The following is a 140122-nucleotide window of genomic DNA, read 5'->3' as shown; positions in this document are numbered from 1 at the left end:
GACCAGTATCTCCACGACAGCCCAGGAAGCTGAGGGAGCCGGACTAGGAACACTGTTTCATCAGTAGTCCAGCAACAGAGGCTAGCAGATTCAGGATCAACAGCCAGCACTATGAGCCAGGACCAGCCGGTGGTTCCTGGTGAGTATGTGGCGGGAGCAAAAGATCAGGGGCAGTGGCATAGGCAGGAGATAAACCAGAGGAATAGCGAGAGCAGGGCTGAGGGCATTAGAGACAGGCATGGCCATGGGGGGCCTTTACATTTCTTCACTAATGCTGGCCTATCATACTGTAAAAGGAGCTGCTCAGAAATTATATACAATTTATGGCAGAAAGACATTATGATATTGGAAATGAAAGTCTCTTTGAAAATAAAAACTGCAAACACTTTTTACAGTTTGTAATCCAACCATCATTTACATACACCAAAAACTCTGGCATTAGCAAAAGCAGCAAGAGGACAAGCATATTTGGAAAATAGATTAAACATGGCTGAAGAAGAAAGAGGGGGCTGCTCCTAGAGTCCCATATAGATATGCTATTACAAATGTTTCAGATAAATAATTATTGATAAAAAGAGTATTCATTGATGGATAGAACAGAATATGTCTGAATCTGTCAAACACATATAAATAGTTTTTAGAGATTTCAATTTTTATAAATGCTTAAGGGTGCAATAAGGGTGATGAATAGAAGAAAGTTTCTAGAAGGCCACTAGATCAACATTTGGTTGTGGTGTCCACTGTACTAGACAATAAACATCCATTCACAGACTTTGTTGGGGTCCTTTTTAAAACATCTGCCCTTATGACTACCCCATCAAAAACTATTGTACTTTGCATTTAACTTTAGGACAGCTAAAAGGAAAAAAACTTTACCAAGCTGGACATAAGGGTTAGGGTGATGAACAGAAGAGGAATAAGTAGGAGGTTAATGTGAATAGAAGACTTTAAACAAAGAATGTCCATTATGAATTTTAAGTTTGCCTTTTAATCTATGTAATGCCCTGGCCATCTTCCAAGAGTTCAACAATATAACCATCATGGTTAAGTTAGAAGTCCTTTCATACTTCCAGAAGTACTCTAAATGCCAAACTTGAAAAAGTCTTTGAGGTACTAATACGTCCCTTTATTGGCTACTTCTACTATCTTTAACCATGGCTTTAAAATAAATGCCTCTAGGGTTTCCCCCATTCTGGATAGGCCTTAGTGCTAGTATTATTGTCTTTACAACTACTACCAGCAAGTCATCAAAGGACTATATTTAATCGTATTCAGGCCAGTATTGAAAAAGGAGTAATACCTTATTCCTGGTCTACACAAGGGGTACAGCAGGTAAAAAGAAGGATCGAGGAGACAGGTAAAGAGATTAGAACAAACTTCATTCATGAGATCAAGCTCCCATTCCTGCAAAGGATCTGGAGTGATGTGAAAAGGAGACATCCAGAGTTGAGAAAAGCTTGGAAGAAGAGTTAGAGAAAGCTTTATATGCGCTAGAATTTAGTACCAAATTATAAAAATATGTCCTTCATATGTCCTCAAAAAAGAGGCTGATTTATTAAAATATTACATATAAATATATATATACATATTTATCAACCAAATATATATATATACATATTTATCAACCAAAGTACTATTTATTTTGCTTTTTTTGCAGAAAGATGTTGGGTTTTTTTTTTTAGAAATCTATGGAAAAAATTATCTATGAAGGAAGTAAACATTTTTTTACGATATATGGAGTTATTTTTTTACTAATTACGTGTTGTTAATGGTAAAGAAAGTTTTATTCGATATTAAGTAAGCTAGTATTATTAATAAACTATATATATATATATATATATATATATATATATATATATATATATATATATATAAAAATTGTATATTTCAGTTAAACAGCAAAATAGTTAGTTTGGTAACAGTAGTTACCATTACCAGTCCAGATACTATTTAAAAAATTAAACATTTTTAAAAAATTGACAAAACGGAAACATTTATTTCCCTATTGAAAAAGCAGTAGTAGCATAGAGGAAAGGAGGTCCTCTAACAATGGTAGGAAAATAGCAAAATGGTAGCAAAAAACACACCTTTACATTGACTTCAATGCAAATATTAGCCTTTTCGCAAATTTCTACACTGTTTTGCAAATTTGTACACGGCACATTCGCTCATCACCATTGATGACGTGCTTCCCAGAAAATAAAATACACACACTTGGAATGAGAAGACAAGGGCAAGATCCACATTGGGAATACTAAATAGTGTAATTACAATCAATGTGTTGTTATGCCAAGGGCCTCAAAAAATTTTTAAGGGTGAAGTCAAGGGCATGACCCCGGTTCAGGAAATGATATAGCTATGTGTCAGGCACAGATACCTTGAATTTGCTTTAAGAAATTCTCATCTTGTCAATCACACAGATCCAAATGAACATGAACAGGTAACGTTAATCTGTACTGAATGTGCGCTTCCAAAAATCAGACACAGAAATGCATTGAACATTCTAAAAATATTCCTTTATTTACAGATCAATGGAAAAGAGAGGCAACAAAATGGAGGCCTGCTTGGGATTACGCACTTGTATAGTTATTCCATCCTGCTTTGTTTAAAAAAAACAAGGCAGACCAGGCCAATGGAGGAGACCAGGAGAAGCCTGAAGGGGGGCCGGCCCCCCGCTCAGGGCATAACCCCTCGACATGAAGCACAGAGGCCACAGGAGCAGGAACAGTCAGACTGCGAGGAAAGTGCAGCCTCAGCCACAGAGCAGGATAGTAACCCAGGTGAGGGACCCAGCAACAGTGGTGCAGGACCAGTATCTCCACGACAGCCCAGGAAGCTGAGGGAGCCGGACTAGGAACACTGTTTCATCAGTAGTCCAGCAACAGAGGCTAGCAGATTCAGGATCAACAGCCAGCACTATGAGCCAGGACCAGCCGGTGGTTCCTGGTGAGTATGTGGCGGGAGCAAAAGATCAGGGGCAGTGGCATAGGCAGGAGATAAACCAGAGGAATAGCGAGAGCAGGGCTGAGGGCATTAGAGACAGGCATGGCCATGGGGGGCCTTTACATTTCTTCACTAATGCTGGCCTATCATACTGTAAAAGGAGCTGCTCAGAAATTATATACAATTTATGGCAGAAAGACATTATGATATTGGAAATGAAAGTCTCTTTGAAAATAAAAACTGCAAACACTTTTTACAGTTTGTAATCCAACCATCATTTACATACACCAAAAACTCTGGCATTAGCAAAAGCAGCAAGAGGACAAGCATATTTGGAAAATAGATTAAACATGGCTGAAGAAGAAAGAGGGGGCTGCTCCTAGAGTCCCATATAGATATGCTATTACAAATGTTTCAGATAAATAATTATTGATAAAAAGAGTATTCATTGATGGATAGAACAGAATATGTCTGAATCTGTCATACACATATAAATAGTTTTTAGATATTTCAATTTTTATAAATGCTTAAGGGTGCAATAAGGGTGATGAATAGAAGAAAGCTTCTAGAAGGCCACTAGATCAACATTTGGTTGTGGTGTCCACTGTACTAGACAATAAACATCCATTCACAGACTTTGTTGGGGTCCTTTTTAAAACATCTGCCCTTATGACTACCCCATCAAAAACTATTGTACTTTGCATTTTACTTTAGGACAGCTAAAAGGAAAAACACTTTACCAAGCTGGACATAAGGGTTAGGGTGATGAACAGAAGAGGAATAAGTAGGAGGTTAATGTGAATAGAAGACTTTAAACAAAGAATGTCCATTATGAATTTTAAGTTTGCCTTTTAATCTATGTAATGCCCTGGCCATCTTCCAAGAGTTCAACAATATAACCATCATGGTTAAGTTAGAAGTCCTTTCATACTTCCAGAAGTACTCTAAATGCCAAACTTGAAAAAGTCTTTGAGGTACTAATACGTCCCTTTATTGGCTACTTCTACTATCTTTAACCATGGCTTTAAAATAAATGCCTCTAGGGTTTCCCCCATCCTGGATAGGCCTTAGTGCTAGTATTATTGTCTTTACAACTACTACCAGCAAGTCATCAAAGGACTATATTTAATCGTATTCAGGCCAGTATTGAAAAAGGAGTAATACCTTATTCCTGGTCTACACAAGGGGTACAGCAGGTAAAAAGAAGGATCGAGGAGACAGGTAAAGAGATTAGAACAAACTTCATTCATGAGATCAAGCTCCCATTCCTGCAAAGGATCTGGAGTGATGTGAAAAGGAGACATCCAGAGTTGAGAAAAGCTTGGAAGAAGAGTTAGAGAAAGCTTAATATGCTCTAGAATTTAGTACCAAATTATAAAAATATGTCCTTCATATGTCCTCAAAAAAGAGGCTGATTTATTAAAATATTACATATATATATATATACATATTTATCAACCAAATATATATATATATACATATTTATCAACCAAAGTACTATTTATTTTGCTTTTTTTGCAGAAAGATGTTGGGGTTTTTTTTTTTAGAAATCTATGGAAAAAATTATCTATGAAGGAAGTAAACATTTTTTTACGATATATGGAGTTATTTTTTTACTAATTACGTGTTGTTAATGGTAAAGAATGTTTTATTCGATATTAAGTAAGCTAGTATTATTAATAAACTATATATATATATATATACAAATTGTATATTTCAGTTAAACAGCAAAATAGTTAGTTTGGTAACAGTAGTTACCATTACCAGTCCAGATACTATTTAAAAAATTAAACATTTTTAAAAAATTGACAAAACGGAAACATTTATTTCCCTATTGAAAAAGCAGTAGTAGCATAGAGGAAAGGAGGTCCTCTAACAATAGTAGGAAAATAGCAAAATGGTAGCAAAAAACACACCTTTACATTGACTTCAATGCAAATATTAGCCTTTTCACAAATTTCTACACTGTTTTGCAAATTTGTACACGGCACATTCGCTCATCACCATTGATGACATGCTTCCCAGAAAATAAAATACACACACTTGGAATGAGAAGACAAGGGCAAGATCCACATTGGGAATACTAAATAGTGTAATTACAATCAATGTGTTGTTATGCCAAGGGCCTCAAAAAATTTTTAAGGGTGAAGTCAAGGGCATGACCCCGGTTCAGGAAATGATATAGCTGTGTCAAGCACAGATACCTTGAATTTGCTTTAAGAAATTCTCATCTTGTCAATCACACAGATCCAAATGAACATGAACAGGTAACGTTAATCTGTACTGAATGTGTGCTTCCAAAAATCAGACACAGAAATGCATTGAACATTGTAAAAATATTCCTTTATTTACAGATCAATGGAAAAGGGAGGCAACAAAATGGAGGCCTGCTTGGGATTACGCACTTGTATAGTTATTCCATCCTGCTTTGTTTAAAATAGGGCGCATGTTAGACTTGCTACTTGTTCCAGCAAGGATAGTGGTAGACTGCACATAGGTTCTACACAACAACACAGTTGTTGCAAGAATTGTTGACATACATTAAAGGTTCTTGCATCCAAAGCCTTCCATGACTTTATATTTGCACTCTGCTCCACCATATCTGTCCCACATCCTGTTCCATACTGTGCACAAATGTACCTATTGACCTATAAGGCATTGGTAGCTCCAGGGTCCCCACAGCAGCTTCCACCATTATTCAAAAGATATCCTCTTCTCAGCCTGAAAACTATAGTTGTGTAAGTCTGACACTGGTGATGGAAAAGTTTTTGGAGGAGATAATCAGGAATAAGACACTGGAATACATTTCAAATCACTACACTAAAAAAGTTAGTGCCATGATGGTTTTGTGTGCAATAGATCTTGCCAGAGAAATTGAACTGCCTTCTTGGAACCAATATGTTCTTGCTAGGCATCCAGGAAGAGATAGAGAGGGCACTGGCTGAGTTATGGGGTGGAGCCCATCCCGCATAAGGGGTCAAGAGGCCTGGGCTGTGGTGGTAGAATGCTTGCCCTGGGGGCCTAAGGCCATGGATTGTAACGGCTGAATAACCGACTGGTGCAGATGCAGGCTCTTGTCGAGTGTGGGTCCCACAAGAGGGGTGACAAGTTGGTTACCTGGTTCTCACTTGCCCATCTGCCCCCTTACGAAGTTGGGTGGCCGGCATGCCAGGTAGCCAGGAAGGCGTATAGCAGTGGTTTGGGGCAAAACCTGGATGTCATTATTTGTGTCTTGGAAGCATCATTTGGAGGGAGAAATAGGGGATCCTCGCCCACTAACTGTCTAGCAGTATTTCATGGTGACAGATTCTCTACAGCAATATCTTTATTTGAAATCAGATTACAAATTTAAAAATGAAGCCCTCCCTGTCAGTGCAGATGCCATGGGGTTAAGTATTCCCTTCCGGAGGCAGGACAGAAGAAGAGAAAAAAACTTCTCAGCTCCACCTACTCCATATAAGCCGGTGCTCCTCCTTTCCCCTTCAGTTTTTCTTCTTCTGTCCTGCTAGGAGGTTAGGACAGTATACATCTTATTTAGTTATTTATTTTTCATTTATTTATTTTATTTTTCTACTACTACTGTTCATTCCTGATTGTTCTCTATTGTCCTGGCACACCTCAGGTCTACTGACCACGCTAACCCACAGCACTGTCATTGTAGGGGCAACCCATGGCTCTCACCACACCACAGGTCTGGCTAGCCATGCGGGGAGCAACAGGGGAGCTGCAGCCATCTCTCAGAGATTGGGTACCCCCACGGCATTACTCGGCACTGATGCGCCCCGTCACAACTCATCGAGCAGTAGCACAGGAGGCACAAATAACAGCGCCAAATAACAGCGCCAAATCCACACCTTCCAGGACGCGCATTCACGGGCGCGCGCGTCATACACAAGACGCACGGAGCGCACCTACGCACGCGTAGGAAGACTACTGACAAAAGGTCCACTAACCAATTCAAAAAATGCAGAATCTGCAAACACACATTACGCAAAGGTGAACAAGGGGAGTGCAGGGATTGCGCAGAACCACCCGCACCCTTATTATCCCCTCATCTTGGCAAGGCACATACCACTGTAAGCCAACCTCAAGAGGGCACTAGCCAGGCCCCAACCATACAGCCACCACTCATAACAGAACCTGACAGGAAAGCCATCCCATCCACATCTGCAAAGCCACCACAACTGGAGGACTTGTTCGACTGGATAAAATCCACCATACAGTCCACTATCAGTCAATCCTCTACACTCCCTAGTAAACGCAAATCTCACGTCCTGCTGGACACAAATTCCTCTGACACTGAGATCAGTGAACCAGATAGCGAACCAGAATTGGGCGAAATATCTAACAGTGATACCGATACAGACAACTCAGGCAGGGATCACCAGTACCACTCTAAAGGCCAGAACCTTCCCCGTGTTCAAATCCATCTTCCAGTTAATTGAGAATGAATGGACTGAAACCAGACCATCGCCTTACCCTAACACAACTTTTCCTCAATACATATCCCATCCCGGAAGAACAACAAAAACTATGGGATAAAGCCCCCAGAGTTGATTCTGCAGTCGCCCGCTTATCCAAAAATACCACTTTGCCTACGGAAGAGGTTGCCTTTAGAGAACCCATGGATAAAAAGATGGAGGTGGCCCTTAGAAAGGGTTTCACACACGCCACGACAATCCTCAGGCCAGCGGTGGCATCAGCAGGATTGGCGAGGACAGCAAAATTCTGGTGCCAAGAGTTAATCAAACACCCACCGTCTTCACCACAGGCACTACAGGAGGTCTTAGATCAAATCAGTGCTTCTTTAGCTTTCCTATCAGATGCAGCTATGGACACCCGTGAGATTAGCTGCCAAGACCAGTATGGACACGGTGATAGCCAGATGAGCACTGTGGCTGCGCCACTGGACCGGAGACACGGCCTCCAAATCCAAACTCCTCAACCTCAAGTTTACAGGGGACACACTTTTTGGTCCTGACCTGAAACAGATAATTTCCCGCATTAAACCCTTCTGCCTTGCTGCCCCTTACATTTGGAATGCCCTCCCTGATTTACTCCGGAGAGAATCCTCCCTCAGTCTTTTTAAAACCAAACTAAAAGACTACCTTTTGGAGCACTCGCCCAGCACCTGATCTGGGAAATAGCACTTATATTGTAGTGTCACCCACTGTGACCTACAGCACTTATATTTGCCTATTTGTATCTGTAAATTACCCTCCCATATAGATTGTAAGCTCTACGGGGCAGGGACCTCCATCCTCTTGTGTCTTTGACTCTTAACTTATTGCAACTGTAACTGTATATTGTATTTATTTGTATTTATTGTTATACTTTGTATTTATCATCTTATTAACCCCATTTGTATTAATGTATTCTACTGTACAGCGCTGCGTACATAAGTAGCGCTTTATAAATAAAAATATACATACATATATACATACAATTTCTGACGTCTCCGGGGGCAAAAGCTCTTTCTTACCATCGGGTAAGAAAGCCAGACCTGAGTCCACTAGCAGACCTTATAATAGGCAATGGAACACCCAGGGACGTTCCTATCGCTCCTTTCGTACTTCATCCTTCCGCTCACCACAGACTAGCGGAGATACAGGGAAGACCAGACCAACATGGCCACAACAACACAAGCAAAGCAGAAAACCAGGGCCCTCAAAGCCCGCCTCTGCATGACTGCACACCAAACTCAGAGAGGGTAGGCGGCCGCATTCAGGAATTTGTATCGACCTGGCAAACCCACATACAGGACAACTGGGTACTTTCGATCATCAAAGAAGGCTACAGAATTCTATTCGACAACCTGCCCCCTCGAACATTCACCCATTCATCCACTCCAAAAAAAACCAATCAGACAGCTCGCCCTCACAACCATTGTAAGGGAACTCCTGTCCAACAACGTCATCAACCTGGTACCCTGGCAGGAGCGCTACAAAGGGTTCTACTCAAACTTATTCTTGGTGGAAAAAAAGGACGGTACCTTCCGACCAGTCCTGAACCTGAAACCACTGAACCCGTTCGTTTCCACACAAAAGTTCCGCATGGAATCCCTACGATCAGTGAGCAGGTCCATGACACCACAGTGCTACATGACAACAGTGGACCTACAGGACGCATACCTACATGTTCCCATCAAGGAATGCTCCCAGAGATACCTGAGGTTCAAGTCCAAGGACAACACTACCAATTCAGAGCCCTACCGTTCAGACTCTGCACCGCACCCAAAGTTTTCACAAAGGTGCTCAGCCCAGTCGTAGCACACCTCAGACGCATGGGGATATCACTTACCCCATACTTGGACGACATCCTAATTCACTCACACTCTTACAAAAAGACTTCGACAGACACACGGATCTGCATAGCAACTCTATCTCAACATGGCTGGGTTGTGAACTACAAAAAGAGTCAGTTGACACCAACCCAGTGCATCAAATTCCTAGGAATGTGGTTCGACTCCACATCTCAGACAATATCGCTAACAACGAAAAAAATCCAAACAATAACAGCCACAGTACAGGACCTATGCCATCTGAACTGGACAACGGCAGAGACATGCCTCAAACTCTTGGGCTACATGGCAGCTGCCCTGGAAGTCCTACCATTCGGTTGATATTCAACTGGGCAGAAACACATGTTCCGGCGATATCAGCAGTTTATGTACCCGGCGTCCAGAACTGGGAGGCAGATTATCTCAGTCGTGAACAGATAGACCAGGGAGAGTGGGCACTTCATCCGGACATATTCGATCAGATCGTGGCCAGGTGGGGGCGCCCGGACATAGACATGCTGGCTTCCAGGCGCAACTTCAAAGTTCCTACGTACTGCGCCAGGTCACAGGACCCGGGGGCATCATACATGGACGCCTTAGTCATACCTTGGACTTTCAACAAAGTCTATGCCTTCCCCCCACTAGCCCTCCTGCCAGGGATAATTCGAAAGATTCAACAAGAGCACACAGTAACAATCTAAATTGCCCCAGACTGGCCCAGGCGGGCCTGGTACGCGGACCTCACAACAATGTCAATAGCTCCACCATGGTGACTACCACTCAGACCAGATTTACTAACACAGGGCCCAATCAAACACGATAATCCGGAAATGCTACATTTAACGGCCTGGCTGTTGAAACCGAACTGTGGCGCTCTAAAGGTTTCTCTCCGTCAGCCATCGATATCCTGTTGAAAGCCTGAAAGCCCACCACGATGACGGCTTATTACAGAACATGGAAAACCTTCATGGATTACTGAGCTTCAACACACACACCATGGAAGCAAGCCTCCACACAGACGATCATAGAATTCCTGGCCAAAGGATTTCATTTGGGTCTCTCCCTAGCTACCCTCAAATCCCAAATTTCCGCTCTTTCTCTCCTACTACAACATCAGTGGGCAAGGGAATCAGACGTTCTTCAGTTTCTGCAGGGAGTAGGTAAAGCCAGACCACCATACCAAGACCCTACACCACCGTGGGACCTCAATGTAGTACTCACGGCAGTACAAGGCCCCCCTTTTGAGCCACTAGACACCTGTGCCCTGAAATTCCTTACTTGGAAAATAGCCTTCCTGATAGCAATTACTTCAGCGAAGCGAGTGTCTGACATAGCAGCCCTATCTCACAAAGAGCCCTGGTTGGTCATATACCAAGGCAGTTTTTAGAACAATCCCATCCTTCACACCGAAGGTGGTCTCCCCTTTTCATATCAATGAGGAAATTAACCTTCCCTCTCTATGTCCAAGGCCCACTAATACGAAGGAAAAGGCCCTCCACAAATTAGACGTAGTTAGGGCAATCAAATTCTATTTGGATAGGTTCAAACACTACAGGAGAGCGGATGCTTTCCTGGTCACTTATGGGACGAACAAAGGTTCCCCAGCATCCAAACGTACTATAGCCAGATGGTTGGTCAGTACAATAAATTACGCATATGACATCATGAAACAGCCCAAGCCATTCAGCATCAAAGCGCACTCTACCAGGGCAGTCAGCACCTAATGGGCATTATACAATTCTGCCACACCAGAGCAAATCTGTAAGGCAGCCACGTGGGCATCACTGTCCACCTTTGCAAAATTCTATAGACTCCAGGTTTTCCACTCCTTACCAGCAGCTTTCGGCAGGAAAGTCCTGCAAGCAGCTGTACAGCACTAGAGCAAATCAGTGACCAACCCTAGTTACGGGACAGCTTTAGGACGTCCCCATGTGTCTGCACTGACAGGGAGGGCCATACTAGAGAAAGGAGGATTTTTAACTTACCGGAAAATCCTTTTCTAGACGGCCCGTACTGTCTGTGCAGTAAGCCCCACCCTTAAGTTTCAGTTGAGAGTTAGGTTATACTAGTTACTTAAGCACTTGTTACCACTTCTAGCTCCTTCCTACTTTCACTATGTTCTATCTATCTACTCCTCCTAACTTGACTATTATAAGAAAACTGAAGAGGAAAGGAGGAGCTTATATGGAGTAGGTGGAGCTGAGAAGTTTTTTTCTCTTCTTTTGTCCTGCCTCTGGAAGGTGGAAGCTGCTGTGGGGACCATGGAGCTACCAATGCCTTTTAGGTCAATAGGTGCATGTCTGAATTTGTTAAACGCATATATGAATAATGGTGGAAGCTGCTGTGGGGACCATGGAGCTACCAATGCCTTTTAGGTTAATAGGTACATTTGTCTGAATTTGTTAAACGCATATAAATAGTTTTTAGATTTTTATAAATGCTTCAGCAATAAGGGTGAGAGTGATGAATAGAAGAAAATTTCTAGAAGGCCACTAGATCAAAATTTGCCTGTGGTGTCCACATTTGCCTTTTTAACTATGTAATGCCCTGGCCATCTTCCAAGAGTTCAACAATATAACCATCATGGTTAAGTGAGAAGTCCTTTCATACTTCCTTTGATTTGTGTGAAATAGATCTTGCCAGAGAAATTGAACTGCCTTCTATGAGGAGATGACTTTAAACCTCAACATTGGGTTTGTAGTGGATGTCATATACTGAAGATTTTGCTAAAATGCTTGATACAGTATTACATTAAGGAATATTGGTATTTAACATATTTGAACTTAAGTAGACAACTGGTTGAAGGTGTAGCGGTACAATTTTTCTAAATGGAGCACCTCAGGGTTCTGTGCTAGGTCATTGTTTGCATTAGGGGAAGGCCATCTACTAGAGTCCATTTTAAAGGGATTTTGTTGTGATTTTATGGTGTACTTTTTATTTCTACATTACACTGTTTACATAACAAATAATTTATTCTATAATTTAAAATGTTATTCTTAAACCAAAAACATAGTTTTTTTTACTTGTAATATTGTTGTGTAGTTAGTGCATTGTGCTTGAGCCATCTTTACACATTAAAACTGCTTTTAGAGAACCTAATGTTTCTCTTACTCCCATGTACCTGAAGGTGTCCCTTTTACTATTTTTTTTTACTATTGATTGGTATTCCCATATCTACCACTTTTAGCAATACAGGTGTCAGGCAGCTATCTTGCTATCTGCCCACTGCTCTTCTGATCAGCTGCTGGGGGGAATGGGAGGGGGAGCAATATCACTTTAACTTGAGGTGCAGCAGTCAAGTGTGATTTTTATTGGGTGTATTTAATGTTTAATGTCCTTTAGCAGATTTAAAGAATATATACCCCCCCCCCCCCCCCACCGTGACATGCCATCTGCCTGTACATGTAGTTTTTTGGGGAAATTAGCTATGGTAGGGAGGTAAGCACAAACTCAACTCTAGCTGTCTGCTCCTATTTTTTTTCTCCTAACCTCCTCTCCTGAGCTCAGCTTAACCATAACAGTGCTTAAACAAAGCAGAACTTTTATCAAAGACAGTTCTGCCTGTGGAAGCCTGCTTTCTTGATGAAATTTATGCTGAATATGGGTTTGCAGATTTAAATGTAACTGATGATGTGTCAGAGGAAAAAATGGCCACCGGGTAAAAGCTGCTATTTGTTTTAGGAAAATGTGATGTGCTGGCAAAGAAGATATATGCAGTACAAATGATGCCATTTGGCTGGGGGGTACGTGCCCAACTGATATACATTGCAGGGAAATGTAAGCTTTAGATTATTCAACTTTAAGTTATCCAAGGTGATCAAACTTTTCAGATAACTGGCAGCCAATTGGCAATAAAGGTTCAATAATAATAAACACAAAGTTACGTACTTGGGTAAAAATAACATTAGTGCTAGTCATATACTAAATGATAGTGTGTTGTCTTTATGAATAACTGACTGTTCGAATCCAGGCAGTATCAGTGAGAGTCTACAAAAGTAAATAAAGGGATGAAAATATAATTTTGCCTCTTTATAAATCCTTGGTAAGGCCTCACCATGAGTATGCAGTGCAGTTTGTAGCATGCAATTAAATTGGTAAAAGAAATGGGAGAATTAAACTATAAGAAAAGAATATCAAAGTAAGGGTTGCTATATTTGCTTTCAAAACCAAGTTTAAAGAATTAAATTGTCGTAGTAATAACTGCAAAGAAACAACGCCCTTTCGAGCAAATGAAATAGGAGGGATTCATTTACTTAATCATTTTTAAATTTGTTTTAACGAAATTAATTAATTTAAACATTAATTCATCTGTATTTCATTGCTTTTATTCATAAATTCCCCAATTTATTTCTTAATTTATTATAAGTTGATAGGTACTAATTAGAGTCATTAGAGTAATAAGTGCAAGGATTTGTGTGTGAAATCAGGGGAAACTTGGCTATAAAAATTCATATGAACGAATTGTATTTTGGGGTCTCTTCAAACAACATAATTGGAAAATCTTACGCATCTGGGAATCAAACTATTTAAAGGACATATTGGATAAATGAAAAAACCTGAATCTTGTAGGCAATTATGAATAATATATGGTGCTGGTTTTACTTTGCTACTTTTACTACAAATTCATACTGTCTGTAAAAATGGCCCCTTTATTGGAGCTGCCTTTAGATCCTATCAGGTCTCTGTCCGTGTTTCAGATAAGGGGTGGGTATGTCCTAACGGTCCCTGCCAAAAGTACAATAGGAGGGGAATAGCCAATCACAGCCCTGCAGTCACACAATCAACGACAGGCTGCATTTCCCTATCAGGTCAGTCTAGTTGCTGATTGGTTCCTTTCCTACAGTGCCGCAGGCTCTCCTGCACAGCCAGAGAATTCAGCCAGCAGGAAGTGGAACAGATGGGCAGGACTAGTTGGGTTTTGGAGGAATTTCTCAATAAATCAGTCCAAAATACAACTTTTGTTAGCACAATCCTTCTGCACTGGTACATTCTTCATTTTAACATTATAAGTCTCCTTTAAAACAGCTGTAGCATCCATACTTATATTTTGTCTTTGCACACAATAACAGATATGCTCCTGTACAGAGCTTGGCAAAGATTCAAAAATGATAATAGTATATGCATTATGTACATTTTGGAGTACTAGAAAAAAAAATATTTCTACCTTTAAATATGTGGTATTAATTTATTCTTTATTCAATAAGCCCAAACCCATATTATAGAATTTTATGTTTGCAACAAAGCCTGTTTAGGAGACACAGTCCAGTAAATGTCACACTTGTTATTACCATAGAGAGTAATAGCAGGCAGTATGCACATTCTCGTTAACTATTACCCTAATCCTAGTTAAATTTTACAGAACCCCAGCCATTGAATTTCACTTTACAATAAGTAAATTGCACTTTACATTTTGATTTTCTCTATTATTAGACTGTCATGGTTGGGGTTGTTTTCTCTGCGCTTGCGAGGGGACATGATTACTCTGTACAAGTACATTAGAGGGGATTATAGGCAGATGGGGGATGTTCTTTTTTCCCATAAAAACAATCAACGCACCAGAGGCCCCCCTTTAGATTAGAGGAAAGGAGTTTCCATTTGAAGCAGCGTAGGTGGTTTTTCACGGTGAGGGCAGTGAGGTTATGGAATGCCCTTCCTAGTGATGGGGTAATGGCAGATTCTGTTAATGCCTATAAGAGGGGCCTGGATGAGTTCTTGAGCAAGCATAGTATCCAAGGCTATTGTGATACTAATATCTACAGTTAGTATTAATGTTTATATATATAGTTGGCACACACACATGGCGCAGAGATCCCAGACTAGGGTTTGGCAAAAGAAGTACCTGCCAAACACCCCCTCATAGTTACACCCTAGGCAGGTGCCTCTTCTTACCCCTACATCTAGCCCAACATACAACTGCCACATGGCCGTCAGAGCCCACTTCTCCCCCTGCACCCCCAGTGTTACAGGCTCTGCTTGTGCCGCAGTTACACCACTGCCTGATCTGATCAGCATAAGGAGCAGAGCCTGAAGGACAGCACAAAATGGCGGGCTGCCCCGACACACAAATATAATCTCAGCCACACCCGAACATAAACGTGGCAGCCCCTCAGGAGATCCCTCAAAATAAGCTGCAAACTCCCCCACACGAGAAATTAGCCATAAAAATGTCATGAAGAAAAGCAACAGCACGTAGCGCTGGAGCTTATGGCCCCCACCCGTTTGCCCCCGGTTTCCTCTAGCGCTGTCTCACTAAGCAACTCTGCGCCACAGTGCCGCGCACTAAACGAGGCAGCTCAGACCACTTCTCGTTTTACATTCTGTGTCTCCCTCCCTAACCCCTCCCCTAACCCCTCCCCCATCAGCAGCAGGAACGGGAAGCACAGCCTGGTGCCTCAGGAGGTGGGAAGTGCGGCAGGGAGAGCCCAGGCAGCCAGGGCAGTGAGCAGGTAGTAGTAACTCCACAAGAAATGTGTTTGTTTGTTTTTTAAGAGTATTCTCACACTATACCTCTACTTGTGAAAGTAGTGCTGCTTATGTGCCTGGTGTAGCTCAGACTGCATTGAGGCATATGCTTGCATGTTCCCCACCGTCCCTTTAGGCTTACATTTAGCAGCCACAGTGAAAGAGAAGTGTTTACACTGATTAGCTGTCACTGCAGCCCTTCTAGGGAGTATTTAAATGGTATTCTAGTCTGATTAAACATGTGCATATCACCCTTGAGGCACACACACATACACAGGCATACATATCATCCAGAGACATAAACATCATGTGGAGGCAAAGCATGGTTTGTGTACAAGGAAAGCTTTACTCATCATCATGCGGAGCTGTCAACTTTGAAAATACACTGACCGGCGGCTGGCGCTGGTGAAAATTTGTTAGAAGACCGGAAGCAAAGTCATAATCGAGCGAGCATCCCCGAAAGTGACGTCATTCACAGATGTGTTGCTGAAGCTGAAAAATTGCTACCCGCACATGCGCAATTGCTTAATGCTGGGGTCCTCACATTTTTTAAACAGGGGGCCAGTTCATGGTCTCTCAGACTGTTCGGGGGCAGGACTATAGTCCTCAAACTATGCCCCCCCTGCTGCGTCCTCAAACTACGGCCCCCCCTCCCTGCTGCGTCCTCAAACTACGCCCCCCCCTCCCTGCTGCGTCCTCAAACTATGCCCCCTCCCTGCTGCGTCGTCAAACTACGCCCCCCCCCCGCTGCGTCCTCAAACTACGGCCCCCCCTCCCTGCTGCGTCCTCAAAACTACGCCCCCCCTCCCTGCTGCGTCCTCAAACTATGCCCCCTCCCTGCTGCGTCGTCAAATTACGCCCCCCCCCACTGCGTCCTCAAACTACGCCCCCCCCCTGCTGCGTCCTCAAACTACGGCCCCCCCTCCCTGCTGCATCTTCAAATTTATGTTTGCAACAAAGCCTGTTTAGGAGACACAGTCCAGTAAATGTCACACTTGTTATTACCATAGAGAGTAATAGCAGGCAGTATGCACATTCTCGTTAACTATTACCCTAATCCTAGTTAAATTTTACAGAACCCCAGCCATTGAATTTCACTTTACAATAAGTAAATTGCACTTTACATTTTGATTTTCTCTATTATTAGACTGTCATGGTTGGGGTTGTTTTCTCTGCGCTTGCGAGGGGACATGATTACTCTGTACAAGTACATTAGAGGGGATTATAGGCAGATGGGGGATGTTCATTTTTCCCATAAAAACAATCAACGCACCAGAGGCCCCCCTTTAGATTAGAGGAACGGAGCTTCCATTTGAAGCAGCGTAGGTGGTTTTTCACGGTGAGGGCAGTGAGGTTATGGAATGCCCTTCCTAGTGATGGGGTAATGGCAGATTCTGTTAATGCCTATAAGAGGGGCCTGGATGAGTTCTTGAGCAAGCATAGTATCCAAGGCTATTGTGATACTAATATCTACAGTTAGTATTAATGTTTATATATATAGTTGGCACACACACATGGCGCAGAGATCCCAGACTAGGATTTGGCAAAAGAAGTACCTGCCAAACACCCCCTCATAGTTACACCCTAGGCAGGTGCCTCTTCTTACCCCTACATCTAGCCCAACATACAACTGCCACATGGCCGTCAGAGCCCACTTCTCCCCCTGCACCCCCAGTGTTACAGGCTCTGCTTGTGCCGCAGTTACACCACTGCCTGATCTGATCAGCATAAGGAGCAGAGCCTGAAGGACAGCACAAAATGGCGGGCTGCCCCGACACACAAATATAATCTCAGCCACACCCGAACATAAACGTGGCAGCCCCTCAGGAGATCCCTCAAAATAAGCTGCAAACTCCCCCACACGAGAAATTAGCCATAAAAATGTCATGAAGAAAAGCAACAGCACGTAGCGCTGGAGCTTATGGCCCCCACCCGTTTGCCCCCGGTTTCCTCTAGCGCTGTCTCACTAAGCAACTCTGCGCCACAGTGCCGCGCACTAAACGAGGCAGCTCAGACCACTTCTCGTTTTACATTCTGTGTCTCCCTCCCTAACCCCTCCCCCATCAGCAGCAGGAACCGGAAGCACAGCCTGGTGCCTCAGGAGTTGGGAAGTGCGGCAGGGAGAGCCCAGGCAGCCAGGGCAGTGAGCAGGTAGTAGTAACTCCACAAGAAATGTGTTTGTTTGTTTTTTAAGAGTATTCTCACACTATACCTCTACTTGTGAAAGTAGTGCTGCTTATGTGCCTGGTGTAGCTCAGACTGCATTGAGGCATATGCTTGCATGTTCCCCACTGTCCCTTTAGGCTTACATTTAGCAGCCACAGTGAAAGAGAAGTGTTTACACTGATTAGCTGTCACTGCAGCCCTTCTAGGGAGTATTTAAATGGTATTCTAGTCTGAATAAACATGTGCATATCACCCTTGAGGCACACACACATACACAGGCATACATATCATCCAGAGACATAAACATCATGTGGAGGCAAAGCATGGTTTGTGTACAAGGAAAGCTTTACTCATCATCATGCGGAGCTGTCAACTTTGAAAATACACTGACCGGCGGCTGGCGCCGGTGAAAATTTGTTAGAAGACCGGAAGCAAAGTCATAATCGAGCGAGCATCCCCGAAAGTGACGTCATTCACAGATGTGTTGCTGAAGCTGAAAAATTGCTACCCGCACATGCGCAATTGCTTAATGCTGGGGTCCTCACATTTTTTAAACAGGGGGCCAGTTCATGGTCTCTCAGACTGTTCGGGGGCAGGACTATAGTCCTCAAACTATGCCCCCCCTGCTGCGTCCTCAAACTACGGCCCCCCCTCCCTGCTGCGTCCTCAAACTATGCCCCCTCCCTGCTGCGTCGTCAAACTACGCCCCCCCCGCTGCGTCCTCAAACTACGGCCCCCCCTCCCTGCTGCGTCCTCAAAACTACGCCCCCCCTCCCTGCTGCGTCCTCAAACTATGCCCCCTCCCTGCTGCGTCGTCAAATTACGCCCCCCCCCCACTGCGTCCTCAAACTACGCCCCCCCCTGCTGCGTCCTCAAACTACGGCCCCCCCTCCCTGCTGCATCTTCAAATTAGCCCCCCCCCTCTGTGTCCACAAACTACGGCCTGCTCCAGCTCCCTGCTGCATCCTCAAACTATGGCCCACTCCCGCTTCCTGCTCCCCACTTCCTGCTGTGTCCTCAAACTACGGGTCGCTCCTGCATCCTCACTCCGTACTCCCGTTTCACGCTCCCCGCTGTGTCCTCCCACTCCCTGCTGCATCCTCACGTCATGTCACCGCAATGAAGCAGACAGGTAGTAGCCAGGGGTGAGGACGCAGCGGGGGCCAAGTAAATCACCTTGGGGGGCCTGATCTGGCCCACAGCCCGTAGTTTGAGTATACCTGGCTTAATGTGATGTCACTGAGCATGCACACCCAGAATATGCACAGAATTTTGGGAGTTTTCAGAAAAATCATGAGAATGCTATGGGGTGGCAGGGTGCTAACTCCTGAAAATATAGGGGGTGCATAGCTCTGCATCATGTGTCAGCTTCATATTCAAGTATTTTACACCCTTTCCTATAAATGTACTGGCATGTCCTTTCGTTGTCTCCCAGGGAGCAGTCATAACTATGAGACAGAACTCTGCAGTAGCAGCCCAAGTCCTACCCCCTGTCTCCCTGTATTCCAGCTGTTCTCAACACGAGGGTCTCGACCCTTTCACATGGGTCGCCTATGGCCATCGGAAAACTCATATTTCTTATGGTCTTAGGAATAATTTTATGGTTTGGGGTCACCACAACATGAGGAACTGTATTAAAGGGTCGCGGCATTAGGAAGGTTAAGAACCACTGCTCTATTCCCAGCCCTAACAAACTTTGTCAGATTGTCCCAGCTGTTCTGCTGCCTTCTGCAGTGTTAATGTGTGTATGCTGGCAGGCATTGGATCAGCCTCATGAGTACCCATTGTATTTCATTGCTAAAGTATTCTCCTTCACCTTCCAATAGGAAGGCTGGTATTCTTTCCAGAAAAGGTGGAACCCTACCTGCCAAATCCACTGTATACACTGAAGGCTGATCATACTCCTGTCAACACACTGGAAATGGAGGGCAGCAGATTCACTTTTCTAGAAATGCCCACAGAGAAAAGGACCTGCCTTCAGTCAAGCTGTAACTTCCCCCCCTTTTACTGTGGGGCATGTATTATAGCTTATTCCCAGCAATTTCATTTGCATATCATCTGTTTATAACAGTCTCCGTTAAAGCAGTAGCCCTTGTGGTACTTGGTACCAGTGGCAATTCCCTTGAAGCTTATGCTAAGCACATTTTAATTTAATCATAGCCAAATCCTGATATACTGCTATTTATATATTATGTGATATAGCTGTGACACATTTTGCACTTTACAGAGAATATACATCATTCACATCAGTCCCCACACCAGTGGAGCATACAATTGAATGTGCCTATCACATTCTACCTGTATTCCAGTTTCCCTCCACATTTGAAAAACATACAAGTGGCTTACTCTACCCCTGATAAAATTGACCCTACCATGTATGAACATGGTAGGGTCAATTTTATCAGGGGTAGAGTAAGCCACTTGTATGTTTTTCAAATGTGGAGGGAAACTGGAATACAGGTAGAATACCCACGCAGACACGGAGAACATACCAACTATTTCCAGATAGCGCCCAAACTGAAATCTAAACAGTTTAAGGTTATTTTTTTGTTATGTGATCCATTATCCGGAAACCTGTTATCCAGAAAGTTCTGAATTACGGAAAGGCCATCTCCCATAGACTCCATTATAAGCAATTTTAATTTTTAAAAATGATTTCCTTTTTCTCTGCAATAATAAAACACTATCTTGTACTTGATCCCAACTAAGATATAATTAATCCTTATTGGAGGCAAAACAAGCCTATTGGGTTTATTCAATATTTAAATGATTTATAGTAGACTTAAGTCATGGAGATCCAAATTACGGAAGATCCCTTATCCAGAAAACCTCAGGTCCCGAGCATTCTGGATAACAGGTCCCATACCTGTACTACAAATAATGCCTCTCCTTTAACCAAAACAAGGATTATTTGTCCATATAATGAAATATATTCAAACTGGCCAAATGTGTCATCCCTGGTCTGGTCAATTCTACACTCTCTTTCATCAAACACATTTTAAGAAATCTGGGGTAGAGAATAAATGAAGTGAGAAGAAAAGGGGAAAATTGTTTCATACTTACCGTAATTTTCCTTTCCTGGTCATCCCCACGGCAGCATGTCAAAACACACGGGTATGCACTCCTCTGTCAGCTACAGCAGAAGAAAACAACCACGCCCCCAATCAGCATAAGTACCTCCCCAACACCGGTCTCCTTCGTCTTAGTTTAAAGCTGAAAAATATGAACAGAAAAATTAAGAGGGCGGGCATGCTGCCGTGGGGATGACCAGGAAAGGAAAATTACGGTAAGTATGAAACAATTTTCCCCTTTCCTGGTCATCCCCAGGCAGCATGTCAAAACACACGGGTAAATACCAGAGCAATAAACAGGGAGGGATGATTGCAAGACATTTATTTTTGAGACACAGACAAAACAGACTGCCCAAACTGAGCATCTGCTGCAGACAATACATCTAGCTTATAGTGCTTAATAAAGGTATTAGTGGAAGCCCAAGTAGCTGCTCTGCAAATGGATTCTACCGAAACTCCTGCCTCCACTGCCCAAGAGGCTGCAATACTTCTGGTTGAGTGAGCTCGCACCGCTCTAGGAGATGACCTGCCCTGTTCCTTGTAGGCTTGAAGGATGGTTTTAACAATCCAACTGCTCAAAGTAGACTTTGCTGCCGCTTCTCCTTTTCTTGACCCTGCCGGTACCACGAAGAGTCTCTGAGACTTTCTTAAGGACTTTGTCCTGTCGATGTAGACCTGAAGACATCTCCTAACATCCAAGGAACTCTGCCCATTCTCAACAGGTAAGGTTGGTAAAATAATAGGTTCATTAACATGGAATCTTGAGAGGACTTTAGGCAAGAAGGACGGAACAGTTCTTAACACAACTTTTTCTTCATGAAAAATGGTATAGGGTTGATCTACAGACAGAGCTTGCAGCTCCCCAACTCTTCTTGCTGAAGTCACGGCCACCAAGAACACCGTCTTGAGGGATAACCACCAGAGAGGAATCTGATCAATGGGTTCAAAAGGAGCAGCTGAAAGAGCCTGAAGGACCAACGGCAAATCCCAAGGTGGAGAGGATTTCTTTACAGGAGGTTTCACTCTCAAAACGGCTTTGAAAAATTGCTCTATCAAGGGGTCTTCAGCCCACCTTTCTCCTAACACTGCAGACAAGGCAGAGATCTGTACTTTTAAGGAACTTAAACTTAGCCCGTAATCTAAGCCTGCTTGCAGAAACTCCAGAATCATGGGTGTAGAAGGTTGCAAAGGATCAAGATTCTTCTCTCTGGCCCAGGAAACGAACCGCTGCCATATTCTATGGTAAGTATTAGACGTTCCAGGCCTCCTGGCCTTCAACAGAGTATTAATCACTTGGTCAGAGCATCCCCGTCGCCTAAGTCTGGACTTCTCAACCTCCATGCCGCAAGATTGAGACTGCTGAGATTCGGATGAAGAAACGGGCCCTGCATTAAGAGATCCTCCATCAAAGGCAATCTCAGGGGTTGACAAATGCATAATCGTCTGAGGAGGGGATACCATGGCCTGCGTGGCCAATCTGGAATTATGGCTATCACGTCCATGTGAGAGACAAGAATCTTCCTCAGAACTTTGAAGATGATCGGGAATGGAGGGAAGATGTAAGCCCAGAGGTTCCGCCAGTTCTGGGAAAAGGCATCGATTCCCACTGCTCGAGCTGATGGGACTCTGGAGAAAAAATGTTTGATCTTGTAGTTCTTCTCCGAAGCCATGAGGTCTATATGGGGAAGGCCCCACAGAGAGGTTATCCATTGGAAGATGCTTGTTTTGAGCTCCCATTCTCCTCTCTGGAACAAGGTTCTGCTTAAGGCATCCGCCTGATAATTCTTGTCCCCCGGAATATGAACTGCTGTTATCTCCAACAAATTGCTCTGAGCCCAATTCATGATAGGACTGACTTCCCTCATCAATCTGCTGCTGCCTGTTCCCCCTTGCTTTCTTATGTAGGACACTGCTGACATATTGTCCGATCTTATTTTCACCGAAGTCCCTGATAGGACTGGTCTGAGGACTTCCAAGGCTTCCCGAATCGCTCTCAACTCCAAGACGTTGGATGGGAGATGAGACAAGTCCGACCTCCACTGACCCTGAATCGCCATCTCTTCTACATGCGCTCCCCAACCCTGACCCGAGGCATCTGTGAAGACTTCCACCCATTCGGGCTCGGCCAGGGGATACCCTCTGCGAAGGTTGCTGGGACTCTGCCACCATGAGAGATGTCTCTTCACCTTCCAAGACAGGGGAATCATCTGAGACCAATCCTGAAGATAACGATTCCAGTGATTTCACAAGACCCAAGGTGGATGTTAGGAGACCCAAAAAAGCCATGTATTCTCTGGCCGACAGGACTGAAGTAAACATCAACTGCTCTGCTCTCCTCGATAGCATCAGGATCTTCTGTTGAGGCAAGGACACCATACCTATCCTGGTGTTGAAAAGTGCCCCCAGATAAATAATTGTCTGAGAGGGCTCCAGTTGACTCTTGGCTTCGTTCACTAACCACCCGAAGCGGGTCAGTGTATTCCTGACCAAGGCTACATGATGCAGGAGGGTGGATCTTTCTCTCGCCACAATGAGAAGGTCGTCTAAATAGTGGTAGACTTCCACACCTTCCCTCCTCATCTTTGCTACCAGGACGACTAGAACCTTGGTAAATGTCCTTGGTGACGTGGCTAGCCCAAAAGGAAGGCACTGAAATTGAAGATGCTGCTCTTGCCAGGCAAATCTGAGGTACCGATGATGTTCCTCTGCCACCGGAACATGAAGGTACGCATCCTTTAAATCTAGGGATGCCAGCCAATCCCCTGTATGCACTACCGCTTTTATTGTACTGAGGGACTCCATCTTGAACCTCTGGGGCTTGATAAACTTGTTGAGTCTCCTTAAATCTAAGATTGGACGTAGATCTCCGGATGCTTTCTCTACAAGGAAAAGAGGGGAATAAAAGCCCTGCCCTCTTTGATGTTGCGGAACTAGAGTGACAGCCCCCTTGGCTAAAAGCTGAGAAATGTACTCCTGAAGAACGAAAAAATCTGAATCTCTTGACTTTGTTTGGATAAAATGATTTCCTCTGGGTATTTCCAAAAACTCTAGCCGATAGCCTCTCGACACTACTGACAGCACCCACTCGTCCTCTATCTCTCTGGCCCAGACTTGATGAAATTTTAGTAGCCTTGCACCTACCCGGGCTGTCTGGGCCGGCCTCATCTCATTGGGCCTTGGGCTGATTTTTTGGGGACCTTGGACCCTTAGACTTGTTGCCCCGAAAAAAAGAAGACTGACCAGAACGCCAAGGTGCCTTAAACTCTCTGCCAGGTCTGTAATATCTGGAATCTTCCCTCCGCTTTGAGGAATATCTGTCATTTTGTTTCTTCGGGTCAAAGAATCGTTTGGTCTGCGGTAAAAAGGTGCTCTTTCCTCCTGAGGATTTTGCAATGATATCATCTAGGCTTTTACCAAACAATCGTTTACCCTCATAGGGCAATTTACACAGCGTATTTTTGGAGGCGGTATCCGCATACCATGAGCGAAGCCATAATGCTCTGCGGGCAGCAACCGAATACATAAGATTACGAGCCGATAATCTAGAAAGATCAATAGCAGCTTCAAGGCAAAACTCTGCGGCCTTCTTGAGATCTAAAAGGGCTTGAGCAATCTTCTCTCTAGGAGAATCCTCCAGAACTGCTTGTTCAATGTTGTCTGCCCAAATGGAAATTGCTTTAGAAACTGAAACTATGGACACAGAAGGCTTACAAGCTGCCCCAGCCGTCATGAATAACTTTTTCAGTTCAGTTTCCATACGTCTGTCCATCGGGTGTTTTAAGGCTGAAATATCGTCAATTGGAAGCGCCGTCTTCTTTGATAAGCGTGCCACCGGGGCATCAACAGTGGGAAGATTCTCCCATAATTCTAGATCTTCCAGAGAAAAAGGATACAACTGAGCAATTTTAGCCTCCACAGGGGTCTTTTTAGGACCTTTAGCCCATTCTTGATTCATAATGTCTTTAATTTCAGGATGCACAGGAAAAAATGGCTTTTTCTTCTTAGAAAAAAGGGAGGATATGGAAGATTCAGGCTGAGGGACCTCCAGACTAAGGGTTCTTCTCACCGCTTTAATTAAAGAAGGAACAAGTTTAGTTTCAAAACACTGAGACTCATCTTCATCATCATCCTCCTCATCAGAAAAGGAACATTCACCTTCATCCCCAGAAGATAATACAATTTTAGACTGCGCAGATGGCTCTTTACTACCCGGAAGGTTTTTTAGGCTTTCAGATACTGCTTCTCTAACCCAGTCTCTGATAATGGATTGATCCACTGGAGCGACAGCAGAAGTGGAGGGTCTCTCAGGATAACTAGCATGAGAGAGAGCAGGAGTAGCAGATAAATTCTTGCTAAGGTCTCTGGTAGCATACTCCTCCAAACATATCTGGCATAATCTTCTACCCTTGATAGCAGAATTATCACACGCTTTACACATCCTTAACTCCTTATCCTCTTTGCCATGATGCTTATCCCTTTTAGACACAGGCTCCTCCACAGGGACAGAATCACTAAGAAAAAAATAGTGATATAAATATACAGGCAGCTCTTTTCGGAGATAGGAAAAAGGGAGGTAAATTGAAGTGGGTTTGCACTCACCCTGAAGTCCTAGAAGCGGCGCGTTTAGAGGCAGCTGGCTCCATGTTGAACAGCACACTACTAAGGGCAAAGTTGCCAGCACCATGCACAACTTAACTACAGGTGCACACCTCTATGATGTCATCAGCAGTCGCCTCCAGACAGCAGCAGCACACTGTGCTTAGACCTGCCCACGGCAAGGAAAACCCCCACCGCACAGGGTTCCCAGCACACACAGCCTGAGCTGATAACGGCATGGGCTTCGGGTGGAGAGAAGCTGCAGAGAACTGCACCCGGTAATCGGATCCCTGCTGGGATCAGTGAGTGCAAACCCCTCCCCCAAACAGCTGACAGAAGAAAACAAAGACGAAGGAGACCGGTGTTGGGGAGGTACTTATGCTGATTGGGGCCGTGGTTGTTTTCTTCTGCTGTAGCTGACAGAGGAGTGCATACCCGTGTGTTTTGACATGCTGCCTGGGGATGACCAGGAAAAGGGATTTGGTTGGGAAGGAGAGAGCTGCAACTCACTGTGCTCTTTTATGCTGGAGAGACACTTTTGGTGTGGTCAAAACAGAGCATGTACAAAACTGTCAGCTTTATATACCAATCCCATAGGTACGAGTGCTGGAGCCCTGTGGGACAAATTCTGTATAGGCCTCAATCATTTCTATATAGCACATGGCAGGCATTGAGTACAGTGCTGCCTTGCACCCACAGTGCTCTGCATGTTGCAGGATTTAGTCTACATAACTAACTCTCCTGCTTATGTTTTTCATATAGGTCTATGGACTCAAGGAGCAATGAAGTACTTCAGGCTACTTTCCAGAGCTAGGCTTTGGCAGTGGCATAGGTGTGTTTTTTCTACTACTTCCAGTTCTAAAGAAACGTTAAAGAGAAAAGAGGAATTCACTTCAAAGTTAGCAACTGGGCCGCAATTAAAAGACTTTTTAGTCAACAACAAGCCTGCTGAAACAGTATCCTCAACTGATGATGAGGACCCGCCTCCTTATATTATACCTTCATATTCACCATCACGGAATAACAAAAGTATGTATGCTGCTTTGCCTCTGAATGAAAGTTAACTGATCTGAACTTTCACAAATAAATATAAATATCTTTTTTACAGACATACTTGTTCCATTTCCTGCAAGCACTGGCAGACTATCAGGGTTTCCTTTCAATCTCTGGAATCTAGTTTCTGTTTAAAATATATATCTGTTTAGAAAAAAAAAATATATATATAAAAATATTTATTTTTGGAAGTTCAGCATTATGCATCTTTTCTACATAAGCACAACTGAATGAGCACATTCCCTTTAAATGCTACCTCGTTACTATGGTAAATAAGCCTTTACAATCAGATGGCAGTTAAAATGCCAATCGTTAGAATTTTGATATCTGCATGATACTAAAAGCTCATTTTAAAATGAACAAACCCATAAAAATGTTATATTCTTACTTCATGTTAACAGTTTAATGTGTTTTGATATTTTGCTTGTTTTTTTATAATTTCCCAGTATATTTGGAGACCTATGGCTGCCAGATGAATGTTAATGATACAGAGATAGCCTGGTCCATTTTGCAACAGAATGGTTATGTCCGAACTTACACAGAGGCAGAGGTAACTGGTTTTTAAAGCATGAGGTTATATTGGTGTAACCATCCCTAAAGCTATGCTAAACCATATAATCTAGTTAAATAAAATACCCCCTATTATAAACTTTTGTTTCTGTTTGCAGAGTGGAACTCCTCTGGTGCACTGCCCGTGAAAAGACACTATAATAATTGGCATGGCGATTTATGTCTGCCAGCTGTTCACAGGATGGGCACCAAGGAAAGTCCTACTGTCTGACACCAGAGAACAAGAAGACTGCAGAACAAAGTATTTTATGTAATGTATTGCTGCCTGTCGTTTATATTATTATTATCACTTTAACAAACTGTATCCATGTAGTTACATTCCCAACTGTGTCCCAGCAGACCTGATTTTGTTGTTGTTGTCCTCATGACAATCTTTTTCTCTTGCAATTTTCCCACTTTGCAATCTGATTTCTTTCAATTCTGATAATCTCTAAACTGTCCTTTTCTGTTTTATGTATAATGATAAGAACCCATAAAAATATAATGATTCATTATGTATAATGACAACAGATGTGTCAGATCTACATTAATCTAATGATTTTTTTTTTATTCATTTCTTTTTAGGCTGATGTGATTCTCTTGGTTACTTGCTCAGTCAGGTAAACACAAGCCATTGTTTTGTTTTGTTCCCTTAGCTGCGTATTCTAATTATTACAGTTTTTACTGTTTACCAAGACTTACCCTAGGAATATAAGGGTATGGGATCAGATCTGCCATTTTTTAAGAAATAGGCAATTATGTGCCCTTGCCGTGAATTATCACAATATTAGAAAATGCACAAGATATTTAGGTAATGGAACTCTGAGTATCTCTCACTTAATATAAGGGATAATGTCCACACATTGTAAATAATAAGGCATGTCATAACCACATAATTGCACAAGGGCACAGGGATAAATATACAAGTAATTATACTCATGGCTACTAAAGCAAATAAAGTGCTGTCTTGTATAAAAAAGGGCATTGACTCAAGGGATGAAAACATAATTTTGCTTTTATAGGTCTCTGGTAAACCCTGACCTTGAGTATGGGGTACAGTTTTGGGCTCCAGTCCTTAAGAAGCATATTAATGAGCTGGAGAGAGTGCAGATACGTGCAACTAAACTGGTAAAGGCGATGGAAGATTTAAACTATGAAGTTAGACTGTCAGGGTTGGAGTTTTTTCTCTTGATTACTCTGTACAAGTACATTAGAGGGGATAATAGGCAGATAGGGGATGTTCTTTTTTTCCCATAAAAAGGATCAGTACAGCAGAGGCCCCCCTTAGATTAGAGGAACGGAGCTTCTATTTGAAGCAGCGTAGGGGTTTTTTCACAGTGAGGTTGTGGAATGCCCTTCTGACTGATGTTGTGATGGCAGATTCTGTTAATGCCTTTAAGATGGGCCTGGATGATTTCTTGAACAAGCATAGTATCCAAGGCTATTGTGATACTAATATCTACAGTTAGTATTGATGTTGGTATATATAAATATATGGTTTATGTATGTGAGTGTATAGATTCGTAAGTATAGGTTGTGTGTGCTGGGTTTACTTGGAAGGCTTGAACTTGATGGACTCTGGTTTTTTTCAGCCCTATGTAACTATGTAATAGAGATGTCCACATATTGTAAGCAATGAACTTCTTACAAGTCAATGAGTAGGTTCATGTCCATATAAAGACACAGGTGCGCACACCGTTAGGTTTTTATAAAGATTATGGGACTGCCTATTGGCTGCTAATATCCTTATAGGGGTTACTCAGTTTCTTATGATATTGGTCCTGTAGCACAAAGCAAGCAGTTTCACTAAAAGGCATATTATAATCTAACTCCAAGGTAACTTGCATTTTTTAATTAGTGGTTACATTTTTATTTTAATAATACACATAGATGACACGTCATCACTTAGCCCTAACTATTGAAACCAATAAGCACCATTTATTGAAGCCATGATTGACCTGTAAAATATAGCCTCATAAACATGATGTCATCTGATATAATTGGTGCTTACATGGCTCAACAGTACATGTGCATTGTTAAAAGAAAAATGTACCCCTGTGTTGTAAAATATGAGTTATGGTCTGGAATGGCAATCTGTGGATTCTGGCAAATGCCAGAGGGACTGATGGGGGGGGGGGGGTCTGTTTGGGCTTTTGTTTACTTGATATGCCAGGGCCTATTTTGAATTCAAGTTTGGGCCTGGTAAGTTCCATTACATAAAGAAAATCACTAAGCCTGCATCCCATTCCTTTAGAGCCAGGCCAAATAGTATTGGTGCCAAAGGTACTACTACTTAGCTTGGTGTACCGCCAGCCCCACACCCTCCCTCGCCTTGCTGTTCCCACTTCCTTTCCAATTGTGCTTTAGTCCATGCCTCTGGTGCCTACTCCTTTTTCTAACTCTGTATACATGCACATACATTTTAAAGAGTTATGCATGGCTCATAGAGTATTTGAAAATTTGGAATAATTAGCTCTGTGTGCATGAATAAAGGTTAGACATTACCAATATAAACCTTTTATTCTTTTACTTAGAAAAACTAATTTGTTTCTAAAATCAACTGCCTAGTATAATGTTTATTTTGTAGCTGGCCCACTAAGATGGTCACATTATCTCCTGCTCTCACAGTTCTATGTCTATATGGTTTCCTGTGAATGCTCAGGCCTGTTTCGTAGTCACAGAGCTGCAGTTGTCACTAGAGTTATACCTTTCCCATTTTTCAGACATCCATAAATGTGAGTTCTTTTTATACATTATCCAAAATCGTAGGGACAGCATGTTATTACATGTCAGAATATCTGTATAGTCAATCCATACACATAACAGGCCTTGCTGTGCAACTATCACCACATCTACATTTCTTCTGGAATGTATTCTGCCATTTTTAAATGTCATTTGGTTAAATCATAGAGTTTTCAGCGGATCAGTTGGATGCTGTGCTGTGCACATCGGCACATGGGGCCATCTTTATCATGGCAGAAACCCACCATAGGGCTGTTACAAGAAAGATCATTCTTTTTCAGTTAGTTTTTCTGCTTCTCTATAAACAGCATATGTTTACTCAAAGGTAAAAAGGTGGCATTAAATTAGAGCTGTACGACCAACCAGTGACCTAGGAGATACTTGCTGGACTCCCAAATTCACTTACAGCCTGACTGAAAGTTGTAGGTCTACAGTGGGAGGGCAACAACTAAAACTTGCACAGTTAGGCAATACTTTTCAAACTAAACATGACCCAGGTTTTTAATTGTAGGGAAAAGGCTGAACAGACAATATGGAACAGACTACAGCAGCTTGCCGCACTAAAGCGAAAACGAAGCAAAACCAGCAGGATGAGGATAGGATTATTAGGTAAGTCTCTATGCGATCTTTGACTGCCCCACAGAGGTGTTAGTTTAAAAAATGATATTAAGTTCTCTGTCATTATAGCATATGTTAAAGCACCTACCCCTCCCCAACTGCTATGTTAGAAATTCGTAACACCATTCCACTAGTTGCCTGTTGTCGGTAACCCAAGTTACACACCTCAGATGTTAGAAAGTTAATAGGAAAGAAAGAATAGAGGAACCAGTGTTACAAGACTCATATTACAGTACTAGGAAAACAAATTAGCTGTAGCAAGTTGTTAGTGGCTGAGGCATTCTTAACCTGGTACTCAAATGTTTATACAAACTTAAGAAAACAAGGATGAGGGCCTGGTGAAATACACCCATGAGTACTTACAGGCCTTAGTTCAGTTCAAGCCAGGCCACTATTTCTGGTTTTGTTCTCAGCTGGTAAAGTACAAATGGAAAGGAGGAAAGCTGTTCCCAACCATGCAGTTATAGCAATCTGAAAAAGGATTTCCACTCATATTTGGCATTTCTTTAATTTCTAATCTTTAAAGGGAAAGGAAAAGCTAAGTCACTTGGGGGTGCCAAAATGTTAGGCACCCCCAAGTGACTTGAATCGCTTACCTTCTACCCCGGGCTGGTGCCCCTGTACAGAGAGAACAGCACCAGCCCGGGGTAGCAGCAATCGCTTCCTGCTTCACTGAGCGTGCATGCGCAGTAGAGTGATAAAGCCGAACTTTAACAGAGAAGTCGGCTTTTTCACTCTACTGCGCATGCGCCGGACTTGAAGTCTCAGGGAAACGAAGCCGGAAGGAGGAAGTGCATCGCCCCATGTGCCCCGGGCTGGTGCTGTTTTCTCCTAACAGGGGCACCAGCCCGGGGCACGAGTAAGCGATTCAAGTCACTTGGGGGTGCTTAACATTTTAGCACCCCCAAGTGACTTAGCCTTTCCTTCCCCTTTAAACAAAATGTAATATTAGACCAGAGTAAACACACAAATCCGTTTCAAATTATTTCTGCATTTGATAACCATTGGTAACCAGCGTAATGTATGTATCTCAGAAAGGTACATAATCAGTATGTATTAAGTATGCCTTTATGTTTGTATCCAGTATTTAGTGTCTCAGTGTATTCAGTATCTTTAATGGACTTTTTAATACTTATTGGTTATGTTGGTTTACACTGCCTCTGTCTTTGTAGCTTGTAATTCCTTGCTAGACTGCTGCTGATCCTATGCTGTTGCAGCTCAGGGTCCGTAAAAGCCTGCAGTCCTGGACCAGTATGCACATCAGGTTTCAACACACACATATTAGTAGCAGATTAGTAGTTTATTAGAAATCCTAAAGCACATTAAAGCAGCTGTTTTGGATCATTAACCTGATCAGTGTGTGGGTCAACATTTTAACTTAGTGTTAGTTCCCATTTTTTCTTGGAAAAAAAAAAGATATAATTATGACTTGTTAAAAAGTCATTGAATAAAACAGAAAGCAACTTTGGTAAAGTTGAGGAAAATTGGTAGACTTCATTGTATCTTTATCCCTGCATTTTTCCATAGGCTGCATGGCTGAAAGGCTGAAACAGGAGATTCTGGATAAAGAAAATCTTGTGGATTTAGTTGCTGGTCCAGATGCCTACCGAGATCTCCCGCGACTACTTTCAGTAGCAGAAACTGGACAGCAGGTGGCTAATGTGCTTCTTTCTGTAGATGAGACCTATGCAGACATCTTGCCAGTGCATACATCAGCCAGCAGCAAATCTGCCTTTGTGTAAGTTCAGAGGTTACTGTGACAATTGCATTGCCCAGCTCTGTTATTGCAGGACATCTTGAATTGGCAATGTATAAATGTACAAACTGGTATTACAATGTATGGAAGTTAATATTTTTAGAATGATCGTCTGACACTAAAGGATATGGCTTTGCCGTATCATTAAAGGGGTTGTTCACCTTTAAGCAAAATGTAATATGTTATAGAATTTCATATTCCTATATACTTTGTAATTAGTTTTCATCATTTTTTTTTATTGTTTTTGCATTATTTGCCTTCCTGTTCTGCATCTTTTCAGCTTTCAAATGGGGGTCAGTGACCCCAGTAGGCAAAAAACTATTGCTCTGTGAGCTTGCAATTTTATTATTATTGTTACTTTTTAATCCTTATGTTTTTGTTCAGTTTCTCTGCAAGTCATATTTCAGTATCTTATTCAAACCACTGCCTGGTTGCTAAGGTAAACAAGATCCTAGCAATCAGATAGATGCTTAAATTCCAAACTTGAGAGCTGCTGACAAAAAGCTAAATAACTGAAAAACCATAAGAAATTAAAACCAGTTGCAAATTTTCAGAATAGCAATATCTATGTCAAGATAATTAAAATGTGAACAAGCACGTTAGAGTAATTTAAGATAAAATAAAGCTATTGCCAAATAAGCAATTTTGTAGCTTTACATACCCATACTACTGATGGTAATTGTCCATGTAAAAAGCTTCCTATTGGCAATTATGAAAATTGTCTTCTCTGTTTTTTTTTTCCAATAGCTCTATCATGCGGGGCTGCGACAACATGTGCACTTATTGTATCGTTCCATTCACTCGTGGGCGTGAGAGAAGTCGCCCCTTGCAATCCATCTTAGAAGAAGTCCGAATGCTTTCTAGTCAGGTGAGAGGTTCCATAAAATGAATTTAATCTATTTTTAGTTGTGTTCGGGTTCACTGGTCACTGAATTAACTCTGTTGAGGAAACTCTACATCCCATCCCTCTTTTTTATTAGATAGCATATATTATGCCAGATTTCTTCCCTGTCATTGACTGGTGAATTCTATGTAGGCACAAATAGACCTCAGGTAATGGCTCACATTAAAATAATAATGGAGGGAAATAAAGAAGGTGCCTTCTTTTTCACCAACCTTCTAACCACTGTAGTACAGGCCATATTTATATATAGGCACCTAAGGGCCTGTGCCTAGGGTGGCAGCTTTTGGGGGTCAGCCCTTGGGTGCCACCTTGTAAGAACAAAACATGGAGTAGCTTAAGTTTCCCTGTTTGCCCTGTTCAGCTCAAGAAATAACAAAAAACATTGATTCTTGGTGATTAGAATTATAGGCAAAAAGCAATAAGGGGTTTCTAACTTACTAGTACTATTTTGTTTTTTTAGGGTGTAAAGGAAGTCACTTTACTTGGTCAAAATGTCAACAGTTATCGTGACACTTCCTCAGCCCAGTTCCCTAATGCTGAGAGCCCACCCCTCAGCCGTGGCTTTAGCACAATATACAAGCATAAAAAAGGTGGCCTGAGGTTTGTTGATCTCTTGGATAAAGTCTCTCAGATTGACCCTGAAATGAGGATTCGCTTTACTTCTCCCCATCCTAAAGATTTTCCAGATGAGGTAAAAATCTTTTACATTTTATCTTACTCTTATTTTCTGAGCAGTAATATTGTTTTTTTAGTTTACTTTTCACTTGACACATACACTCCGCTCATATAAGGGCTTTATACAAATGTGAAGCAGGAACTGAGAGTCTTGTGAAAATATATTAAAAATATACATGTAGGGGATCTGTTATCCGGAAAGCCATTATCCATAAATTAAAAATACAAATGAAATAATATACCTTTATACATCACATATTTACAATTGTGTATTTTTAGGCTAAAGTAAGCAGTATACATTTTATTGTAGGTTCTCCAACTAATAGCTGAACGTCACAACATTTGCAAACAAATCCACATCCCAGCACAGAGTGGAAGTAATAAAGTTCTGGAGACCATGAGAAGAGGGTACATTTACTTTTAAGCATCATCTTAAGTCATTTGCAAGCAGATTTCAAAGTGTGAACCCATTGTATGAATGCAGTTTTTATGGACAGCTTAGAAGATTAAAATAAAATACTGTTGACTGTCATTGGTTTGTTTTACATAGATACAGCAGAGAAGTTTATCTGGATCTGATTCAGAACATTCAGGAATCCATTCCAGGTTAATAACCTTGATAACTTATTGAATAATAGCCAAAATAGGTTGCTTTATTCTCTATTAAATTTGTAAATGTATGTAAGATGTTTTATGGGAACCATAAGAAATCTCTCTGTTGAAAGTAGAATATCAGTTGTAACTAAGAAGAGTTTGAAGAACAGAAGAACTAGTGCACACACATTGCAACTTTTAGCTACAGATTCCTCTTTTGGGATCCACCACAATGTTTTGGGTTAGTCATTATTTTGGGGTTAGTCAGCCTGGGATATTACTTCAGGTTCTATGGGACTAGCTACTTGTGCTTTTTAAATTTTCCCTCTGTACCTTCCAAGTGACTGGTAGTCTTTGCTTGAAATCTGCTGGATACAATAAGTTAATGGGTGAGGGTTTCATCTTTTGCCTTCAGAACTATTGCCACAGATCAGTTGAAAAAAAAAACTAAGAACTTTTGAGTGATTTATCATTATTGTAATGGTAATTGGAGGCTCTGTGAATTCACATACAGCCTGCCCCAGTAACTCAACAACAAATTCTGTGCAAGACCAGTAGAAGCAAATGGCTAGTTGGATGCAATTTGCAATTGTCTGCACTATAATAAATAAGTTGTAACCCATGTTTTTTAATTTCAGGAGAACATGTGTGTTTAGTAACTAGAATGTTTGAATTATTGATGAAATCATTTTTTAGGTGTGAGTCTCAGCAGTGATTTCATTACTGGTTTCTGCGAGGAGACAGAGGAGGATCACCTGCAGACATTGTCACTCTTACGGACAGTCTCCTATAATGCTGCATTTCTGTTCGCCTACAGCATGAGAAAGGTAACACAGCAAAGTACCATTTTAAAGGTGATCTATACCGAACACTAAATTAATGCAGGCTTACTCAAATTTGTACTCTGAGCACTTTTGTAGTTTCATTAATTTTATATATTTAGTAATTCCTAAGATATTAGCAATTTTGGACTTCTAATAGCAAGCTTTCAATTCTGTTGAGACTCCATTGGTGGCAGTGATTATAGAACGGTAGTCTTTCCTAGCAACCCTTTTTATGCATCTCATGCACCAAACTTAGGGATGGTGGCTCTTTTACTTTCAGAGAACCAAAAGCCTGGTTTTTGCAAAAATACTTAGAGAAGCATATCAATACTTAGGGGCACAATTACAAAAGCATGAACGCTCCGAGCGTATTTTCGACGATTTTTTCGGGTGTCCGCACAACTTTTTTGTACGGTGCACGACTTTTTCGGACGTTTGCACGAAAAAATCGGAAAAGTTTTACCGTTGTTTACAATTGTTCGGTACGAAAGTTTCGTGACTTTTGGATCGCCAATACGATATTATCGTGACTAATACGATTTTTCCGTAAGCATTTTCGTGATATTTGCGATCTTCCGAAATTTTCGTTTCCAATATGATATTTTTCCATTCGTGATTCGGATTCGTGGATTAGTAAATGTGCCCCTTAGAGTACATTTAAATGATAAAGATTGTTCAGCATTCAGATCAAGAGAAAATTAAATACCACATATTTTTTTACAGTTTACTCAAATGGCTAATTCTCCTTTCTAGAAAACAAGGGCATATCACAGGCTGCAGGATGATGTTCCCCAAGAGGTAAAACAACGAAGGTTAGCGGAGCTCATTGCTGTTTTCAGAGAGGAAGCTGGAAGAGTGAACCAGAGAGCTGTGGGTAGTACCCAGCTGGTGCTAGTAGAGGGGGTAAGTACGTCTTCTTTAAGACATACACACTGACTTTTTTATGAGCTTGATAAGCATTCTAAACATATAAACTGATATATTGTGTTTATATACAATTTTAAAATGCACATACATTTTTGTCAGTTCCAAATGGGACCCTCTATTCTGTTGGCTTCATTACAAGAAAATGCAGCATGTTGAATCTAAATAAACGCAATAAAACATGAATGGAATAAAATGTAACTCTGAACTCTCTTGAGTACCACCAGGCAGAATATAATGGGATCAATTACCTGATGCACTTGGGTGTGCTCAAACCTCTTGAACACACGTTAAATGCATTAAAAAAAACACCCATATGTAAGAGGCCTAACTTGAAGTGAATGGAAAGAACAGTGGGTGGGCATATTGCTGAATAGTCAGTTATTCCAAACCTTATAATGGTAGGTTACAAGAGGGCAGACAAGACATAAAGCATTTCTTCTACTGTTATAGTTTTAAAAGGATTTATTGAAACTTTTTGTTGATTTTATCAAACTTCTTTCCTCATGTATTCCATTACTTTCTTTCACAGCCCAGTAAACGCTCTCCGGAAGAACTGTGTGGCAGAAATGATGGAAATACTAAGGTGATATTCTCTGAAGCACCAAAAGTGGGTGGCTTAGCCCAAGAGAACAGCCTGCAGAATAGAATCCAGTCTGGAGATTATGTCTTGGTGAAGGTACATAACTCTTCCAGATATTGTCAATTTTGTTTTATGCATTGTACTTTTTTTTTATTATGCTAACAAAATAGCCTATAACGCTACACCACAGTTTTCTAAACCTTCTGTAACTGTAACAACAATAAATGCTAATAATGGGGGGACAGTGGAGCAATTTGACCACTTATCTATAAGTTAGTCTGGCAGTATGTGCTTCCTGTTGAGACTTTGGCCATACACTGACCTATTAGCCCTACTTACAGTTCAAAAGTGGGCATGCATAGTGAGATCTGCTTGTTTGGCGAGCTCACCAAACAAGCAGTTCTTCTCCCGATATGCCCCCTTAAGTGGGTAATATCGTACTAATTTGATTATTTGGCCCTAGGGCTAAACAATCAAATTAAAACAGTGGTATATGGGCCGCCGGACCGAGGACCACATCAACAAGCTGATGCGGTCCCGATCCGATGTGGAAATCAAACCTGCCCAATCTAGGTCTGACTAATTTTAGGTCAGGTAGGCCCATCAGGGGTGCCCATACATAGGCAGATAGGCTGCCTATTCGGTCTGAAATACCCAAATCGGCAGCTGAAATCTGCCCATGTATGGCCCGCTTAAGAATCCATGACTAGTTGCATATGGGAGCAAGAGAATACAGCTGTACAGTATGTTCTGTCTTACAAAGACATTGTTTTGTTAGTGAAAACTCTATTTCATTTCTTTTGTCCTGCCGATTAGGATGACTTTTGAACTTTTTTTGCAGATAACATCTTCCAGCTCCCAGAGTTTAAAAGGAACTTTGCTTGGCCTGACCACTCTTCAGAAATCTCCCGCGTACAGCTGATTGCTGAAGAAGTACAATGGAATCTGATTGCTGCGCTCTTAAATAAGCAAAACAAAGACTTTTTTGTATTTATTTATTTTATAGTCTGTCAGAAATGCAGATATATTTAATACCAGAGCAAGGTGCCAGATTCTGTATTTTTTTTCTGTATTCTTAATGCCTAATGTCTAAAATAAATGTATTTTTACGTAGAGGTACGGTCTATGGTATGGACTTTATGAAAGCTTTTTTTATAACTATGCCCCTCACGCTTTAATCTTATTTAAGCTAGCACATAAAGTAAAAGGCCCCAGCCATAACCATGTTATAAAAGAGAAAATAGCATCTTTCTGGCCAGGGAATCTCTGTGACAATCAGTTTTACACTGTGTGTTAAAGGGCCCTGTACCCTATTTTTTTTTTTTTTACTTTATTATGTGTAGAAGATATTCATTACTATGAAGTTTAGGCTGTTGCGTTTCCTCACAAGGCAATTTTAGAAAGCGGACTTATATGTATTTCCACTGCCAATTTACATTATTGCTGAAGGGAAATCTTTTTTTTGACATTTTCTTGCAATTTTTTTTTGCCGTTTATGTTTTTGCAACTTATAATTTGACAAAACCGCAACAATTCTGAAAGTAAGAATATGCTGTCGAAAACCCCAAGATCATGTATAATCAATGGCAAATGTCCCTTTTACATCTGGAAGATCTTTCTTTGCTTTGTGGTTTTAGAGGTGTTTGGGGTCATTTGATGCTTCCATTTGTGCGACAATACAAAAAAGTAGCAGATTTTTTTTCCCGCATCTTTTTTCGTTTGTGCTTTTTCTGTTTGGATCTTTTAATAAATGACATTTGTGGAAGTAAGTGTAATTATGGTTTCAAAAAACTCTGCGAAAATAAGTACGTTTAGTTATGGTTTCAAAAAACAATGAAAATTAATAAATGGGCCCCCCTATGTAAAGAATTGAAAGTTTATTCTATTCAAAAAAATGTCAAAAAATGTAAAAGAAAAACAGAAAAAACATCATAAACTGATAAAAAATAGATATTTCCCCACTCACTATAATGGAAAAGAGACAGGTCTAAGCTGGCTTGAGTTCTTGCAAATTAGTGTAAGGTTGGAAGTTTTTGTCTTGAGCAAGAAGGCATTGAAGAGAGGTTGCATAGGTTAAAGTAACACAGGACAACACTTGGAACAGGTTTACCTACGTACTGTATGTGATTTGAGGCATTTGTCTCATATGGGTAATTTTGTGAAATCCAATAATCCAAAAACATGGGAATGCCAAAACACCAGCCCCTTGGGAATTTTTAGGACTTCTAAAGGGAGTCTGCTGCAATTTTTGCCCCAAATGAATTGTTTTAGTATCGTGTTTTGGGCATTGGAAAAGGTTTTGGGTGCCCAAACAGGAGAAAGTCATAAGGCATATTGAACTTTAGATGTAACAATCATTTTAATCGATTGGATATGACCAAATGGACTCAGCAGCAAAGTTGCCTATAGTTCAGATTTTCCCATGGTCCATTTTAACAAAGGCCCCACATTTAGTTTGTAATACTATTCCGATCATAAGGCTATCTGGCTTTATTGTATCAGGATACTTTCTTATTTTTTGTTAAATACATTTTGCTGTGCTGGAGTGTTTTCTAGAGTGTTTTTTTTTAGTGGAGGTGCCATCAACATCTGCTGCATTCCCTAGTGGCCAGAAACCAGCGGCACATATAATTTCCTCTGTTGTAATTGCTGAGTCTAAAAAAGCCCTTTGTTCAGAAGGAAGGTCTGGTAAATTAAGCAGAGTTGGGAATTGTCTGATTATCTCTTGTTTAACTGTTTAACTGTAAGTTCTTACGAAAACAGAGAGTACCATATATACTCGAGTATAAGCCGATCCGAATATAAGCCGAGGTACCTAATTTTACCTAAAAAAAACTGGAAAAACTTATTGACTCGAGTATAAGCCTAGGGTGGGAAATGTAGCACTACTGCTAAGTTTCAATAATCAAATGAATAATAAAAGGACACTCAGCGTGACCCCCTGTGAACTCATCATAAATATAACATGTTGGCAGCTGCAGATTAGGGAAAGGTGGATGGAGGACCCTTTTACCCTCCTGCCTTGAATGCAACAGCAGCAGACAAAAGCAAGTTTAGGAAAGCTAAGGAAGCAGCCATACTAATATATCTATTAGTGGTCATCTTAGTCAACTGGATTACACGGTGAGGGCAGTGAGGTTATGGAATGCCCTTCCTAGTGATTTGGTAATGGCAGATTCTGTTAATGCCTTTAAGAGGGGCCTGGATGAGTTCTTGATCAATCAGAATATCCAAGGCTATTGTGATACTAATATCTACAGTTAGTACTAGTGGTTGTATTTATAGTTTATGTATGTGAGTGTATAGATTGGTAGGTGTGGGTTGGGTGTGCTGGGTTTACTTGGATGGGTTGAACTTGATGGACACTGGTCTTTTTTCAACCCTATGTAACTATGATTAGATGATTACTTTGTAAAGTCAATTACTTACAATGAGAGAAGGTGTCAGTATGTGCCAGAGTCTAGTGAGAGAAGGTGTCAGTATGTGCCAAAGTCTCGTACATTAGGTGCCTTTGAGCCATTAGGTGCATAGAGACTTATTCAGCGGGCAGGGACTAGTTCCTAGCTTGCCTGCTGATATACCCTGCAAGAATAAAAAAGTTTATCTTCCTGGCATTCATATGCCCCCCCGTGGACGTGCATGCGTCTCCAATCCATAAACATGAAAGTGTTTATTTGCTTTGTCATTCCATTTTTTTTTTTTTGCATGGCATTATTTTGGGCACTGTGCAGTAAGACTGACTTTTGCCTGGTTCGCGACTAGTGTTTTCATGTATCAGCTTATTGGGCTTGTATTATATTTCATTTTACACCAAGGAGCAATTATGGGGGTTATCCAAGTCATTACAAGGTGTATGTTAGAACATCTGCAATATGCCTGATCATTTACCCTCCATGTACAGAGCCACCCTGGGAGGGGTAGCGCCACTGACTGGAATCTGTTTTGGAAACGGGTGCGCACCCACCTCCTTTGTACCTGGATGAGCTCTCCTGCTTGGGGGGCAGCCCTTGCAGCTGGCATTCATATACGTGCACCCCCCCCCTCCACAATGAATGAACGTATGCAAGCCAGTAAGTTAGATCTTCAAATCCATATACTCGAGTATAAGCCGAGGGTTACTTTTTCAGCACATTTTTGGTGCTGAAAAACTCTGCTTATACTCTAGTATATACGGTATATTTTGTACAGCAGCAGGGTCTGTTTTCAATTGCCTATTATCATCTTTAAGCGCTGTAATTGCAGTGGGCAGCACTGGCTTTTGGCCATTTGGGATAAGAGCTTTCCTGCCATTTTCTATGCTCAAAAATGTTAATTTTGGGAAAGAGTAGTTTTTGTGTTGATCTTGGGATTGTTTTAGTAGTTGTAGGTTGGGTTCCAAGGGGCACTGGACAACTCTGCTTTCAAGCCTGATCAGATCTAGTTCTAACTTAGCCCTAGTTTAGTTTGTCATTTAAAATTAATGATTTGAGTATTAAAAAGTACCATTAAGAAAGGCCTTAAAAGATTCCCATAGAGTAAGCATGTACCCTGATTTATCTCAAAGAACTCAGCTATTAATGTATAAGTTTGGCTTGGTTATTTTGTATATTGATGAAATATCTGTATCAGGAGGGTGCCTCAGTAAGTGCCACTGTTGCCAAAAGTGGGACATGATCCAATATTCCCCTAGAGTGATATATAATTTGGGAGACTTTTATACCGAGGCTAGTGTTAAAGAACATTATATCCAGCATTGTGAGATGAGGAGTTTAGCGTTTTGGGTGGTAATGTCTGCAAAGTTTATTTTACCCTAACTACTCAATGTGAGGAGAAAGCTTTTGACACGCCAGATGAGTAAACTAAGTATGAGGCACAGTAAGCCTATCCAGGGCTATTTTATTGTAAGGACCTTACTCCCTACTAAGGGGCCCATTTATGCTCAGGCAATCATAAAGGAAATGGTGTGCCAAAATGGGCTTTTGAAACAAATGTCAATTTTTTTCTTCATTACAAAAGCCCTTTCAGGCAAAGATTGCTGAGATATTTTTCAGCACGAAACCCCACATGATTAGTAAACTCACATGAGGTTTCCTTAGTGTGTCTCCAGGAGTTAGGCTATATGAATATTGTTTTATTTAAGATAATAAAACACCAGCTTATGTTTCATGGAGCTGTTGAGGCCCTTCATGGAAGGCCCAAAACTGTTAGTTTTGTAAATTACAAATAAAGCAGCTTACCTACCACTTCCTAAATATACATGCTAGAACTCTAAATGGTAGATACCCAGTATATACAGGTTTTGTAGTTGCAGTGTTGTGTCTAGAAGGGTTCAGTTACTGTCATAAAGTGTAATAAGGAGGTAAACACCACATTATATGGAATTTAAGTGTACCCTTAATATGATGTTTTGTAATTGTGCAGAGAGTTTCTCCTGTTGCTTTCCATATGGAAAATGTGTTGTCTATGAAACATAACTTTGTAGAAATATAGTTTTAGCATAGGCAAAGCTTTATTGAGAAGAAAAGGAACAAGACAATTGCATCAAAAAACATACTCTCTGTACAATTTAGTTCTAAGTTCTAACAGAGCCTATGAAATTTACAGATATTCTGACAATTCCTTGTAGATACACCTATAAATGGGGACCATCAACAGATGTACATCATGCATTTAACTGGCATGAAATGAAGGTGCCCATTTTGGTGTGTTGGCTGCTAGAGAACCCTCTCAGCCTTGTTATTTTTTTCACTTTATTCATTATCTATCATTTAGCAACAAGTTTTTTCTAATTTGCACCCTTTGCTGACTGCATTGACCCATTCTGTATTCTGTATTTCTCTGCTATCCAGTTCTGTGCCTCACTTTTTCCTTTGTATTTTCTATTCAGTCACTCATACTGCTGGTGCAGAAGAACATCAGTGGCGGCACACTGGACGGCCTCTTAAAAACCAGAGGACATCTGAATACAGACCAACTACTGTAAGTATCATCCTGGGGATGTACCATCATCCTTGGGATATACCAAATACTGTAAGTTACATGCTGCATAAGACAGAATGGTAGATATCGCACAGTCACAATCTCCAGGTATTCTGATATGTATTAAATCATATGATTTGTGTTTTGTTTTGTTTTTTTAAAAGGTTCTATTCCTCAGAAATAGTAGTAGGTTTGCAGTTCTTGCATACCAACGGGATCGTCCATCGGTAAGGAAACTTTTATTCCTTTCTAAAATCCCTCTCTTTATACTTGGTTCTATTTCTGGCCATAATTTCACTCTCCCAATTCATTACTCCTAATGGCAAACATGCTATATACTGTGCCCCATATGTGCCTTACAGAGACCTTAAGCCAGAGAACATTTTGTTAGATGAAGAGGGCCATTTGAAGATCGCAGATTTTGGCCTTGCCTGCACCAGCGTGTTTGGATCCAAGACTTTGTGTGGATACTATGGAACACCAGGGTACATAGCCCCAGAGGTGAGTATCTCAGTTCATTTTATATCTAAATTATATTTATTCTTCCTTAAAGTTACAGTGATATGGTCCTGTGTAACATGGCCTTCTAAAGCTCGAGGCCAAAGGGACACCTTTTCCTTGTGCCAATATGGGTAATTAACTTTATATATCTGCTTTGATGGGCTTTCATTTAAGCATTGGTTCACCCATTTTGCATACCTATATGGTAATAGGGGTTCAGAATGTGACATTGCCATTACAACATATATTATTTGAAGAGTTAAAGATATGAGGAAGAGTAACAGGATGAGGCATAAATAATATAGAGTGGTAGGTGTCTGAGAATGTTATATTTGCTAACTAATCTGTTACTCCTTCTCAAGGTATTATCAGACGAAGAGTACAACGCGGGAGCTGACTGGTGGTCATTTGGCGTCATCTTGTACGAAATGGCCACCGGCACTTTACCATTTTCATTGAAGGGCACTTCAGGACAACAGGTGAAAAGGATTTTGGACACCGAGCCTAAATATCCAAAATCCCTTTCTCCTGAATTGCTTGACCTTCTACAGCAGGTTAGTAAAATGGGAGATTTTACCAGAACATTTAATGAATGGTCTCAAGGCATTATAAGTAAATTTTTTTCTAAAATGAGACAACATACAGTATATGCAGTATTTTAAATAACTATTGCTTTTTTTTGCTTTAGCTCTTGAAGAAGAAGGCCAACCACGCCTGGGGGTATATGCCAATATCCGGGACCACCCATTTTATTCTACAATTGATTGGGTGGAAGTGGAAAGAAGACTTTGCTGCCCCCTGTAAAACCTAGAGTAAGTTTATAACTGTAGTGTGATAGCACTTGGTGAAATACCCCTCATGAACCTTTGTTTTCTCTCTTGTTTTACCAAACACCTGTGGCATTTGAGAATCATAAATACTACTATGGCTGAAGGGGATAATTATTATATAACAATGGCTATTATTTCCTACAGATATCAGATACGGGGATCAGCAAGCAAGGCATCCCATTCCCAGAGGAGGAGCCGAGTGAGAACCACATGCTCAGTAGGTTTGACTACGTGAACCCGAGATGGCAGGGGTAATGCCTCTTAGTCCCAACACCAAGGTAAACCTTAGAGTGAGACACGCGGAAATCAGTCATTGCTGCCTGTATATAAATTGCACAAATGGACTGAGTACCAGCAGTACTTTACAAACATGTGTTTTTCAGATCGATCCATCCAACTGACCATCATAGAAGCTGTGCAACATCCTGTAAGGATGCCACCAGCACCATTATTACTTCATCCTGTGATACTGGGTAATGTATAACTTTCTGGGAGCAACTAACTTGAGGAAATCTTTTTTATTAGCATTTACACTGCGCCCTTATAATTCCAACACCCAGTGTAGTGTTCTCCCCACATACATCATCTCAGTTCACATACAAATGCCATCATCACCACAGAAAGCACTTATAGCTGCATTTATCATCTCTATGTGCTTTCTATGCCATTTCCATCTTATGCAGCTATTTTATTTTCATAGTTTTGCTGTTTTTTGTTCCAAGTTTAAAAACTTGGTCTCAAGCCACCAGCGGTAATGACATCACAAACTATAAGATCAGTACAGTCTCTTTTTTGCCAATATCTTATGGCTAATAAAATACATAAATAATGTCATGGGAGGGGTGAAATCCGACCACCTTTTAACCCCCTTCTGAGCCTCCAAATCTCAGGTAAGTAAAGGCAGGCACTTGGCTACTACTGGACACATTTAGAAAAGAGTAGGAAGCCAAGAAGGAATCTGGAACAAACAAGCTTGAAGATAGAGCACCTGGCTGTGCAACCCAGAGTGTGGGTCATCTGTTTGTGACTAAGAGCAAGAGATCCAAATTGCGGAAGATTCTCCTGGACCTTCCAGGTACCGTATCAACATGTGAGTACTCTGATAAATATTATAGAATGGTATTTGCTGCTAAGTTTCCTTTAATGTGTTGGCACTGTACACTAAAAGTTGAGAAAACCTCGCACTATAGCTTCCTCTTAGGGTGCACTTGAATGTAGTAGGAAACTAATTTAAGTAACGAGAAAGGGCACACACTTGGTCAAGGCACACCATATAGATGATAAAATAAACATTATTAAATTACTTCTAAAAAGTTGTTAAAACAACATACACGGGGAAGGAAAGGTTAAAAAAAACCTTTCCTTCCCCGGGTATGTTGTTTTAACAACTTTTTAGAAGTAATTTAATAAAGTTTATTTTATCATCTATATGGTGTGCCTTGACCAAGTGTGTGCCCTTTCTCATTACTTAAATTGGCACTGTACACTGGCGCTCATGAGACTTATGGGATGAGATTTATGGAGGCTGTGACAGTATCATGCTTGCTAAAGTTATATATAGAGCTGGAACTAGGGCTAGGCAGAAGGGACATGTGCCTGGAGTAGAACTGGGGTGAGGGCAAGGGGGTGCAAGCAAAGTGTGTCAGTGATGTCTGAGCCGCATCTGTTCTGTATCAAGTGTTGGGGGAGTGGATCCTGTGCTGGTTGTGGCCGGTAGGGGTTTGGTTAGGTTACTATGATGCAATGACATACTCATTTTAAATGAATGTATAAAATCAAAATGTGGGTATACTCTCGTTCACCACTATTTTGTGACTTTATTTTCCCTGCCTTACTATAGGAGGTACCCTGACTTTGCCCACATCATTTTTTGGTCAGTGACCAGAAAGCAGACTGATTGTGAGGGGAGTTTATTGTTAGTATTATATATTCAGTTAATTATATTTCCATTGGGGCCCATCCCTATCATTCCCAAGTCTGTTATCCAGACTTAGGTGTTATGGATCAACAGCTGTTTTTGACACTGGCAAATTTGTTCTCTCTTACAGTGCAAATTATTGTGGAAAAGTGGAAACCTACAGAAAGACAACGTTCTGTTAAATAAACTTGCTCCATGTTAAACTACGACAAATCCTGAAGTACCTAAAGTTTCAAGGGCAGATATCCCATTGAGCAGGATGGAGTGGATGAAGCATTTACATTACTTTTGTATAAACGTTTAATAAAACATTGGAATAAGTTATTCTGTGCCGGAAGCCTAATTTTTATGGCTGTGTTTTTTTTTTAATGTGAAATATTAATGTCTGGTGGTCAAGTCCTAATGGAAGGCTTTGCTGACTATATGTTAGCCAAGGGATGTGATCTAATGAGATTTCTGCAGGCGCAGTGGGCAACTTGCACTTTTCCCTGCAGTCAGTTGTACCAAAAACCTACTTAATTATAGTTTATTGTGGCAAAATGCACTTGCCACACTTCCCTATAGTTGCATTCAATGCCCCTCAGTCCTTCTTTCCTTCTGCCGCCTCCTGACCAGGTGGTAGCTCCAGGGTTCCTTCAGCACCCTGCGTCAATAGGCACAGCACACCTGCACACTGTGGCTAGGTAATTGAATCAGCCCTGAAAAGAGAAACAGGGGCCAGCCTGCAGGATGGGTGTTTTTCTAGAGTAATGATGGTGTGAGACTTTCTGTCAGACCCATGGTGATATAACTCTTTAGACCCAGTGAATGTATAAGTGATTTCGTGTTAAAGAGAAAAAAACTAATTTTGTATATAACCTGCATTAGCCCAAGTTTTGTACATAAATACAATTTATTCCGCTCTATATGACCATTTGCTTTCCTTCTTCAGTCCTTTCTGTCAGGCTTATAGCACAAAAGAAGGTTCATTCTGTGTAGCCCTCTCAGCGAAACCACAGCAATTTAATAAGAAGAAATAATTCAGGGAAAAGTTAAATAGATGTAGACTGACATTAGTGAGCAGCACTTCTAACTAGCAATTTGCCCCCTTTTGGTTCACCAAGGGCTGCTGCCTCCGCGACAGTGCTTGCTTTGCACCTGGAGATCTGCTAAGGGGCAAAGGAGAGAGAAAGGGCTGCAAAGGTATATAATAAATACAATAAATCTATGGCAAATGAAAATACACTTGAACACTTCCTGTGTTGTGGCCATGGATGCAAACTACCAAGGGAAGCCTGAAATTACTGCCCAGTCCAGGTTGCTGGAAGTTGTATGGTTCCTATGCATCCACACAGACTTCTATCAAATTCAACATTTTAACCTAAGTAAAACCTGCCTATATTCTAATGAATTTAGAGGAAAGTGAAATAAACCCTATCTAAAGCCTCTCTAATATGGGAGTAAATGGGAGGGCAGTCAGAACAGTAACTTGGTATTTTCTCTCTTGTCATTCTTGCAGTTATCCACATGAGGGCAGTAGTCTCAGCAGCTACTCATTTTTGATTTGAACAACCTATAAACTGTCCATCCTCAGTTTTATTTGTATATTATAATAATAATACAACTTCATCAGTAACAATGTGTGAAATTTATATTAAATGTAATTTTTTTTTTAGTATTCTCTTTTAGAGGAGAACTATACCCCCAGGCGCAAAAAGCACCCTTAACTATCATTGCCTAGACCCCCCTCATCTCTCCCTTATTGCATAGTTATTAAGTTTACACTCTGTCCCTATTGCTGACCGCTAGCTAAAAATGTAGAGAAGCGCAGCCGCGTCCCTCGCCGACAACTTACTGACTGAAGACACTTTGGTTCTCACCGCCGACACCAAACCTGCTTGCACATGCGCAGTTGAAGCGGATTTCCTGCTACCTCCAACTTCGCATGCGCAAGCAGGTTCCTATCGGCAATATGTTGTCGAGGGACGCGACTGCGCTTCTCTGCATTTTTAGCTAGCGATTAGCAATAGGGACAGAGTGTAAACATAAAAACTATGCGATAAGGGAGAGGTGGGGGGGGGGGGTCTAGGCAATGCTAGTTAAGGGTGCATTTTGCGCCTGGGGATATAGCTCTCCTTTAAGGGCAATTCCCTCGGCGCTTACTCAGCAGGGCCGGAACTAGAGGTAGGCAGCTGAGGCACCTGCCTAGGGTGCAACAGTGAAGGGGGCACTAGGCACGTACAGTACCTCTTTTTTGCCTACCCCTAGTTCAGGGCCCTTTTTCCCCCACCATCTACATGCCGGCTTCCGCCCTACCCTTCAGCAACCCAGTGGTGCTCCTTGCCATCCCCCTGTGTGCGTGCCCCCATGCGCTCATCCACACATGCACACATGCCACGGGGATGGGGAGGGGGTTTGGCCTATGAGGCCAGGGCCTAAGGCACCCGGCCAGCTTGGCCCTGCACTGTACTCAGTCAGATGAACCCAGACTTACCCTGGGGGATACGAGGGGAGTTTGTATGCAACACATTTGGAGACAGAGAAACTGTCGAGCTGGAGGCCCTGAGGCCTGATCTGCCATTCTAGGCAATTATGTACCCCTGCTGTGAATGATAAGAATTAGGATTAGAATTATGACAATATAAAACACCATATTTCATGCCAAATATAAGAGATAATGTCCACACTGGCCCATGGAGATGGTCACATAATCCCAGAGTTTTGTGTCTACATGGTTTCCTGTGAATACACAGGTCTGTCCCATGGTCACTCAGTCACAATTGTTACAGGAGTTACACTTTTCCCATTTTTCAGACATCCATAAATGTGGGTTAATTTTAGACAGCAGCAAAATCATTAGAATACTGGAAATACCACTCTTTCTATTCAACTGTTAGTATAACTAGTAAAACCTGTGGTGCTTACAATATTTTAGAATTACATTTTATCCATCTATCATGTCAGGCCTACAGCTGCTACTTCTCAAGGGCTCCACTTGTACAAGAAATGGTTTCAAACAAGTAACTATGAGGCAACATGGGGTTATGCAGACAAGAAAAATACTAGGGTATATGTATCGTACATGGCTGTTTTATACATCAAACAACAATTTCAAGTATGGGCCCGCTTAAGACTTAAGAATCCATTAATATCTTATCACTGTAAAGTATATAACCTGTATAAGTCTCCAAAATACATAAAATGGATTTATATGTGATTAAATCTGCAACCCTAAATCCTCTGCAGTTTAGCAATCTCAAAAGTCCCATAAAAATGACATGAAAAACATGCACACAACAGATTATATGACCTAATGCCGGAATAGTGAAGTAATTTACTAACATTGACCCAAACCTGCAGATTAGGGACAGGGTTGGACTGGGGGGTGCAGGCGCCACCAGGGCTGCTGCCTCAGGGGCCCCTGCACCCCCCAAGGGGCCCCCACCCCAGCCTTCACCCCCCTCTCCCCTGCAGGGCATCCCACCACCCGTTCAGCCCTGTCCCCAAGCGTGCGTACTGTCAGCATGTCTGGGGAGGGAGACTGCTGGCTAGGGGGAGTGGGGGAATCGGGTCTGGGCCCGGTTTTTCCCGGTGCCATGGCGGCCCAGTCCGACCCTGCTTAGGGAGATATCTCCAACTGGTATCATAGCTTGCACATAAACTTTTAAAAAACATTGGTTTGTACAAAATCTGTTTGTACAACATTTACATAATCATAGGAGATATGTATTGATGGAGACAGTTAATCTAAATAAGCATATCTGGGCAAAATCTATTCTGTATGCTTCATTAGATGTTCTGACACCAAACTGTGCCATACAAGGGGCATTTTAGTTAGCGATGCCAGTTGGACACACAGTCACATACAGAAAGTTTCACAAACACACACGGATAGGGTTGGCCTGCTGATGCTCTACACAGGGTGCTGCAGCAAAAAGGAGCACCAGACTGGCCATTATCCGTCTGTATGAGAACCTCAAACATAAATTACAGCTAATATTTTTTGATAGGCACCCACTGCAATATATCATCCAGGGGTCTATATATCCTAAAGTCTGTCCAACACAGTGATCACACACATTAACCACAAATTTATGGGGTGCTGCGGGGTTCTGTATTGGATCCACCTTATTCAATGTGTGCTTTAATGACTTGGAGTGGGCATTTCAAGCAGTGTATTTGTTTTTGCTGACACAAAATCAATTAATTCCATCCAACATGTGGCATCCTTGCAAGGGGTCTGGACAAACTGGCAATTGGGAAGCTAATTGGCAAATGAGATTCAGTATTGACAAATGTAAGCTTATGCCCCTAGGGTGTCAAAAATAGGCACCTGCCTAGGGCGCAACAATGGGGGGCCTGGCGCAGGTATCTCTCCACGACGGGGGCAATGGTTCTTTCCCCCCTTGCACCCCCCCTCCACGACTGCATTGCGAACACGTGCAGGGGCAAGGTGGCCAACCGGGTTGCTTGTCAGCATGGACACCCCAGCACATCACTTGGCTATAGCAAGCAGTTGCAGGAAGGGCCAGAAGTTGCAACGAGTACGAAAGTTTCGGAATTCATTCAAGTTTCGGTATCGTGACTTTCCTTGCGCCAGGTTGGAGCTGCAGAGTGCCATTGAGCCCTATGGGAGACTTTCCTTGGGCCGGGTTGGAGCTGCAGAGTGCCATTGAGCCCTATGGGAGACTTTCCTTGGGCCAGGTTGGAGCTGCAGAGTGCCATTGAGCCCTATGGGAGACTTTCCTTGGGCCAGGTTGGAGCTGGAGAGTGCCATTGAGCCCTATGGGAGACTTTCCTTGGGCCGGGTTGGAGCTGCAGAGTGCCATTGAGTCCTATGGGAGACTTTCCTTGGGCCGGGTTGGAGCTGCAGGGTGCCATTGAGCCTTATGGGAGACTTTCCTTGGGCCGGGTTGGAGCTGCAGAGTGCCATTTAGCCCTATGCGAGACTTTCCTTGGGCCAGGTTGGAGCTGCAGAGTGCCATTGAGCCCTATGGGAGGCTTTCCTTGGGCCGGGTTGGAGCTGCAGAGTGCCATTGAGTCCTATGGGAGACTTTCCTTGGGCCAGGTTGGAGCTGCAGAGTGCCATTGAGCCCTATGGGAGACTTTCCTTGGGCCAGGTTGGAGCTGCAGAGTGCCATTGAGCCCTATGGGAGACTTTCCTTGGGCCGGGTTGGAGCTGCAGAGTGCCATTGAGCCCTATGGGAGACTTTCCTTGGGCCAGGTTGGAGCTGCAGAGTGCCATTGAGCCCTATGGGAGACTTTCCTTGGGCCAGGTTGGAGCTGCAGAGTGCCATTGAGCCCTATGGGAGACTTTCCTTGGGCCGGGTTGGAGCTGCAGAGTGCCATTGAGCCCTATGGGAGACTTTCCTTGGGCCGGGTTGGAGCTGCAGAGTGCCATTGAGTCCTTTGGGAGGTTTCCAAAATCCGGCACTGAAGGATCAAAATCAGAAAGTTTTTTGCTTTGTTTATGATCATTCGGATATGAAAATTTCAGAACTTTTGGATCAAACCACAATATTTTCGTACGACCACAAAATACGAAATTTTCACGCTATTGGCGCACAACAGAAATGATCAGATTTGATATGAATTTTTTTTATCGTACTTTAAAAGTCCGAAATTCGGACTTTGATAAATGGGCCCCAAGCCCCTGCTTATGAAAGAAAGTGTCACAAGGTCAAAGCTTGTGACCCTAAAGGGAATGTTCACTTTACTCCATGAATCACTTGCAATGAGATGCCCCGATTAATTAACGCTTTCCCTACTGCACATAAATTCTGGGGTGGGGGCACAAATAACAGGAGACCAGTAAACTAGAAATGGAGCAAACTCTGCACATTATTATAACATTATTTGCAAAGTATTAAAGAACATGGTTCCATAACTAAAAACAGGGCTTGTTGTGACCAGAGAAAGATGTGTATGCTTTCCCTGCAATCAGTGAATTGCATCTCCTATGTGGTTTTCATAGAAGGAGATTAAGTTATTAAACTGAGCAGCTTTAATCATGCAGCCAGAAATGAGTGGAGAGGATTAGATGTATTTTTACAGCACAGGCTGCCCATGTATTAGAATCTATTCACCACTTCCTTCCATCTCCCCAGTGACACCGCAGGGTCAGGAACGCTTTCCGTACCACTGTCTTGTAACATGGGCCGGGATGGAGTTTTACCTGGAAATTGATCCGGTCACTCTGAACTTGATCATACTAGTGGCTAGTTATGTTATTTTGCTGTTGGTGTTCCTGGTATCTTGTGTACTTTATGACTGCCGGGGAAAAGACCCCAGCAAGCAATATGCTCCAGAGACTGTTCCAGAGAACAGGTCTCCCATCCGCTTGGTGGTGATGCAACAAAGTGCTACTTGGGGGAAGCAGTATGAAAAGAATTCTGATGTTCTGGAGAAAAGAATCACTGTTGTCTGAAGACTAGTCTCTCTTAGCAACGCTCAGGAACAGCCTGGCTGCTGCTGCCACAAGGATGCCTGCTTTCAGTTTGCACAAGACGAAATTTGCTAAGTAAGTGGATTTACGTTTCGTTTTTTAAGGAGAATGTAAATGCCTGATTTTAACAATAGCATTCTTTTTAATGTGATAAGGGGTGGGGAAGGATGGGAAAGAAAAATCAATGAACTTTCAAAATGGAAATATATATAGAGGGAATGGAAACAGGCACGGTCTCGGGGTGACGCCATGGGTCCCAACTTCAGAATGGGGTGCCTTGGAGAGACACTGTTGCTAAGGGGTTGCTAAGAGTTGTAGGTCAACAGCTAATTGCAGGCTGGACATTGGGGATGTCAGCTTGCCTATTTCTTTATTTTATTGTATCCAACTGTTCTTTTGTCATATGCTTCTAAGGAAACAATTATATTCTGAAATACAAATCAACCCTTTTTTTTTTTAATAGTACAGAGTCGATTTTTAGAATTCCATACACTGATATAGGGATGGTGGGCTAACTGTGCTGTGTCCCTTTGATGTTAAAAATATGTGTTTGGCACATAAATGTTATAAGATTATACTATTCTGCTATACTACAGAGAATTGCAAGCCTGTGGCCTGTGCTTTGTACATATTTTCTGCTTTGGTATATAGCCCTATACACATATGTTGTATTTTCTATTGTTGAAGCTCAGCATTGCTGTCAGTACCAAAGCTGCTCTCTCAGAATGTATGCACATAAGCAACAGATTGCTTTAGCTCTCCTTAGAAAACAGAGCAGCAAGAGGATACGGAGTGTTTGCCATTGCTTGACATCGACAGCCTTTTTTTCCCCACACAATTCAAGTCTGGTGATAGAACTGTGAATAGGAAAATCACAATATAGCTTGAACAGTTAGACACTGTGACAGAGTATGTGCTAAATATTATTCTGTATAATCCTCTTGCATGTGAAATGGATTTAAAAACCAGGAAAGACACAAACCAGCACCACATTACATAAGGAGAAAGGGCATAAGGCTTTATCTTGACTAATTTGTTTATGTAACCATGGCAACACCAATTAAAATCTGCTTCAGCTTCATTTTGGAGGCAGTGCGTAGGCTGACGGATTGCCAGGCCTGTGTTTATTTCAGTATATTGCCAAAGAGGGTTTAAATTCTGTTCAGATTATCAAGCCTCTTCTATTATTAAACACTAAAGCAGAGGATTCTTCTGCAGGAATATGAGAGGAAAATAATAATAAAATCACAAAGGACCAGGGAGAGTGCTTTGTATAGTTCAGACGAAAGAGCTGCGTGATACAGAGGGTATAAATGGTCTCCTTTCTGAAACTGAATGCAATAGTAAGATCTGTTGCATAGGGGGGTTTTGGATGGTGACTGCTGCATTTGGTCCTGTTGTACGACGCAGTTGGTCTTGTTATTTTACTTATTGTTGTCATACTGTCTTCAATATCTAGACATGTATGGCAATTCTGGTTTGGCAGTTTTAACAGACCATGACAGATCATGACAACCAGTTTGCCAAACCTAAAATGTGCCTTCCTCGCACGTGGTTGGGCCATCAATAGATGAGGAAGTCAGAGGTCCAGAATGGATGGATGGATGTGGGCACACTATCCATCTGTTTGGCCCTAGTCTCAAGGTACTCAATGAGCAAAACACCCCTTCCAAGATCCCATCCAAAGCAAAATCATTTTAGGACTCCCAAATCTTCAGTGCAAGAACCATTGTGGCAAGCGTACTTTGAAATAACTTCTTAGGTTAAGGGTGATGGCACTGGTGGAGATTAGTCGTCTGCGACAAATAATATAAATAATGTAACCAGTGGGAAAACACCTCAGGAAAACACCAAAGTTTCCTCACTTCAGTCTAATTCGGAAAACAAATGTGACACATATGTTTTCCTAATGGTGATTTACATTATTCCCACCGGCAATAATATAAATCTCTGATGGGGAACCGGTTTTAGAAGATTAGTCATCCATGGTAGAGCAGTTATATTGCAGACAATTAGTCACCATGTTTGCTATAGCCCTAATGCCAAACTGGGCTTTTTCTCTTCCAGGCAGAGAATATTGCATTAGCCTTAATAACAGTTACAGTATCAGGGTCTGCTTCTCCTATTCCAAAGCCCCTCCTCATTAGTCCTCCTTATAATCCCAAAAATATCACACAGAATATAACTAAAAGAGAACTCCAAAGTCCATTTCTTGAGAGAGGGAACCTCAAAATACCAAAGCAAGAGAAAAAGACACCACAGACAGAGAAAATACTAGGGGAAGAATGATCCCCAAAGGAAATTAGCTCACCACTATAAGTATTACTGGTATTTAAAAACACGTTTAAAAAAATATAAAGGCACACTAAGCAAATAATGTACCCACCTACATACATATTACACCATGGGGTGAGAAAAAGAAGCAAAAAAACATGAATAGGTGAAAAAATAGTGTTCATAACACATATGAATAACATTTAGATGAGACACAATTCCTTCTTGTGCCTGATCTTACCCAGTACGAAATCAATCGTATAATCAATTTAGCAAGTGCTGGGATGATCCTGTAGGACTAGTTCTGGCTCCCAGCAGCTCCATCGAAGGGGATTAAGGTTACTTAAAACTGAAAAATCACTGCAACTTATCAATATTGTTCTACTCTCAAAAATGAAAGTGTCTTGTTTTACCCAGCTAAAATAGCCATGAAAAATGTCCTCAAAAATGATCTTTATAATGTCCTTTTCAGGAACTGATGATGAAATTGATTTACCACTGATGATGTAGTACAATGAATTCAGCCAAAATCATTAATCTATGTGCAGCAGCCCTTTTTGGGGAAAAGGTCTGAGACAAAGCAGGGGGAATTCTAAATTTGGCCTTACATGGAATAGGTTTCATGTATAAACATTCCCAGATAGGACTAGAAAATGGGCTTTCCGCTTTAGATTAAATCTTTTCATTGCATTAAGGTTATTTGGTTAATTTAGTTGCTATTAAAACTGTATCTGTCTGCCCTCTTCACAGTTAACTGTATCTGTTACTATTTCCACTGCAAGGGCTGCGGCTTGCCCGGTTTTGACCCAGACATCCCAGTTTTCGGAAGGGTTGTCTGGGTCAAAACTCCCTGCCCAGTGTTCCAAATTAGGGCTCTTAGATTGACAGTGGCGATCGGCTAATTGCTTATTGCCAAGTCAGAACCCTGCCCCAATGCCATCAGCCATGCTTCCAACACCATCTGCATGCCGCCATGAAGTCACCCCTCCACCAGTGTTTCCCCCAGTCAGTAGGTGGCAACCCTATACTGACTACATGTACCACTGAAACAATGTAGGCATAGTCAACTCTCCTCTAGGCAAAACTCCTGTTCCCTTGGTGTCTTACAAGTTCTGTTATGAATGGACCTGTAAACAAAAAGATTCACAGAATCTCCAGCAAGTTATGAATAGATATCGATGTCCAATGTGTTACACTATGGGGATAATTTATCAACATTCAAATTCACATATTTTTTCCACAACAACTCCCAAATTGGAATTATGGTTTCCAAAACTTGTTCGAATGTTCGATATTTATTAAGCACAAAAAAAAAACTTCAGTGTAAAACTTTGGCATCTCAAAAGTTTATGAGTTCATGTAGAAGTCAATGGGGCAAAATATGTGTGCTTTTTTCATTTGAGTTTTTACATTTTTTTTTAATGTGTAGACCCTCTGAAAATTGGAGTTGGAGTAAAACTGCAAAAAAAAAACTAAAAAATTCACAAAGCCTCCCCATGATGCACTGTGAACTGCACTTTCAATACATTTAATTCCCTTTTCTATAAACCTTCATTTTAAATAAGAACTGAACTCTTAAACGCATTGCTTGTAATTAACTCTCATAATGTATTACCATTGTTACTAGCTATATGTACTAATTGCCAATGTTGGTATCCCTGCCCTTTCTGCAGTAGTTAAATTGTTATTCAAGTGGCCTTGGCCATCCCACCAAATGAGTTCCATACACCAAATAAGTTCCATAAAACATAAAAAAAAAAAATAACAATGCAATCACTTACTCAACTGGTTAATCGTTCCAATTGCTATATGTCTTATGTCCAATTGACAATTTTTTTACCCGGTATTTGGTAAATAAATGTACTTTAAGTTTTGTTGTTTCCTTTATTTTGCTGCGTCCAGTATGTATAATTAAATACATGATCCTGTTTCTATGCCTTCAGACAAAAGTGATTTTAACAGGGCGAGAATAAAGGAGGCAAAAACACTGGTTGTGATCACTTTTCTGCAAGGGGAAAGAATAACAATTATAGTCTTCAGAGTACAATTAATGCTGTCATGGATATAATTGCATATGCAATGTCTCCAAACTGGTGAAGTTAAGGTATACACAGACTGCAAATTAACAAAGCCTGAAATTGTCATAAGGATACAGAAGTGCTTATTACTCTGATTTGTGCCAATGGACCACCAATTCCAAGTTTCTGGGCACAACTAATTCTTCTCCATTTTGCAAGTACAGTCCATGTTCTTCTATTCTCTGGAGTTCTATAGGATCAGCTCCTATTTACATGTAAAGTAGTTACTCCTCTTGTTTCTCCACTGTCTTTGGACGTGGGAGAAGAAAGCATGGGACTAGAAACTCAGTTCCTTTCCGATTCCTAATGCATGTGCAAATCACAAAGAAATGAATTTTTCTTACTCACAATGCAGTGTTTTTTATTCTATTTTCAAAATGCTCGTGTGATTGCAGGCAACGCCTAAGTAGCTGGCACGGGATATTGCTTACAGTCTACCAAGGCAGATACAAATTAGCGTTCCTTATAGATAAATCATGCACAAATTGTCTTTTTTTGGAGTGAGTTTCTACAGTGCCGGAAATGCTATTAGCATGTAATTTCCTATGTGCAAGCCAGTTGTGTGTTTAAGTGCAACATGCATGGGGAACAGATATCACCTTCTAAAAGCAGGTGTTAATTCCAGAGCTTCCTTCTGCCTGTGTTCCCTGCAGGTCTGAAGTGGGATTCAAAATAGGCCCTGGCATTTTGTATAGACAGAGGCCCAAACAACCGCCCCCACGAACCCAATAAATAGTGAGTGTAACATAGTAAGTCATGTTAAGGAAGGACACATGTCCATCAAGTTCAACCTTTTATGTCTATATACTGTATAACCTGCCTAACTGCTAGTTGATCCAGAGGAAGGCAAAAGAGAAAACATCTGAAGCCTCTTTAGTTTGCCGCAGAGGAGGAGAAAATCTTTTCTGACTCCAAGATGGCTATCGGACCAGTCCCTGGATCAACTTAGATCAACTAAGATCTATTTTAAATAACTCTGTATTTCCTCACTTGCTAAAAAGCCGTCCAACCCCTTTTTGAAGATATCTAATGAATCAGCCAGTACGACTGGTTCAGGGAGAGAATTTCGCAACTTCACAGCTCTCACTGTAAAAAAATATCTTCTATATAGAAGGAAAGGCTAAGTCACTTGGAGGTGACAAAATGTTAGGCACCCCCAAGTGACTTTTATCACTTACCTATTACCCCGGACTGGTGCCCCTGTTAGGAGAAAACCGCACTAGCCCGGGGTAGCTGCAGTGGGTGTCTCCTCTTCCTTCTGCTATCTTTGTGAGCTTGCGCGTGTGCAGTAGAGTGAAAGCCGAACTTTAACAAAAAAAAATCGGCCACGTTTTCACAGCCCAGGGATTCCGAAGACAGAAGAAGAAGGGAGAGGAAATGCTCGCTCGCAGGTACCCAGGGGTACAAGGTAAGTGATTAAAGCCATTGGGGGATGCCTAACATTTTGGCACCCCCAAGTTTCCTTCTCCTTTAAGATGGAATCTCTGAGTAGATGCTGGAGTCTGCTGGAAGGACCTACTAGTAAAAAAAACATTAGAGAGATTAATTTATGATCCCCTTATAAATGTATACATAGTTATCATATACCCCTTTAGGTACATAAACAGACCCAGCTTGGCCAGTATTTCTTCATAACTAAGACTTTTCATACCCTTAGTGGCCCTTCTTTAATTTAATAATATGCCGTTCGAGCTCTGGAGACCAAAACTGCAGTGTCTCTGGCATCTGCCAGAATCCAAAGATTGCCAGTCCTTGCCTGATGCCCTGCACCTAATTCAGAAAAGTACAAGCAAGCAAAGGTTTTAGTCAAAAGAGCAGATTAGGGATGCACCAAATCCAGGATTCAGTTCGGGATTCGGCCAAAATTCAGCCTTTATCGGCAGGTTTCGGGTGAATCCACACTCCTGGTCGAACCAAATCCAAATTCTAAAAATCATGTAACCTTTTGTCCCGTAAACACAGAAGTTGTAATTGTAATTGTATGCATCACAGCAATACAGCAATCTTGGTGTAGGGAAAAGCACCATTCCACATTTATTTCTATCCTGCCAGGGAGCTTCCTGCAACAACTATAGACTCGAAGGTTTGCTTCTCATTGTCTTGAAACATCTGATCCTTGCCCTTCATTAATTACCAGTTTATCGACACTTGTAACAAGTCCACTCTGTGCTTTTGTTGGATTTGTAACATCCTGAACTCTCTCCAAGCCTTAACATGTGTTAAAGATGGAAATTCCCTGTGGGCTAGTGGATATCTGCCATTTATGTGCAAGGGCTTATGATTCATAAGAAGAGCAGCTGGGTTTCTAAAGATACAAATTCAATATGATTCTTAAGCTACCGCCAAGGATGTTTTTGCTGGATGGTGTAACTGTTTATTATGTTAAAGGTGAAACCACCAGAAATCCAAATATTAACAAAGAGATGTTGACTGTTAAGGAATTTTGGAAGTAAGCTACTGTTCATATTAAAGAAAAAGACCTATAATTATGTGGAGTATCTATGCCTCTACTAATGATGCTCATAAAAGTCCTAATAATTTATTAAGGAGTAGAATGTCCATGAAAAAAGGGGCTTTGATTGTGATTCAGGTTTCTATGATTTGTTTCAAACCACTGCGTCCCTTTGGGTTCAACATATGGCCTATGCGGGCCAATCTTCTGCCCTTAAGTTGTGATGATTAAAAAGAATACATTTGTGCAAACATCAGCAATTTACCAGAAAGGGTAGAAATCTGTTTTACTAAGGTAGCAATGTCATCATGCCAGAGCCCTACACCATAACAATTACAGGTATGGGATCCATTATCCGGAACCCCATTATCCAGAAAGTTCCGAATTAAGGCCGTCTCCCATAGACTCCATTATAAGCAAATAATTCTAATTTTTGAAAATGATTTCCTTTTTCTCTGTAATTATAAAACAGTAACTTGTACTTGATCCCAACAAAGATATAATCCTTATTGGAGGCAAAACAATCCTATTGGGTTTATTAAATATTTAAATGATTTTTTAGCAGACTTAAGGAATGGAGATCCAAATTACAGAAAGATCTCTTATCCAGAAAACCTCAGGTCCCGAGCATTCTGGATAACAGGTCCCATACCTGTATATACATCAGCTTTGGTTCATGGTGGCCCTTCCTTTCCTTTGAGGCATGAAGCAATGTGCAAAAACAGCTTTGTGTGAGGATGGGTTGGGGGAGGCATGCAAGCTTCCCCCTACATGTCCTCTATCTGGTCAGTCATTCAGGAACACTGGCGGGTACTTGGCACAAAGGAGGCCTGTCCTGGCCTCCATAGGGACATTGCTGCTTTGCCCCTAGAGCTGTGCTCTGCACCTTGCACTGGATTTTTAATCTGATGCGAGTTCAGCAAGTGTTTATTACATTTTTAAATCTAGCACTTGCTTCTGGGATCTTTGTAAATTACCTCTACAGTGTACAGTAGTTGCTGAGTATGTGATTTTTCTATTTTCAGTTTTGTTTTATGTCATTTTCCAGTTATCATTTATTACAGAGTTTATGATATGCCATAAATGTAGGTGATATCCATATATACATATTTAGTAATTATTATTATATCTTAAATTTACTGTAATGGAATGTACCTTCACTATGGATTTGAGTTATAAGAATAATAAAAGGGGAGTTTATATCATTTCTCTGTTTGGTTAATTGCTCCTAAGCTTCTGTAAGGTTATTACTGTCTCAGTTTGCAGGTTTAGCCACACAAAAGAAGCCATTCCTCCATATGCTACAAAAGGGACAGAGCTTGTCCAGCTGTATTATTCTGTAACAACCAATTGTTATTAAACAGGTGACCAGTAAATGCTACCTGCTAACTGGTTGCTGTACAGTAGACTGCTGTGGCATTTGGGGGTCATTTATCAACACTGAGCCCATGGGCAGGAACCTATGGCAACAAATGAAATTGTTGCATTTATTGTTCTACCAGGATGAAAAAATCCAATCACTGATTGGTTTCTATAAATTACTGCCCACAGGCAAATTTACCCACTGTTGATAAATGATGTCCAAATTAATATCCCCTTTTGTCTCTTTCAAGTCAGCCATATACTTCCTTACCACTTATTATGGATCATAAAGAAACACCTATGTCTGCATAAATATTCCTGGAACATTTAATTGTATAATGGTCCATGGAGGCAAAGTTGGAAACCTAATAAGATATAATCTTGTCTTAAAATGTCTTGTGTAAAATGACGTGCTTGTAAAAAGACCAAGAAGCTCTCTGATTCATTTAGACATAGAAACCTCCCATAACTGGCAAAGGGTAAAGTGTTCCCATTAGAAAGTTAGTACATTTCTCGACAGTTCAGTTGTACCATAATGCTTCTTTTGGCATTCTCGCCCAAGGCAGCAGCTCCTGCATGGCAATGTGCTGATTTTGGCACAAGATCTCCCCATTACATGAAACTGTTGATCAAGACAAACTACTTTTTCTCTTTCTTAATGGAATCATTGTTTGTAGAACTTCCCAGAAGCATAGATTATTCAAATGAAACAAGCACAGACTGGAAACATCCATGCCATGTGTTTTATTTAGAGCATCAGGATAAAAACAAAACACCAGATTGTTTAGACTTGGGACTACACTTACATAGACTATAATTATAAGCAGGGAAGGTGTTCCTGATAATCCTATACACTTTAATGAAGTAGCTTATATGTGAAAGCCAAATGTATGTGAAATACATACACGAGCAAAAATACAACAATAAATCACCATCTGCACAATCATTTTTCACAATTATCGATGAAAGGATGGAGCTAACATATGGTTAGTGAGCAGAATTTTTTTTTAAACCCACATTGGAGTGATGTTGCCCTTAGCAATTATAGCAATAACCCCATCAGTAATTAGATTTGAACGGCCACCTACAAAAGCAAAGATCTGATTGATTTCTATAGCAACATCACCATTGATGTTAGCCTCCAATTAATAAATGCACCTCCTCACCCATTAGTATGTTATGGGTAGGGATGCACCAAAATCCAGGATTCTGCCATTTTCAGCGGGAAAATCTATGCTTCTGGCCGAACCAAATCAGAATCCTTAAAATTATGTGTCTTTTTGTCACATAGACACGGAAGTTAAAAAAATGTTACCACGTTCAAATTGCACGGTTCTCTTCAGCTCTTCCTTATCGATCCAGTATTTGGCCGAATCTTTCACAAAGGATTCGGGGTTTGGCTGGATCCTAAAATAGTGAATTTAGTGCATCCCTAAATATGGGAACATCAGTGTACCCCATCTATGTAAGATTTTGTTTTGCAGTGTGGTTGTTCCCACACTGCAAATGCTGCACTTTGATGGACAAAGTGACCATATTGTTGCCTGACCATTGCTCCTCAGTTGTTTTCATTGGCCATCCCTCAAATCCTTCAGGTCGACAGAGATTTTGGTCTGTTGCTGACTTTTTCAGTGATATGTGCAAGACCCAGCTCTCATTTTACTTCTGGAGGTGACGATTGCTTTAAAGTGAAATAGCAATAACCTTTGCAATTTCTTGTAAAGGGATGTTTAGAAAAGAAGAAAACCTCTGCTTTCATAGTTTTATGATAAAACCCAGGGAGTTTGCCCTGCTATGAAGAGTTCCGTTAGTTGTTTCTTCTAGCTGGCTATACCCATAGTAACATAAACCATGCCCCCTGGGGAACAAGACCACATGCCCCTCTGGCTTCTTGTAAGGGAATTACACAATAGAGAGGCTATGGGAAGTATTCATTAAGTTTGTGTTTAGCCAGTGGGTCAGCTTAGGCAAGGCAGAAGTAGAATAAAACATACACACTCACCTCTTAATATTTTCATTAGAAAATACAAGGGAACAAATACAAAGGTATAGAGGTATCTTAGAGACATATTTAGCTTATGCACAAACAAAGAACAATTATTAAAGGATTCACAAGAAAGAATTATACATTTTCCAGGACAAATATTTGTTTTTATATCTACACAGTGCATTGTATGGTTAACTATATCAGTGTTTTTTCTCAAGTGCTAAAATATAGGATTCTCACAAGTGCCAGTACCTGAAGTTTCCATGGAAACAACAAGAAATTCTCTGGACCGAACATTTTAAGCATCTGTTTCAGATGCTCTCAAATAATGGTGTTATACAAGGAAAAATATCACTTGAATTAAGGTGCCAACTAGAATATATGTAAAACAGTGATAGATGAGATAGATAGATAGATGATAGATAGATAGATGATAGATAGATAGATAGATAGATGATAGATAGATAGATAAATAGATAGATAGATAGATAGATTGATAGGCATGTGAGCATATAGAAAGAGTAATAGAAAGGATGGCTTCAATTTAAGCTTTCAGATACACTCAGGCAGATCTTTCCTTAAGGTTAGCAATATTGGGCTGATCCGATCATTTGGCCCTCAGGCAACATATTGGATCATAACCTAGGTCAATGTAGGCCATTGGGAATGCACTGCATTAACAAGCCAATACTGTCCTCACCACAAAGGGAAAAATCAAACCTTCCCCCTTGATAACAGGCAGATTTTCATCCAGATACTGGCCAGGCATGCCAGTTGGTGGGACCCATTTGCAACCAGTCTGGAAGGACTGTATCTGGCTACCTTTACATCTGTCTTGTGGATAAGGAAAAGATTTAACAGCAATGCATTATTGTGAAAGGTTGAGCAAAGTGTTTCGAGTTACGGAATGGTTCATAGCAAAGCTCAGTAGTTATTACAATAATTCAACCCTTTACTGGTTTTCTAAAATACACTTGGTATGTACAGTATAATGTTAAAACATTAGCTTACTATAACAGAACATTAATTCACATAGCAAACAAAAAGTTATTGTCCTGTGAAATGGCTCAGCAAGGGATAAGTGCACACCAACAGCAGGAGGATGGGGATGTTAGAGTTGGTCAAGGTTTCTTCATTTTCTTACTAATAATTTTTAAATGCCATTCTTTCTAACATACTGTAATATCACCATCACAACACAATAACACAAACTCATTAAATCCAGGAGAAATACAAAGGGTAGTTCTGTGAAGAGAAGTTGGTTGTTGGAGAAAAGCTGGAAAGAAACATTAGTAAAACTGCAATACAAAACTTGGTAGCCTATGGAGATTTCTTATTCCCCTCAGGTTAAACATATTTGGCTTCAAAAACTCTTTATTAAAGGAGAATGCAAGTCAAAATTTAAAAAGCATACTGCCCAATAGTCCTCCTTTTGTTTAGTAAAAACCCCACACTTTTGGCTCACCTAATCAAATATTTACTCAGTCACACTTACTTCACATTTTCTAGAACAGTCAGCCATCTCTAAAAAGGTATTCTCCCTTCCTTTCCCTCCTTTTTTCATACTGCACATGTGTTTCATTCCCTCCCCCCCCCTCCCCTCTGCCAGATCCGCTTCTGATTGGCTGGTGGGCATGTGTAGCTCAGAACAGCAGACAGGATCAAGTTACACACATGCTCAGAGAATAGGAAGGCTGCCGCTGGCACCTACAGGAAGGGGAGAGAGATTTCAGTGATGTCACTGTAGGCTTCACACTGCTGTAGGCTGCCAGCACCATATCTCAGAGAAGCAAGCAGGGATCTGGGAATTTAGATATGCAGTAAGTACTTAAAAAGAATGCCTTTAGACTTACTTTTAATTTATATTAACCTTTCATTGTCCTTTAAGTAGAACATCATGTGCTGTGACCCAAAGGTTTAAAACTCAACAACATCCACTTATATTGCAGCGGCGCTTCCATTCTTGAAAAAAGTGTATGTTTGCAATCTCTTTTCAAAAGGTAAGTGAAAGGTTCAGCTTTGTTGTATAACTGATATAGCAGTAAACCATAGCAGTGGTAATGACTTGGGGCCCCTAATGGTTGGATCTGCCTGTCCGACATTGCATTTAGAAACCAAGATTGTTAATATAAAGTTGATACTCCTTTATCCAGGACAGGATAAAAAGTGCAAAAACATGGTGGCTAGCACCCATATTTTGTACTTTGCACTGTGCCTTTCACATTATAAATGACCTCCATACTGGCACAATAATGTCAAACAGATTGCTTGTACACAAACTCAGGTGTAAATATTGAAGTTAAAACCCCAGGCTTATAGCACGCTAATAACTCATATAACCTTAACCATTCTCGCAGAACATTTTTTGATGGCATCTTTAATAAAATAACATGAGTCACAGATGAAACATATCAAGTGAAAATGCTGCATTTGCATTGTTACTGGTACTGTAACCTCAGCCTCTGTACAGGGTTTCTTTAATCATAGTTACATATAGTTACATAGGGTTGAAAAAAGACCAGAGTCCATCAAGTTCAACCCTTTCAAGTAAACCCAGCACACACAACCTATACTTACCTATCTATACACTCACATACATAAACCATATATACCAACATCTATACTAACTGTAGATATTAGTATCACAATAGCCTTGGAAACTATGCTTGCTCAAGAACTCATCCAGGCCCCCTTATAGGCATTAACAGAATCTGCCATTACAACATCACTAGGAAGGGCATTCCCCAACCTCACTGCCCTCACTGTAAAAAACACACCTACGCTGCTTCAAATGGAAGTTTTGTTTCGCTAATCTAAAGGGGGGGCCTCTGGCGTCTTTATGGGAAAAAAAGAACCCCCCCATCTGCCTATATTCCCCTCTATTGTACTTGTACAGAGTAATCATGTCCCCTTGTTAGCACCTTTTATCCAGAGAAAACAACCCCAACCTCGACAGTCTAACCTCATAGCTTAAATCTTCCAACAAAGTGATCCCCCCCGTAATAATAAGGGTCTAACCCTTTTTGCTTATTTTTTTCAATATTTACATATTTTTTTTTAAAAAATGGATTCCTTTTACTCTAGCTGCAATACCCCTTTCCATCTCTATTTTAGCTTGCCTGATAGCTTTTTTGCATGCTTTATTTGCTTCCTTGTACCTGATGAAAGTCCCTGCTGTCCCAGCTAACTTGAATGCTTTAAAAGCACGTTTTTTCTTACCAACCTCAACACTAACATTTTTATCCAACCATAAAGGTTTTGCTTTGCGATGCCTCTCCTTGCTTACAAGGGGAATATACTGACCTTAATACTTGCTAAGCAATGTTTTAAAAATATTCCATTTTCCTTTAGTGTTTAACCCCATGAAAAGCCTTTCCCAGTTGACACATTGCAGAGATGCCCTTATACTGGCAAAGTCTGCACGTCTAAAATTGAGCGTTTTAGTTACTCCCTTATAGAGCTGTCTCTGCAGCATGATCTCAGACCATGTTATGATCACTGGACTTTAACCCAAAGTTAAAGCTTTGAGTATCAACAAATGATATCTTGCAATAATACAACATACAGTACTAAACAGATAACTATAATGATAGTAATGGCAAAGGTGTGACTTTGCTGTGTAAGCAATTAATCACATGCACTAGTTCTTTGTAAGCCCATGGTGTGATCCATTAATGTTTCACGTTATCAGTCCTTGTAATAACCTTGTGAGATAGTGGATGTTACTAACTCTACAGAGTTAGTAGCTGTTTTAAAATAGATGGGGTGTATCCACCATCAGTCATGCACTCTTAACAATCATAACCATGAGATTCAGCTGCTGGGGTTCTTTTCACCTTATATTGCCCAAGCAATTTCATGCACCATACTGGATTTAAGTTGCATGTTCAAATCTAGTTGAAATCTCATTCATCTCCATATTCTAAAAAAAAATTACAGTTAGAGCCTTGTTATCCCTTGGTTATACAAGCAATTGTATCCCAGTTTTTATTAGCTAATTACCTGCATTCATATATTACAAGAACATACTCTCCAGATGGGGTACAACCACTTCACTGAAGAGCCTTATATAAAATCCAGGGGAAAAAAACAGGTAGGGAGGCTCAATATTTATAAACAACTATTTCTTAAAATGCTAGGGTTTCTCAAAGCATGAATTGATAATGCATAAGTGACTTCCTAAGTTCCATAGCCTCACCCAATCCAACTGGTATAGCACCCCAAACAACAAATGTAACCCATAGCCATAATACACATTTTGACTTAATCACCAGTCTATAAAACACAAAACAAGATAAAAGGAGCTCTTCAATGGAGAATATGTAAAGAAGTAACCTAAACAAGAACCCTTATTATTCAACATTATCACAGCCCTGACTCAGTACTCAGCAAGCCAAGAGATTTTGCTTTTTACACACAGCAGTGCAACCATCAAACCACAGGATGTCTATGTTTATAATGCATCCCACAGTTTACAGACAAGGAAGTTATGCAATTTTTTCCAATACACACGCACATATATATATATTTATATATATATATATATGCACTGATTATAACCATGGACATCACTAATTTCCATTTATAGGTATAGATTTTTTAGGCCATGCATAGGTCTTGTGTACAAAGTAGTATTATACAGTGCTGAGAGCTACCAGCCCTCCTGCACAGCCTGTCATAAACTGAAGGCAAAAATAGAAAATCCACTAAAATGGAAATGTTAATTAGAAGAAGTGTATAAATAAGTTAGGCTGGCACTTCTGTGAACCAAACACACATGGATCACATTCAAGTGGTTTAGGATGTTTTAGTTTCACTTGCAAAGCAACACCACATTATGGGATGGAAGAGATTGTGTGTTTTAACAGAATATTTCTATACTGAGACCAGTCAAGGCGTCAGTGTTTATGGAAATATGGTGAATGTATATAAATATTACAACTTGACTTCTAACATTTATATAGTTTGGAGAATGGGTGCTTTATCTAATACTGGTTAGGGGAGTCCCAGTTTCTAATATCTATGCCTTTTGGGAGGGAATAAGCCTTTACTGGCACAAGGATATGATGCCAAATTCCTGTCCACAGTTAATATAATGGGAGGAAGAACATGGCTGTCCCTCTTTGAGCTCCATATGTTCTGAGGGGTGGATACTGCTGGAGAGCCTGGAGCATCCAGTAAAGACACGGAGCCCTAAACAAACCAACCTCTTAGTAGGGTCCCTCTAAAAAAGAGTATTAGGTTTGTGACAGAAAAGCTCCTATTATATTACCCCTCACACATTTAAGAAGTTACAAATTACAACAAAAAAAAATTTGTTGATTCAAGAATAACAGTTTGAAAAGGTAAATAAATTATTTGCTATGTAAACAATGCAATTTAGAAATAAAAAGTACACCATAAAAATCATGACAAAATTCCTTTCATTGTGGGACTGAAAAGGTCATACCATTCCAGTAAATAGGGTTTGTTAATTGGCTAGGCCTTGGCAGACCAGGGACATGGCTTTAATGACACGCAAAGGCTCTAAGATGTTTGCAGAATGAAATACATTACATATAAGGCATCAGTGGCGGATTAATGAGATGTGAGGCCCCTAGGCTACACTTTTCACAGACCCCCCCCTTCTAGGCTATTCCCACTCCCAACAATGATATAAATATATAACAACTTCCACACTGTAAACTATTAGTAATAATTATTAGTAAAATAATGCACTTAGCCTGGGGAAAGAAGGCAGTAGTCAGGAAAGGAAGGAGTGTGTGCAATCGAGGCCCATTGTGCTCTCTTTGAATCTTTATTTCAAAAACAATAAGGGAAGGCGGCAGGCAGGCGACTTAGGACTAATAAAGTGAATGTTAAATTCATAATGTGCCAATAAATCAGTGCCCAGTTCATTTTACATTTTCTGTGTTTAAATAAATTGTCTAGGATGACACAGAAATACATGACACAGACTGCTAAGGCCCAAACTGTCTCTTAATGTTAGCACAACAATTAATCATTCGGAATATGGATTTTTATTGGCAGACACCTGCAAACAAGCCTAAAATCACCTTAAACCAGTGATCCCCAACCAGTGGCTCGGGGGCAACATGTTGCTCACCAACCCCTTAGATGTTGCTCTCAGTGCCCCCAAACCAGGGAGTTATTTTTGAATTCCTGACTTGGGGGCAAGTTTTGGTTAAATAAAAACAAGATTTACTGCCAAATAAAGCCCCCTGTAAGCTGATAGTGTGCATAGAGGCTACCTAATAGCCAATCTTAGCCCTTATTTGGCTCCTCCATGAACTTTTATGGTGTTATTGTTAAGTCTTTTTACATTTGACTCACGAGTAAGAAAGTTTGGGTTCCAGGCAACTTAAGCAAGGAAGGAGTGCATGTGTTTGCGCACCATTGTGCCAGAAGCACAAATCATCCATGCAAGTGGCGTGTGTGCACCCCAGCTCTCTATGCTGTGTTGGGTTTGGCGTACGATAGTGACACTAGTGACTCGTTGTTTGCATGGGAGATCTGTACTTCTGGATGCAGTGCACGCACAAACTCCTTCCTTGCCTAAGTTGCCTTCCTACCGCCTTCCCTTCTATATGGGCCGCTGATCGATCTGGGCCCCTAGGCTATGGGGAGCCTAGGCAATAATCCACCCCTGTAAGGTATTCATCCTTTGCAACACATAATCGTTGTGGCTAAAAAACATGAATTTAATTTCATTAAACAAAATGGTGTAATCAATAAAACAGATGTTTGCAGGGTGTGCATTCCTTTGAATAATTGCTGTAATGTGAAAGACCTGGGCTCCATAAACCTGCGTGTCTCTTCATTATATAGGTACGTGGTTGGTGAGGCACAGGTTATTTTCCATCCGTCTGCTTCCTTAACAAGATTACATTGTAGCAAGCAAACCCCGGGGAATGCAATTGTCTGCCATAAGCTGTGCCGGTGTTGATGAAGCCACAACAACAAAGGGGAATACAAAGTCACTGGGGATGGCTGTGCTGTAATCAGGCACTAATTATAGTGCGGGTAATTAGCAGGCTTGTCAAACTGTGTCACATTAATTATTCTCAGCTACCTGGAGTCTAGAGCTATCTGCCTGAGATCATTTTGTTTTTGTGTTCCACTCTGAAACAGATTTATATATTAGGTTAATAAAACTTTACTAACCAAAGTGGCATCCACCTGTCAGTGTGCGGCACAAGTTGCTACATGCCATTTCTGTCAGTGCTACTGATCATGCAGAGCCAACCAGGCCTAGACTAGGATAAAAAAAGGTCCTGGTATATCAAGTACATAGAGGCCCAAAACAGCCCCCCACCAGCCCAATAAATAGTTGCATCTGTGGCATCTTATAACAGCAACTCAACAGATTGCCAGTTCGTACCTGAAACCAAAACCCCTTACTACTAAACTCAGCTATGCCAGTTTAATATATTACATATATGCTTCTTCTAAGCCTAACCAATCTTAAATGGTTACCAAGGAGCCTGGAGAGTAGTCAAAACCACAGTCTCTTCCATGAACCAGGTAACTGCGCCTAATGAGATGTCTGGCAATTCCTTTTTATGTATATCAAATATTTTGCCCATGGCTATTGCTTACTGTTGTATAAGAGCAATAAACCGTAGAAAGGCTTTATCACATTTCGTCTGTTCCTTCTGGTCAGTTTTTATCTTGTGTATATTTATTCACAAGATAGCGGATAAAAAGAACTGGGAACAGAGCCACGGACCTTTACACTTTCCTCATCATCTTATGTAAACAAAATAATTGCTGGCAGAACTAGAAACAGACTATTCCCCCTCAGGGCTCTGGTACACAGGGAGATTAGTTGCCGCGACAAATCTCCCTTACATTTTCGTCGGTGGGATGTCATATCGGGGAGTTTAGTCGCCCACAACAAGGGAGATTTGTCACGGGCGACTTAACTCCCTCGTGTGCCAGAGCCCTCAGGGCAATGGTGCCTATGGTTAATCTCGGGTACTGTGGGCAACTAATCTCCCCAGAATGCCTTACCACTGGCAATAAAGTGAATTGCTGGTGGAAAGGCATACTCTGAGCTTCACTTTTCGCAGGAGGAAACTTTGCAAGACTTTAGAAGCAATGTGTATGCCCTCCCACCACAAATTCACTTTATTACTGGTGGGAAGGCACTTCGGGGAGATTAGTTGCTGGCGGTAGCCGAGACTTTACGGCAGGAGACTAATCTCCCTGTTGGCCATCAGCTTTAAACTAATGGTACAGAGGGAGGTAAGTCGCCCATGGTTAAATCTGGGCTACCATGGGCACATAAATTGCTTTCCCACCGGCAATAAAGTAAATTGCCGGAGGCAAGTATATATGAAGCCCCATGTATGTATTCCCACCAGCAATTGACTTTATGGCTGGATTAGCCGCCCGTGGTTGCCCAGATTTAACCATACATGACTAATCTCCCAAGGTGGTTTCTAATCTCACCAGTGGGGTACATTATTTATTATATTACACAAGTTTCAGTGAGTCATGTGACAGAAATGACATCACTAAGCACGATTCTATGCATGATTCTTGTGTGTATTATATCAAAATAATTGACCTATAAAAATCTTATCAAAGAGGCATATACATATCCAATCCAGGACATATTGCCCTTTTACATAATTTATCTTATACTGCCTTCTAACTTAAGGTGGCCATACACCTTAAGAAGAAGATTTTTCTCACCCTAACGCCCAATTTCAATGCGATCTGACAAAACTGTCAAATTATCGTAAGGTCAGTGGGTACCGAACGATCACACATCTAGCGATTTTGCGAGACTGGTAAATGTATAGAAGGACCTGAATAGAAAAATAAGTTATAAACTATAACAATAAAGCTGAAGCCTCACAAAGCAATAGTTTTTTGGGAGCAGGGTCAGTGACCCCCATTTGAAAGCTGCAGACGGAAGAAGAAGGCAGATCATATAAAAATGATAAAAAAAATAAATAATAAAGACTAATTGAAAAGTTGCTTAGAATTAGTGATGCTATAACATATTAACAATTAACCTAAAGTTGAATCACTCCTTTCATTTTTCTACCCTTCATTTTTTTTAAAATTTCTCATTTTGCCACCATGGTTATGTTCTCCCCATTACATTTTCAATAATCTGTTTCCTTATTGCTATTAAACCTGTTCTCTTGTCTTTTTCTGACCTCTCACCCATTCCCTCTTGTGCTCTGCCTTTTGGCTGCTTTCTGCTCTGTAACTGTTTTTATTGCTATTGTCCCTTTCCCTTTTCTTTAGCATTCACTGTTTCACTGTTTGTTGTCACTTTTATCTTTCTATAAATGTGACTTCACACTATAAAAAGAAACATATTCATCTATTGGCATTTACTATATGATTAAGTTAAAGGGGATGGAATCCCAAAAATAAAAACTTGCTTGGAAGCAACTTTCCAATAAGCATAACACATTCTGTGGTTTTAACCTTATACTCTAAATTTAATTGACATTGAAAGCAATATACGGGTATGGGATCTGTAATCCAGAAATCTGTTATCCAGAAAGGTCTGAATTACAGGATGGCCATTTCCCATAGACTTTGTTTTAAGGAGATAATTCAAATTTTCAAAATGATTCCCTTTTTCTCTATAATAATAAAACAGTACCTTGTACTTTATCCCAACTAAGATATAATTACCCCTTATTGGGGGCAGAACAGCCCTATTGGGTTTATTTCATGGTTAAATGATTCCCTTTTCTCTGTAATAATAAAACAGTACCTGTACTTGATCCCAACTAAGATATAATTACCCCTTATTGGGGCAGAACAGCCCTATTGGGTTTATTTAATGGTTAAATGATTTCCTTTTTCTCTGTAATAATAAAACAGTACCTTGTACTTTATCCCAACCAAGATATAAACGCCCATATGTAATAAAGGGGAGTAAGTTTGCCCAGTAGCAGTAACCCATAGCAACCAATAAGATGTTTGCTTTTAAACAGGTGACCGGTAAATTCTACCTGCTGATTAGTTGCTATGGGTTACTGCTCCTGGGCAAACTTAGTCCCTTTCATTACATAACCCCTAATGAATCCTTACTGGAGGCAAAATAATCATATTGGGTTTATTTAATGTTTAAATGCAATTTAAATGATCAGACAGGATAACAGGTCCCATATGTGTATTTTCATTTTGCAGAATGCAGCTAAGCATGCTGGGTCAGGGGGCTGCTGATTTCTGCTACATTGTGGCTGCATGGTATAAACAACCAGCAGTGCAAAAAAAGAGACGAAATATGTTACTTTCAAACCCAGTTTTATGCACCTATAAAACCACTGCACATTTGCAGTAAATGTATATTGTAAAGATGCTTAGACTTCCTGTACAGTTTCTTTCACTGAACAAAATGTAATTTTGGGTTCACGTCCCCTTTAAACACTATCTATGAATGATTTTATGTAACATAAAAAGCGACTATTTCACTCAACTATTTCACTGTTCTTTTTTTAAGTTTAAAAAAATCCATAAAATTCTTCTTTCAGAAAATCAGGTTGAGGCAGTTAAGCAGGGGAAAGGTTTTGGACTTGCTCACATTAATGTTTGTTTGATTTGGCTCGATGGCTGTGCTATTCCTGTGCAATACGGAATAACTGTGCGGCCGGATCTGGTTTCACTAAATAACGTACACAAGTATTCCCTGTTATTTTAACATATGACAATGGAGGGAGAGTCTAATTACCACAATATGCAACATGCTCAGAATGGGGCCAGCCTGATTTAAAGCCTCTTGTAGCAGTAGCTGTGAAAATGGCCACATCGCGGGCTACAGATGGGTGAACTAAGAACACATCTGCTATAAAAAGATATCTTCTTGTACTCACAGAACATTCCTCTGCTCAACTTGGCTGCAAAGTGATATCTTTTGTCTTGCTTTTATATTTGTATAATAAGTAGTTATCTTTTCTGTCTGGGAGGCTGCACTTCCACGATCAGTAAGACAGCACCATCCCTTGATGACCACTAGAGTTTCCATGAGGCTTTAGCCAAAATGACATTGGTCAGCCTTTCCAGTAAGGCACTGGGAAAAGTAAGCAGCATATTGGAAGGTGACTGGATCTAACCATCTCACTTCCTTCTCTCAATATCTATGTTGCGGCTGATTTACTAAGATCAGCACTAGAGCAGCCAAAGATTACACCAGCATGGTTACTTATTGCAAAACAAGAGGCTTTCCTCTGAGCCAGGAGCATAGCTATGGGAACTCAGCATTTGCTTGAGAATTCAAATGTTTCATACTGAAAAAGTTATTTAAACTGGCCATTCACAAAGATCAGCTCACTGGATTGTTAGACCTCCTGGCCAAGGATCAGATTAGAAGCCTATGGAACCCTATGATTTGGTCCTTGCCTGATGGGTTTTTCAAACCTGACCAATAGATATCTGCATGATTTTCAGCCAGATATCTATTGGAGAGGCTGCTGGGAAGGGCCCATAGAGAAACAGATAAGCTACCGAAGGTCAGTAGATTAAATATGCCTATGCAGTGCCAGTTTAAAGGGGCTGTAAACCTTTGAGTAAACTTTTAGTATGATGTAGAGCAGGGGTCCCCAACCTTTCTTCCTCGTGAGCCATTGTAAAAAGACTTGGGGAGCAACTCAAGCACCATAAAAGTTCATGGAGGTGCCAAATAAGGGCTAAGATTGGCTATTAGGCAGCCTCTATGCACCCTATCAGCTTACAGGGGCTTTATTTGGTAGGAAATCTTGTTTTCATTCAACCAAAACTTGCCACCAAGTCAGGAATTAAAAAATAACTTAGAGCAACATCCAGGGGGTTGGTGAGAACATTGAGCCACTGGTTGGGGATCACTGATGTAGAGTGTAATAATCTGAGACAATTTGCAACTGGTCTTTATTTTTATAATTTGTGGTTTTTTTAATAATTTCATTGTTTGTTTAGTAACTCTCCATTTTGGAATTTTAGTAGGTCTCTGGTTGCTAGGGGTCTGAATTACCTTAGCAAACTGGGAGTGGTTTAAATAAGATAATGATATATGAATAGGAGAGGACGTGGATAAAAAAATGAGTAATAAAAAGCAACAATAACAATAAAATTGTAGCCTCACGGAGCAATAGTTTTTTTGGCTGCCGGGGTCAGTGAAAGCTGGAAAGACTCAGAAGAAGGCAAATAATAAAAAACTATAAAAAAACAAGAAAACATTAGGACCATTTCAAAAGTAGCTTAGAACTGGTCATTCTAAACATACTAAAAGGTAACTTAAAAGCGAACCACCTCTATAAGTAAGCTCCCCATGCACTGTGAATCCACAAGGGTTTTAGAATTTGGAATTTTCTTATGATTGGGTTTTCCAACCCTATTCCTATTGGCTAACTGCAATGTTCAGCTCCTTATTGGGGCTTTTTTAATCAGACATGGCAAATTGCATTTACCTAAAGGAGCCAATCATAAATTTGCTTTCATTTTCTAGCTTGTAATAGTCTAATCAAAACTAACTGCTCATTCTATCCTATGGTTAACCGTACAAGTACAATGAAATCCCCTTTGTGTTCTTTCCATAGCATATATATGTATATAATTATCTTACATAAATCCATCTGTGGCCATTAATTGCAGTCAAACTCATTTACATTGAACATCTGTACCTCTTGCACTGTCCTTGACACAGGATCTTCCAAGGTTCCAGGATGATTAGAACAGGATATGTGATATCTCTTTCCAAACTGATGTATTGCTTCCAGTGATTTACACAATATCATTAAACTGGGTAGCACCATGTATCTAGGTTGAAGTTTATTTTTTTCATATAAATAGAGACTCCAAAGGTTATTGGTAAAAATGAAGCAAATGAAATGGGTCCCAGTGGAATAATAACTGAGGAAATAATAAGCACACTCTACACAGTTAGAGAACCTAATCTCAGTGTAAAAGTATCTGGATGCAAAAATGTGGCCCACACTCAGGGTCCGATGCAGTTGACTGTACAGGAAGTTAGAATTTCCATCACCCTCGGGCTTCCTGCACCCCCTTAATCTGTTCCTTTTGCTACTCCAGTGGTTTGAGAAACTAAAGGTGGCCATACACTGGCAAAATCTTCCAGGCACCCTAATGATCACCCCACGGCCCTACCACTTGCTATACACATGGACGGTCAAATGCTGTTCTTTTGTTTGTTTAGAAGAATAGCCCAAGTTATCAGATCTATAGTAAGGAAATAGGAACTGTGGGCTTCTATACATCAGTGTGCTCTGTAGCTGCTAACATGGCACATCAGCAAATTAATTTTTCAGTTTCAAGGTTGTTGGTCCATATGGTTAAAATCAGTCAACCTGCCCAACCAAATCTTAGAATGAGAGGCCAGATTAAGACATATGTATTGTCTTTGATGTGTATTTATATGCACCAACATGTTCCAGCTCCTAAAGACATACTGACGACAGAAATTAAACTTTTATTTTACATCTATTATAACATTGTCTTTGCATGCTATTTATAATTTTGAAGTGTTCATTCAATGCTTTTACATTATCTATCTGATCCCCCATGTTCTTCTATGAGGGGGCTGCCATATTTGTGCAGCAGTAGTTTGTTAGCGTTAGAAGCCATAACTGAAAGGTGGAGAAGGGATAGTCAGGTTGGCAAAAAAGTCAAGTTAAGGATCTTCAAGCAACTATTACTTACAAAAGCAGGCCTATCAGCGAAAAACGACCAACCTGACCTATAGGTAACTTTTTTTTGTGTCAGTATTACTGTAAGGAGATCTTTAACAATGACTCTCACATAGACAGTGGCATCATTTCCCATTTCCTGTGGTCATTTGTTATTGAAAGAAGTCTAAGTCGTCAATACTATAACGCTAGATATGGATTCAGAAAATAACAATTGTTTTCTGTGACAAAATAGTCTTTTATAGGAGAAATGCTGATTGCTTGACAGAGCCAGGCAAGCTTTCTACCAGTTTACCCACTAGTTTACTCAACCCTTCTTTACACTTTTAATGCAGCCGTTTGGCACAAATCTGGATAATGCATAGTAGTGTCACAGCCCATAAAAGCTGACAAGTGGTTTGACCAGATATTTAGCATGTTCCTTTTCTGACATGCGATCCATCCATGTTCATGCTTATTATCAGGCGCTCTATGGTAAACAAATATTTAAGTACAGAGCCAGCAAACAGGGCAATTATTCACCATTTCAATGAGTCATATCCTAATTATTATAGTACTTTGGTGATTGCTGTGTCTCACACACTATTAAATGGCTAAATCATACAGTGCTGATGATAAGAAAAGTGTGGCTTAATACTACGGGTAGTGTTACATTTGGCTTTCTTCTATTGTTTGGAACCTAACAGCCTCTGAATGGAAATGTCCAGCCACACATAATAGCTTTGAGGGTGGTAGACATAAGATCCAGTACTTTACAGAAGTAATTGGCCCACAGTCATTCAAATATTCATCAAATGTCTATAGGCTATTCAGGCTTAATTACAACATTCTCTCTGGCTAATACTGGCCATTTTGGGCTGATAAAAGCTGCCAACAGACTGTATTGGCAGCTTATAGGCCCATTTATGGGGCCCTCCAAGGGGCCTCCCCAACTGATATCTGGCCAAAAATTGGCAGGTTTAAAAATTGTGTTGGAGGAACACATCAGCTCATTAATGTGGCCCTTGCCCTGACGGCCAGGGGCGCTGTTGCTATGAGGCGACTGGAGAAACTGGCAATTGTGCTCTCTTCACTAGTGATGCCCCCCGGTCCCCCCTCCGGTGCAGTAAAGGTAAGTGCTGGGGGGCTGCATAACGGAAGCCTCAAGGTCGCAGAGTGTCAGAAATTACACCTACTGACAGTCTGCATTGTGATCCGATTGTTTGGGCCTTGGGTCAAATCAGCCTGATATTACCTACTTCAGCCTACCTACTTCACGGTGTGCCTTCAGCCAACCCCTAAGCACCCACCAGCCCAAACACAGCACTGCTGGCACCCTACTCTACAAGTTTTCAGACTTCTTGGGTTCAAGTTTCCAGTCCAACCTTGCTTTATGGCAGGCATTCTAAATATACTGTACATATACTCAGGATTAAAGTACTTGTCTCACAAGACACAGAGTAGAATTAATTACCCTTTATCTGTAAGTCTCTATGTTACTCCATGTAGCTATGTTACCTACATTGCTGTCTAGATGGCGTGCTGCCCAAATTATTGGAAGCAAGAAATCACAGGGCTCTATCAGCAACTGGCTCACAGTACTTCTTGTATGTACGTATATATTTTTGTCCATAGTCCTGCTGCTAGTCATAGCACTAATAACTCTGAGACAAAACAAACAGTTAAAACATATTAATAAATGAAACTGGAACCTCTTATGTGGCAAAGAAATAGCATTGCGCTAGTCATAATGACATTCTGATGTATAATTATATAACAACAGGACAGAGAGCAGAGTCACCCAGTGTCTTTTTATCGAGAATGAGTGACCAACACATGACTTAGTGTCTTTAGTGACAGTTTTACTAATGAATACCCTAGCTTTCTGGTTACAGGCATTCTGCACCACCCCTCCTCTGTATTCTACGCACTATATTTAGAGATTAATGGGTGATGTCAGTAGCCCTTGGTTTTCATTCCAGCCATAAAGGAATTTAAGGCATTGATAAAGCTGACAAATGGGATGCAAATAGACATCTATGACGGAAACAGGAACAGGAACACATAAAGTGATGTCTTCTATTGGCTAAATTAGCAGATTATAAAATGCAAGCTTTTGGGGCAACTGAGGGATATTAGCAATATTTGTATTGGCACATAAAGCTATTGTCCCTGTTAAGGCGCATTGTACAATTTGGAATGTCTTTTGAGTTCATGTAAATTGTATTTGAAGTATTTCTGTGAGTATTTTTGCAATGTATATACATTTCCTGTTTTTATTGGTTTCTGAGAAATTTGCAGTTTTAGACTGCTAATACCAGGCATTCAGCTTAGCAGCTCTCTTGCAGAGTCAGCAGCCCTAACTCATTGTGTGCCACCTGCATAGAACATTCATCTCTGGAAAGTGAAAACAAATGGATTAAAAGGCACAAAGTTTGCCTGGGTGCTGTAACCCATAGCAACCCATAAAATGCTTGTTTTTCAACTGGTGACTACCTGCTGATTCACGTGATTAAACCTGTAGCAAACTTTGAACCTGGTATAACATAACCCCAAGCTATAAAATGACCTAAATGCTACCATTTAATTCAGTTGGCTCAGACTGTGCAAAATTAAAGTTACAATCAATAGAATCAGTAGAAATGAAATGGAGATTTGCACTACTCTGTACACTCATCTCTAATAGAAAGACGAAAAAGTCAGAGCAGCAAGGACTTCTGAAGGATGGGATGGATTTCAGGGACAAAAAAAATAAGAATTGCTTTACAGTGGGAGGAGGGTTCAACTTAAAGGAACAGTATGCTCATTTTTCAACATATGTGCAAGGGATAGGGATTGTGCTGAGCATCCTTTTTACCTATTGTTTTGATTTAGGAAAATCTGTGTTTTTTTTTTATTTTTCTTAAGATTAACAGGGCAAACAAGGAAATGGAAGCTACTCTAGGGGGCTGATTTACTAAGACATGATTTCGAATCCGAATTGGAAAAATTCCGATTGGAAACGAACATTTTGCGACTTTTTCGTATTTTTTGCGATTTTTTTCGGCATCTTTACGATTTTTGCGAAAAAACGCGAGTTTTTCGTAGCCATTACAAAAGTTGCGCAAAGTCGCGATTTTTTCGTAGCATTAACACTTGCGCGCAAAGTCGCGCCTTTTTCGTAGCGTTAAAACTTAAAAGGCGCGACGTTTCGCGCAAGTTTTAACGCTATGAAAAAATCGCGACTTTGCGCAACTTTCGTAATGGCTACGAAAAACTCGTGTTTTTTCGCAAAAATCGTAAAGACGCCGAAAAAATCGCAAAAAATACGAAAAAATCGCAAAATACCGATCATTACGAAAAAAACGCAATCGGACGCATTCGGCCCGTTCGTGGGTTAGTAAATGTGCCCCTATGTGTGGTCCTTGTAAGGTAGATAGAGTCCCGGTATACAAACTCCTCCTTCCCCCCTTTATTTGCGACTGATTATGCAGTGGGTTTATCAGTGCTCTGGGAACGTAATTATCTGCAAGCACCAAACATGGCGTAGCATGAATTTTCCTGTTTGCTGTGTATAGCTCAAGGAATAACAAAAACTCTAGATTTTTTTTTATGATTAAAACAATATTTATGTTGAAATCATGATGAAAAGGAGAGTCTACTGTGCCTTTAATATAAATCTCTTATTCTTATCCACCACATCCAGCATCTGAACAATGACTGTGTATGGAACAACGCTGGCACACTAGGGATTCTCATTACTCATACTGGGCACCGAGCCAGTTCCACCTGGCAATCTCTCAGCAGGTTCCTGCATTTAGCCATTCAGTAACAGGTCACAACAAACTGACATTCTCCACGACAAATGATGCAAAATAAACACTACCTTCACATTCCTTCTATACATTAGCAGCTTGCTCAGTATTAATCTGTCCACGTACGCTCAAACAGAGAAACAAAGTGGCAAAATACGATACCCGTTGGATGGATTACTTTGAGATAAAACCACAAGACATAGGTACAGGTGTGGGAATGTTTAGGACCTGGGGTCTTCCGGATAAGGGATCTTTAAGTAATTGGATCACTATAACTTAATGGGGACCTGTCACCCTAAGAAATAATTACAATAATACTTTTCCAGCATGTTAGCATACTTTTTAACTTTTCTAACATGTTAGCTAAGCAGAATAGACTTTACTTACACCATATAAATTATATAAATCTTGTTTCCTTCACAGTCAGAGCAAGTGGACAGGTGCCATTTTGTAGATGCTATTCTTAAGGCAAGAATGGGGGAGCTAATGCCCATAGCCATGCACTGGCTACACAATTAGTGAGTTAGGGAGAGAGGGGGAATGTGAGGAGTATGTATGTATGTATGTAACATAGTAACATAGTAACATAGTAAGTTGGGTTGAAAAAAGACATACGTCCATCAAGTTCAACCATAATGCCTATATAATATATGTATGTATGTATAACATTATTAATAAAGCGCCACAATGGTACGCAGCGCTGTACAATCTTACAAAATACAAAATTACACACAGGGAGGACAAGTGTTATAATAGCAGTGACATCTAGGAATTGCTTAATGGGAAGTGGCAAGAGCCTGAGGCAAAAAGGCAGAGCAGCAAATATATGATTGACAGCCCTGATTTTCAAGTACATTTATAACAGGTATAAATGTTTTAATTAAAAAAATAAAATTAGGGTTTAATTTATTATACAGCTTTTTATGTGTGGGCGACATTTTCCCTTTGAGGCTACTAAAAAAAAAAATATATTAATTAAACCCACTATTAGGGTTCAATTTTCCACCTATATGGATGTGTGCATCCTAGTTACCATCAATCATTAAAGAACAATAGGAATTATTCACTTAAAATGGACTCTATGGGAGAGGGCATAGTAACATAGTAACATAGTAAGTTGGGTTGAAAAAAGACATACGTCCATCAAGTTCAACCATAATGCCTATATATAACCTGCCTAACTACTAGTTGATCCAGAGGAAGGCAAAAAACCCCATCTGAAGCCTCTCTAATTTGCCGCAGAGGGGAAAAAATTCCTTCCTGACTCCATGATGGCAATCGGACCAGTCCCTGGATCAACTAGTACTAAGAGCCATCTCCCCTACCCCTGTATTCACTCACTTGTACTGAGAGCTATCTCCCATAACCCTGTATTCCCTCACTTGTACTGAGAGCTATCTCCCCTACCCCTGTATTCCCTCACTTGTACTGAGAGCTATCTCCCCTACCCCTGTATTCCCTCACTTGTACTGAGAGCTATCTCCCCTACCCCTGTATTCCCTCACTTGTACTGAGAGCTATCTCCCATACCCCTGTATTCCCTCACTTGTACTGAGAGCTATCCCCCCTACCCCTGTATTCCCTCACTTGTACTGAGAGCTATCTCCCCTACCCCTGTATTCCCTCACTTGTACTGAGAGCTATCTCCCCTACCCCTGTATTCCCTCACTTGTACTGAGAGCTATCTCCCCTACCCCTGTATTCCCTCACTTGCTAAGAATCCATCCAGCCCCTTCTTAAAGTTATATAATGTATCAGCCAGTACGACTGATTCGGGGAGGGAATTCCAGAACCTCACAGCTCTCACTGTAAAAAATCCTTTCCGAATGTTTAAATGGAACCTCCCTTCTTCTAAACGAAGTGGGTGCCCTTGTGTCCGTTGGAAGGACCTACTGGTAAATAAAGCATTAGAAAGGTTATAATATGATCCCTTTATATATTTATACATAGTTATCATGTCACCTCTTAAGCGCCTCTTCTCCAGTGTAAACAGACCCAACTTGGCAGTCTTTCTTCATAACTGAGACTTTCCATACCCTTTACCAACTTAGTTGCCCTTCTCTGGACCCTCTCTAACTCAATAATGTCCCGTTTGAGCACTGGAGACCAAAACTGAACAGCATATTCTAGATGGGACCTTACCAGCGCTCTGTAAAGGGGAAGAATAACCCCCTCCTCCCGTGAATCTATACCCCTTTTAATACAGCTCAAAACCTTGTTTGCCCTTGCAGCTGCTGCCTGGCATTGCTTGCTACAGCCAAGTTTATTATCTACAAGGACTACAAGGTCCTTCTTCATTATGGATTTGCCTAGTGCAGTCCCATTAAGGGTATACGGGGCTTGCATATTTTTACATCCCAGGTGCATGACCTTACATTTATCCACATTAAATCTCATCTGCCACTTAGCTGCCCAGATTGCCAGTTGGTCAAGATCCTGCTGCAGGGATGTCACATCCTGGATAGAATTGACTGGTCTGCAGAGTTTTGTGTCATCTGCAAACACTGATACATTACTCATAATACCCTCCCCTAAGTCATTTATGAACAAATTAAACAAAAGTGGACCCAGTACAGAACCCTGAGGGACCCCACTGAGAACCTTACTCCAAGTAGAGAATGTACCATTAACAACCACCCTCTGTACCCGATCCTGTAGCCAGTTTTCTATCCATGTGCAAACGACTTCACTAAGACCAATAGACCTTAGCATAGAAAGCAGTCGTTTGTGGGGAACGGTATCAAATGCTTTGGCAAAATCCAAATAGATTATATCTACTGCATCCCCACTGTCCAGCTTCTTACTTACCTCATCATAAAAAGCAATTAAATTGGTCTGACATGACCTGCCCTTCATAAAGCCATGCTGATTACTGCTCATAATGGCCTTCTCCACTACATAATTTTGAATGTGATCCCTTAACAAGCCTCGTGAAGCATTCGTGAATTCCAAAGTTTACTCGCAAGAGGAAAGGCAAATAGTAACCAATCAGCTGTTTGTTTCAATTTTCAGCTTATACTAGACTGTTTAAAACCTATCTTTGATTGGCTGCTATTGTCAACTCCACTTGTGTAGTTTAGCTCTGTACTCCTGGATCCTAATGTTGGCCATATAAGGGCTACGGGATTACCTGACCAATCAATTAATGTGCTCAATTACTTTGCCCATATACTTAGATGGTCACCGTTTCAACACATGGCCAATAGTTCATGCTGTCATCAGTGACAAAATGAAAACAAGTGAATCTTAGGATATTAGGTAACATTTTCTGGTCTACAAATGATTAATTAGAGACACGGGAACATTTTAGTGGTGGAGCGTCCCTAATTTTATTGTAAATTCAGCCTCTCGATTGAGTGAAACATCAGCAAATGCTGGAGATCCTTTGGTTAGTTCTTTGGATAGTTCTTTTAAAAAGAGCAAATGAAAAGAAAAATCTGTGGCTCTGAAAATTCTCTCATCCTTGGATCTGGGACCATCTTAAAATCTCATCAGTGCAAAATATTGAAACATGGTAGAACTTGGAGAGCAGAGGAGCAAAGAAACCATCACGGTTAGGGCCATGACACACGGGGAGATTAGTCGTGCCGTAACAAATATCCGTTGTTGCGGGAAACTAATCTCCCCGCAATGCCATCCCACCAGCTTGAATGTAAATTGCTGGTGGGATGGCATACGCTGCACCGCAATTTGCCGAAGTCACCAAAGTTGCCTTGAGAGGAAACTTCGGCGAAACACGGCACCTCATATGCCATCCCACCAGCGATTTACATTCTAGCCGGAGGGATGGCATTGCGGGGAGATTTGTCACTAATCTTCCCGTGTGTCACGGCCATTAGGAGCAGAAGGGCTACAAGAACCCAGAGCCCTTCACAATGCAGTTAGAATCCTTCTTAAAACAGAAGTTATTAACAAGCTCAATAACCAAAAATGAGCGACTTCAACCCTTGCTTAAGGAATTTAGGGCGGAGACATGCAAATTACTCCTTAATCTCCCAGTGGCCAGCTATGCAGCCAGAGCCACTGGTTTACACCCAATTAAGAGGGCAACTGTTTGCCTACAAGCGCATTTCAGAAGGGTCACACCAAGCAGGAACCAAGTGTCTCACAGTTGTCGGCCTGCCATGTACAAAAGCAGAACAGATGCTTGGGAAGGTTTAGAAAGAACACAGAGTCATTTGAATCTAAATTAAATCCATACCTCCTATGATTCAAGCTTGCCAGAGAAGTGATAAGCTGTTAATTACATTAAATTCGCATTAGCGATGAGTCACTCTGCAGAGCTTAGAGGTAGGTCTGATAAATGTAAAACCAGAAGGAAAACAACACACAATGTAGGATATATTTATTCTGCAATATTATAGCTAATGTGTGAGATGGGTAAGCCTGGGCATCAGAGTGTCCTGGTTTTTATTTCAGGAAACTGATAGTTATCAAATATACATAATAAAAACTAATATCTAACTGTGATTAAACACAGAGAAGAGAGCAGATGTGTTCAGAAGGGGAGTTACGTAATACTTATTATCTTCTGCTGAAGTCCAAATGACCTATCCAGATACTACCAATCTGCATTTAAAGGGCCATCATACGCAGATTTATATTTTCCTTTGTCTAATGGAACTGTAATTATTTTCCTTGTCTGTTTTCCTCCACCCCCTGTGAAAATGTTCCTGGCTCAGCTTGCACTTATAGTCATGCCTGAACGGTCTCTGTTCCAGGAAGCAATACCTAACATACGATCATGTTACGTGTATATCTATTTTAGAAAATTTTCAAACATTTAGGCCAAATAAAGCCCCAGGTAATCAGTTCAAACATTCAGTTTTACAAGGCACATAACAGCATTGCAGTCCAATGCAACCAACCTTACACAAAGAGCAGATTTTAGACAAAAGTCTTATTAATGTGTGCTTCACCTGTGTGGCCTCTTTTCTTCCCAAGGCAGACACCATCCAGTCTGCTCCTTTGTTCTGCCTTCTGACCTGGTATGGCTTGTCTGTGCAATGCACCTCTTAGGCTAGTGCTTAAGATTTTAGCTGGAAATGAGCAGTCTTGCATTTTTTTGCCTAATATCTGCTGCATCTGCCTGCATCCTGGCGGAGGCAATGATTCCGGAAGCAGGCAGGAAGCAGGCTAGTGCCAGCATTGGGGCTGATTCTTGGCCTGTGTTTTCCGCACAGGCTGAAGCTTTACCAACACTGGTGGGTGATCTCCAAATGCTGTAGAACAAAAGGTAATAAACAAGAAGACAGGAAAATGTGCATCTTTAGTTGAAGAGCTCTGTTGTAAGTTAAAAGCACTACAGCAAATCTATGCCTGCAGGAGGGCAAATGGTAATTGTGACTCTGGTTCCCCTTTAAAATATAACTAAATGTTCTGTAATATTTCATGTATTTTAAAAGATGTATTTATTTCCTTTTGTTTATTTGGCACCAACATATATCCACAGCAGTTTACTGAGTTTTACTGCACTTTACTGCCCCAATTAAGCTATCCCAGTGTCTCTGTGACACCATCTCATAACAAATGGACAATGTACAAAACGTCATAGTAAAAACTTAATAGGAAAGAATGTGCGCTGGGTGCAATAGAAAGACAAGCAAACTAACAACTATATCACCAATTTGAACTGAGGCAGTGTTTCCCATTAGACGTGGCTTAGCTATGAAATAAAACTAGTTTCAGATGGTTAGATTTTAGTTTCCAGTTTCCTTTCTAGTAGAGCGGCTGCTGAGGGTGTTTGGCTGTTTTTTATAAAAGCGTTTTACCCTTTTTGCTTTGATGAGTGCTAATGCACTGACTCTGTGGTTGGAATTACATTTATATGGCTTTGTTGTTTCCATCTGTATCTCTGTTCCCTCAAGAGAAAAATTGACTTACAACCCAATCAAAATCAAGAGTTGACACTACACCCTAGTCACATCTTCCATTTACAGTAACTGTCATGAGATAATTATTACAGAATTGATATTTTATTGCCCAAATATGGATTCAAAAGACATTTTATTTGAATAGTCATGATTCGGTGTCTCAGCAAAGATGTTGGTGTGCATTAGAAAACCATTAGTGAAGTGCTAAATGTTTTCTGGGACATTTTCTTTGAAAAACATTATATATGAGCACTTAAAAAGCCTACCCTAGATATTCAAATGCTGTAAACTTGCTAAGCCAATGATGTGTTAACATCCCCATTTAATAGCTGGGGAATATGCCCTCAGTTTTATTCTTGTTTCTTGCTAGTCTCATGTGAGTTCTGTATATCTAGCCCCTAGGAAGTTGTGAATTGATAGAAAGTTAGCCTGGACAGTATTATAACAGTAAAAAGATGCACTTATTATAAACTCACATACAAATGGAGCAAGCATTATGGTGTTGTTAGATTACTGTGCTAAAAACAGTAGGGGATCAAACTATTCTATGTATATTAGACAAAAAAACACACTTGCATTGTTTGTCCTATAATTCAAGGTAAGGCAGAAACAGAACCACAACACTGTGGCTCAAGATTAGCACTAAAATACAACTTGGAAGCCAGCATGTCAAACATTATTACAAAAAAAAAGGCTGATAATTTTAAAAGGAAGCGCCACTGCCGGGATTTGAATATAGAGACAGAGAGTTGCACGTGTCAAAAATAATTGCTAATTTTATGGGTAAGTACAGTATAATTGCTGTTTATGGCTGACCAAATGATGGCCCTTTGGCAATTGTTGAACCAAAACATTCCTTGGCTGTCAATAGGTTGAAATACAACTGAAGAGTTACCAGTTAGGCAACTCCAATATAAATAAATAATGTGAAAATGCTGCCACCCTATTGGCCCTCTATACTTTCTGTTCCCCAGCTCCCCAACATTACATAATCATATCCCATTATCTCTTATTTATATTGCATTGCATGAATGTTGACCTTAAAATACTAAGTAACAGCAAGCAATTTAGGACTAGTTATTAGCATAATTTACTAGAGTACTAGAGTACTTGGAACATTTTTAAACATTGAATATAATTTAATGTTTTCATGCATTTCTATATCCATGGGATTATATTTGGATGTTCATAACCTAATGTTTCCTCATTCCTTGTGTGATTTTCATGCAGCAGGTCAGGTGCATGGGAGGATTAAAGAAATGTTTATAATACACGTCTGTGAATGTAAGAAAATAACCTTTTAAAAATATTTAGTTTAGTGTTTGTCTGTTTTTATTCTGCAGAATCAACATTGTGTTGTGTTTTGTAAACACTGGTTCTGATTGGCTATCCATAGGCTCTTCCTAAATATGAGGAGCAGTCTATATTAACTATTTGTTCAAAGATTGTGATGTTCACTGAAAATAAGATTTTTTGGACACCTTTGATTCACTGCAGTGGTTCCATGCAGCTTAGCATTCATTCTGCAAGAACATTTATCGGGGAATATTACAATGGAATAGGATATCTCTAGAGTACAGCAAGGGTTCTGTTACAGTACAAAGTGTAATTGTTAGAATGATATCTGCTAAAACATTATTTACTCCCAGAAGGAAACAACACTGCTCTGCACTTCCTCTAAATGAGTGTTTTTCTCAGGCGGTGATGCAAAAACAACGCTATATATAGTTTACAAAAGAAAACCACAATTTCCATTATTTCAGAATGTTGTTACATTGTGCGCTCGCCGTCAGGTGCTGAGCCAACAAACCAATTGGATGACAGACTGTGTTGTTTTTCTAGACTGTCAGATAGAAATGTAGAAGCCACACAAATACCAGGGGATAGCACCAGGTTTGCTGAGGGAATACTGTATCTAACTGGACAGAAAAGAGCAGTATACATAAAATCATATTGTACTTACTATAAGGAATTAACTATCCCCTAAGTCTTTAATGAACACAAAAAGCATGTTGGAGGGCCAGATTAAATTAAAATGATATCATATAATTAAGTCTGCGGAGTCTCTAAGTAGACTGGGGGCTATAAAAAGGGGGCTATAAAAATCATTTGGAGGCCTCCAGCTGGACAGCACTGGCCTAGCAAGTCAGGGAATTTTGAGGTCCATGTTTGCAGATGACACAAAACTCTGCAGACCAGTCAATTCTATCCAGGACATGGTACCTTGCCGCAGGATCTTGACAAAATAGCAATCTGGGCGGCTAAGTGGCAGATGAGATTTAATGTGGATAAATGTAAGGTCATGCACCTGGAATGTAAAAATATGCAGTCACTTATACCCTTAATGGGACTGCACTAGGCAAATCCATAATGGAGAAGGTCCTTGGAGTCCTTGTAGATAATAAACTTGGCTGTAGCAAGCAATGCCAGGCAGCAGCTGCAAGGGCAAACAAGGTTTTGAGCTGTATTAAAAGGGGTATAGACTCACGGGAGGAGGGGGTTATTCCTCCCCTTTTCAGAGCGCTGGTAAGGCCCCATCTAGAATATGCTGTGCAGTTTTGGTCTCCAGTGCTCAAACTGGACATTATTGAATTGGAGAGGGTCCAGAGAAGGGCAACTAAGCTGGTAAAGGGTATGGAAAGTCTCAGTTATGAATAAAGACTGCCAAGTTAGTGTTCCTTACACTGGAGAAGAGGGCTTAGGGGGTGATATGATAACTATGTATAAATATATAAGGGGATCATATAATAATCTCCCTAAATCTTTATTTACCAGTAACTTCTTCCAACTGACATGAGGGCACCCACTCCGATTAGAAGAAAGGAGGTTCCGTTTAAATATTTAGAAAGGATTTCATATAGTGAGAGCTGTGAAGTTGAAGAATTTCCCCCCTGAACCAGTCATAATCACTGATATATTACATGGCTTCAAGAAGGGCCTGGATGGCTTTTTAGCAAGTGAGGGAATACAGGGTTATGGGAGATAGCTCTCAGTACAAGTGAGGGAATACAGGGGTATGGGAGATAGCTCTCAGTACAAGTGAGGGAATACAGGGTTATGGGAGATAGTTCTCAGTACAAGTGAGGGAATACAGGGGTAGGGGGGATAGCTCTCAGTACAAGTGAGGGAATACAGGGGTATGGGAGATAGCTCTCAGTACAAGTGAGGGAATACAGGGTTATGGGAGATAGTTCTCAGTACAAGTGAGGGAATACAGGGGTAGGGGGGATAGCTCTCAGTACAAGTGAGGGAATACAGGGGTAGGGGAGATAGCTCTCAGTACAAATGAGGGAATACAGGGGTATGGGAGATAGCTCTCAGTACAAGTGAGGGAATACAGGGTTATGGGAGATAGCTCTCAGTACAAGTGAGGGAATACAGGGGTAGGGGAGATAGCTCTCAGTACAAGTGAGGGAATACAGGGGTATGGGAGATAGTTCTCAGTACAAATGAGGGAATACAGGGTTATGGGAGATAGCTCTCAGTACAAGTGAGGGAATACAGGGTTATGGGAGACAGCTCTTAGTACAAGTGAGGGAATACAGGGGTAGGGGAGATAGCTCTCAGTACAAGTGAGGGAATACAGGGTTATGGGAGATAGCTCTCAGTACAAGTGAGGGAATACAGGGGTATGGGAGATAGCTCTCAGTACAAGTGAGGGAATACAGGGGTATGGGAGATAGCTCTCAGTACAAGTGAGGGAATACAGGGTTATGGGAGATAGCTCTCAGTACAAGTGAGGGTATACAGGGGTATGGGAGATAGCTCTCAGTACAAGTGAGGGAATACAGGGGTATGGGAGATAGCTCTCAGTACAAGTGAGGGAATACAGGGGTAGGGGAGATAGCTCTCAGTACAAGTGAGGGAATACAGGGGTAGGGGAGATAGCTCTCAGTACAAGTGAGGGAATACAGGGGTAGGGGAGATAGCTCTCAGTACAAGTGAGGGAATACAGGGGTAGGGGAGATAGCTCTCAGTACAAGTGAGGGAATACAGGGGTAGGGGAGATAGCTCTCAGTACAAGTGAGGGAATACAGGGGTAGGGGGGATAGCTCTCAGTACAAGTGAGGGAATACAGGGGTAGGGGAGATAGCTCTCAGTACAAGTGAGGGAATACAGGGGTATGGGAGATAGCTCTCAGTACAAGTGAGGGAATACAGGGGTATGGGAGATAGCTCTCAGTACAAGTGAGGGAATACAGGGGTATGGGAGATAGCTCTCAGTACAAGTGAGGGAATACAGGGGTAGGGGAGATAGCTCTCAGTACAAGTGAGGGAATACAGGGTTATGGGAGATAGCTCTCAGTACAAGTGAGGGAATACAGGGTTATGGGAGATAGCTCTCAGTACAAGTGAGGGAATACAGGGGTAGGGGAGATAGCTCTTAGTACAAGTGAGGGAATACAGGGGTAGGGGAGATAGCTCTCAGTACAAGTGAGGGAATACAGGGGTATGGGAGATAGCTCTCAGTACAAGTGAGGGAATACAGGGGTATGGGAGATAGCTCTCAGTACAAGTGAGGGAATACAGGGGTATGGGAGATAGCTCTCAGTACAAGTGAGGGAATACAGGGGTAGGGGAGATAGCTCTCAGTACAAGTGAGGGAATACAGGGTTATGGGAGATAGCTCTCAGTACAAGTGAGGGAATACAGGGGTAGGGGAGATAGCTCTCAGTACAAGTGAGGGAATACAGGGGTAGGGGAGATAGCTCTCAGTACAAGTGAGGGAATACAGGGGTAGGGGAGATAGCTCTCAGTACAAGTGAGGGAATACAGGGGTATGGGAGATAGCTCTCAGTACAAGTGAGGGAATACAGGGGTATGGGAGATAGCACTCAGTACAAGTGAGGGAATACAGGGGTATGGGAGATAGCTCTCAGTACAAGTGAGGGAATACAGGGGTAGGGGAGATAGCTCTCAGTACAAGTGAGGGAATACAGGGTTATGGGAGATAGCTCTCAGTACAAGTGTGGGAATATAGGGGTAGGGGAGATAGCTCTCAATACAAGTGAGGGAATACAGGGGTAGGGGAGATAGCTCTCAATACAAGTGAGGGAATACAGGGGTATGGGAGATAGCTCTCAGTACAAGTGTGGGAATACAGGGGTAGGGGAGATAGCTCTCAGTACAAGTGAGGGAATACAGAGGTATGGGAGATAGCTCTCAGTACAAGTGAGGGAATACAGGGGTAGGGGAGATAGCTCTCAGTACAAGTGAGGGAATACAGGGGTAGGGGAGATAGCTCTTAGTACAAGTGAGGGAATACAGGGGTAGGGAAGATAGCTCTCAGTACAAGTGAGGGAATACAGGGGTATGGGAGATAGCTCTCAGTACAAGTGAGGGAATACAGGGGTAGGGAAGATAGCTCTCAGTACAAGTGAGGGAATACAGGGGTATGGGAGATAGCTCTCAGTACAAGTGAGGGAATACAGGGGTAGGGGGGATAGCTCTCAGTACAAGTGAGGGAATACAGAGGTATGGGAGATAGCTCTCAGTACAAGTGAGGGAATACAGGGGTAGGGAAGATAGCTCTCAGTACAAGTGAGGGAATACAGGGGTATGGGAGATAGCTCTCAGTACAAGTGAGGGAATACAGGGGTAGGGGGATAGCTCTCAGTACAAGTGAGGGAATACAGGGTTATGGGAGATAGCTCTCAGTACAAGTGAGGGAATACAGGGTTATGGGAGATAGCTCTTAGTACAAGTGAGGGAATACAGGGGTAGGGGAGATAGCTCTCAGTACAAGTGAGGGAATACAGGGGTAGGGGAGATAGCTCTCAGTACAAGTGAGGGAATACAGGGGTATGGGAGATAGCTCTCAGTACAAGTGAGGGAATACAGGGTTATGGGAGATAGCTCTCAGTACAAGTGAGGGAATACAGGGGTAGGGGAGATAGCTCTCAGTACAAGTGAGGGAATACAGGGGTAGGGGAGATAGCTCTTAGTACAAGTGAAGGAATACAGGGGTAGGGGAGATAGCTCTCAGTACAAGTGAGGGAATACAGGGTTATGGGAGATAGCTCTTAGTACAAGTTGATCCAGGGACTGGTCCGATTGCCATTTTGGAGTCAGGAAGGAATTTTTCCTAACGTCGAATTGGCATCCGCTTGGGTAGATGTAGAAATAATCCTTATACCTTTCTTATGATCTTTATGTGGCTTTCCAGAGGTAGTCGTATACATAAGGGGGCACTTATATGTTAGGTAAAGAAGTATATGGCAGTGAATACTGTGTTTAAGGTGGATAGTATCTGAGTATCTGGTAGGTAAATACAGTACGTAAGGTGTGTAGGTCAGTGAATACTGTATATAAGACAGGCAGTACATGGTGAGTGGAGGTAGATTTTAGAGTTTATGTTGGTGAATACTGTATGTTAGGGGGATAGATCATGGTGAATGAATATTGTATGTAAAGTAGATAGTTTATGTTGGTGAATATTGTATGTAAGCGGAAAAGCACATGGTACAGTAAATGAGCTAGATAAGGTTTGTTGCTGAATACTGTATGTATATTGGTTATTTGGTATGTTAGGAGGATAGTGTATGGTAAGCAAAAACTTTATATAAGGTAGTTGTCATATCACTCTTGGTGAATAAGACATTTGACTTGGATAGTGTAATAAGTGATAGGAATTTCCCTGTCTAAACTGCCCCCTTATACAAGTCCTTGGACTGCCTACCAGTCATAGATCGGATTTGAATCCTGTATGGTAAGTTCTTTTACATAGTGTTACACAACCTCCCAATATACTGTATAACCTTCACTCTGCACATTATATTCTTCTCTCTTTCTCAGTTATAACCATTTCCCTGACACATCCAAGACTTTTCACATGCTGCCCAAATACTCTGGAAATTCCTTTCCTGTCCCATTAAAGATACTCAGAGCCTACAGACCATCAAATGCTCACATAAAACCCACCTTTTCATTCAAGCTTTCAAACTAAGCCCTCATCAACTTGCCTGTCTTTCATTACACTCTTATTCCACACAAACACTAATTACTGGTTTACTGATTTTCAATACACTTACTGTCAATATCTAGACTGACAAGACATCTATCACCACATTGGCCAACCCCTACTTTATGTTTTATCCCTCTTCCCTTTAGACTGTAAGCTCTTTCAAGCAGCACCCTCCCTCTATTGTATTTTAACTCTATGCTAATATTGCACCCTGTATCTGCTTCTATATAATATCATTGTTAGTAAGGGTAAACTGTTTTTTGTGTTTGTATCCCCCTATTCTGTAAAGCACAATAGGAGATAATGATGAGTGAGTACAGTATGTAAGGAGGAATGTATAATGGTGAATTCTGTAGATGGTGTGTGGTAAGTAAATACTGTAGGCAAAGTGGATAGTGTATGGTGAGTGAATACTGAATATATACTTAACATATGGGGGATAGTGTATGGTTAGTGAATAATATATGTTAGGCAGACAGGCCTATGCTTACAAAAGGCTGGTGCAACACTGTAGATACACAGAGAAAGGAAGCCATTTATTAGACTGCTGTGACATCAATTTCAGTAGACTGCTCAGTGAGCAGGCACAATGCCCTTTGTCCTGTGAATGAGTACAGTATGCCACTGTCACTGTTCCTGGGAACTGCACAGTAAATGAGCAAGCACCATGGGATTTTTTTAATGCCTTTTTTCAGCTGAGTTTTTTTTATTTGCTTCGATTAAAGGATACTATTTAGAATAAAGGAGATGTAGTTATACAGCATGGCATTCTGTGAAGCAAAATGATTATATCATATCAAACATGCACAGTACAGGTGTTTATTTAGGTGCTCTCTACATTATTGCTCATTGTATCCTGTTAATATATGCCTAATTGTCAGCTCTGTAGGAACTTGCACATAACCTTCCGACTATTAATGTCCTCCTGTAATGATAAATATAGTTAGTAACTAATTTTGCTCTACTCCCCTGCTATCCTTCTCTGTTGCCCTCTGCCCCTGCAGGTAAATACACACAGAGCTACTAGTAGCAGCTACTTGTCGTGGCTACTAAAATAGACAATGCTGATTATTTACTGATAATTGTCTCTATGTGTGTTTAAGCAGAGGCAATTCTTAGCATTGTCTATGGCAGTGTATTTTCTGACATTTAGTAGCCATGACAAGTAGCTGCTACTAGTAGCTCAGTGGGTCTTCACCCTTAAGTCCCCAGCCTCATGTCATACTGAGCAAACATGACCAAATATTCCAGCTAAAACTATGTGGCGCAGTTTTAACCAATGCTATCTTATTAGGCAGGCTCCTGCTTGGAAGGGACATCTCTCTCCTGTTTCCCTTGAGATCATTACAATTTGCCTAGTCATGTGCGATCAATTCAGCCTTGATCCAGTTTTGTGGCCACAGCAATGTATAGCAAGGGAACTCCACTGGGTGTGAAGACTTTCAACCTAAATGAAGAAGGGGCAAATTATATTAGGAATGCAGCCACACATTGTGAACCCTTACACTGGACATTAGTGCTCTGTAATGGATAAAATTACAGTTATCCATCAAGTTTAACCTTTTGTCTAAGCCTCCGATTTGCCTGACTCAAACAGGACAACTATACCAGTCCCTGGATCACCAGTCATGTTACTTTTAGGATACAAATGTCAATCATCCATTCTGCAGTCTCCCTTTTGTTGCCCTCTAGCCAGATGAAATGATGGATACCAGAAACTTCTTCCTTTGCTTTTTGTGGCACTCTTCATTGTTCATTTGTTTGGTCAATAAACAGAAATCATGCCCACTACGCTGTACTTTTAGCCAGATATCAGCCAGGCAGGTGATCGGACCTGTTTATAGCTTGTCTAACATTTTTGTGCAGCTGTCCTAACTCATTCCAGCAATTTAACATCCACTACTGACAAACAGTAGGCTGCATTGTTTGCAGTAGGAGAAAATGTTAGGTTAAATTAGCACACCAACAATCTTTGTCACTGGTGGAAAGCCCTTCGCATCATGTCGGTTCTCAGAAGTTGAACGAAGTTGCCTCCAGGCACCCTACACCCTGCCCTATGCTGCCTGTGTGTGTCATACTCTGCCTGCCCTATGATGCCTGTGTGTGCCATACTCTGCCTGCCCTGTGCTGCCTGTGTGCCATACTCTGCCTGCCCTACGCTGCCTGTGTGTGCCATACTCTGCCTGCCCTATGATGCCTGTGTGTGCCATACTCTGCCTGCCCTATGCTGCCTGGGTGTGCCATACTCTGTCTGCCCTATGCTGCCTGTGTGTGTCATACTCTGCCTGCCTGATACTGCCTGTGTGTGACATACCCTGCCTGCCCTACGCTGCCTGTGTGTGCCATACTCTGCCTGCTCCATGATGCCTGTGTGTGCCATACTCTGCCTACCCTATGCTGCCTGGGTGTGCCATACTCTGTCTGCCCTATGCTGCCTCTGTGTCATACTCTGCCTGCCTGATACTGCCTGTGTGTGTCATACTCTGCCTTCCCGATTCTGCCTGTGTGTGCCATACTCTGCCTGCCCTATGCTGCCTATGTGTGTCATACTCTGCCTGCCCGATACTGCCTGTGTGTGCCATACTCTGCCTTCCCGATGCTGCCTGTGTGTGCTATACTCTGCCTGCCCTATGCTGCCTGTGTGTGCCATACTCTGCCTGTTCTATGCTGCCTGTGTGTATGGCATTGCCTAATCTCTACTTCAATCTCATGTTTTTAAATGGAAAGGCTTATTTTAAAGGCATGGTAAGTAGCACTGGTTTTAAAAAAAAAATGTGGTGGATGATTAAAAGTGTCAGTTCCTTGCTGGCTTCAAATTTCACCCCAGTAATGGGAGAACACAGGAGACTAAATTGCCTAGATAACCCTAGTCGCTCTGCTCATACTTGGAAGGCAGTATAAAATAATGTTTGGTTGAAAAAACACACCAATAAATAATTGTTATCTTAAAAATGAAAAGCAAATTATTAAAATATTATTTGTGATAAAGAATGATTAAGCATCTGCCATAATTTGGCCATGTATATAGCAGTGGCACTTCCCAGTTTACTTATCTTATTTAGCATGTGGAGTTATTTAGAAAAAAAAAAGCCAAAGTCAGTAAACAATGCAGAATATCCATTAGGTTCCCCTAAGGCTCTGATTAAATAATTAGTCTGCAGGGACATATACCTACTGAGTGTGCTTTGATGGGAAAAAAACAAACCTGTCAAATCAGCAAGCTTGTCATCTCAGTTATACATATCTGTCTGTGTTGTATTCTCATACAACGAATACCTAAAATCCACAATTACATTAAGCTCTTTATACATTTATTAGAAAAATCAAAAGGGTGAACAAAAGAATTGTATAACCTTTCTTAGATAAAAATATTTTTTACCAACTTTGCTTTGAAATGATGTGCTACATCAGGGTTTCCCAAACTGTGGAACTGTCTCTAAAGCAACAGTTCCCTGCGAGGCAACTTTGGAAAGCTGAAGCAACACTTTTTCCTACTGGTGATATATAATGTAAATCGCATTCAGAGGAGATTTGTTGCATCCACTAGAGGAAATTAATCCCAGGGTGAATTATCTCCTCATGTGTCATTGCCCTAAGGGGACACATACATTAGCTGATCCATGTCTTAATGGGACAGTATACACCTAAACAACCTTTGCTAAATAGTAACACTATAAATAGGGCTTGTGCTGCAATTACATTCTACCTATTGTTTTACTTATAACAAAAATAGGAATATATTCCTATTTTTTTCCATTATAAACCAGGGGCTAATTTCACTGATCTTACCCTCTCCCTTTCTTTATAAACAGAGTAATTTGTTCAGAGCTCCCTATCTACCTTTGAACAAACCAACCCCTCCGATATCTGAGAAGCAGCCTATGAGAATGCTGACTATCAGGGGCTTCTCAATGGACTGGTAATTAGTTTAACCAGCTCTTTTGAAGTTTGTTAAGACAGGAAGTGCTGAAGTCAAACTGGCTTCATATTCTAGTTTAGTGCCAGAAATAAAAGAAACCATAAAGTATGTTCAGCACAAGCCCTATGTTGAAAATGGTTGTATGCTGTCCCTTTAACGGCAGCAGCTTTAGACGCTACTGAACATGTTCGTGGGCTTCTATCACTTTAAAATTGTTTTTCCCACTGGAGTTGTGGACTAACAGAATCGAAACTCCAATTGATGGATATAATAGTGTTTTGTCGAGAAAACCCATTGGAAGGGAGCTCACCTGTGCATAATAAGCAAGTGTCCCAGCTCGCGCATTATAGACATTCATATCACATACGTTTGGGGGATGCATGGATTGGGGGAACTCACTCATTATGCTCATGTGTGAATCTCAACATGACTGCCTGCACCATGTGAGGCACAGCCCTTGCGATCAAGTTGCATTCCTTGATTCCCAGCAATGCAGTAAGTACACACCCTTAGCAAAGTACGAGCTGCACATGGTTGCCCTTGTAGACAACACAGCTCCTTTTAAGCTCCATCCCTCTGCAAGTGTTTGAGTCAAGGCCACTGCTACCAGTGTTCTAGTCTACCCCTTGTCTCATTTGTTGTTTGTTGCCCAAACTGGCCAGCAACATAGTGGGCAAATCAGACTGATCCAATTGTTTAATCCTAGACCAATGATTGGATCATAAGCACATAAGCTCCGTTGGGAGAGAACCGCATCAATGTATCGGTGTGCAAGACCAATATGCCAATAAACTGGAGGCTACCTTTATCAGGCTTTGTACGGCCAGCTTTAGATTCCCTGCCACTTACACTATGAACTGCTGCTAGAGAACTTTTTTCTTCTACTCTAACTGACTCTGGCTTTATGACATCTTCTACAGACTTAAGCCTGCCATACACTGATAGATCTGATTGTATGGTGAGGTTGAACATGCTTACTAAATGAGCCCTATGGTGTATACAGTACTGTGCCTGCGGATGAGCCTGCAAAGCATGAGAGTGAATTAATACAGAGGCACAGTTTTCTGGACACAGTGCTTCCACAAGGTGTTCATAGGCACTGCCCATTGGGCAGGCATTATAACCCAAAGTGTGCTGGTTCAGATCAGATTCTGTGAAGTTAGCGACTACAACATCAGCATCCTCTGATGGCAGCTTACAGGTAGGGGGGCTAAAGAAACTTAGTGTGCCCTAATACCCCTTTTATAATATATTTAGTATAAACAATACTTATTGTATTTACAGACTCCTGCATGTATGTGCATTACATTTTTGGGGATACAGGAATGGAAAGGGTGAATCAGATCAAGAATGTTTGATTAAAATAAGGAAACACAGCTTGCAGTTTAACAAATATGCGCTCAGCATTTATTTCTGTGCCGACTTCCCAGAGAGCCAAGCTGCAAGTTCCCTTTATCTCATTGCTTCCTGCCCAGCTAATGGGGGCAGGCAAGAAAAACGACACTGTGAGCAGATCAAATGTTAGTCTTCAGTGAGACACAAGATCGTCCCAATTCGTAGATTGTACAGTATTGATTAAAAGGCCCAATTTCACTTAGCAAGGCAAAAATTGCTTGAAAATGTAACATAAAAATGTGAGCATCGCCTTGATCGGTGGCACTGCTCCTCAAGTGATCAATGGAGCCTGAAAGTGCGGTCGCAGTATCACAGTTCCAATCTGCTCGAGATTAAAGCTCTATATTGCAGTACATTCCATGTTTTATTTCTGAAACAGTTTAAACTTTATATATACAGAATTATCCAGAATGCTAGGGACCTGGGGTTTTCCGGATAAGTGTCTTTCTGATATTTGGATTTCAATACCTTCAGTCTGCTAAAAAAAACATTTTAACATTAAATAAACCCAACAGTGGCACCAATAGAATTCACACAGCCTAATTACTATCAAGTACAAGGTATTATTATAGAGAAAAAATTGAATAATTAAAATTATTATAGGAAATTGCTTTCCCATAATTCTGACATTTCTGGATAACAGGTTTTTGGTTATGGATCCTATATATATTATTTGATGGAGATTCCCATTAACACAGTATAAGCAGGAGTCTTTTATTATCCAGTATATAGTACTTATCTCCATATATCACTTATTCCCCACATTTGTGATAAGGTTCAGCCCCCCACCAGCCCAATAAATAGTGACTGTCTGGCATATTACAGCAGCCTCTCTGGCATTTTCCAGAATCCACAGATTGCCAGATTTATGGTATGTAGACCCCTTAAAGGAACAGTTCAGTGTAAAAATGAAACTTGGTAAAATAGACAGACTGCACAAAATAAAAAATATTTTCAATATAGTTAGTTAGGCAAAAATGTCATCTATAAAGGCTGTAGTGGGCAGATGTCCAACATAATAACTAGAACACTACTTTCTGATTTTAGCTCTCTAGTCTTTTAGTTAGTCAGTGACTTTAACACTGAATGGTGTCCTACTACACAGGTGTGGTGTTGCTGTTGGGTGTCCCAAGTGGCACAGGTATTACATAGGTGCCACTGAAAAACCCATAAGGATGTGAGTGAAGATAAGTACTGAAATCTTCTGATTAGCCAAAACCTTTTGTCTTTCCACTGGACCCTACTTCATTAGTACATTACAAACTGCAACTAACACCCATGACTATATTTCCTTCTGTATTAAAAATGTACAATTAGTGCAACAAAAAACTTTTTTCACAGAATTTCCATTTCTGTTGCACGACCAGAATATACACAACCAAATATCTTTGCTAGTGACTTTTTTATCACCCAGGTAAAATCCAGCAGGTTTGTGGCGTTATTTATAAGGTGGCGTTCCAGGAACGGCGAACGATTCAGAACACGTTGTTCCAGTGCAGTAGTGCGAGCTTGATGGCCCTGCCTGTAGCTCTGCATAGAAACCTCTACATTGCACAATATGATGTTTCATACTAACAGCAAGTTCTTTTCTTGGCAGCCTCCAGCGTTCTTCCATAGTAAATACAGCTCACTGAGCTTTAACATAGTAAGCAACTACTGGGTTTAACCTCAAAACTTTTTTTCTTCAAAAAAAACAATGGATTTCCAAGCAACTATTTAATATGCATTCATTAAAGTGTTTTTAGGGGTTATAAGTTAGTTTTTTAACTTGTTTGAAAATGTAATTGCACTCAAAAGCAGTACAGGTATCGGATCCCTTATTCGGAAACCCATTATCCAGAAAGTTTCGAATTACAGAAAGGCCATCTCCCATAAACTCCATTAAAGCAAATAATTCTATTTTAAAAAATAATTTCCTTTTTCTCTGTAATAATAAAACAGTACCTTGTACTTGATCCCAACTAAGATATAATTACCCCTTATTGGGGGCAGAACAGTCCTATTGGGTTTATTTCATGGTTAAATGATTCCCTTTTCTCTGTAATAATAAAACAGTACCTGTACTTGATCCCAACTAAGATATAATTACCCCTTATTGGGGGCAGAACAGCCCTATTGGGTTTATTTAATGGTTAAATGATTCCCTTTTCTCTGTAATAATAAAACAGTACCTGTACTTGATCCCAACTAAGATATAATTACCCCTTATTGGGGGCAGAACAGCCCTATTGGGTTTATTTAATGGTTAAATGCAGTGATCCCCAACCAGTGGCTCATGAGCAACATGTTGCTCCCCAACCCCTTGGCTGTTGCTCCCAGTGGCCTCAAAGCAGGGGCTTATTTTTGAATTTTTGGTAAGGAGGCAAGTTTTGGTTGCATAAAAAAACAAGTATAATGCCAAACAGAGCCTTCTGTAGTCTGCCAGTCCCCATAGGCTGCTATTAAGTAGCCAATTATAGCTCTTATTGGCACCCCCAGGAACATATTTTTATGCTTGTGTTGCTCCCCAACACCTTTTCCAGTTCAGTGTGGCTCACGGGTATAAAAGGTTGGGGATCCCTGGTTAAATGATTCCCTTTTCTATGTAATAATAAAACAGTACCTGTACTTGATCCCAACTAAGATATAATTACCCCTTATTGGGGGCAGAACAGCCCTATTGGGTTTATTTAATGGTTAAATGATTCCCTTTTCTCTGTAATAATAAAACAGTACCTGTACTTGATCCCAACTAAGATATAATTAATCCTTATTGGGGGCAGATAAGTCCTATTGGGTTTATTTAATGGTTAAATGATTCCCTTTTCTCTGTAATAATAAAACAGTACCTTGTATTTGATCCCAACTAAGATATAATTAATCCTTATTGGAGGCAAAACAATCCTATTGGGTTTATTTAATGGTTAAATGATTCCCTTTTCTCTGTAATAATAAAACAGTACCTGTACTTGATCCCAACTAAGATATAATTACCCCTTATTGGGGCAGAACAGCCCTATTGGGTTTATTTAATGGTTAAATGATTCCCTTTTCTCTGTAATAATAAAACAGTACCTGTACTTGATCCCAACTAAGATATAATTACCCCTTATTGGGGCAGAACAGCCCTATTGGGTTTATTTAATGGTTACATGATTCCCTTTTCTCTGTAATAATAAAACAGTACCTGTACTTGATCCCAACTAAGATATAATGAATCCTTATTGGAGGCAAAACAATCCTATTGGGTTTATTCAATGTTTAAATGATTTTTAACAGAAATAAGTTATGTAGATCCAAATTACGGAAAGATCCCTTATCCGGAAACCCCCAGGTCCCGAGCATTCTGGATAACAGGTCCCATACCTGTATTTTTTTTATTCCTTTCTGCTCCCTGGACAGGAGTCAGGTCTCCCCCAGGTCTGTTATTCAGCTTCTGTAATTTCAGGAGTCAGAACCATCAGTGCAGAGAATAAAGACAGACAAGTGCAGCTCTTGATAGCAATTATATTTACAAATTAATTTAAAACTATTACATTTATTTATAATGTATGTTGGAAAGTTTTCTTTACTTAAATTATTATCAAGAATTGGCACAAGAAGTCAGTCCCTGTCATGCACATATCCCATATATCCCACATATCCCATATATCCCATATATCCCACATATCCCATGCAGCCCCTTATAACCCAACCCATTACCTGTTGGTCAGCTTTGGCCAATACTGCCCAATACCAAATGGGCCCAGAAGCAAGCTCATTTCCAATCTACTGAACATTATGTAGAACTTTCAGTAGCCCGGACACTAGCCCTTGGCTGCCAGGAGTCTAAAGGAAAATGGCAGAACTGATCCAATGCTGTAAAGTTGCTGCTATGCCAGACACCTCAGTTTATCGTTCCCTACACACACACACACACGATTCCATTGTTTAATAAATAACAGTAAAGTCACAATTGAAAGCGCTAAAGTAGAATGCTGCTGGGAGCAGAATATATGTCATAACACTTATTGAACGATCCATTAAGCATAAGCAACATGCGCACCCAGGGAGCGGGCTGCATTAATAAGTAGCATGGAGGCGGGGCCGGCTCTCTCACAGTTAATTGGCTGCTTTGTTTCGCCACTCTGTTGTGGGCGGGGTGTGCTCCCCTCTTGAAGGGGGTGGGCTCGGACGAGGGCTGAGCTTCCGATGATGTTGGCGGTGGGCCGAGGACTAGGCGGAGCCCTGGGGCTGGTGACTGAGCCAGTAGGCGGGGCCTGGACGGTTCGGAAAAAGGCGAGCGCTTGGTGGTGCCAGATGAAGGGTCCTGTCCCCTCCGTCTCACCGCCGCGCTGCATGCTGGGAGCTGTACACACAGACTGACCCCCCTCAGCGCATTAATGGGGGCAAAGGATTACAAGCGGTGAGTGTTGGGTGGGTGAATCTCACTGAAGTGCTGGCAGTCTTTGTCTGCCTCTGCCCTGCTAATGCTCCATTCATTCAACGGGACAGAACATTTTCGGCTGGTACCCCGTTTGGGACTCATTTCCCCTTCTCTCTATCATGTCTGGGCGGTTCGGGTTACCCTGTTCTTTGCTTGGGGTCTTATTAGCTTCCTTACCCTGGGTGGGGTCTGTGTTTCTGTATGGGGTCCCTGTTTATTTTTTGTCTCTCCTGGGGTCTGTGTACCTACCCCTTACTGGGGTCTCTGTGCATTGGCTTCTCTGGGGTCTGTGTACCTACCCCTTACTGGGGTCTCTGTGCATTGGCTTCTCTGGGGTCTGTGTACCTACCCCTTACTGGGGTCTCTGTGCATTGGCTTCTCTGGGGTCTGTGTACCTACCCCTTACTGGGGTCTCTGTGCATTGGCTTCTCTGGGGTCTGTGTACCTACCCCTTACTGGGGTCTCTGTGCATTGACTTCTCTGGGGTCTGTGTACCTACCCCTTACTGGGGTCTCTGTGCATTGGCTTCTCTGGGGTCTGTGTACCTACCCCTTACTGGGGTCTCTGTGCATTGGCTTCTCTGGGGTCTCTGTTCATTCCCTTCTCTGGGGTCTCTGTTCATTGGCTTCTCTGGGGTCTCTGTTCATTCCCTTCTCTGGGGTCTCTGTGCATTGGCTTCTCTGGGGTCTCTGTGCATTGGCTTCTCTGGGGTCTCTGTTCATTCCCTTCTCTGGGGTCTCTGTTCATTCACGTCTCTGGGGTCTCTGTGCATTGGCTTCTCTAGGGTCTCTGTTCATTCACGTCTCTGGGGTCTCTGTGCATTGGCTTCTCTGGGGGTCTCTGTTCATTCACGTCTCTGGGGTCTCTGTTCATTCACGTCTCTGGGGTCTCTGTTCATTCACGTCTCTGGGGTCTCTGTGCATTGGCTTCTCTGGGGTCTCTGTTCATTCCCTTCTCTGGGGGTCTCTGTTCATTCCCTTCTCTGGGGGTCTCTGTTCATTACCTTCTCTGGGGGTCTCTGTTCATTCCCTTCTCTGGGGTCTCTGTTCATTCACGTCTCTGTACTTCCTCATTTCTGGGGTTTCTCCCTTTATGGGGTTTTTTTCTGCCTCTTTACCAGTGGTGTCTGTGTCTCCTCATCCATAGGGATTCTGTTCCTCACCTTCCCTGTTGTCTTTTCTTTTCCTTTAAGTCTTAGTCCCTTTTGTTCATTGGGAGCTGTGTGACTCTGGGGTCTTTGCACCCCCCATGCATAGGGTGTCAAGGTTCATCTTTGCCTATAGGAGCCTCGGTGAAACCCATCTGAGCCTGCACGGGTGCCCTTCTGCATTTCCTTCTTGTCTTCTCATTATTGTCTGTCATCATTATCCTCTCCTGCATGGGTACCACTGCGCTCTTTATAAATCCATGGCCTTACTGTTCCCTTGGATGGCATCTCACTAGCTTTGCTTTTTCCCCCCATTGTGCCATCTCACAGCCTCCCTCTGCCCTGCATGCATGGGATCTTGCAACCCTGCTCTTCTTGCCCTGCATGGCGACTTGCAACTTTGCACTGTCCTATTGGGTCTCTTCACAGCTTAGTGTCCTGCTTATCTCCTTCTTCCCCTTTATGGTGACTTGCAGGCTCGCTCTTTCCCTGCTTCCTGCAGCCTCAGTTTTCACATAGTTTCACTCTTTCCCTGCATGTCCTTTTGCAACCTCCCTCACTCCCTGAGGAATGGATCACAGTTTCACTATCCTTCCCCTATATGGTGTCTGAGAACTGTTGCTGTTGCCTTTGGGGATACCTTGCGTGTTGAAGCACTTCCATGCAGGGCATCTTGCAGGCCTTTTACATTTTAAAAGTTTGTATTATTTGTTAAAAGGTTACTGTAAACTTAAAAGTGAAGTAAACCCAAAAAACTTAACCTAATGCAAAGAATGTAATTCTAACATACATTCACTACACATTTTCAGTATTTTTTAAAGTTATTTGTGAATGTAATTTTTATTGTTTGTCTGTCCCTTTCTATCCTCTGCCCTTGTGGTTCTGACTTTAGAAACAATGTAGCAAGGTAGCAGACATGTGAAGAAATATGTAAGGTTTATTATTGCTACAAGAGAGAAATACCAATGCAAAACAGGGCAGAAAAACACTGTTTTCCATTTCTTACACTTACAGACAAAAAGGGGCAGAAACACTGCTTTCAATTTCATACACATACATTTACAAACAAAGCATTTAATATTTTTAATTAATTCATATTCAAAGCTTTGTAGAATTTGGGAGTTTCCATTCTCTTTAATTGTATTATTCCTTTATAATTTACAGTAGCTTATTCACGCAAGGACTGCCTCACAGTGAGTTCTTGCTTTGAAATGTCGACATGTTTTGTCTAATTGATTGACTGTCACACTGAGGGCCACTGCTTATTTCTAAAAGGTGTCTGTATTTGTGGTCATGGTGGTTATTCATGAATGGTGTCAATATACATTTGTCTTTGTGTAGCACCAAACAGAGGGAAATAGTAGAAGAATGAGCTTTACTCTTGGTGGAATGGGATTTGTTGTTATTGGAAAGCTGATGTATTGGCACATTGTACCTCTGTGCATACTGAGTGCATATTATACAGACACAACTGCAAGGGTCTTGTTCAGTAGACCTGTGCCCAACCTAGACCCCCATACCCAGGTAGTGCCAAATTCTCTTGACTGTCTGAACCAGCCAGAATCTAAATTTCAACTTTCCAGCCCACCTCCCTGCTGCACTCAGTGTGACCCAGAAACTGACACTAAAAAGTGATGTCACATCAGGGCTGATCCCTGGAACATAATTAAAAATTTCACAATTTTTTGAGTCCCCAAAACTAAACAGTCCACATCCGTTCCAACCCCCCGCCCCTTGCTGTGAACCCATGGACTACCTGCATTTACGACCAAATCCTGACCTCTTTGTCTTTATTCTGTGGGCACCCGATTCCATGCAAAGCTTTCTCTATTTGCTACTATTTTTATTGTTATGAAAGGCAAACCAAAGAAAGTAAATTTCCCCTGGCTTAAAGTGCAGGGTTTACTGTAACTGTAACTAGATGACATGTGCCTTGGGACTACTGTACAAACCCTCAGGTACACACACACCAGCACAAGATTTTTTATATACATTGTAAACATAAATAATTGTGTGATACAAAGGAAGTGAGCAATGAAAGCGATTGAGCAACACTCGCACTCAGGGCACTCCGTGTTCTGCTCACATTGGTAGAAGAGGGAGTTATGTATTTTGGGGGAAGTATGACAAAAGGCTGATGTACAGTATGTATATGGCACAAGAACATTGGAATCATGTTAAATGAGGGCTTCAGCTGTCCAGTTGTGAACTTCTAAACCTTTTACGGTCTATTGCTATTTAAAAGAAAGCAGAGAATATGCCTGGAGGATTATTACAAATTAATGAAAAAAGAGACTTCTTTACAAAAAAGATGGAATATTCAGGGCACCCTGTGAAACCAATTAGGGGCATTCAGTTTCAAAATCAGGTAATTTATAACTGTGTTAGTAAACAGTTTAATGTATAGCTCTTTATTCCCAAGACTAAAACCCATTCTGCACCGAAACAAAGCAAATACGTGTACTTATATATGAGTGTGAGCAGTCTCAGTTTATTGAACAAGAACAGCCATGCACAAGAGATGGGATGCACAAGGTCCCTGGTCAGAGTTTGTGTTACCAGAGGTGGCATGAATCACAGCTCCTTAATGTCACTAAATTGTCAGTATACAATCCACACTAACAAGCATTTATTCTAACTAAGCTGGTGTGGGCAGAGAGTGGATTCTATCCAGAGGATATAATTGACTGTTATTATTCTGCAAACTATTTTATACTTATTTTATAGAAATGCTTAAAAAATGAAAACTCCTACATTCATTTTACTATGGGTTTCCTGGAGCCAGTTAATTTATTTTAATTTCTTCTTGCCTTTACTCCCACTGGGTTTGCTACAGTCGGACTGATGCAGAGGTCTTCAAACGTTTCTGGATCCCAGCATTTCGTTGGGCTTCTGTTAGTAATCACAGATGTAGCTCCAGTAGTTATCAGTAGCATGTAGTTCAGTCCAAATATTCCATCATTCAGGCTGGACCCCCTGTCCACCCTGAGCTCTCCCATAGTTTGAGAACCTCTCTTTCAGTAAGAAAAATTATTTTGGGGTTTATTTCCCCTTTCAGAGTGACTATATCTACTTGGTATGACAATTACCTGTGTAGTTTCCTTTCTGTTTTTACCATGAAGGAAAAAAAATCAAGTAACACTGTATAAAATGTGACTTTTTAGAATGAACTTTTGTTTCCATCAGTATAAAACAGCTTTGAAACCTTCCTATTCAGCATCAGGGATCAGTATTCATTGGTATCCAGCCAATCAGCAGTGGGTCAAATCGATGGCTACTGTATGAGTGACTATACACAATTGCTGTATGAAGTATTCATTTGGGCTCAAGTGTATGACAGCATACTCGTTTTCAGTTTGATGGTTTGCGATGACCTTTAAGCTTAGCTTCCTAACAGATGCCCAGACATACTGAGCATGTGAAGTGTCCATAACACTCGTAGAAAAATCCAAGCGTCTAATGCAGTTGCACCCAATGCGTTAAATAAGCACACTTTTTATTGCTTTTTAATAAACATCATATGCAATTAAGCTAAATATTTTCTAACACTGGATTGTGTCATTTATGGCAAAGTAACATTGCACAAAATACCCAATATTTTTAGGCACAAGTGTGCAGTGGCAAACCTAGAGCTACTACCGCCTTCAGAGGTGACGGCTTCCCTGAGTCGATAGGCACACTGTGCTCAATTTGAAGCAAGAAGCAGGACAGAGAAAGCAGCCCCAAGTGCGAGGATTGCCTTTTGGCGCAAGAACCTTTTAATGAAAGAGATTTTTTTTGGCCAACATCTTATGTAAAAAAGTGGGTATGGGTAATTTAACTTGCCCACAACTATACTAGCAGTAGACCGCTTATGTGTGGCTTGTTATCAGACAGTAGTAAAGTTGTTTCATTTATACTACTAACCGTGTGTTAAAAGCTTTTATTATTACTCCCAGTTCCAATATTTCAAGTTAGAATTTCCCCTTATTTTATCACTTTAAATAGTTTTTTAGGGCTCATACTTATTTTTTTAATGTATTTACAAACGTACGCTAAGTGCAAAAAAAACTGCATCATACGTTTTAAACCCACCTAAGTGCATTCTTGTCATTTCCAAAGCAGTCCTGTATTCTACTGAATTATGAACACACGTCAATCGCAAGAAAACACAGCATGATGCATCTAAAAAACGCAATAAAACGCAAATGCAGGAAAACACAACTCTGAACACTCATGAATACAACCAGGCAGAATATAATGGAATCAATTAGTGAATGCATTTAAGTGCACTCAAACGAGTGTTGAACGCATGAAATACATGCTCACATGATTATGAGCCCTTAGAAGCACACATTTCCAATGGCTGGAATAACATTTAGCACTTATTTTAATAATGCACATTTAATCCTATCATCCACCTTATTTTTCATAACTTCCCTACAATTTACTAAAATGGGGTGTTAATTTGTGTGTTGCAATTCGGTGGTGAATCAGCATTGTGTATTTGTCTGTGCATGTAGAAAAATAGATACAAGGTTTTTCCCTTTGTATTTAGCTAAATAACATATTAAGAGTCATTTTTATAAATTACATTTAGCTTCTGTAGGTCAGACTGAAACACAAGCAGAATTTGCAGGCTTTTTTTATTTTCCCATAATCATTTTTTATTCCTCCCCAAAGACTTAGGGCTCTGGTACATGGGGAGATTAGTCGCCCACGGCGATTTTGCGCAAATCGCCGAAAAAGACTCGCGAGGCTTTTTCGGCGATTTCCCGAAATCGCCCCGCCGCGTCTGCCATCCCACCGGCGACTTACATGTTCGCCGGTGGGATGGCAGAGGGAAGGCAACTCGGGGAGATTAGTCGCCCGCGAGCAGGGAGTTTTGCCGCGGGCGACTAATCTCCCCGTGTACCAGAGCCCTTACTGTCGGTTTAATAAATCTCTTCTAAAGCTGGCCATATACGTACCGATAATAGAAATTAGGTACAGTTTTCAGTACCTTTATCGTGGGGCTAACGATTTAGACCAATATTCATGTACTCTGGATTTTGGTCAGTTCACAGATCAACTCATTTCCAGAGAAAGATCTGTAGCTCCACTTCACTTTCTTCTGTTACAATTGATTATGGTGTTGGACTGAATGAGACAATACTACTTGTATGGTATCAGTTGGTTTTGGTCCATGTGCTGATTGATCAAATACTGTGTAGGATCACACCTGTGGGGCTAATAGGAATGTTCTGATTAGGGCCCTGTCCTGGGCCTGCCCAAAGGAAGGCGAAAAAGACAAGGCTAAGCTGTAGCTCGTAGCGTTGTGTTCTAAAGCAAAGTGTAGTTTCCCCGATGGCACAAATGCTTAAGTGAGCGCTAAGGGGTGTGCTCTTGCACCCTAGGTTTAAATACATCAATGTGTTTAAATAATCCCGACTTATAAATTGACTATATTTTCCCAACACAGCATATATTGGACAGTCCCTGAGCTCACTTTGGGATCCCAATCTGACCACAACACTTGTAGGCAAATTTTAGGCTCATTTCAGTGGAATGTTCTGCTTTGCCCCAGTCCTGTCCATTTGGAGCAGAATTTGAAGATTCACTGTGGGTGAGCATATTATAAATCTGGCTTCCATATGAAACGGTGCACATGTGTTTAACTTTAAGAGAGAGCAAATATTTCTAGACTGGAAGTACCACAGCACTTGAGGATCAGATCAGCATTTCTCTGTGTGTCTGAACTATATTTCCAGATGCCTTTTAACTTCTCAGTAAACTCCAGTAACCTTTGGCACAGTTGGAACACCAAAGCCTAATGCAGGATTTTGCTTGTAAAAGGATTTAAAAGACGTCATACCAATTTCTTTATTTCCTCGTTATGCAACTGTAACCGTTTGCTGGGTTATTTCAGTATTCCAGAAGGGGCATTGATTTTAATATGCATTGTAATGGAGGGATTTGTTGTGTCAAAATGTTAAAATATTATTTCAATTAACAAAAAATCCTTATTTGATTTAAAAAAAAAAAAAAAAAAAAAAAGACAAATCTAACATCCTTTCTATTGCCCTTGTAGGCTGGTCACATACACTATATTTGGGCAGGGGGTTATTGGCATACAGATGATTTTATGCTATGCTTGCTGTTGTTTTTTTGCAACCCAAATTTCCTGAACCATACTGCCTTCTGTTACAGTTACCTGAATGTATCTATTCAAGTGTTTGTCAGACAATTATCACCCTTTGTGCAATTTCCATACACTTGTATCCCTACTAGATATAACCAGAACAATGCTGGTAGATTTAAGGTGGCCACTGGCTATTCCTGAGTCAGTTTTCTTTCCTTATGACAGATGTCCTGTTGAAGTGGTGCATTTTAATAAGAGTTCCTTTGGGATGTACTGGCAGATCAATATATGTGCTACTCATTGATGCATCTCTGACCCTTCATCAATACCAGGGACTGAGGCACTCACCCCAGGAGTCCTAGTAAAGAAGAAATCTTTACACTCAAATGTGCTCAGTAGGGTTCCCTCAGGTTGATTTGCACTTTAAGGAGAATTCTGTAATTTCTCCTGAGCAAACTTGACAAAACCCTTTCGCCATAAATTGAGACTTTGTTGAAATAAATTTAAACCCTGAATCCACAAGTTTTTTTACTTACTCTTGTCACTCTTTTATCATTGCTTAAATATATACTATAGTTTTTACTCACATCAAATATGAACTGGGGAATGAATAAAGCTACACAAATGCACGCAAAAATCCTTGCAGCTTCGGGCAGCTGTTAGATTTCCATGTAATATCCGGGGGCATTCCTCAACTCTATTAGAGCACTTTTACCTTGGGGCTTTAACTTATATCTCAATAAGATGGAAAGGCATTTAGAGAATAAAAAATTCCAGAGCAAATATGCCATGTCTGTATATATCCTTTTTTTAAACTATAGATAGCGCCAGCTTTGTAACCCTCACCCATCTTGACATTGTTTTTATAGACTTCTTAGAACAGATATGGTTGCCAGTACTTTCTCATGTGAAACCACTATGTAAACCAGTATGCCACAGTATGTCTGTGTTTAACAATAGCAAAAAGGAAATCCTGCTTGTATTTGTGAAAATGCACATTGCTGCCCAATGCAGTATTATGCTGTTCCGTAAAAGGGCTGCCGTATGCCTTGTACTTGATGATCAGTCAGATGTTTGCAGATGTTTCCTTTATTGGCTTTCTCCTGCATTTAACTTGTTTTAGAGGAGATACTGGTTGTTCGGTCCATTTAGTGCTTAATACAGGCAGTGAAATATGGGTGTATAGCTTCCTCCCTGTCCAGAGTGAGCGTGCTTGCGGGTACATGGTGGGACACTGTGCATACTCATTAGTAAGTGATAGCGTTTGTCCTTCCTTCCTTATTTAGACTTTAAATAGACTGTTCAAAAGATGGCAAAATCATACCAACTCTGCATATTTACATTTATTTAACTTTTAGGCTCAGGGTACGCTTTGTGGGCTAGCATGTGCTTTGTGGGCACCCAATTCAAACATAGCAAAGCTATATAACATGATCTGAAACACTACTTAATCTGGCCATACCTTTAAAGATTCCAGATATGCTCACCATGAGGTGGACAATATGGGGATGATCTGATTGTTTGGCCCGAGATTATCTTTAACAGTACCTATGTCCTCTCAGTGGCTACGTGGAAATGGACCTTTAAACATTGTACTTGTTTATTGGTTTATCGGTAGGACAGCTTGATAAGCGGTTTGGAGCAGAATACGTCTGGTTAGGATCTATCTGTTTGATAATGTTGTTGCAAAAGTCTTGAGCAGAATGCTAAACGTAATAAAAAGGCAAGCTGGTAATTGACTCTTAGTGGGGTTATTACGTAGAACAGACTTTAAGTTCAGTATAGTGTCGGTCAGTGTCTGCTAAAGCTTTTGTAGAATAGGGCATTGGTTCACTAGATTAAAGTATCATTTAGCCTCATTACAGATCCTTGGTAGGACTGTGAGTAACTATTGTACAGTGTTGTGGAATAATTTGTGAGATGATTTTTAGTTATAATGTTCAGAGCTATATGTTTATTGTAATTGTTTGCGTAAATCAGCCCTACAAGTAAGAAATAATAACCAAAAAGCCTTTTGAATGATTCATTGGGTGGGGGGGGGTCATTTATCAACACTGGGCAAAATATTTGCCTGTGGTCAGTTACCCATAGCAACCAATCAAATTGTGGCATTCATTGTTCTGCATGCAGCTGACTAAAAAATTCAATCACTAATTGGTTGCTACGGGTTACTGCCCATGGGCAAATTTTTTGCCCAGTGTTGATAAACGAGCCCTAATGTGTTGCCTCAGATGAAACTGAATTGGAAGTATCACGGGAATGCAAATGCTAAGCTTAGTTTTTTTTTTTTTTAATATCTGATTTTTTGCCCAGGTCTCTATTGACACAGAGAACCATCTATTTATTGTGCTGTTTTCCTCAGGCCACAACCCCCCCCCCCCCTTTCTTTACCTCTCCTAAACATCAGATCTGGGCAGAGGGTCAGGGACACTAGTATAGAGAATAAGAGCAATGTTGCACTCTGCTACAGATAAAGGGCAAGGCCACCAGTTAAAAAATAAATTCTGCTCTTTAGTTATATTAGCAATATTAGTAGAGGTGCGTATCTGCCATCCCTTGTACCATCTGAGACCTTTCAATCCTGGAAGTTCTGGATGGGGGGGTGAAGTGGGTGATGCTGGGCGAGCTGGTAATAATTGGGGGTGTGTCCATAACATCAGGGGCAGGACTATGACACAGCAGCCTGCGATTGGTTGAATTGCATGTCAGTCAAGGGAAAAGTCCTGTCCAAATGTCATACTTTTGAAATCTGGCCAAGCAGTTTTGAACAGGACAGTCCATGTAAGGTTCAGAACCAGACAGCTGGAAACCCTAGTGCCCTTCTATCACAGCTCCAAACACAGACAGAGATACACACTGTCATCTGCATTCATACATCTTGCCCTCATACTCTTCCCATAGTTACAGAGACATCCTGCCCATCCTGCCATTTACTTCCACATATACACCTGCATGGAAAACTATACAAATACTGAGCTGTTTATTCTGTGAGGTACACAGACAGGGACTCCGTAAATAATCTTAGCACGACCGATAATTCCGTTTGCTGGACACTGTTTTATTTACAGTAACTGGATATATAAGTCAAGTAATAATGGAAAATAGGAGAGTCTAAATATATCCTAAATCCTAAATATATACTTTTTTCACTTTGAAAGACCAGTAAGCTATTTAATGCTTGTTTTTCATGTACATATATTCATATACGCATTCTTCACCCCCAGTCAAACCTAGTAACATGGCACATCCTATTTTCTATAGTAAATGTCAATAAACAGTGTTTTATGCAAGTATTCTTTTACACTTTGCTCTTACTATAAAAGCTTACTATACTGTAAGAGCTACAATTTAAAGTTTTGCAAAATGGTCAGGTTTGGCAGATATTGAGCTAGACCTTCTCTCTCAGGCTATTGGTGAGCAGTAAGAATATAGACTAACTATTACTAGCCCATAAACAGCACAGCTTCTCAATAACACTTGAGGTTAAAAAGCAACCCTTGCAGCTGCCAGACAGGTCTGTACCATCATAGCATAGGGTAAAGGTGGCCACTTCAGCTGCCAATATCCGTCCTTTAGACCGTTTCGGCAGCTTATCTGCCGACATCTGGCATGAAATTGGCAGATCTTGATTGGGCAGGTTTGATTTTTCTGCTTTACCTGTAGATAGGCATATCGGGAGAAGATCCGCTCGCTTGGCGACCTCACCAAACTAGCAAATCTTAAGGTGGCCATACACGCACCGATATTATCGTACGAAACCTCGTTTCGTACGATAATCGGTGCGTGTATGGTATGTCAGCGAGCCGACCGATGTCGCAGGAAGCTGCTGAAATCGGTCGGCTCGGCGATCGGCCAGGTTAGAAAATTTTGATCGGGCGCCATAGAAGGCGCCTGACCAAAATTCTCCCTTCAGAGCTGAATTGGCAGAAGGAGGTAGAAATCCTATTGTTTCTACCTCCTTACCTGACGATTCAGCCCTGAATGGTGTGTGGCGGATCTGACGATGTTTCGTGCGACCGATGGTCGTACGAAACATCGTCGGATCGCCACGTGTATGGCCAGCTTTACAGTGTATGGCCACCTTTAGTTTGATTACTTAGATTTAGACTTGCAATTGTTTGGCGACTACTAATCCTGTATAAAAGAATGTTAGGAATTTATGATAATTAAACAGAGAATTCTACACTGTAAGGAAATTAAAGCAATCATACTAATCTTAGATCAGGTTATTAAATCCTGTATAATCTGTCTTGTTTTTTTCCTATGCGCAGAGACGTCCTTTAAAAATGCCTTAATAACAAGTTAGCCTACATGAAGAGTTATCTGGGAGACCCAAAACAGCGAGGGCTTTGTACATTGTACGGCATACAGCAGAATACTTTTAAGGGAGTAGCTTTCCCACCAAAAGACAAAACTTTTAGTTTGTGAGACTTAATGCAAATAGAGGCACGTCCTTGGCGAATTTCAGCTGCGTGAATAAGCAGTAAAAGAATTATTTGTGGAACTAAAAGAATCTTTGTATCCTATGCCAACTAGGAAAAATAGGTATCCTTCTCCTTTACTGATTAATACTATTGAAAAGGGAAAGTCCACAAAAGATTAAGGTAAAAGAAACTTTTTCTGCCAGCGTTTCTTTTGGTATAGGAATTTCTTGTGAAATTTCCAAATAGGCCTTTTGAGTTGGTGCTGCTATTATGCCAGCAGAAGAATAGTCAGATTAATAACTACGTGTATATACCTCCTGCATATTTTGTGGACCAAATTCCTCAGCTGAGGGACAGAGGGTATTCTGAACTCGTCTTTATTTAGGAGCAAACATTGGACACGTTGATAGGTGTCCCAGTTCCCATAGATGTACCCTGACATGCTGGTGCCTCATTGGCTGGGGCAATTAGAGAATAGCAAAGGTAAAAATGCTGCAGCCAAGGAAAGCAAAACATTGGAAAGTGAAATGAATTGTAATTAAAAGTCAGAATTCATTTTCAACATGTGAGAATGCATGTTAAATGCAAGTAAGCTAAGCATGTATTAACAATATATATCACAAAAATCAAAAAATGCCAATTTTCAACTTGCTCAGATTCGGGTTTTGAATACATTCTTACACTTCTATGCAAAATATGATGGCCAAGGATGCTGAAAATGTTACTACTCTAGGACATATAATTTAAAAATGAATAGTTGTTGCTCTGAAACTTCTCCCCCTTCCAGCTTGTAGCTTCATGGCACTTGTATTGGCACAAGAGTTCATGGCCTGCCTATTGTACTTGAGGCAGAAGTGCATATGACAAAGAAGGCCTTGAAATAAAAAACATTCAGGTGTATATTTGTAGAAACAGTTGCTGTTTTTCCACAGCATTAATATTCCATCATGGAATTTTCCACCAGGGTTGCCTTGCACGTGGATGTAAATCCATTTTGCCATCGTCTCTAATGACAGCTCTTATGCAGAACAGACTTGACCTAATATTTGCATTGAAATGGTCACAGGGAAATTTAGCTAACTGAGCTTTTGTACTTTAAACCCACCCACATTATATCTTTCAATGCCATGTTTAAGAGCAAACACCCAAGAATATAAACAGGCAGCCCCGCAGATTGTGCAAACTACAACCAGTTGTCTACAGTTGTTGGGTTCCTGGGTGATATCATTCAGGTAGATATAAAGAGCCACAGCTTGGCCATGTATTCTGCAGAATACATGTAGAAGAAACAAAGTTGGCGGAACACTGCTATGTCTTGGGAATTGACTTTGGACTAATGGGGACGTCCTCGGAGTATACAGTTTAACTCTATTGTTATTTTTTTTGACAGGTTCATGAACCATAGAGCCCCAGCTAACTGCCGATACAAGCCAACATGGTATGAACATGCAGCCAATTGCTACACACACGCAGTAAGTAACATACTGACATTGCAGCCTTTTCCTCCTGTTACTGTACTTTGTATAACCTTTCAAAAAATAAATACGGCAGTTCTGGTGCAGAGGTTGCAGGCAGTTGGCCAAACCAGAACAGAGAATACAAGCTTTGTTTTTTGATACTTCACAATTATTCTAGCCTGTTTTTCCAAAACAAAAAAGGCCTTAAATTCCATGGTGTGGATGTGGCTTTAAATATCAAGCGACTCTATTGTTGTGATTGTTGTTTGGCTTACAGTAATAGAGAGAATAATGTCTTTCTTATTTGTCAGTAAATACAGTATACTTGCTTTGATTGTGCCTTTTATATACACAATCTAACCAAAGCCAGGGGAAAGAAACGGGGAGTTAGACTATGGGAAACAAAGGCAGGTCAAGAACAGACTTACAGGATGCTTAGACAGGAACTCAAAGGGCTTGGCCACCACAATAGCTGAATTATCCAGTCCAAGGTAATGGAGAGGCAGGTTTAAAGGGTCCCCTTAGTTGGGCTATTGCCTGCAGCTGAATCATAATGGTTTAGCATGAGGCCTTCAGTATCTGTGGCCAGTAAACAGCAGGTCCCTGGTTCCTGACACTTAGCTGCGGATATAGCCTTTAACACCTAGTTTACAATTTACACTGGTTAGGCTTTCCATAAGATGTTTTTGTTGGTGGGATTTGCTTTTGTCTATACATAAGATTTTGGAATTCTAACTTATTCCATTTGGGTTGAGGAAAGGCCTGTTCCGGGGAGTTATGTTCACCCACTCCTATCTCAGGAAAGACCTTAATTTGTGCAAGGGGTTACCCCTATCAGCAGTATTTTCTTTGTTGTTTTCAGACAATAATATGCTTTGTTGTTATTGCCACTTCACAACATGAAGTATCACTTAAAGAGGATATTCCCGCCCCCCAAAAAAATATGCTAATTGTAAAGTGTCCTTGGAGAGTAGTGTCCAAAGTTGCCTTCTCCAAAACTGCGCATGCATCCACCAAACCTTCTATAGACTTTGAAGTTAATTAAAAGGGAAAGTTCTATTTAGGATAGGTAGACATGTAGATATTTTGAGGCAGTTTGCAGTTGGTCTCTTTGCTGTTCTACAGCTGCCCAGATTTCCTATGCCAGACACCCAGGAAGTAAATGTATTCCAACATTGCTTGTAGGATAGAGCCCAGCGTCATGAATAAAGAATGAGAATATTCTGGCAGAGGATGGGTTAAGCAGCCACTTTGATTTGTGCTAGAAAGTAAAATACATCTGCAGCCAGTGAGAAGCGTTAGGGGTTCAGCAATAGATATCACATTCCCCTGTGCTACTGCTAAAAGGTATTTTTTGGTGGATAAGGAATGTAAATAATTAAACAGAATTACACGCCTGGTTTCCCTCACTTCTTGTAAGCAGCGCTTGTTAAGGGGACAAGGAACTAATCAGAGATATTGGTATATTAAAGAAAATGGGGTTGTGTCTCAACCCTTTCTCCTTGTAGATTGTAAGCTCTTTTGGGCAGGGCTCTCTTCACCTCTTGTATCGGTTATTGATTGCCTTATATGTTACTCTGTATGTCCAGTGTATGAAACCCACTTATTGTACAGCGCTGCAGAATATGTTGGCACTTTATAAATTAATGTTAATAATAATAAAATGGGGTAAAAAGATTGTGCAAATATTTATTGACATAGGAGATTGACAGACAAAGGATATCAATGTATTTTTCTTCTCATAGCTTTGGATAATGCATGGCACATGTGCTACGCAATGGTGACAAATTTTTATTACCTACGTTATGTGTGTACGTAAATTGTTACACATACACTAAAACCTGCCCAAATTAGCTACAAGCATACAAAAGAGAGAGGGGTATTGATCAATGCAAGTTCCCTGGTCCCCTGTTCCATAAGAAATTTAATAATTATGCTAGTGCATGTTTTTTAAAAAAACAGGGGTTTTTAGTTACCAGATTATGATCATAAAATTGGTAATCCACCATACCACGTCCCCATATGGTGGTCCTTACTATTTACCTCTGGTCATATTTTTTAAAGCATTTCTTGGGGTCATATTTTTTAAAGCATTTCTTGGGATAAGTGTCCCCCAACCTGGGCATTGGTTTCAGTCACAGGGCTTAGTCCACCCCCATGCCTTTAGCTTTTATAGAGGGAGATTGCCCAGACCACAACATTGGTTCTATAGGCTTAATCCTTCCCAGCTTGCGGCTGGTAATGGAGAAGACTGCCCATTGACCAAGGCATAAGACCACCATTAAAGGGACGGGTGTGGGGGTGCTACAACCACATGGAAGTTTGGCCATTCTTCCTGCGGAGTAACTCTGCTGAAATACATAGACCGGGAAATGTGCATTGATCAATCTCCCTCTCTCTTGTGTATGCATAGAGCAAGGATCCCCAACCTTTCTTACTCATGAGCCACAGTCAAATGTAAAAAGACTTGGAGAGCAACACAAGCATCATAAAAGTTCACGGAGGTGCCAAATTAGGGCTAAGATTGGCTATTAGGCAGCCTCTATGCACACTATCAGCTTACAGGGGGCTTTATTTGGTAGTAAATCTTGTTTTTATTCCACCAAAACTCCAATTCAGGAACCCAAAGTCAGGAATTCAATAATAACTACCAGGTTTGGGGGCACTGAAAGCAACATCCAAGGGGTTGGTGAGCAACATGTTGCCCCCGAGCCACTGGTTGGGGATCACTGGCAGAGAGCATTTACTAATCTGCTGTTTGAAGTTGAATATTTGATTACTAGAGCTTCAACTAGAAATGATTATCTTTTAATTATGTAAATATCTTGTTTTTTTTTAGTAGTTTGCATTATCAGGCCCCATTCTATTTAGTTGCCGGGGCCCCCACCCTGAGGGAGCCTGGGCTCTTAGCTTTCTGCCCAACATAGTAACATAGTAACATAGTAAGTTGGGTTGAAAAAAGACATATGTCCATCAAGTTCAACCATAATGCCTATATATAACCTGCCTAACTACTAGTTGATCCAGAGGAAGGCAAAAAAACCCCATCTGAAGCCTCTCTAATTTGCCGCAGAGGGGAAAAAATTCCTTCCTGACTCCAAGATGGCAATCGGACCAGTCCCTGGATCAACTAGTACTAAGAGCTATCTCCCATAACCCTGTATTCCCTCACTTGTACTGAGAGCTATCTCCCCTACCCCTGTATTCCCTCACTTGCTAAGAATCCATCCAGCCCCTTCTTAAAGTTATATAATGTATCAGCCAGCACGACTGATTCGGGGAGGGAATTCCAGAACTTCACAGCTCTCACAGTAAAAAATCCTTTCCGAATATTTAAATGGAACCTCCCTTCTTCTAAACGAAGTGGGTGCCCTCGTGTCCGTTGGAAGGACCTACTGGTAAATAAAACATTAGAGAGGTTATTATATGATCCCTTTATATATTTATACATAGTTATCATGTCACCTCTTAAGCGTCTCTTCTCCAGTGTAAACAGACCCAACTTGGCCAGTCTTTCTTCATAACTGAGACTTTCCATACCCTTTACCAGCTTAGTTGCCCTTCTCTGGACCCTCTCTAACTCAATAATGTCCCGTTTGAGCACTGGAGACCAAAACTGAACAGCATATTCTAGATGGGGCCTTACCAGCGCTCTGTAAAGGGGAAGAATAACCCCCTCCTCCCGTGAATCTATACCCCTTTTAATACAGCTCAAAACCTTGTTTGCCCTTGCAGCTGCTGCCTGGCATTGCTTGCTACAGCCAAGTTTATTATCTACAAGGACTCCAAGGTCCTTCTCCATTATGGATTTGCCTAGTGCAGTCCCATTAAGGTTATACGGGGCTTGCATATTTTTACATCCCAGGTGCATGACCTTACATTTATCCACATTAAATCTCATCTGCCACTTAGCTGCCCAGATTGCCAGTTGGTCAAGATCCTGCTGCAGGGATGTCACATCCTGGATAGAATTGACTGGTCTGCAGAGTTTTGTGTCATCTGCAAACACTGATACATTACTCATAATACCCTCCCCTAAGTCATTTATGAACAAATTAAACAAAAGTGGACCCAGTACAGAACCCTGAGGGACCCCACTGAGGACCTTATTCCAAGTAGAGAATGTACCATTAACAACCACCCTCTGTACCCGATCCTGTAGCCAGTTTTCTATCCATGTGCAAACGGCTTCACTAAGACCAATAGACCTTAGCTTAGAAAGCAGTCGTTTGTGGGGAACGGTATCAAATGCTTTGGCAAAATCCAAATAGATTATATCTACTGCATCCCCACTGTCCAGCTTCTTACTTACCTCATCATAAAAAGCAATTAAATTGGTCTGACATGACCTGTCCTTCATAAAGCCATGCTGATTACTGCTCATAATGGCATTCTCCACTACATAATTTTGAATGTGATCCCTTAACAAGCCTTCAAATAACTTGCCCACCACGGATGTCAAACTTACAGGCCTATAATTGCCAGGCTGAGATCTTACTCCCTTTTTAAATATGGGAATGACATTCACCTTCTTCCAATCCCTAGGTACCATACCTGATGAAAGAGAGTCTGAGAATATCAGAAACAAGGGCCACTGCAATTCTGCCCCTAGCTCTCTGAGTACCCGAGGGTGTATTCCATCTGGCCCAGGTGCCTTGTTTACATTTATCGTGTGTAACCCTTTAAGCACCATATCCTGTGCCAGCCACTGTGTAGTTGGAGCTGAGGCAACAGTGAAGCTATTGGGTGGGACTTGGCCCACTGGCTCCTCTACTGTATACACAGAAGAAAAGAACTGGTTAAGCACATCTGCCTTTTCTGTATCCGCTGTAACCATATTGTTATTATAACTCAATGGGGCCACACCCTCAACCTGCATCTTTTTACTATTAATATACTTAAAAAACTTTTTGGGGTTAGTCTTGGCCTCGGCCGCGATGCGCTCCTCATTTTCTATCTTTGCCTTCCAGATTGCTGTTTTACAACACTTGTTATAGTGTTTATAATCATTAAACGCAGCTACTGTCCCCTCTGACTTATATTTCTTAAAAGCTTTCCTTTTTTTCCCTATTAACTTCTTTACCTCAGAGTTAATCCACATAGGGTGATTCTTAACACTTCTACTTTTTCTTATTAATGGAATGAATTGAGAACAGTAATGATTTAATATCATTTTAAATGACAACCATTTCTGCTCTGTGTTTTTATCAGAAAACATAATGCCCCAATCTATGCCCTGAAGCGCTGCCCTTAAGGAGCTAAAATTTGCCTTCCTAAAATTCAGTGTCTTTGTTGCCCCCATGTAAATTTGTTTCCTGCACCAAACATGATTATGGTCACTATTACCCAGGGGTTCAACCACTTGCACATTTGCTATACGTTCTGGGTCATTAGAGAACACTAGATCTAGTATAGCATGGTTCCTGGTTGGCTCCTCAACAACCTGTGACATAAAGTTGTCAACTAGGCCACTTCAGTAGTGGGCCCTGCCAATTAAGTTGAATGGGTACCTGTATCTAAAAAGGGGCCTTCTCCAGTTCGGCCAGACACATGCCCGTTAGTGATGTGAGGATTGACAAAAGGTTAACCCCCACCCGGCCCTCACCCACCCACTTTTAAAAAGTACTTGGTCCATATTGACAAGTGCCAAGATTTCTGCTAGTGGTAAATGGCAAATTTGAATGTCCAGTCAGGTTTTAGTGTATGTGCCGTAGGGCTGCAACTAACAGCATTTCCCTGTATTAATGTGGTGGGTAAGGGGAGGGAATGAAATTTAAACCACAGCAATGTGCAAAGCTGATGTTACATGTCCTTAAAGAGACCTTAGTGCTGTTTACCTAATGCTGACAAGCAGAGCCCAATAGCTGTGCCCGTTTCCTAGAACTCATTGCACATAGAACTACAAGTTGGCTATTTTATCAGTGGTGGGATGGGAAGAGCCGGGTTTTATTTGAACTATAAAATATATAACCCTTTTATAACCCAGTGGACTATGACTAAGAGATATTATCAGAAATAACAGATTCAGCTTCTGCTTTCTAGCAGGTGTATTGTTATGACTCATAGGGGGAGATTTACCAAGACCCGAACGCTCGGAGTGTTTATGCGACTTTTTCGCGCGGGCGCGCAATTTTTTTCGAGCGCCCGTGCAAAAAAATCGGAAAGGCTCTGCCACTGTTTACAATGGTTCGGTATGAAAATTCCGCAACTTTCAGATCGCCAATACGATATTATCGTGACTAATGCGATTTTTTCGTAAAGCATTTTCGTGATATTTGCGATCTTCAGAAATTTTCGTTTCCAATCCGAATTTTTCCCATTCGGGACATAGCTGTGGAGAAATCCCAGCACCCTGACCACTCCACCTGAGAGCTGGCAGGGGTGTGGGGCGATTAGGGGTTGCAGAACATTCCAGGCACCTCCAAAGTTTTCTTTTGCAGAGGGCCTGGCGCGGTGTATGTACTCCACTGCTTTGTATATAAGGATATGTGCTGGCTTTGATATGACTTGGCAAAGTGCGTGCATTCCATAAATACATAGTTTTATGGGGTCAATGTACTGCTACGCCACAAAATACAGACAGTGTGCTGGTTTTGATGTCTACATACTTTGGGAATCCTAGGCATATCTGCTTCATAGTGTCCTGAAGACCCTGGAATTAATATTTATTGTGTTTTCTCTTGTTACCTAATGACGTGGAAGATTCTATGCTATAAATATGTATTTACAAAAGTTTTACTTAGATACATAAGGGTTCATGCAGTAAAGTGCAAGATCTAAGATGATAAAAATTGATACATAAAGCAAGACTTTGCAGTTAACAGTTTTGAGTAGAAAAATATATTTAACCAGTTTGGATTCTGCAAATTGTGTTCTTTCCCAAAATGCATATTTTTCTGGGGTTAACTTACATTTTTAAGTATTTACTACATACACACAATACATACAAACGATGGTGTGGTTGTTTTTGCAGTAGCTGAAAAGAATTCATATATACTACAGCCTGTCCATTTATTTTACATTGCATCATTTTAAGTTTTGCTGTATTTGACACCATTTTATTTGTGGTCTCATCAATGTGTTTCCCTGATTTTGTACCATCATATTTCTGCTAATTTTAGTAGAGCTTTTACCCATTCTAAATTTGTCAGAATGTTTACTTTCATAAAATATATTGTTTTCTTGGTGTAAAGCTACTAGTTAGTGCCATTTCAGCTGGCATTACGAAAGCAGCTCATCACTTGCTTGATACAATTTTTAGGTTCTAATAAAGGTTGTGGTTGTGCAAGTTGAATCCAAAGTCTGACTCATAAAGCAAAATGCTTCCCAAATGCAATGTAAACCCTAGCAGGGGAATGAGTGTCATCATTACATCCAGGGTTTAAAGGAATACAGTCATCTAAGTAGCTTTTATCTATGCATGGAAGCAATGTGTGGTATTCAGTAATTAGTGTTACTGTACACTAATGGCATAGTAGTGTTGCCATAATATTATTAGAATGAATGATCCTTTGTGCTTTTTGCTGGGTTATTAACCATAGTTATTGAGCATATAAAAAGATTAAAGAAAATGTGTCTTCAGCTCTGTAGCCTGACAGTAATGGTACAACTATTTCTTTCTCTGTCTTTTCGACTTAGTGTTATATAGCCCCTCTGCTGCCTCTTGTAAGTTTTTGTAAGGGTGATAGCAAATGCTTTTGTCATGCGTGCTTAATTTCCTTCAGTGTAGGCGACAAAACATGCAACATTTCTGGTGGTAAAGCATTTGAATCAAGTAAATGCCTTACCATGACTTTTACAGTTCTAAATTTCACATAGAAGTCAACAGCAAGGTGTGGGGAATAACCTGCTCCAATACAAACACTTTTGAATATCGGCAAAGCAAATAGATGTATGATATGGAGAGGGTGTATGAATCTTAACTTGGCACTGGTGCTACATTCTTTAGACAAATGCATGGAGAAAATAGCCAAAAATGCCATGTGGCTGTAGTAAGTGCTGTACTAACGACAAGGTTGTGTTATCCCCTTTCTTTCTACTAGTTCCTCATTGTCCCTTCTATTGTGGGGAGTGCCCTGCTACACCGCCTGTCAGATGATCGATGGGAAAAGATAACGGCTTGGATTTATGGAATGGGCCTCTGTGCCCTTTTTATAGTGTCCACAGTGTTCCATATAGTCACCTGGAAAAAGAGTCACCTAAGGTATGAATGACTAACTGCAAGACCTTTAAGTTAATGGGGCCCATACACAAGCTGCTGACTTGGCACCTCCCGATGGACTCACGATTTTAGCCAGATATTTACCTTCCCTGTATATGTTATGTATAGATATGAATGCAATGTTGCCTACACACATGAGGTATTCTCCAGACCTCGGGAGGGCAGCAATACAGATGCCTGACACTAGCTGGTCCTTACTCCAGAGTAACTAGAAGAAAACTCTATGGCAGTGGCTGCTGTTGTATGTTTAAATGAAGATAGATACACAGATGATGTTTTCTGTGTACACATAGACAATGCCTTGAATATTGGAATATTGGCATTTCCCCTGGATTTTAGTAACAGCTATTTAGTGATTTTCTTATGCCTTAAATTCTCCTTTCTGATGAATAATCTAGTGAGTCTCTGGTGCTTGTGACTTAATGGTCTTTAAATTACAATGAAGGGAAGTAAGCCTTTTTTCCCTTCTAGGCATTTAAAGTAATCAGTCCTTTTATATGTGTGTAATGTAGTGCTAAGCCAATCGTTTAATATACTGTAACATTTCTAACATCTTACAGGAACTTACAGATATTCCCTCTGTTAATTTTACAGGTCAGTTGAACACTGCTTCCACATGTGTGATAGGATGGTCATCTACTTTTTCATTGCAGCTTCTTATGCACCATGGTAGGTTTTATTCTCTGTATTAAAAAGAAAAACCTTGCCTAACTGTGGGTCCTGCCATCAAAAAAGACACAGGCTAGCAGGAGGAGGTGTTGCTTTCTAATGAATAACAAATACATGTAAGGTAGCTTTAATTACAGTGTGCTGGGAAATGATCTCATAAAGGAGAATGCACCCAGTTTACATACTTGATACATACATACCAGCATTTTTATTCTAATGAGATTCTTTCTAGTTGAACAAATATTTTAAAGATGTATATTTGGAATATGCATCAAGCCAAGTGTAATGCAACTGTTCTCAAACCTTAAAAAAACCAACAAACAGCCCTAAAGCCAATTCAGTAACACGGCACCTTTTTGATAAGCCCCACCCCTTTTATGACCTGAATTTTTCTCAGATGCTCACACACAGGATTATGATATTAACCTAAAATATGTCTGCTCCTTTGTATTCTTCCTCAGTGCTCCCAGCTCTTTACTTGTTGTTAGGTAAAGAGCTCGTATACCACAGTTTGGAAGCCTAGATTGTATTTGAATAATTATGTCATACCCTGGCCAAATTAATGGCCATAAAATCCCTTGGAAGGCCTTAGTTAGGCAGTGCTTCACCTAAAGTGTTCACATTAATACTTGGTTGCTGGAGTAATATTTCTCTTTGTATCACGAGTCCCCTGGCATCCCTCCCAAGCTTCCACTGACTGCTTTCAAAAGCCTGTTAAGTCAAGAATGTCTGGAGTAAGGCAAGTTATGTAATCGGCAAATTTGTCTTTTGTTTATTTTAGTTATTTATGAGTGGCAAAGGTGGCAATATATATGGCCATGACCGTATTGTACTTTTTGGTGAATGATCCTCTTGAATTTTCTCTCTCATTCTCTCCTAATTTTTTCTAGGTTGAACCTACGTGAGCTTGGTCCTATGGCTTCGCACATGAGGTGGTTTATATGGTTAATGGCCGTAGGAGGAACTGTTTATGTATTTTTATACCATGAAAAGTAAGATATTTTTATATATATATGTAAGCACCTTCTTAAACAGTCACCGTTGTATCATGGCCAAGTTATGAGTTCAATTACTTCTATCAACATTTTTTGAGAATGAAACAGATCTTTAACCAGATATATTGAGAAATATATTTGAATTAGTAGCACACCAGCACTTTTAACGGTCATCAATTGACTGGCTGCTCTTTCTGACTATTTTAGCCAAATATGATGATAAAATGGGCAGTGATCTTTTACGTGTTCAACTGGTGGATCTGCCATTTTAGATATGGCCAATATTATGCCTTGGTGGCAGCTTCTTGACCCTAGATTTTGTTCAGAAATTATGTATTAATTATGTTGTTTAACTATTTATTATTGCATTGAAACTTTTAATTGTGTTCCAAAGGGGGACTCCCTGCTTTAAGGGAGTGACCCATATGTACTGCTTTGATTGACAGGATCTTCCAAGCAAAATTCCTACAGGGATGGTGTACAATTAAATCAGCTGCTCATGTATGCCTGTAAAGCTGGCCATACACGCCCCACTTTTCATACCATGCTGATCAGTTGGTTTGTCATAAGACAACTAAAATCTAAACGTGTATGGCCAGCTTATGTGCTTTACCTCCACCTCAATTTCTGCATTGAAATCTCTGTTGTAAATCCTGTAGAAGTAATCCAAATTTCTGTTCTAAATTTAATGTTCAGAGGGTTCTGATAGGCTTGAGCTGGGCACATAAGAGCTGTTATGGCTCATTTTCCCTTATGTGATCAAAACACCTTGAGTGATTGGAATTATTATCCCTTTTTCCCCCTATATGGAGAATATCAGTGGCTCAACATTTGTTTAGGGCAACTAGGTGCTGCTATATTAAACTTACTAATTCAAATATACTGTACATCACTATCTCCTTACAGTCAGCTGCATCATAATGTTTTACTTTCAAGATTGCTTGGGCAGTCAAAGCAGATACACTTTTTCTAACTTAGCAGGACAATATGGTAATGGCACTGTGAGGCCACATTTCCTTTGTGCTTCTTTGGTTATATTTAGTTTAACATTCCTCTGCATGAATACTCAAGTTTTAGTGACCCAGCTGTTTGAGGTTCATCTCCTGGCGCTTCACCTTACTGCTAAGCTATTGGAGTATGAAAATTTACCCCTGCTGGCCGAGCTACTAGATTGTGAGAATTTGCCCCTGCCAGCTGAGATATTGATAGTTAGAATTTACCCCTGCCAGCTGAGCTATTGGATGGTTAGAATTTAACCTATAGGAAAAAATATTTACACCAGCACACCCTTACCTCCTCCAGAGAATTATTACTTGGTGCACAGCCTAGAGAGTCGGCACTCTCCACACAGTCCGGTCAAAATATTTCAGCCAGCACAACAAGTAAAGTGCAAGCAGGGCTTAGCCCTTGCGTGTTTATTCAAAATGCAACGTTTCGGGGGCATACCCCTTCGTCAGGCATACAGACACACAGCGGTGCACATGATTAAATAGTCACAACATTAACATATGTGATTGTTTGGTTGATATATTAACCTTTAAAACACTCTAAAAAACTTTATCAGAATTGTGCAATACATGATTCACAAAAACTTTGATGAATTATATTAAACAGAATTAACCATCCTTCCCAGTATTCAGTGTCCATAAGTGAAACCTGCCAGCTGAGCTGTTGGATGGTTAGAATTTACCCCTGCCAGCTGAGCTATTGGATGGTTAGAATTTACCCCTGCCAGCTGAGCTGTTGGATGGTTAGAATTTACCCCTGCTAGCTGAGCTATTGGATGGTAAGAATTTGCCGCTGCCAGCTGAGCTATTGGATGGTTAGAATTTAAACTGCCAGCTGAGCTATTGGATGGTTAGAATTTACCCCTGCCAGCTGAGCTATTACATGGTTAGAATTTACCCCTGCCAGCTGAGTTATTACATGGTTAGAATTTACCCCTGCCAGCTGAGCTATTGGATGGTTAGAATTTAAACTGCCAGCTGAGCTATTGGATGGTAAGAATTTGCTGCTGCCAGCTGAACTGGCAGTTGTGAGAGTTCCTCAAAAAGCTGGAGCACTGAACTTTGTATTTTTCTCTTCCACCATATTTTTTGCATGTCATGTATATGTACATTTAGCTAAATTCCTGCCATTTTATTGTAAGGCACTGTTACATTTACACTATGATCTATATTATATATGGAAAGCACAGATGTGCACAACTACTCATTGGCCATCTGTCCGGGTGCTATATGTCTGCACAAGATGTGTTTAAATTACTGAGCCAATGACAGAATGGCACAAGGACTGGGGGTGTGAGATGATCCTGTGGTTATTTACACTGAGCCATAAAGAATATATTTTATTCTTTTAGGTATAAGATTGTTGAACTGCTCTTCTATTTAGCAATGGGATTTTCTCCTGCTTTAGTAGTGACGTCAATGGTAAGAAATGACACGTTTGTGTACAGTTACGTTCATTATGCCTTTGTTAGTTCAAGCAATAACATGTAAATCAATAAAATAGAGAATGACAATGTATCTGTGGGTCTCAAAAACAGTTTCCCCTTCCCCCCATCCTTCCCGCAGTGAGTACAAGTGCCTGCCAGTTGGCTGCCCAAATGCCAGCTGTGTAAACTGAGATCACTAGCCCTGTCAGGCTATCCAGCCCAAAATCAGTAGCTCTTTATAGGATCAGGATATCCAAATAGTGATCAGTAGCTCTCTGATAGGTCTGTAGCCTTCACGTGGGAATAAAGCTGCCACCATTTACCATTATAATTTAACCTTATACATTAAATCATCATTCTGCATAAATACATTGATGCATACAGTGCATACATTTTATACATTTTTACTGAGAATTAGCAAGAATTCGGAATGTTGCATTTACTCATCTTTTTCCTGTTGATTAATCACAGCTGGGCTAATATTACTAGATTTCATTCCACCTCAAGGGCTAAAGCCCACATTTGAATTTGATTTATATGGAACTAAGCAGACTGGAGGCTGTAATATATATTTGACCCATAGGAATAATGAAACCAGTTGGATTGTTTTGAGTAAACAGGTTGCTTGTGGTGTTTTACAATACTACCATTTATTTTAGGATAACCGCCCCAAGCGATTAAAAAATACCTCCAAAAACCACATAGGATTACATTCATATAATCATTTTGGTCTCCAGCTGCTTGCTATTCATTCCTGTATCACATGAGTCCCGCATCGGGTTGGTAACTTTTTTCTGCCCCTGCTCACTTCTGATTATATCACTTCCGGTTTACAGCAAGAGCACGAGTCAGGTCAGATAGTGGGTCTCAGCTGGTAAAATGCAGGTTGCAGGTCATGGATCCAGGTTTCAAAAATTGGACCCATGCAGGACTCTAACACATTTTAAGGGGAATCCTAGCTTGCTGATACATAGAACTTTTTTTTTATTTTGCTTAACTAGACAGTATTAGAACAGAGCTTATTGTGTGGTCAGAACTTTAATTTTCTGCTTATATGCAGTTATACCTTTGGCTCATCCTATGGCTGGGCCGCAGGGTACTTGAAAAGCCAGGGCCTCTTTTGAATCTCAGTCTTGACAATGATGAGAACTATAGGTATAGCTCTACCTATAGTTCTCATCATTGTCAGGACTGAGATTCAAAAGAGGCCCTGGCTTTTCAAGTACCCTGCGGCCCAGCCAGCCCTAAATTATTAATGGCACCTAACAGTAACCCCTCTGGCATTTGCCACAAGATATAGTCAAGGCCTGGGGCTTATAAAGGTTTGCTGTTGGTTTCTATCAGGAACAGGAATGAATGAGCCAAAGCAATGGCGGTCCCAGTGTTTATATACAGAGCATACCTTTCCTTAGCATAGAGCAAGCTTTTACACATTAGTTAGTTTCCCTGTTTTCTAAAGGTGGCAATATATGGTCATTCCAGACATAGTAAGCAGCTTATTGGCCCGGGCATGGGGGCTCACTGGCAGGCCTGCACCACTGACATCTGGGCAAACATTGGCCGGGTGTCCCCTCTGATGAGGACCACTTTGGCATGTAGATGCAGTCCATATCTGACGGGACTGTATGATCCGATCATTGGCTCTCGGGCCGACATTCAGATCAGCCTGGTTTTTACCCAGTGTGTGGGTGGCAAAGTTGGGCCCAGATCTTCTTGTTTGTCGACCACATTAGACAAGCAGGTCTGGCAATGTATGGCCATCTATAGAATTAATCTGTTGCTTATTTCTTTGAGCAAATATACTCACTGTTTTCTTAAAGGGGTAGTTTAACTTTAAATTAACTTTAAAATATGAATTTGCAATTGGTCTTCATTTTTTATGTTTTTTCAGTTATTTAGCTTTTTGTCCAGCAGCTCTCCATTTGGTATTTTAGTAGCTATCTGGTTGCTAGGGTCATACTTACCCTAGCAACCAGGCAGTGGTTTAAACGAGAGATGGGAATATTAATAGTAGAGGGCTTGCATAGAAAGATAAATATTATTTGCTATGAATTCTATAACATACTAAAAGTTAACTTAAAAGTGAACTACCTCTTTATAGGAAAAGTAACACTAAAAATTTTTAAGTAAAAAATCTATTCTACCCTGCCCCAATAATTGCCCTATCCTGCAAACCATTTATTATTTTGAATGCTTTATTAGAAAATACCTGTTAAAACTTGGCTTCCGTTTATTTGAAAAAAGGCGATACGGCGATGCAGGGGAAGTATCCACTATGCGGCGACCCATTGAATCCTTCCTATACAGAAGGAAGGCTAGGGTCGATCAATTGATCTCCGCATAGTGGATGCTTCTCCTGATACTTCCCCTGCATCGCCGTATCGCCTGCTAATAAAGCATTCAATAATAAATGGTTTGCAGGATAGGGCAATTATTGGGGCAGGGTAGAATAGATTTTTTTTACTTAAAAATTTTTAGTGTTACTTTTCCTTTAAGACGGAAAGGATGAGGGCAGAGTTTATGTTTGCACAGAACATTTATCTTGTATATATTTAGGCAAAAGATGCCAAATTGCTTGTAATTGTTGAGATATTCATCATAAAATTCTATTTACACATTGTTATTGCTACTAGGGATCCTGCTTTATTGAAGTCTGTGGAAAATGCCTTTGCTAAGAAAAGCAGCATGTTAGGGGTGCACAAGCCCAGGTCTCATCGGCTATAACAATAAGTGGAGTTTCCAGCATTGGTGCCGCTAGTGATATTCTCATGCTGCTCACACTTCCTACACTGTCCAGAAAGGCACGATGTTTCACATTCTAAAAACACTTGGATCCTTTATATTAATGACTGCTACTAAAGCTTTACATTTACCCTTGAGGACACCAGTTGTGCACCCCTGCAAACATATTTATTCCTCAGTGTTCTTAGAATTTAAATACGTCTTTACACTCACAGTTTTCATTTAAGATAAGTTCTTAGTTTGATATTAAAATTTGACCTGCACACAAGCTCCTTTAATAAGCCTGACCCCCACTGTGCCGATAGGCGCTCTGTGCTTAAAGGTCTAGAGGCCATTTACTGAATGCCAACCCACTGTTAGTACTCAGTAACAATATAGTATAATGCAGTGGAGGTTCCATGAAGTGCTCATCTATTACTATTATCCATAGTTTATATAGTGCTAGTGTATTCCGCAGTGCTTTTCTCACATTACACATCATTCACATCATATTATCATCTCACATTATATGTCTGTATCACAATCACACACACTATAGTGATTTTATAATGTTTATCAGCCTAAGTGATTGTTGTGCTTTTTGCCCGCAGAACAACACAGAAGGCTTACATGAACTTGCGTGGGGAGGGCTGATCTACTGTCTAGGAGTGATATTCTTCAAGAGCGATGGAATCATCCCGTTCGCTCACGCAATCTGGCACCTCTTCGTGGCCCTGGCAGCTGCAGTCCATTACTATGCCATCTGGAAATACCTTTATAAGAGCCCATCTGCAGACCTAATCCGGCACTTATGACCGAACCTCTAACACTAATCAGTATTACTTGACTCGGAAGGAATGTACGGTCAGGCAAGGGAGGCGCTGAACGGTATATATAAAAACAAAATGCACTGACCCAGTTCTATACAAACAACTACTGTGAACTGTGTGTATCCAGGTATTATTTTTTGTATAGCAAGGTTTATTAAAAAAAAAAAAGCCCATTCCATGGCCAATGTTGCTACTGGCCAGTCCGTTCTAAGGCTTGTCGCTGTGCCGAGAATCAGTCAGCAGCTGTGAAAGTGAAATTCCTGGCAGCCACCTTATGGAGGAGACTGGGAGTATTTGCAATTGGCTTATCTAATGTTTACAATAGAGATTCTTTTGTACTTGTAGTTTGACTGTATACTTTATAAAACAAGGCAAACGTATTTCTTAATGAAAAACAAGGAACCAGTGTAATTCAGATATAATATGCCAATTCTAAGAGGGTATTTTCTTTGTTTCTATAGGCACTTAAAGTACATGTATACATTCCAAAACTACACCTGTTGGTAAGAGTGTGACAATGGCCACTTATCAGTGAGGCTTCCCTGGTCCCAGATACTGGCGTTGCTTAGAGAGAACACATTTCTAATAGGCTGCTTCATCTTTGTCTTGCCGTGCGTGATTTAAGTCACTTGGCACGGGCCATTTATAGATAGATATGGTTTGAGAAGTGGATCTTTTACAGCTCATTCTTGTATGTAAATCAGGCCTCTGTCCGTAAAAACCAAATTGAGGTTTCAAATTTTAGGGCAATGAAAGAAATGGTTGTATTTGAGCATTTCAAGCATCTGCTAGGAGGCATGGATACTGGAAGAGCACCTTTTCCTGGAATTATAAATATTATTATTCCCTGCACCATAGATTGATATTATACAGATTTGTTGTGCTGTTTCCAACTGCCTATGAACTGAATAGCCATTGGGACCAAGAGGTCTAGTGCAGGCTGTGAATGGCTGCAAATACACCAGTACAATTCAGCAGCTGACCTTGCTGCATTGTGGATTTAAACCAATTACCTGCTTTATCACCAGGGCATTAAAGAAGAACTAAACCCTAGAATACCATATTTCATCATATTTTTATCATATTTCGTCAATTATAGCTCTTATTTGCACCTCCAGGAACATTTCCATGCTTGTGTTGCTCCCCAACACTTTTTCCATTTGAATGTGGCTCACAGGTATAAAAAGTTTGGGATCCCTGATATAGATTTATAACCAGGATCTGACCCCTTTCTAGGTGCTATATCTGTCTCTCTTTAGGGTAGAGCAAGGCTGAGAGCCTACACTGATACCAGTGGCTTTGCTGGGATATTAAGGGGCAGTTAGAACTTATGGACTGGACTCCTCTGACTCCAAACCGTATGAAATAAAGACTAGAACATTTGATATAAATGGATTATTTCAGCAAGAAATGAGTGTTTTTGTTACCACTGACCAACAGGAAGGCCTTAAGCACAAGCGGTGTTTGTGGAAAATGTATGTAACTTCAACTTGTTAGAGCAGCGTTGTTATTTATTAACGTGTTTATGTGTGGTGCTGGAGTTTGTGTAAAAGTATTTGGTATTTCTGTCTCCAGCCAGCAATTTATCTAAAACAAGAAAAATGGGGAAGGAAACTGAAAATTTGTATTTATGTGGAATTCTGTGTTCATTGTAAACATTTCATGCTTGTCCAGACTTCAGCAACCATTACATTGGCTGGATACTAAACTCCAAGTCTTTGGTCTGCTGCTGTTATAAATATATATTTAACATAAAGATGACCGGTCTGTTATTACCATCGTATAGACTCGCTGTGTGCGGCTAGCAGCAGTCTATACAAATATAGCCGGCTGATGGGATTTGTAGATAAACATCAACAGGAAACAAGTTTTCTATCCCTGCTTTAGTGATCGCTCATCTCTAGCTTTTCTTTTAATAGGCTCGGCATCCTGCTTGTCTGCATTTCTTAGAACCTACAAGGAAAACTATTATAAGAACAACTTGTTTACTTAACTCACAAACTGGCAAGAAAAAGCATATATGATTTTATATTTGTTTACTCAGTACTTGTTCTATTTTACGCCCAAACTGATGTCCTTAATGACATGTCTATTTCAGCTCTAAAACAAGGTGTTGCTTCCCAGAGACTATGGGAGAACCTTCAGTGAAGACTAGGAGAATAGAGATTGTCTACTAAACTGTGTGAATTCCTTTCTTCTGATGTAGAATACAGAACCAAGAGAGCAGTATGTAGTTGCCAGGTACCATATTCCTGTTGTGGCGTGTTGCCCAGATCCATTCTTGTAAGGCTGCTAACACCAGAATGGTGGCTATTTTCAGGCTATTCTCAGGTACAGCTATGGGATCTGTTATCCCAGAAACCCATTATCCAGAGAGTTAAGAATTACGGAAAGGCCATCTCCCATAGGCTCCATTATAAGAAAATAATTCTAATTTTGAAAAATTATTTCCTTTTTCTCTGTAATGATAAAACAATACCTTGTACCTAATCCCAACTGAGATATAAATAATCCTCATTGGAGGCTAAACGGTCCTATTCAGTTTAAGTGATCTTTAAATGATTTTTTAGTAGAGTTACGGTATGGAGATCCGAATTACAGAACAATCCCTTATCCCTGGATCCTGCACATTCTGGATAACAGGTCCCATACATGTACTTAGTATATGTAGCTATAATTGTAAGACATATGCCTGTGCTTTTATAAAGACTACCCTGAAAAGAAGTTAGGGTTATTTTGGAAACATCTTGGGATCATTATTAGCTGTAGTTTTACAGCCTTGACCTAATAGATCAGGTACTAGGTGGAACCTATCTTACTTCTTCAGTGAATGTATGTCCTACGCCAATCCTTGAGTCCTTCAGAATGTAGGCAAGTGGTGGCCTGATTTTTGCTCCAGGATCAAGATGGCATCTCAGAAGAGGACAGAATCAGTGGCCTGATGCGTTTCTCAACAGTTTATTAAAGTATAATATATTGTTCAGGCAAGACATCCATGAGCCAGTAAGCTCATTCTAATGGAAAGCATATTGGTGATAGACAATCCCATCTACTCGTGAATACAGCCAGCTATAAAGTGCTGTAGAAGGTAAAGCCAACCCTGCCTTACAGGTTATAGTCCCACAAAGCAGCTTGGTGGGCTGCAATGCCTAAGTGAGCCAGTCAGTCTATATTAGCATGCTTATTGATAGCATGGACTTATTGAGAATGCCGATGGGCATGCCCTACAGCCATTTAACAAAAGCAGTAGTAGCTTGCAAGGATGTGTGATAACTAGCTTTAAGTCACTTGCTGTCTAACACAAGGATGTTGCCTGTACTGTACGGAAGATTGCTGTTCTAATTGCAGCATTCAGACCAATGACACGTCAACCCAGAGACTGCAGTGTGACTGCCAGCTCAGTATAATAGGCTGCATCATAAGCCATCATGATGCAAGCTAACGAGCACCTAGCATATTTCCACTACTTGTCTGACACCAGCAATGGACATGGGCATCTCGGCACTTTCCCACTGTCGAGCCCTCGCTCATGTAACTGCAGAATGTCTCTGGCTCGGCCTATAGGAAATCCCAATTTTAGAAGTTCAAATCCTTTTCATTAGGGCTAGGAAGTCAAAGAGGAGGTTTCTTAACCTGGAAATATTAATTGGCACATTTCTTTCTCCAGTCATACTGAAATACTTTAACAAGCTTCATGATTTTGGGGTACTTGCAAAAATAATGTATTTAAATTGACTTCAATTATTTTAAGTCTAATAAACTTGGAAACTAGAGTAGTAAGTATCATTGCTTAAGATTATTATGGAAATGCTGTTTGTTCCCATACACTTCAATCCAGTTTGCCGAGTTGAGTACTGATTTTCACCATAACTCCGGTGTACGCAGTTTTTTAAATAAGTGCTCCGTAACTTTTCAATACGGAATTTATTCCAGTTAGAAACAGTGTTCTGTTTAAGCAGCTTTATAAATACCTGCTTATTTTTACAACCAATTTTGCACTTTTTTGGTTCAGTAAAATCAAGAATATGGCGCCAAAAGATGGCAGCACCTTATACTCTTTAGCCGAGATTTAATTGGGGGGGACATTCCTTGATGGTGTTTTCTCTGCGTTCTCTCATAGACTTTTCTCTTTACATTTGTACCCTAATGAAGGTGTTCTGATGCAGCATGAAAGGGTTAAATACTGTGAAATGGTTTACAGATCCAGATTTCAGGTATGATCATGCAGACTGTGATTTATATAGGAATTCCAAATGTACGTTGTGGATTTCATGCTCTGTGACGTTTCTATATAGATCCCAACGTGTTTTCCTTTTTTTGCTACTAAAAATCTTTTCCACTTAATTTGTATGTGCCGTAAGCAACACAAGGCGCTCAGCAAATTTGTATCACATGTTTCAGGGATAAAAAAGGCTTAAAGGCTGATTGTGGCTTTTGGCAGCATCAGTATTTTATAGCCATGTGGTTTATTTATACTTAAGGGTTATATTCATTCTCTACCTCCTCTGAATATATGCATTTATGCTGTGGGAGCAGCCATGTTGCTTGTGTTGGCTGATGCAAATTTTGCACACTGCTGCTGAATAGAACCCATATGCATGGCCAACCATAAGGAAATATCCATGGCTGGAAGGGTGCACCTGCACCCTACCTTAACCTGCCCTCTTCCAACCTGTATCTGCCCCGCCCCCGCTATGACATCACTGAAGTGGGCAGAACAGGTCACGTATATAAACGTTTGGCCTGCAACCTGCAAAATAAAAGTGATTCGCTGGCCCAGCAACTCCCAATAATATGGAGCTTATATACATATCTATTCCTACAGCCAGATGTGTCCTTAATCATTTCCTGTCAATCAAATGGGAACATTAATGTGAGAGAACCCTTACTCAGCATTAGTGTATAGCAATTAAAAAAGAATATCCCCTAAAATACAAGTCTTACTATGTTATTCCCCACAGACAGTGGCAGCAGCCTGGGAGAATGCCCCCTGCCTATATTTTCTACACTTCTTTCAAACTTCATTTCATACAAATTATTGTACTGTGTAACAATATGGTGCAAACCACTAAACATGTGTAGCTGCTCACTGTATTTTGTGATTATCGTAGCATTTGTAGATTGTCCTTTGCCCTCTGAAAGTATTAACTGTAATTGTATATGAATCTTTTGCATTTTTTCTGTATACATTTGTATCTGTCATCCTCATACATTTGAGTGTAAAAATAAAGTTCTTGTTAAAAAGACTGCTTTTTTTTGGTAAACTCGTTTATTAATAGAAATTTGAAATATGAAGAAGTTTTGGTTTGTGTAGAAGAACGCCTTCAACTTCCTTTATTCACATTCAAGCTGTTGTGCCAGCCTATGGGAAGTCTTCCTATACGAGTTTAGTTAAAATAACACTTGAGTTCATATTTGGCTTGTCCAGACCAGCATTTTCTATACCGATCACTGTAGAACCAACTCATTTGATGTTGTTACTTTCATGGGTAAGTATGCACCATTCTGGGGCACTTATTGTAAGTCATTGCCAGTCGGTATCCTCCCATTACTGTAGTGACAGATGGGAAGGAAGGGCTATTCTGCAGGGCACATTAATGCAGGGATCCTCAAACTATTGCCCCCCAAGGTAATTTACCCAGCCCCCGCTGCCTCCTCGCTCCTGGCAATAGGGAGCAGGGAGAGAAAGAACAGAGGTGGGAGCGGGAGGACGCAGCTGGGAGAGAGAGAGGATGGGTAGCGGGTAGCAGCAAGACACAGCGGAGGACATAGCTGGGAGTAGGGAGAGGAAGGTAGCGGGAATGGGCCATAGTTTAACCCCGCAGCAGGGAGCGGGCAGGTGGCAGCGAGAGTGGGCCATAGTTTGATCCCACAGCAGGGAGCGGGCAGGTGGCAGCGAGAGTGGGCCATAGTTTAACCCCGCAGCAGGGAGCGGGCCGGTGGCAGCGAGAGTGGGCCATAGTTTGATCCCACAGCAGGGAGCGGGCAGGTGGCAGCGAGAGTGGGCCATAGTTTGATCCCACAGCAGGGAGCGGGCAGGTGGCAGCGAGAGTGGGCCATAGTTTGATCCCACAGCAGGGAGCGGGCAGGTGGCAGCGAGAGTGGGCCATGGTTTGATCCCACAGCAGGGAGCGGGCAGGTGGCAGCGAGAGTGGGCCATGGTTTGATCCCACAGCAGGGAGCGGGCAGGTGGCAGCGAGAGTGGGCCATAGTTTGATCCCACAGCAGGGAGCGGGCAGGTGGCAGCGAGAGTGGGCCATAGTTTGATCCCACAGCAGGGAGCGGGCAGGTGGCAGCGAGAGTGGGCCATAGTTTGATCCCACAGCAGGGAGCGGGCAGGTGGCAGCGAGAGTGGGCCATAGTTTGATCCCACAGCAGGGAGCGGGCAGGTGGCAGCGAGAGTGGGCCATAGTTTGATCCCACAGCAGGGAGCGGGCAGGTGGCAGCGAGAGTGGGCCATAGTTTGATCCCACAGCAGGGAGCGGGCAGGTGGCAGCGAGAGTGGGCCATAGTTTGATCCCACAGCAGGGAGCGGGCAGGTGGCAGCGAGAGTGGGCCATAGTTTGATCCCACAGCAGGGAGCGGGCAGGTGGCAGCGAGAGTGGGCCATAGTTTGATCCCACAGCAGGGAGCGGGCAGGTGGCAGCGAGAGTGGGCCATAGTTTGATCCCACAGCAGGGAGCGGGCAGGTGGTAGCGAGAGTGGGCCATAGTTTGATCCCACAGCAGGGAGCGGGCAGGTGGCAGCGAGAGTTGGCCATAGTTTGAGGACCCAGGGGGTGGAGCACTTAGTTTAAGGGGCTATAGTCCGGCCCTCCAACAGTCTGAGGAACCATGAACTGGCCCCCAGTTTAAAAAGTTTGAGGACCCTGCTTTAATATCTTGGCATGAAGGTGGATAAGCATCTCATATATTTTACAAGGGCACACTGCAAGGCCTGGGCTATAATATTATATTAAATAATAATTGCTTACAGTCACACTGTAAGGCTAGGCCAACACATGGTGCTTTTATACAAAATGTTTTTAAAATTTCCTCATCGGATGCCAATGTATAGACACAAGCAGATTAAGGCAGTTTCTTTTAACCTTTCCATACTCCATTGCAATTATCAGTAACTTCTCATTCCCCATGATGCATTGCATTATTACATTGATGTAATTACCTAAACATAACGCAGGGGCCCGTTTATGATGGGGTACCATGCGCCACGTAACGACACAATGGCACCATTTTGAGAACATTGCTGGTGCCATCTTACAAACGCAGCATACTGTATTAGAGCCATGAGTGGTAGTTCCAATTGAATTAGCATTGCAGTCATTACTCGCAGGAAGTTCATGGTGTTTTCATCTAAATTGAAATTGAAATAAAAATCTGACAGGGCAGAATAAAATCAATTACGGTATTGCTGTGCAATTAAACCTAAGACTGCACAAGACTGAAGAAAGACAGAAACAGTTAATTACTTTTGTCATTAGGCCTGTACCCATGACTAAAGAGCATCAAGGTTGAACTTGATGGACGTATGTCTTTTTTCAACCTAACTTACTATATTACTATGTAGTGAAGAAACGAATGCAAACCTGGTGTAAGGCTGAATACCAATGGTAAACACCATTTTTAAACTACCTGTAAAAACACACATTGCCACTGCCTGTAGCATCTGTTTGCAAGACAAGGCCGTCTTCTAAGCTTAGAAAAGGTGCACAGCAAACTCCATGTAGTTTCTGCATATCACCTCTACAAAAGCCAGATGATGAATTTTCCATAAAATACCTACTTCCTCTGATTTGCAGAGGCAGTTGCTTTTCCTTCAAACTTGTATTATGGTGGAAACTGTTCACCTAGCGATGGATCTTTTGGATGCCTGGAACCGTGTCTAATTATGACCAAAAAGAAGAAATGGGGAGTCTGGTCTACTGAATTTAGAAGTCTTCTTTGAGTGATATGTTGGGGGTTCTGACTGTATGTAAAGGTCCCCATACACGGGCCAATTCTAGCTGCTGATATCGGTCCCTTAGACCGATACGGCAGCTAATTGGCCTGTGTATGGGCACTACCGATGGGCCTGCCCAACCGATATCTGGCCTGAAATCGGCCAGATCTTTATCGGGCAGGTTAGAAAATCTAGTCGAATCGGGGACCATATCGGCTGGTTGATGCAGTCCTCGGACCGACTTTTCCTATACACGTTGTTGGCCCCAGGGCCAAACGATCGAATTATCCGGGATTCTCCCGATAACGCCCACCCGTAGTTGGGGATATCGGGAGAAGATCCGTTCACTTGGCGACATCGCCAAGCGAGCGAATCTTGCTGTGTATGGGGACTTTAACTTGTAGAGCAGGGATTATTATGGGTCAGGCCAGAGTGAAGGGATAATTATGTCCTAATTTATATGGAAGTAGATTACCACAAGATGAGTAGGGATAGTCTCCAGCACTGCCTAGGTGGAAGGTTGTGAAGGTTGCTTGCAAGATAATACTGAACAGATAGCTCCCAAACATGCTATCTTCTATGTGACAAACCTTTGAAAAGCCTTGTGTACTCGATATAAATCCTATGGAGGAATTGGATCTTTATCAGGAGGGCTGAGTCTGAGCAAGGCCTGAAAATACTG

At 41.0% G+C, this 140122-nt stretch overlaps 2 protein-coding genes across 7 annotated transcripts; both read left to right on the top strand.

Annotated features, from left to right (window-relative positions):
* The first annotated feature begins 15606 nt into the window (after positions 1–15606).
* cdk5rap1 (CDK5 regulatory subunit associated protein 1) lies at positions 15607–37855 on the top strand. Of its 5 annotated transcripts, none has more exons than XM_031894129.1 (14): positions 15607–15669; positions 26281–26547; positions 27018–27121; positions 27706–27740; positions 30374–30471; positions 32008–32218; positions 32984–33104; positions 33601–33831; positions 34126–34223; positions 34366–34421; positions 35106–35236; positions 35987–36136; positions 36690–36836; positions 37582–37855. In XM_031894129.1, exons 2-14 carry the CDS (start codon positions 26301–26303, stop codon positions 37660–37662), a joined length of 1710 nt encoding a protein of 569 aa, XP_031749989.1. In that variant the 5' UTR covers positions 15607–15669; positions 26281–26300; the 3' UTR covers positions 37663–37855.
* Positions 37856–52023: 14168 nt separating this feature from the next.
* mmd (monocyte to macrophage differentiation-associated) lies at positions 52024–136748 on the top strand. Of its 2 annotated transcripts, none has more exons than XM_002937811.5 (7): positions 52024–52446; positions 115566–115647; positions 123675–123835; positions 124448–124522; positions 125413–125514; positions 127877–127946; positions 131284–136748. In XM_002937811.5, exons 1-7 carry the CDS (start codon positions 52409–52411, stop codon positions 131485–131487), a joined length of 732 nt encoding a protein of 243 aa, XP_002937857.1. In that variant the 5' UTR covers positions 52024–52408; the 3' UTR covers positions 131488–136748. The 2 variants fall into 2 exon arrangements, with proteins under 2 accessions (XP_002937857.1, XP_004918617.1); XM_004918560.4 differs by lacking the exon at positions 52024–52446 and adding an exon at positions 102286–102483.
* Positions 136749–140122: the final 3374 nt, after the last annotated feature.

This window comes from Xenopus tropicalis, chromosome 10 (genome assembly GCF_000004195.4).
Source record: "Xenopus tropicalis strain Nigerian chromosome 10, UCB_Xtro_10.0, whole genome shotgun sequence".
NCBI lineage: Eukaryota > Metazoa > Chordata > Amphibia > Anura > Pipidae > Xenopus > Xenopus tropicalis.
Note: the sequence above shows the minus strand (reverse complement) of the source record. Positions and strands in the feature narration are given on the sequence as shown.

Bases quoted from the DNA above. Each gene is read 5' to 3' on its own strand.
- cdk5rap1 (XM_012971798.3), top strand. From the start codon at position 25,968: ATGCTGCCTGGGGATGACCAGGAAAAGGGATTTGGTTGGGAAGGAGAG. The intron at 27,122-27,705 runs GTAACTGGTTTT...ATTTCTTTTTAG, and splicing joins GAACTTACACAGAGGCAGAG to GCTGATGTGATTCTCTTGGT. The intron at 33,105-33,600 runs GTGAGAGGTTCC...TTGTTTTTTTAG, and splicing joins TCCGAATGCTTTCTAGTCAG to GGTGTAAAGGAAGTCACTTT.
- mmd (XM_002937811.5), top strand. From the start codon at position 52,409: ATGCCTGCTTTCAGTTTGCACAAGACGAAATTTGCTAA. The intron at 52,447-115,565 runs GTAAGTGGATTT...TTTTTTTGACAG, and splicing joins CACAAGACGAAATTTGCTAA to GTTCATGAACCATAGAGCCC. The intron at 115,648-123,674 runs GTAAGTAACATA...TCTTTCTACTAG, and splicing joins CCAATTGCTACACACACGCA to TTCCTCATTGTCCCTTCTAT.